Source organism: Tachypleus tridentatus, chromosome 8, assembly GCF_004210375.1.
Source record: "Tachypleus tridentatus isolate NWPU-2018 chromosome 8, ASM421037v1, whole genome shotgun sequence".
Taxonomy (NCBI): Eukaryota; Metazoa; Arthropoda; class Merostomata; order Xiphosura; family Limulidae; genus Tachypleus; species Tachypleus tridentatus.
Window position 1 is genome coordinate 121,016,572 of NC_134832.1, and position 135,660 is coordinate 121,152,231.

Here is a 135,660-nt window from a genome sequence, read left to right on the forward strand (position 1 = left end):
GTGAAGGGCAGTACATGTATGACAAAGTACCATATAAGGCAATGTTGCATGCCCAAATAACCAATGAAGTTGCAAAGATTACTCAGAAAATGCTGGCAGGTACATGGGTGGAGACTAATTATTGCTTTTTCAAGTCAGGAATAGTGCCAATGTTGAGGCATACTAACAGTGACTCTGGTCATTGAAAAACTTCAAGCATTAGCCTCCATTCTACCAATTTATTTTATTATATTCAACTAATAAAATGGTTCAGTAATTTATGATTACCACATATGTAAATCAAACTGGAGAAAAGTACACTTCTGTCTTGATGAAACTGTCTTGTGTTTATACCATATATACTTTGTGTGTGTTTGTACCTATTCATTTTACAATGATTAAACTGTGAGAATGACTTTTTATATTCCAAGAACAGCTTAGTGTCACAAAGGTTTAAGCCAAAGGCAGCTAACAACCAGCCACCACACAACAGTGTTTTGTGACCACCATCTAGTCAAGTCACAGCACCATTTGTAAAATTATTGCAAAATCTTTCAACGTTGTTAGTATGGTTGATTGATTTCATTCAGGAAGATTAGAAAAGGATGTAAAAAATCTGCTGCAGCCCACATGCAAACTTGCTGATGAAGTGAATGTGTTACATATGAGTACAGCCAGGGTTTTTAAGATGAATAACTTCTACCCATACAAGCAACAAATTCACTAAGAACTTGGGGACACTGATCCAGACAGATGAGTTTGATTTTGTTAATAATTAAAGACACTAATTTGAAACAATGGCAGTCTGGTTCCATGCATTTGTTTCCTTGGTAAATCATCATTCCTTCTAAATGGATAAATGACCTGACATAACTGTTGCTATTGGAGCCAGGAGAACTAGTGTGTGATAAGTTGTTGTTGATGTTTAGCACAAAGCTACACAATGAACTGTCTGTGCTACACTCTGTAGATGGTTGGAGAATCAACTTCCATATTTTTAGGTTGAAGTAGCAGGCATTCATATCCTAGGCCCATTTTTCTACAGTAATTTAGATGGTCCAAATATTTAAAAACACTTCAGGAGAAGATTCACCCAACGTTATGTGACAATTTCAAGTGACAACTAATGTGAATTCGTAATTAAAATTGATAATGGGAATTTTTTGGCCAGTCTACATTATCAAGTTAAAGTAGAGAAGAAAAAGTAATAAGCTGGAAACAACAAACATAGTTGTTCCAAACAATAGATGAAAATAATAATAAAAAAATGAAGTGAAAATTAAGTACGTCTGCATTCTAGTTTGCCAAATTGAGAAGTGAAGATTGCCTTCTACAGTGTAGATGCAGTTAGCTGTACTAGGAGTGTGTGTCACACTCCTATTTGTGGATGGCTGTCATATGTTATGGTGCAGCATCTATGCTATGTAGAGCAGGTGAGAGTATCAAGCGTAGTAACAAGTGAATATTGTGCATACAAAGGAGAGCATTGACTGAGAAAAGTTATTACGTGAACAGACGCATAAGGTATCACATAAAAGTGTATTTAATATTTATTATTATTGTAAACCATTCTTAAACTTCTCTTTGTATCTATCACTGACACATCATATACACAAGTAATGCTTATTTTACAAAATGTGCCTCACTCTTAGAGGAGCATGAATTATCACTTCTGGTATATGAATATATAACTGATTATATGTTTACAATATCATTTGCCTTTGATGAAAGAAAGTCTTAAAGCTATTGCATTTCCTTCTCAATGAAATTTCTTTCTGTTAATTCTATACATTCTGGAATATTATTAGTGTTTACTTGCTATCACAGAATTTATGAAAATATTTGTTATAGTACTCACCTTTTGCTTGACAGCAACACCTACAACCTGGGAAGTTATTAAATAATTTCATTAAAAAATACTAAAAACTACAAGGAACCAAATGTTATAGCAACACACCTGGTATATTTAAATGGTATTTGAAGAGAGGCATGCAATATATCTTTACAAATAAATATCTGAAATATTATATTACTTTCTAAAAGAACTGTAGAATTTTGGCAAATTTGTTAATTTAGACTGATAATATAAAAGACTGGATACTAAAGAACATATAAGATTCTAGTCAGGCTTCATGAGTTAAATAAACTGAACTATTCATAAGTTGTTCAAGACATGGACTTGTAGTTCAACTACTTCCAAAGTATTCTGAATGATAGATTTCAAGATATTTATTTAACTGTTTACAACTTATTTTAATCAAAGAACTTCAAAGTATTCACCTAATTATTTCTAACTTTTGTGGGTTTGACATATTTATCTTATTCTGTCTAAACTTACAAACATTATGTAACTATTTCCAACTTATTCTAGCTACCAGATTTCAATACATTTCATTCCTTGAGACTTGTGAGACTAAACTGCAAGATGTTCTCTAATGTTTAAAGTGTAAGATATGTATTGTTTTTCATATGTGCTTGAAATGCTTCCAATTTAATGTACAGAATAACTTTGAAACATTTACTTCAGTGTTTCCAGATAGATTCAAGACAATAGATTTTAATAACTTTCAGATTCAGCTTAACATTACACACAGTTACCACTAAATCTTTTTAATGTTCTTGTGAATGCTCTTGTATAGATGCCATTTCATTTCACAAAACTAATTATATGTTCTCAAAGACTATGAGTCATTATTACTATTACATGTGCTTTAGTGAGGGTGTGAGGTTTGTTGAAAAAAAATCAAGCATAACATCTCTGTCTACACATTTTATTATATGTCTACTGGTACATTCCTTGTTACTGCACTACATACATATTTTAGCCCTTATATATTTCAGTAAATGTCAGTTTAACTTGAATATTAAAGAAAAAAGATAAAACAGCTTGAAATACAGTTTTGTAAATCTTTCTCATATCAGTTCAACTGCTGAAATCAATATTACTGGGGATGGCCAGTTACATTTCACTGCATGAGCTCTGACTCTCAAGTACATTCTATTTTCAAGAACAACTACTGTTGCAGGTAAATGCAAAATGGATGTAAAATACAAAACATTTACATTCTTTTTATTAACTTTAAAACTGTAAATGTTTACTGCTTGCCATATTTTTGTTTCATAATAGCAATTGCTTAAAGGTTTTATTTTAATTCACCAATCTGTGTAAAGTTTAATATTAATATTTAACTGCATGCCAAAAGTTAAGCCTATACCACATTATTCAAATAGAATACAGAAAAAAAAGCTACTTATTTAATAATATATATTAATCTACCAAAAATTTTGAACATGCTGAATAAACACAGCAAAAAATATTCACATTTTTTATCAATCACACTGAGTTTACATTAACTGAAACAGTAAGTTTAATCTTCACTATGACAGAGTGAAAAAAACTGAAATTCCACTACACACTTGTTTCAGAAATACTAGCAACTAGTTTAAAACCACTTATCAATGTAACTGCAGTGATATTTCAAAACCTAAATAAAAAATTCTTCATGCTGATTGTTATTTCTGATTGAAAATCTTAAACAGAGTAGGATTCTAACTAGAAGTATTACCTGTGAGTGAAATACAGCAGACAAGACTGTGTTATGGTTTACCTGAGAGTGAATTATAGCAGAGGACTGTATTATGATGTTTATGGTTTAAATGCTGAAAACCTTTAAATTAATGGAAAACAAACAGTAAAACTGTTATAAAAACAAGTTAATTCAGTTAACTTGTATTATGGTTTAAATGCAAGTGAATCACAGTAGATAGAACTGTGCTATGGCCTGCTTGTAAATGAGTTGCACTGGACAGGACTTGTCATGATTTCCTTGAGAGTGAATTGTAATAGACAGGTTACTATATTATGATTCTCTTCAGAGCTAATTGTAATAGAGATGACTATATTATAATTTAAGTGAGAGTGAATTACAGTGGATATAGTTGTTGAGTTGCTTGTGAGTGAATTATAATGGACAGGATTATGCTGTGGTTTGTCTATTTCTTGATATGCAGGAAAAGAACACTTTTTAGTTCTAACAACTAGGAGTTTAAACAGTTACTAAAAGTAGAAAGATGGTTTCATGAGAGAGAGAAAAAACTTACATTCTTTAGTCCAAACAATAAACAATCTTATCTATCTTTATAAAAAATATTTGTTGAAACATTTCTGTATAGTCTAAGATATTCAACAAGTTATAGCTGCATTATTTGAACTGCACAAGCACCTGAAATGTTTGTGTTGTTTTGCCCAGTGTTAGTTATTAAGAATATCCAATCTAAAACACACACAATGAAAACAATTTTGAATAACAATCTGACTACAAATGTTGAATGTTATACAATCAATACACCAGAGAACATAAACATTATAATTAGATTGCACTGAATCTTTACTTGGATATCTTTGCTATTAAAGATACTTTCCTTATAGTTTCACAACATTTTCTACCAGCTTAGGAGATAGAAAAAAATGGAAATCCACACACACACTAACAATGCAAAAAAAATTTCAAGTTGCAGTATGAATTCTAAAAATTATTTAAAACTTTACAAACAATACCACTGGCTAAAGTTAACAATGAAAAAAGAACATCCCTAGCCATTGACATAAATAATGTGTTACACGTACACATAATAATAATGATAATAATAATTATAATTCTCATAAGACATTGGCATTAACTTCATTACATTTTTCAACACTACACTCTATCCAGTATCTTCAGGTTTTTCAAAAACAAGAGTTTATAACAGTATTTCATTGACTCTATGTCCACTACATACAATACAGATGACAGCTTTCACTTAACATGGAGATCATCAGTTTGGTTGGGACACAACAAACACAGCAATGGTTTAAATACCTTTTACACAAGCCACTTGTTACAACAAGAATTGTTTTTGTATGAACTCCTTTCCTAAGCTGGTAAATCATTATTATAATTAACTGCACTTGCCTATTAACTTTTGAACACTACATTATTTTATCTAGATTCTTACAGTCCTAGATAAAGAAGATTATACAATAATATTTTAACCATACTATGTTTGCCATAGGTAATGTTGATGATGGACAGTTCACAGTGTCATTGAAATACTATTTTATACTTTTTTTCTTGAAAAACCCTAAGAGAGTGAATGGAAGATGTATTGTTAAAAATACAGTAGGCCCAATACTAATGTCTAATGACAAGCATAGTTAATGTGAATAGTGCTTTGCCAGTTTAGAAAAGGCATTCATACCATAACTATAATAATAATATTACAAGAATTATGTATGGACTAAATGAAACCCAAAATATTATGATATAACTTTCCTAAGTATAAGCTTGAATGATTCAAAATATATGTATTAACCCTTAATAAACTAACTGCACTATGTGATGAATTTATCAACTCTTACTTAGTTTATATATTTAAAAGTTGTTGCTTTTGTTGAAGTAGAAGACAAGTAACGAAAACTAGTAACATATTTATATCATATACTACATAATAAATATTCTTTAATATGCCAAATAAATATACATTCAAATTTACATTAAAGACTATAAGCAATCTGAATATTTATACATTTCAACTTTAACAAAAGACATATATCTGAATTCTTTATTTTGCAAAATAGGAAAATCCAATTCATTAAGGAAATTCACTTTATTTACCTAACCCAATAAATGAAAACAATACTGTATGTATATCTTTCTTCATTGTTGCTAGATTAGAAAAGCCATAATCAGTAACATGTGAAAGCTATTACTTTCCTATACAGAAAATGTATTTCTGATGGGTATTTACCTCTTTTCACATGAAAAGCCATTATTGTTCAGTGCTGCCCTCTATATGCAAAAAGTTTTTGCATCTGCCTTGATGCTCCTAACAATTTGGAATTAACTGGTTCCAATGCATTGCACATGCAAATCATCATGCAACATCCCTCCATTAATAAGAGATAAGAGTATGACACTCTTTGACCCATGTTATTCCCTCTATTCAGTTCTACTAAACGATCACTGAGAGAGTAAGTAGAAAAGTGAAGTACTGATTTTCAGTGGAGAGGAAGGGTGGGAAGTGTGATATGAGGTAAATACCTATTAAAAATACATCTTCAGTGTAGAAAAATAACAATTTCTCATATGATACATTACCTCTTTTCACATAAATAGTTAGAATTCCAAACTGAATAGGTGGAGAGACAGCTGCAAAGGAAAGAAAAATCCTTCAAAAGCATGTGAAGGACACTCCCAAAGAATCTTTGGAGTTGAAGATCCTACATGAGAGACTGCACCACTTATGCATCAAGTATGTAGAAAAAGATGTTGCAGATGGTGGCAGAAATAGGAAGTAGCAAGTCCAATATAAATAAAACAATGGTTGGATAGTGATCAAATCCATGAATCTCAATCCTATAATACATAAATGTAGGTGAGAGTAAAAGGATGTACAACCAGGCAAAGTGTGGCTAGGGTGTGACAGACCATATACGGCAAGTCAACTACATCCAAAATCCAGGTTAATTGGAAACGACATCCATGCAGGGATAGGATGATGATCATCACATAATTGGTAAGTCAACTACAATCCAAAACTCAGCCACTGAGAAAGGACATCCACGTGGAGGTAGGAAAGAGGATCATACTGCTAGCAAGTAGACTACAATCCAAATCTAAGCAATACGGTGGGGGATATGAATGAGAATCATACTGTCTCCACCTCAAGTTCACGATATCAGAGGGAATCTCATATCTCCAACCTATAAATAGGACATATATTAGCAATGTGAGAAATTGACTGATCAATCTGGAAACCCAACATCTGGCATAAAAAATGTGTGTGTAATGTAAGCCACATCACTCAAAATCAAACTGAAAGGAACCATCCAATTTTTACAGCTCATCCCAGTATTACACAGTGGAGGACCTCTTGTCATTTAAACCAGCAAAACACAGCTCTACTCTCAACTGAATGGTTTCATTAACATTTATGCATATTTAGTGTGTGTATGTGTGTGCACGTAATTTGTTTTCTGTTAACACATTCACAAAGATGCCCTCATGATTTACCATCCCAGTAGCTTGGAACTGACAAGTGTTAATGACTTTCAAACTCCATTAGAAGAAAAGGAGGGGAGAAAGTGCTATGAAGAGTTAGGAGTAATGACAACAACTGAGACAATGCAATGGGTGACCACAAAACCCTATTTTGAAAAACAGAAGAAAATTGATTTATTTGATACAAGGCATGGCAGGAATGGGGGAATGGGCAGTTATACTCTTTTACTTTGCACATGAGGTCTATGGGTGAGCCCAGTCTGGAACAGGCATATTAATGAAGCAAATACATCATGAGGATAAACCTACAGGTGAGCTTGTGGAACATTCCAGTTCAGCAACGTGTATTTAATGGCCATGGAATTATAACTGTTAAGTCATCATGGCCTTACAGTGCAGCTTTGACGAGTTTAAGCATACCTGGATAGGCACTACACTCATCAGGAGGAGAAAAAGAAGGTCATGTCCATAAAAATAAGTATATATACTAAAAGATAACTTACCCTGTCACCTGGATAGGCACTACACTCATCACAGGAGAGGATCCATAAAGAAAAAAGAAGGTCATGTCCATAAAAATAAGTATATATACTAAAAGATAACTTACCCTGTCACAGTATCACAAAAGAGTAAAAGGATGGCAACAAGAAAAAAACAGCTTCCCAAAGTTGAGAATGGGAGATAAATGTATGAGATGTGGTCCCAGTACATGATAGATAAAGTAACTTCAAAAACAACAGGTTTGATACCAAATAAATGGGAAAGTGCATGATCAGAGTGAAGACACTAAAAATCAATTATGAAACAAAAAATATAAGAAATAAAAGGCTAATAAAATCCCAATCCAAACCCAATGGGTCGGGGAGAAAGGAAAAAAAAATCATGGACAAATCAGTAGAACAAAGGAAGGAAATAATTGGAAATGTATTAAATGAAAAAAACACAAAGAAAAAAAATGAAGCAACCCAAATACTGGAGCACCAAGGTCATTTGAAATGGACCAAGAAGAAATGTAGAAGATGGTACAAACTGGAAAAGTTGACAGAAATAAATTAAATGAGCCACAAAAATATAAGCTAACAAAAATGACCCATAACAAAGGTAACAATTAAGCTGAAACAGCAGAAAAATCCAAACGTGTGCTGGCCAGGAAATGAATTGGAGTGACATTGATGATCAAACATTTTGGAAAAAAACTAATGAAGGAGAAAAAATAGCATTATAAACTGGATGTAATCCTGTCTGAACATACTGACAGATAGAGCAAGTGGATGATGAACTAGAAACTAAACACCTGAGAACTGATCAAATGTTCAAAAACTTCACAGGAGGCAGATTCACCAAACGTTTGGAGGATTGAGAGGTAATTCCTTGGAATAAAATGCAATGGAACTGGGAAGTCGATCAATAGCGAGGAAAAAATACGTGGAATATGACCCTCCAGAGATGTGTGTGGATTTAAAAAGGGAGATATGTTATCGACTAAAAAAGGAAACAAAAATGAATATCTCTTTGGCAAGTGGTAGAAGCCACTACCAATTAAAATTAAACATTAGTCAAATCTAGACAAAATGAAGACAATAAACAAAAGTATATTTGTACGTGTAAATGTGCTAATAGAACTTATAACCTCCAAAGAGGTAACGTAGAATGCATAATGCAAATTGAATAACCAAACACAACCATAATGGCATAAACAAACAAAAAGTTTATGTAATGAAGTTACAAGTAATGGACAGACACATTATATAATTCCACTTTGGAATAACTCAACAGGTTACATATATCACTATTAAATAACAAAGTAAACTTCCTGAGAGAAATTAATACAAAAAATACAGAAGAAACTGAAATAAAACGCTTGAAGAGTGCACAAACTTAACGTTATAACATGAGCACTGCAATAAGGGAAGTGGTAGTTTGGTAGAATTGAACAGATGGAGCCACATGCATTAAGAGAGTATGCCACACTCTTGTTGCATGCAAAACACACAGGGAGCATCAAGACTGGTGACATGCTTAAAATGTTTTGCATATAGATTGCAGCATTGAGCATTGGTGATAATAGCTATTTATGTAAAAGAAGGTAAGGTACTGTAGCATAAAGTATGGAAAGCTTTTTCAAAAACACATAAAAATTCAAATATAAAGATACTAAGTTTCCAGCCAGTTGTATTGAAAACAAAGAGTTAAAAAGTCACTCAAATTCATAAAATGTCTTTGAAAGTTATTATGCTCTTTCATATATATATAATACTCGTAATTCTTTTCTAATTTAGAAAAAAAACAAACAATTATGACACAGCTTTAGGGGTCAAAGCTAAGACTGAGAGTGCCCATGAATCTGTTCTTTTTCATTATAATATACATATTTAACTGTACATCTAACCACCAAAGAAAAAGAACTTAGAAAGTAATTGTATTGTTACATACATTTAAACGACACAAATCAATACCAAAACTTCATGGAGAGGCTTAAAAACTAATTTTGACTGCATGGAATACAATATTGTTCCTTTCCAGCTCAAAACAAATTGCTGATCATATTAGACATGAATAAATTTTAAAGACCAGAGATATACTTTTCTATGTAGCCCTACAACAGATGAATCCTTTAAGACATAATTAATAATTTCAGGTTATAGCCACACAATGTTTCTGAACAGTAAGTTCCTCATCCTTGAACTGATCTTCCATGAACTGCATGTAGATCTGATCTTTATTCTTGGTCGTGGACTCATAATAACAATCAATTTATACCTTTAATCCTTTCACTGTGGGTGAGACATATATTTTTCAGTGTTCTCAACCCCTCATACTGCAAATGGGACAAATGTTTACCATTGCTATTCAAAATTGCTGTGCATAATATTAAGAGTGTTCAAAAGTATTTATTGGCATCCCACCTAATGTTCATATATGGTTTCCTTCAATACTTTTAATCAGTCTTTCATTAACCAATAAGATGCTTAACTTTCTTAACACAGGCTCAGTCAATTTGAATGTTCATGTGACCTATTTGTACTCATTCAAAGCCTTTATGTATTTGATACAACTAACTTTTGATATACTATGTAAGTCTTCATGAAATATGGCAGTCTTTCAGATACAAAAAAAATCATATTGTTTACTGAATTATTTTTAACAAATTAAAAACACTGATCCTTGAATATATTAAGTATTTCTTTCAGACAGTCCAAAGTCAAAATGATTATCATGTTAAGACTAAAAATACTTTTCTTCTTATCAAAATCCGAAATTTAATTTGTATAATCTATAAAACATTTTAAATACATTTCAAATGATTGTTTTCAGCCAAACTTTACATTTTCTCTACCCAAACTCTACACAAGGTCAGACAGTTTGATTGACCTCGTAACCATGAAAAAAAAAATCAAAATAAATCAAAATTACCCTGTTTTCTTTCCAGAATGACTTCAAATGTAGCATGACACTACATTTATTTAACCTAAGTAGCTTTAAACTCATAACAGTATGCATCAATTTATAATAAAATGTTATTGTTTTATTGCCCTCTGAACTGTGTCTAACTATTAATCACACCATTATAAGTTGTAAGTCACTAAGGGAAGGTGCAGGTGGTGTGTATGCCTCGCAAAACATTTTTATGATATTATTACTAGTTATTTCACCAAATATAATCTTAACTAAACAAATTCATACATTTACATTTTTGTTACTTTTATAACAATAATAAAGATTAAACATGAAAAACAAGAAATAAAGTACTTACCAGAATATTCTTGTTTTTGCTGTTGACTATTGATGACCCTTAAACCCTTTTTTTTCATACTAATTAAATAATGCACCAAAGAATATAGAATAATAACCTTTAAAAAGCAGACAATTTCCTCTAAAAATCACAATTTTTCTGACTTTCTAATCATGTGACAAGAGCTATTACAAGTTCATCCATTCTTGCTGTTGTGATTCCCATGGAAACAAACTTGTATTACAAGTGAAACTGACAATTATCAGTTCAGAACACAATATAATTGAATATGTTATTTTATAGATGAAAACTTTGGCTTTATATTTATTATAGGCAATATATAATTACATGTAAGAGGGAACTGTTAAATTCTGAAAGACAGGATATTGTAGTGGGTGTGGCAGGAGGGGTCTGATTTACAGCTTGAAAGCTGCTAACCAAACAAAACTGAAGGCTGTAAAATTATAGCAATGACAATTTTATAGTGAGTAATTTACATTTAATCTCATAGTTACTGAATGGATGATGGATCAAATATATAAGATACGTAGAGAAAATATGTTTGGTGTGTTGCACTATGGGAAATTCGGGACTTTTTTAAATATTGTTTTATAAAATTAAGAACTTAAAACTTACATACTATTAAAATATGGATTATTAGCTGATTTTGTAATCTTACAATTGGTATAGCATAAACAAAATGTAGTTTAATAAATTTTTGAATTTAAGACACTAAAACCTTTTGTCATACATAGTATTGGGTACCCATAGTAATAAGTTTAAGCTGTATGTACAACAACTAGCTGTTAACTGTGCCTGCATTGCTATAACAAGTGGTGACCCTAATTACTATGTAAATATACTTGATGCACTTTAATCAGATAACTTATAAGATAGTGAAAGTGAGTCAAGTAATGTTCAAATATGTGATGATGAAGAGACAATGAGAGAAGAGGATGCTAGCTCTCCATCAAATGACAGTCAAGGTGATGAACTTGGACACAGCAGAAAAAGGCGTAAACCGTATTGACAGCGGGAAATATTTGACCTAGTCACAGTGGGAGTACTGGGAAATATACATTCCAGCCACAGTGAATGGGTTAAAGTACCTCTGGTTTCTAATTACTTATTAATAGTTTTAAAACATGTTTGCAGAGAGATTAGAATTAACATGGTTAAGTTTGAATGTAATGACTAAATGCTGTGTTAAGTGATAAACATTTTAAAAAGATACATTATATATTAAGAGTTCCACATGGCATCTATACACTGTACATATTCATATGCTTCCACATATATTTATGTATTTCTACAGCCACACAGTAACTAGCTAAAACATATTTCTATCACAACATGCTGTTTATTTTCTTGTTATGATATCATGCTGTTATTACTGAACTGTGTCTATACCAACAAAACATTTGTACATGCCCATTCCCTGCTTAATTAGGGAAAATTTCCTTTAAATGATTTACCTTATCAAAGTCAGCAAAATTAGCAAATTCCTCTTGAGCATCAGTGGAGTTTGAGAATGGGTCACATCCAATTCCAAATGGATCAAACGGATCTACTGCCGAGTTAATGGTACCCACAGAAGGCTTTTCCTCAACACTTAACAATGAATCAAATGGGTCAGATACACCTCCTTTGAAGTCTTTGCTTTGGGATGCCAATGCAAACAAGTTGTCTTCAAATTCATTTTGAACGTTTTCTTGTGCAGTTGAAGTAACTGCAGCATTAACCCCATGTTTGGGTGGTACTGGTTGGGGAGGTGGTGCCTTAGATTTTCTAGGAGGAAGAGCAGGAATAGGACTCTCTGGACGGAGAAAGCACTAAATGGATCTGTTCCAAATGGGTCATACTCTTCATGAAACTGCTTAAAAAATAAGTACATATCTGAAATAAAACTTTTCACAATATCTGAAATGGAGTAAATTGTGTGTTACAAATTATGAATCAAATACATAGATTATTATTTATCTAAAAACATGCACATTCAATTGACCTTATCATAAAATTTTGCCCTCTTACAATATGTGAATATTTGATTGACTCTCTAATATGTACTGATCACATTATAAATTTATTTTCACAATCTACTTATATTAATAAATAACTTTCACATAAATTTCTAGCTAAGTTCATTAAATTCATAAATGTCTTAACCACAAAAATGTGTTAACTTGAATTACTACAACCCCAGTGTTATTTGATACTCAAGGATTGGTTTACATTATATTAAATTTCCAGAAGTATTTGAGTTAATATCACAGTGAAAAACTATTATTCCTCCAAACAAAGTAATGAAATTACACTGTGAGTGTACAGAACCTTTATATGTAAGTTATATATCTACTGAATTTTACATGTAACATTTAAACTACTAATTCACCTGGTGTTTCACCAATATTTGTGATGGTAATTATCATACTTCATTCTAAGACTGAAATTTGAATTTACAGATTTGTTAGTTCAGAAAAATTCTACACAGTTTCTAAAGTGAAGAATAGAAAATACAACTGTTTTTATGTTGTACTGAGAATATAAAGATAAAAGCTATATGTTTCTTTAGCATATTTCAACTATCACACTTTGAAAAAATAAAAATTTATCAAGCATGAACTTTATACAATTAGATTATTTTACAATAACTAGTGAAAAAGAAAAATATATACTAAATTATTCATGCAAGAACCATTAAGATTTCATAGACAAAAACAAATTCTTACCTTATCTTCTACAGTTACAGAAGAACTGGTATTGCTCAGGCCAAATGGGTCAAACAAGTCTGTGACGTCTAAACCATTATAACATAAGAAATGAACAAACAAAAAGTCACAATATTTTTACAAGGTGGAATTTTTTCAATGTTCATTTATTTGATAAATCTTTTAAGAATACTACTACTAAAGAATGTACTCAAATTAAATGACTAACTACAAATTAGTTACAATGCTATGACCTCCCAAAAGTTTGACTGTTTGTAGAGGCCTAAGTCTCATAATTAAAAAGGGGCATGTTGTTACAGTACAAACTAAAACATGCAACAACTTAAAAACATACTTCTTTCATGATATGCTAGCTCTATAACTGACTGTGTTTTCTAATGTTTGAGTAAAAAATAGTATATATCTAGTAGATGTTTTCAGATCCACACTTGAACTCTTTCTTACTTGGATACTAAGCCTTAACTTGTACTGAACTAAGGCTAAAATGATCAAATTGTTATTTTAAAGTTAAATGTACTTCTCAATTTTTCATTGCAGATTAACTATTAACCTCACATGTTGAGTATGTTGTATTAAAATGATTTTGAATAAGTACATCAACAATTCACATGAAAATCAAAACTGATATTAAGTTGTAGAGAAAATGATATATCAGATCTACATTTTGACATTGTTGGCATTTCATACTTAGCATGATGATATTAAAAACTGATTATTTTCTGGAAAGATGTGTTCAGATTAATGATTTAGAAAAGCTACAAAGAAAATACCCCTTTTACTTAAAGGTGTTGAACATAAAGCAAGTATGGATCACAATAGGGCATCAGAGCCAACCACAAAGAGAAATGCAACAAGTCAAATGTAACAGGTGATAATCCACAAGTACAAAGATCAGCAGATAAAGCAGTCTAAGTGTCCCAGGCTACAGCATGCAACATAATGAAGAAGGATCTCTGTGCAGAAAAATGACACAAGCTACTTGTACATATGTTGCTTCCATGATATATCCATTCAACTGTTGCATACCTCAAGCAACTGGAGAATAAGACAGGTATTCATTCTATTTGTATGAATACAAACCTGTCAATTTACCAGACCTAGTGCCAATGGATTTCTGAAAGATTGGACTATTGAAATTTGACCTGTAAAACCATCTTCCTCATACATTAGATGGAATATAATGTAAAGCCAGCAAGGAGGAATGGTATACTTTGGATACAGCAACAGGCTTTTTTCAGTGGAAAATATTTCACTGTTGTTGTCAAGATGCATGGTTGCCAGATAGAGCTTGATCAGAAGTAACAACATGAATTGTCACCATATGCTGAGACTTCAGAATCATTTAAATAATGCACTCAACCTGTGTATAAATTATTAAAACATCACAGCTGATAAACAAAAATGCACTAGTACTGGCTCTTAGGAAGCAATGTAAATAATAGACTCTGGATATCAAATGTAGCTATTCCAGATTTTTATTTTTTTCAACAAGTATTCTACTTATTTTCTACAGGTAATAAGTTTGGGTCTAGATTTATACTATACACATTGAAAGTTTAAAGAAAATTTTCAACGCTGAGAAAGACCAGGTAACTTATTTTGACACTGTATATTCAACAAAGAGTGAATTTTTTGTTTGATTAAAAGTTGTTTATGGTTATCCACATTAAATAATTTTCCTGAGACAACTTGTCACTGTTTTGTTTTGCAAAAAAAAATAAAAAAAAATTACAAATTGATATGAATCAGGTTTATATATACACATATATCACAGCTCTAAAGCTTCAAGTATTGTTATTAGTTTGGTATTTATTTGTACTAATTCTTTATTTCATAATCCAAACATACCTGTTGTTCCAGCATCATTTGGAAAACTTTCAAATGGGTCACCCTGCACACAAATGAAACTGTTTTGTAACTTTAATGTTGTATTTTAAGTACAAAACTTTGTACTAAATTTGCTCTACTTCAGTAGCTTAGTAATTTTTTTAACATAGAAACAGAAATATAAAAATAATTAATTTTCCAAAAAAAAAAGTGCATGAAGCACGATATTAAAAAAAAATTATAGAAAAAGAAAACAAATCATAAATTATTTGCACACTATCTATAACAGGTTTTGTGTTTATAAAGTTGTAGATAAAATACAATACAATACATAGGAAGCTATTCTAGATTTTAATCAAAATGGTTTTTCAATTTAATGTGATGCAATAACACATTCATTATCAGTTTAACAAATGCCTTTTGATCAGTGATAATTTACCTAGCTTAACAATTAAAAATTTTTCTTAATCTGAAAAGGCATTTCCATTAAGTACTTACCTTCTCTTACCCAAAGCTATCTCAATCTTATTTCAACTCTCTTAGCATTGTTAAAAATATTTTGTGCTCAGTGCATCAGTCTAAATGCACCACCTATTTTGCACTATTTCTGAATATGTCCACATGACTACTCTCCACCATGAGTACAGTGCCACCTATGTATATACCCTACCTATTTTGTACCATTTTTTGAAGATGTACACATGTGATTACTCTCCACCAATCGTATTCTGCTACAAATATTGGTGCACCTATTTCCCTTTTTTATTCCAACATAATGCTCACTTTTGAGAATTGGCAGGTTCCAAATGAACACTGGCAGTGGGGAGAAATCGTGGGAAGTACCTATCAGAAATGCCTTTTCAGTGTCAGAAAAATGTTAACTTCCAATACAGTCTTACCACCTCTCACTCAAATCCCACTGCTAGTAACCATTATTACAAGCAGATATCAGAAAGCCAACTCTCAGAATTAATGGATGTGCTCTGAGATGAAAACAAAGCACACTTGTGGGGTACCACACTACTTCTGAAAAAGGTGTGCTCTTTGTCCTTGAAGTATGAAATGAATCTGAAACAGGTGGAAAAAAGAAGATGCAGAAGCACAATTTATTCTGACAGATGTAACCCATAGTAAAATATAAAATTAAATAACTTTGTATATACACAACCTTAAATGGTTCCATAATTCATCCTCAGTATTAGAAGGTTGAAGAAAAAAAGGATAGAAAATGTATTGTAACAAACACAAAGTGACTGGGGCATGTGGACTAACATATATTCATCAAACCCAACCATAAGTAAACAGAAGATCAAATGTCAAGAAACTGGAATTATGAAGAGGAAGTTAGCTTTTGGCAGAAACTAGACAATCTTCCAAATTACCACAGGAGTAAGAAGTACAACAAAATGAACAATGAACCCAGCATTATGGAATCATGTTATTGCCTCAACTCAACCATAAGAATAAGGTAATATCTGTAACCATTATTACAAGCAGATATCATAACTCATTCAATGGTAAATGCAGAGAAGAGATGAACTGCATCCACAATTACAAGGAGGACATGGAACATTCACAGAACCATAGGAGCAGGATAAGAACTTACTATAACTGGAATTAATGAGGGGTCTCTATTGCACACAACCCTAAGAATAGGGCAAAGTCATCTCAAATGCAATGCTACAAGGAGGATTATAAAAAGGCTAGACCTACTCCAACTAACAACTGTCCACCTAGAAAAAAACATCCAGGGAAAATGGAAGGAAAGAAACCAGCTTTGCCCTCTTCACACTGAGTGTATAATCACGAGTATGTATGGTAAGGTAAATTTCTAAACTCACTCAGAAGAAAGCCTCCACGGTTCACTACTTCAGAGACTGGGAAGAGGCAAGGACTCCCATGCTCCAAAAAGAAAAAGATGTTGTGAGGAGTCTGAAAGAACATTATATCAGAGGAAGTACAATGCATGTCTACAATTCCATATTTAGAAAATCTAACTGAACTCAATTTATTCAATCAAAAGGATGGAAAGGATGAATATAAATACCCTTCTGTTTTACTCATGAAGTCCATGAGTGATGGTCTGTCATTGAATGAAATGTACTGATGTCTATAAATATATGTATTTCTACAGTAAGCATTATAGTGCAATCAGTAAAAGTGAAGATTTGATGCAAAGCATATCTCACCAGGCAACACCGACCACAGAGTGAGATCCCATTATCAGAGGCAAAAATAGGGTTACTAAAAATGAAAGGAGTGATAATAGTTGCCCTTTTTAAAGGCAAACAAATGTGTGTAGAATAACCATGGAAGAAAGGCAATACCTACTTGAGAAAGGTAGAGTCAGATTGTGCAGATAATGAGCAATAAAGATATTGGGAGTAGTCTTCATACCAGCCTGAAATGATCTTGTCCAAACAAAGCAAAGGCAAGTAGCCAAAGACATGGTGACATGAGGAATTTGATGAGAATAACTGTTGTGGAGATAGTGATCTTCTATGAACAAGTCTGAATATGCTAACCTAATGAGTTGATGAACCTAGCCAGTAAGCTTCAGGAAGTAAAAAAATCGAGAATACAAACCACAAAAGAATGCAGTACATGCCACGTAACACAGTAAGCAAGGAGCAAACCATACAAAGAAGACAATCATGATAAGAATAGTTGGGAGATGGAAGGTAAGAAAACGAATGTAAAAGCCACCTTCACAGGTAGCATGGATCTTTGAGAGGAAATACTGGTTGGGATATAGGATGATATAAGAATGGTATAAAATACCGGTAATGTTAGTGGCATAAATATCTGACCAAAAACATCTGCATGAAAGGAGGAGAAGGAATTAGGTCTGGAAGGGGAGAGGGTACCTAGAAAGGGTACAGACAAAGGTTCAAAGGGAGAATGGGAAAGAACATAAAGGACCACAATGATATCCCAATCAGGCAAACCAAAGGAACATGGAGAATATGCAACTTGAAAGGAGTGGAAAAAGAAGGAAATCATAGGGGAAAATAAAACCTTAAAGTGTTTGCCAAGGTGGTGGCATATGGATGAACAATGTCTCACCAACATTGACAGAACAGAGACCAAGAAAAGGTAAAGGTAGGAGAGGATGTACAGGTAAATGTCTGGGCAGCAGGAATCATGGTTGCATCAGTCAATATGGAGGCATAAGTAGGACTAGACAAAGAGTGGTTTGGATTAGGGATAGAGTTCTGGAAAGGAATCAAATAGGAGGGTAAGCACAGATGTGATAACCACTCCAATATTGACTAAACGTGCCCACTCCCAGAACCGATGGTGTGGAATGGGAGAGTAAATGGAAGAAAGTTTGTGTTCCAGTGGTTGGTGAAAGCATTGGTATTAGATGTTGCTAACTTGGTACACACCCATCGAAAGGCTTCTGGATTGAGGGATTGAGTCTTGATAGGGCAATATAAATGATCCCCAACCAGATTCAGGATACCAAGAATATGGCAAACTAATACCATCATGTGGTGACTGTGGTTCTGAGTAGAAGTTCCACTGATCAAGGAATGTTCATTGAAAGAAATGCACATTAGTTTTACAACTAAAAATGAGAATTTCCAAGGAAGCCCACTTCTTGAGCTATGAGAGAATGTGAGGTGAAAACCTTGTGGAGTACTTGGGGTTGGAAATTATGAAAACAACCAAAATGAACAAGATATTGAAGTAGGGGTAATAATGAACTTATCAACCTTTATTTCTCCAACAGATATACGAGTTTTACCATAACAGCAAATTAAACTGTGGATTGCTGAACTTAACAGTTACTATTCTGAGAAAATAAGATACATTCCTACAAGAGTTGGTGGAACCCTGTGGATTGCTTGCACCAAAGTGCTCCTAAAAACCTCTTCAGCATATACAAAGTTCTTGTTCAATATCTTAAGGTAAGATTCTTCTAATATCAATGAAAATTAAGCATTACCATCAATTAGAAATTTTCAAAAGCATTTCTTTATATTGGTTAAATTAAGATACTTTGCTTGTGTTGAAATATTACGGAAATGTAACAGAATCAACTTATATAGTTGTTTTTGACAAATATTGGTCAAACATGTCCAATATATTCCACAAATAGACCACAACTACATTTAAAGTTAGTTAGATACACTTTTTCTTTGCAGATACAAAATCACCCTAAAAGTCCTGTTAGCAAAGACAAAGCCAAGGGGTTCTTGAAGGTTTTGAAGTCAAGACAGTTAATGGAGTTTGCACACTTCTTGGCTGATGTCCTAGCTGTTCTTGCCAGGTTGTCTAGATGCTTTCAGGCTAGAGAAGTGACAACTGGAGAAGTACCAGTTTTTATATCTGAAACAGTGTCATCCCTGAAAAAACTTCCCATAAGGTACTGTTAACTTTAAGCATACCTCATTTAAAACATTGAAAGTATTTCCTGTACGTTAGAAAGAGCACATATTTGTTTTTTTATGAGTATCTGCTTAGCTTACAAGTTCCTAACATAATTTTTTCCAACTGAAAAATGGTACATATTTTTTCTCCTTAGGCCTGGTACAGACATTAGATCCATCAAAAATACACTTATATTTATGAATAACCTGGAATTGAATGGAAAACCTTAGATAATGTGTAAATGGGCTTGTGAAGTGCTTTGGAAGTAAGATTAAACAATGCACAGAAAAACACCAAACTATTAAAGAAGTTTATTGATTTCAAGTCTTGGCCAGTGAAAAATGTTGATGGTGAACATAATGTGACATCACCCATATCATTCATATTACATGCATTTTTGTTTTCCTTTCAGGAGAATGTTAATATTTTTTAATTATTTTCTTTATCTTTCTGGTTTTTGGTTTGGACCAACAGATTTTGCAAAAACTGATGCAGCTCTGCTTGTGGATACATACAGGGAGTTTATTGAGCCAGTTGGATATGATTCCAACTCAGTTGAAATGGAGTGGAAAGTCAACAAGGAGCATACCTATAAAGAATACTTAAACTGATTTTTGAAATATAAATTATAAAAAAAAATTCTGTTTGAGCAAAGACATCCTATTTATAAGCAAAATGATTAGAGGTCTCATCATGTCTCATCACCCATTTTTTTGCCTCAGTTTCAAACAAGAGTCACTAAAGGTATCTGGTAAGCTGTAAATGAGGAGTGCTATAACCCGTACAGCAATTTTCTTTCCTCCTTTACAGCAACATCAGTAGAACATGAAAAAGGGTTTAGTTTAATGAAAAAAATCAAGTCAAACTGGAGGAGTTCTCTTTCCAGTGATGCAGCTGATATGCATAATACAGATAAATTTTCAGAGCCAAAAGATCAATGATTTTGGCCCCACCCTTTTTAGCCTTCTGGACAACCTCTGATAAAGCTCAGGTTGTTTGAAGAACAACCTGGAAACTTCCTTAAAGTTAAGCCCTTTAATGTATAAAAAATGAAATAATAACAAACACGCAAACTGACTAAAATCACCGAGAAAATGATGTACAATCAATATCTAACTTACAATAAATTTAATTTAACTTAGATGATAAAGAACATACAAACATCTAACTTGTCAAAGTCCAAGCAATAATGAGATGATATACTTAAGAAGGACAAAGCCACACAAAGGGCACATGAACTGCAGCTACCACAGATATCACAAGGTGTGAAGTACACAAGTTGTAAAACTTATCACTGATTTCACTGGGATATCTGGTACTGACAGGAATAAAGGTGGAGAACAATAAAAATAAACCTCCACCAAGGTGAACAATATGGAGGAATGGAAACAATAAAAAGAAAACTACCCAAATCACTCTCATCTCAAACGTACAGTGAAGACTAAATATGCATCAACCTGCTTTAAAAAAAAAAGTGTGGAAGGTTAAATTTCCTAGAGCATGACTGACTAAAATAAGAAGGTGGACAAAAGAGTCCAAATAAGTCTTCTCCTTGATTGCATTCTTCTTCTGAAACTGTTGGAATGAAAAGAAGAAATCACTAGACAAGCATATGAATCACGTGAATTAAATCCTGTATCTTCTCTACAGTTAAAGTCAAACCTGATTTCTAGAAATTTGCACCAGTAGCATTGTTGACTGTAATTGGAACAACCACAGTCAACACATGGAATCTTTGATTCATTCATAGTTCTCATACAATTCAGTAATGAAAAACAAATTAAAAAAAATCACTGAACTCATACACAGTAAAAGAAAACTGTTGAAAATAAATATTGAAATAGAAGATAAGCTGTCCCAATTGAAAAAGTGAGGAATGAGTAGGAATAACACAGGGAGATAGTTGCACCAATATAGGCAGCAAAATGCTATTGGTGTAGAGTAGTCACATGATATGTACATGTTTGAAAATGACATGAAACTGATGAAGTATACAGACTGGTGTGCTGAAAAGAAAAAAGAAATTTTAGCAATGCTTAGAGAGCACAGAAAAGATCAAGATAGCTTTGAGTGACAGGAGGTTAGACCATATCAGAATTGTGTTTATGTAAAATGACAAAAAAAATGATCTTTTTAACTAATTAAATTGTTGATACATATATTACATTATTACTAGTGGATTCTAGTGGATCAATATAACTAAATACACATATAATGTTTAACATAAATGTTTTTTTTCAAGTAATCACATACACCCTTGTGCAAATTAACTGAAACAAGACGGAAAATTATGATTTTTTTCAATTTTTTTTTTGCACTTTATTTCTGAGAATCCAAAAATTACTCACAAATTAATACGTGATATGACCGCCTTTATTTTTCAGAAGATCCTTAATCCGCTTTGACATCGAGTCCACGAGTCGACTGCAATCTTTACTAATTTTTGGATCACGGTACCACACCTCAATTATGACCTCAATCAGCTTATCTTTCATAGTACAGTCTTTTCCCTGAAGTCTTCCTTTACAAAGATTTTCAATAGTATTTAAGTCCAGAGAGTTTCCAGGCCAGTCCAGCACCTTTATTCGTAGCCATAAAATTCTTCACAAATTTCGTTGTGTGGCACGGAGCCAGATCTTGCTGAAAAATGCCAGATCCACCTGGAAATCTCTTTTTCAATTCTGGAACGATTCTTCTCTGCAAAATTTGATGTACTGTGGTCCTCGCATCATACCTTCTACGATATGTAAGCCTCCAACGCTATAATAGCTGAAAAAGCCCCAAAACATCTTCTTCAAGGGACGTCTTACGAACTGATTGATGTGAGATTCTCGAAGTTTCTCACCTGGAGATCTGCAAACATGCAGACTTCTTTGACCTTGTACGAAGAAATGAGTCTCGTCACTGAATAACACCTTCCTCCATTGTTCTTACGTCCAGTTTTTGTATTTCAGACTCCACTGATACCGTTTTTTCTTCATTGAGTTGGTAAGAAGTTGTTTTTTGATTGATCACCTTGCCCTTCTAATGCAATTTCGAATAACGTAATATTCCTCAAAAATAGATTGACCATACTGCAAAACACAGCTAATGACACTGACGCTGTCTGTGTGAAAAAATGACTATTAAAGGAAATCAGCGGGTCCAGCGAGCCTACACCAGCCGCCATGCTGAAAATATTGTAAAATTACCATTTGTTTCAATTAATTTGCACAAGGGTGTATTTAGTTTAAGAAAAAATACTTATCAATTAAAATATTAAAAAACTCATTTTACAAACTATCATGGCCATATGAAAAGAAAACAATACTGGGTCACTTAAAAAAAATGAAAAATTACTAAAACCATTGTATTTAAATTTATGCAGTATATCCATTCTTTTATTTGATGATGTTTCAAACTTAAAAACCAAATAAAACCCTTTCTATTTCAACTCTTAACTTGTTAATACAATATTACTGTGACAAAACTAATCAAAATCTCTCCTCCTTAAGTTTAATTTAAACTGTGTGTTGTAGAAATGCATCTGTTGTCTTGAAGAACAACAACCAACAAAATCATATGCTTAAATTGCATTTAATAAAATCAGACTTGTTCTCTATTATTACTGCCTACTAAGTCATCTCAGGAAATGTTAGAACAATCATCTTGATAAACTTCCTTCAGTCAAACACTGAATAATACCAGAGGACAAAACGTAATAAGGCTAGATGTGCTGATATGAACAAAATGTTTTTTTTGTATTCACAATTCATCAGTACTTTCCAGTGTCAAGATTTAATTAAAAAAAAGAAGAAAATTTTATAATTGTGTTTATTTACATTTGAGTGAGAAATGTTGCTTAACCTTAAAATGAATTTGCAATTTTATTGTTTAAACATCATATGGAACAATTAAATAATTCCATTAGCTCTTTCTCACCAAAAGAATGATACATGTGCAACAATACATATTGTAAAATTGAGAATTTTTAATGCATTCTCACAACAAGTATTTCTATTAAAAATTTTATTTATCTACTGTAGTTATTTGCACTCAAATACTTAATAAATGTTCATAGATAAGGTGATTTTCATTTTAAGTATAAAAATTACTTTTCTTTTCCTTACAGTTTAAGGTTTTATTTGTATAACCTCTAGAAATTACAAAATGAATATAATAAATGATTACAAGATATATGTTTACATTTTTTAATGTTCTCTTCTACATCATTAACTGTAAATATCATCATCAACCTACAGTGTAATGGAATTTTTAAATTAAGGAACAGAAAAGATATGCACACCTTTTAATGTTTTGTTCAGTATCTTAAAATATCTTCTTTTGGTTATATTCATAACGCCAGGTCTTCTCATTTTCATATATAGTTAATTTTTAATGTTTTATTTTCATTTCCTATTCTTTAAGTTTTATTACTCATCTTTATACAATTCAACAATGTCTTTGGTACATAATTAGAGTATTTTCAACAGGGATGCACAAGCCTTTGGAATAATTATCTTACCCTGCACATGATCTTAAGCCTTGAAAACTGATGCAAAGAATGAAAGATATTTAAAAACTTTTTAAATGTTTAAATTATACATTTTAAAACATAAATAACACACAGTAACTAAGATATAAAAGTAAGACCTGAATACAATTTAATTGTCTCTCTAACTATACCATATTTAGATAAGAAAAAGTAAAGTTCTAGCATAAATAAATCAGCCAACAATATTATAGGTAGTTCATCTGCCAAATGTTGAAAACTGTGCAATAATTTCAATATAAGCATTGTTTGATTATAGTGTAAAATGAGCACTTTTTAATGACTACATATGTGTATATGTAACATACACATGTTTAATGCTCAACAAAAGTATGGAATGTGAATGTAGCACCCATCAGTGGTTGACAAAAGTCGTTACTTGTTTCTACTGCATTGAACTAGAGAACTTCCGAAACTTACGTATAACAGGGCCAGTAAACATTTATTGTTTAAACATACATCTAGATGACTGGTGTTATTTAAAACAAGATTAAGAGTCAGAAAGTTGAAATTCTTCACAGCTTGTGGGTCATGTGACAACAAAACCCAAAGTTTTATTTTGGAATAAAGAAACTGAAACTTATATAATGTAAAACTTTGTGCCATCACACACATTATAATGTTAGTTTCATTCACGTACATTGATTGTAAAGGTTTTTAATGAAATCTTGAATGAAGCTCATAGTCTTTTGCAAAAAAACATTTCACCTGAACAACACAAGTCTTCTTATGGTCATGGATCAAAGATCATAGTATCTTCTAAGAAGGTTAATATAATATTTACAATATATCAGGCTTCAGAGTTTTTAAATTTAAAAACTTTTTTATTTAAATAACTCAAATTACAGAAAAAACAGTCTGTATATGCTTAATATGAATTAACAGCAGGCTCACCAGTGAGAAACTTGTTATTTTGAACCTAAAAGGTAATTGCTGATGGAGGCATTTAAGAATGATACATACAACCACCAAAAATAACCACCACCCCTGTTGTTTTGTTTCTACAGCCTAACTTTTAAATCAAAAACACACAGTGCCATGCATGACAGAAATATAACAAACAGCTTATGTTGGTTAAATCTTTGTTTGAAAAGGTTTGAAAACAAAAGAAATTAATTGCATGTTCTTTAGATATATCATTTATATACCTTTGTGTTCAACTTTTCCATGTATTTTGGTATGTGATTGTTACATTAGTACACTTAAAAAACTGTACAGAACACAAAAAAAATTCTCACCTTATTACTCTCTTTTTTACCAATTAATTCCTCTTGAAAAGGATCCTCTCCAAAAGGATCAGAAGGTGTAGTTTCTATTATTCCACAATCCTTGAAAGGATCTTCTATACATGGAAATATTACATCAAAAAACAAACACAGCTGAAACATGATAAAAATTATATGTAACAACTTTACTTGAAATACCCAAATGTAAAAAAAACCAAAACAAAAAGTAATTTAATATTTACTGGCTTAAAATCAATAAACAGTCAATAAATCTGGTTGAAATGACTTTCCTACTTTTTTGCACTTGATTAGGGTTATTTTACAGTTTAAAATCAGAAAAATCTCATGCTATAACTCTGGCTTAAAAATTATTGAAAACTTTATAATTTTTACAAACCTTTAAATGGATCCTCACTGCCAAAAGGATCACTAGAAAATCCATTAAAGCCACTATCAAATGAGTCTTCACTTTTTTTAACAGGTTCTGTAAACTCACTGAAAAAGTCTTCTTGTTGAAATATATCTTCCACTTTACTGGATGAATCTTGTGATTTTTGAAATGAGATTGCTGCTTGTTCTTTGGAATCTTCAACTTTGGATATATCCTCCTTTCGAGAAGAATCGTTAAATGCCTTGAAAGGATCATCAGCATGAAACGAGGTTTCTAATTTACCAAAAGGATCGTCCTAGAGAAAATAAACAAGGAAGATTAACATTTTTCCACTCAAAAGAATACATCAATAATTTTGGGTTCTGTAGAAATATTTTCAGTGCATAAACCCCTTTTACAAATAAAATTAAACAACAACATTAAATGTGCACAAAAATGTTTTTATACAACAAAGTTTCAGTGTTACACTACACTTTAAGTAATTATAAAGTATAGTGTGGCAAACTTTTGTTATCTGTTTTAGACAAAGTTCCAATATGAGACTTCCACAAATCAAACAGCATATGCTAGTCAAAAAACATCACATTAATTATTTGTGATTATGAGATAACTAAAAATTAATTGAACATTTCGTAGTTTTATACAAAGAGTGCTGTTTTTCTTGCAACCCATATAATATACTTTTACAGTAGCCATATGTGGAATTATACCACTGAAGAACATTAACATTCTCCATTACAGTGACACTATATAGGTCACTTCTGTATGTACATTCATAAATATTAATAATAAATAAAACTATACTTGAAACACAGACATGATAAACACTGTGTGTTTATGACCCCCCCCCTTTTTTTTTTGCATAATTTATTCAGGTTTCACACAGGTTTAATAGAAATCACAGGGTGCCCATCCATGTGGTTGAGAAGTTTTGTAATAAAAAATGTTATATTTTTTAAACTAACAGAAATAGATAATTCAGAAAGGTTTCTGACATAATACCAAAGCTTAGAAATCTCAAATCCTTATAAGAAAGAAATTATGAGTTCCACTTTAAATAAATTGCAGGTAAAAAAACAACAAAAGACCAACACTTTAATATATGTTTATTTTAGAAAAACAACAAAAGACCAACACTTTAATATATGTTTATTTTTAGAAGTTGCAATATGTAAAAAAAATAAATAAAAAACTAGTTAGTTGAATTTTACTGTCTTTGAAACCATCAACTTTATAAATTCACTGTTTTTCAAACTAACTGAGTTATAAATAATCAGTGATGTCGAGTAAAAAAAAAAACTGAGATTTTGAAAAAATTTGTTGACCACTTGTCGAAAACCCACTTGAGAAATATATATGCAAAATGGCTCATTTGGGTTGACAAAATATTTTACGTAGAAGAGCGAACAACGTTTCAACCTTCTTCAGTCATCGTCAGGTTGTGAATATTTTTAAAATATTTTCTCAACCCAAACGAGCAGTTTTTGCATATATATGAGTTATAAATAAGCAATAAATATGTACAAGACAATGGATTTGCATCTCTCTTTCGGAAAATGGCAAGAAATGCTTACAGGAAGTTGAAATATTTGTACTTGGAGAGTACAAATAACAGTTTGTTGGGTAAAAACAAAAATTACAATTACAAATTTAGGTTTTTTTAAGTTACTTTGAAACAAACATCAATAAAATTATAAATCTGAACACTTCATTGATACTTTTATCTTGTAGATAATTTGAAGGATGAAATCAGGCACAAATTTTTGAAACTTAATACTTCATTTGTTCACAATAGTGGGATGGATAAGGTTAAGTTAAAAAACATACAAAATGAGTAAACATACATGTTTCAGTTAATAAAGTTTCAATTACATTTTTTCCTTTTCTGGACATCTTTTAGAAACAAAGCTCTTTAAAATAAATGACATAAGTAAAACAAACAGAAAAGACTGGTAGTTCTAAAATATAATAATGACTGTAAGTAAACATGATGTTCCTGTGAGTTTTGTATATTTACATGTATACATAACAGTTTGTGTTTCTGTTGACAGTTTTTCTTTTAGTTATCTAGAATAAATATTAAGAATACTATTCTTTCTGCCCCCCATTGGCACAGCAGTAAGTCTTATTTACAACACTAAAATCATGGGTTCAATTCCCCTCAGTGGGCTCAGCAGATAAGAAAATGCACACAAACACTATTCTTCCTACTTAACTAATTTATGTTTTTCATATATCACAAAAAGCTACTTATGAACACACTAATATATTTAACATACAAATAGAAAATTGTGTGTAATAAATATTAAAAGTGAAATACAGAAAAAAAACATTTACTCTTTGAGACAGGTCAAGGATTAAAGGTCATGTCTTCTCATTTGTTGACTTGCATTCAAAAGTTTATTGTACTACAATTTTATCAATTTATGTCAGAAAGTTTAATATCAAACTGTAGATTATAATTTAAGTATTCATATTATACATTATTTAACTGCTTACTTTAAAAGTAAATGTGAAAAAACACAACTCATCCAAATATTAATTTTTGTGAGTCATGTGTTATGCTGAATGCAGAACTGGATAAAATTAGATGTTTTTGATGTCAAAATACTAAGTCTATAGTTTTGTACAAATTAGGAATTCAGATTACCAATATTGACAAACAAGAATATAAAATAAAAACATCATCATCTTTTTGCTGAGATATGGCTTATGTATTGAATGAAACACAATGGTTCCATTCATCTCCTTCACTTTTTTTTGAAACAGTCCCTTATACACAGTTCAATACATGACATTTGAATAACCAATTGACAGCTTAGATTCTGATATCTCCTTGTGGTTTTTTTTCAGCCATATTGTTTGTTAAAAGGCTACCATCTTCTTTTGAATAAAGATTTCTAAGAGGCAGGTTGTGTATTTAATCTGCTCAAAATTTTATATTTTTTAACCTTAATGCACCTCAGTTACTAAGCTTGATAAATGATAATGGAATTCTATGGTATTAGTAGAGTAATTTATGATGTTTTTGGTTATTCAACTGTACATATAAAACCTAAAAAAAAATATTTTGTTTCACATCCTCCATGTGTAAAATTTTAAAAGGCTTAGCAACCTACGCCCAGCAGCAACTGAGTTCAAAGGTTACAGCTAGAAGAGATAATTATTTGCTATACTTCTTTATTTACTGTTCCATATTTTTAAGGAAACTAATAATAATAAAGTAATGATAAATAGTAATATACATATATATATAATAATTGAAATGTAACTGTTTGTAACTAAATACTAGTCCACTAAAACACATACAGCACCAGGGTACAGAGCACTCTGAAGTTGGTGAAGAGATCTGCAAATTAGATATTGAAAATGGAATTTAAGTGGGATATAAAAGACTGAAGCATGTGAGACCAGTGCTTATATAGGCAAAGCCAATATCAAATAATAGATATAGTGTCAACAGAAGGTAAGTATGCTTTACAAAATAAGTTTTTTTTTGTTAGTAACAGCTCTCCACAATAACATGAGCATAATTTTGAATTACATTCTTTTAAACAAAGATTGGAAATGAAGACCTTGTGTTGTTGGTTTTTGCTATAAGCTTGTAAAACAAATTCATAAATTAACTCTTATACCACTCCTACAAGTTTTAATGAGGAAAAAAAAATTCAGACTTGACCTACTTCTGCCATCAGCTGCAGACCATCTGCTTCAGTGATGTTTACAGGAGCTACCTGAACAAAGTCATTGTTCTTCACAGTAAATGATCCTTCTGTATGAAACTCAGCTATTACTTCATTCATTTTTAACTGCTGTTGTCGTAGATCTTCAATTTTTTTCTTAGTCTGGAAGCAATGAAAAAATATATACCATTTAATATCCAAAGGTATGAGAAAGTATTTCAAGGATGTTTGCAATAAAGGTCAACTAAATATTTAACCCATAATATACTCAGCAATAATATAGTAACCTTAATGCTTTATACGTTAGGGTCAAATAATTGAAACTCACACCATATGTATTTTGTTATTGGTCCTTAAAATAAATTGTTTTAAAACAAGCAAAATCTGAAAGCAAAAGATTTGAAGCACCCATAAACCTTAAATATCCTAAAGTGTAATTTTACTATTATTATTATTCATAATACACAAATAAGAACTTAGAGATCTACTATTCTTGACTTTTTTTTTCTCTACACAACACAGAGCTGCATTTCTATTGGCTAATGCTGGTTTACAAGCAGTCTTAATTTTCTTAAGTTTTTTATCAATCTAAGTTTCCTAATTTTTTTATTAATTCCTATAATAAATACTTAATTTTTCTTGAGGGTTAGCATGTGAGACTGAAGTCTAAAAAGTCTGTACATTGTTTGACCATACCTGAACTGCCAATCAAAAGTAATAGCAGTACTAAGTGTCTGTAAGTTTTACAATTATTAATAATTTAAAAATTAATAGCTAGAGCTGTCTTGAGGAAATAATGTGACAGAAAATCATAATAGAATTTAGAATTAGGGTGGCTCATAATAAAAGGAGGAAAGTTAGGGCTTTTATAAAACCTATTAATGTACTGGACATAACAATTTACCTGATAAATTTCAGATTGTGTCATTTTTACTGTTTGAGACAATGAGTCCAATCTATTTTGTCCATCAGTTATTTGTTTCTGAAGACTAGTCTCTTCCTGACCTTAACTCATTTAGTTCATGCCTCTTTTCATTCAATGCAAGTTCTTGGTCCTGTGAGGAAGACACAAAAATACAATTTCAGACCATTTAGTTCATGTCTCTGTATTCAGTATAAGCTCTTGTTCTTATAAGAATGACATAAAAATCAATCTCGCATAATGTAATTTCAGTTTCTTGGGATTCAGAAGGCGTAAGGTTTAAGTATTTACAGTTAACTTTTGATCCTGTTAGAATATAAAGCTCAAGTTATTCTGATAACTCATACCTATTTATATTTAAAACAAGATTTTGTTAGAATGGCACACAAACACACACGCACAAGTACTAGTTCGGATGCTGAACTTAATTTCATTTTGTATTTAAAGCAAACTCTTGGTTTTGTCATGATGAAAAAATATTGTCTTACACTTGTACAAAAAAATTTATTTTTTAGTAATAAAAATATTCCAAGGTATAAAATTATCTTTAAGATTTCATATGAATGAACATGGATTTTCAAATTATTTTCTGATTATTGAATGGACACACAAATACCTGCAAGTCAGTGCAAGAATGTAGCTTTAGTTTAATCTACTTGGATCTGGTGTAATCAGATACATTCAAATGTAGTCAGTATGACAACACATTATTAACTGTATTTACAAACACACACATTCAGAATTCTAAATCATACTTAAGAGACGTTTATTGAGCACTGACTACACAATGAACTATCTGCTCTGTATTGCCCAGTGTGGTGATTGAACACAGAACTGTCAATTTACAGTTTTTAAAGCTGAACCACTGGAAGACATTTAAGATACTGTTTCTTTGATTTCTAATTCTATATTTCAAAATTCCATATGTAATTGATAAAACAAAGTGAAAAAATGGGGTCTGATCAGGAAATAAGAAAACACACTTAGAAAAATGCTTCTTTAAGGGAATTGATGTCGATTAACTTTATTTATACACAGCCACTGTTCAAAACAATCGAGTATATACGTAAACTCACACAGAACTGTAAACTGTAATGAAGACTTTTAATGACTGGTATCCAGGTGTTTTTTCCTGTGATTTGTTTATTTATTTTTATTAATTTATATGAAGGAATAAAGACAGAAAAACATCTATATATTTAACAAACAGATACACTAGACTCTTATCATTAATACAAATTGAGTTCACATCTTACTAAAATATACAGAAGACATTTAATAAAATGTTTAAAAATTTGAATAATGTGTTCACTTACATATTCATATACATTTATTGTAGGAAGAAAAGACAAATATAAACTCTTACTCTTAACGAGGTCTTCAAACTAATATTAAACACATATAAATGTTATTATTCTCCTATACTGAAAACACATTTCTGACACAGTATCTTTTGTCTTTTCACATAAAAGCTATTCTTGTTCAATGCTTCCCACTATGTGCAAAATGTTTTCACATGCCAAGGGCACTGAAACTCCCACCTACTCAACCATCAACAGGGTTAACTGAATATTCACATGTAAATCATCATGCAATGACCCACCACCAACAGGAGTTTAACACACCCTCCGTACTCCTTCTATTCAATTCTATTGAACCATCACTTTATGATTACATAGAAAGTAAACATTGGCTTTAAATGAAAAGATAGTGTAGCAACTGTGAAAGGAGGTAAGTACTTATTGGAAATATGTTTTCAGTACAGAAAATAATATTTTCCCACACAGTACCTTACCTATGCTCATATAAAAATTAAAATCAGACATTAAAAGGTTGAGAGACTGGTGAAAGGGATACAGATAAGTATCCTTTGAAAGTATCTGATGAATACTCATGAATTGCTTACACTTGCTGGGAGAGAAACCCATACAGCAGACCACATAATTTCTGTATTAGATATATTCTTTGCCCAGTTAAGTAGTAGGTGCTGCATAAGCTTGTAGAAATTAGCACACATAAAATGGAATGTAGGATTGAAATCACTCTGATAAGGAACTGATTGGGAATAAGCATAACGGTAGCAGTTGGTCCAGTCTTCAATAACAACATCCAATGCTATGACCAAATGGAAATGGAGATAAAACAAAAGTAACCTGATGTTGAGGAAAGTGGTGAAAGCATCTAGATGAGGAGTACCCCAGTCTCCATGGGGTAAAAATGATATGCTTCCAGGTTGAAAGCACCCAGAAAATGACATGCTGAAACATACCTGTAGTGTGTGGACCTAATAATGTAGTTCCAATAATTGGTCACAGAGAGAAGAAAAACTGGTGCTCATTGATGATAGAAATGAGAGATGGTGAAATTGTCTTAAGGGATCAAGACAAGTCTGTTCCATACAATAGGAAGAAAATGATCCAAAGCATATCATAGCATTTGAAGCTCCAAGATGTCAAAACAATATGATATATTTATTTGAGACCACTGTATATGTAAGCCTGCCACTGATTTACCCATGACTTTGTCTCCAGAAAGAAGTACTGATGAACACATACAAATTTGGACAAGTAGTATCCCTGCCATGGTATTCATTCCAGTTCAACCACCAATAGAGATTGTAGAGAAATGAATAAGGAAATTAACAGTGGAGTCTAAGGGATCTCGAGTAATACTTCACTGAATGTGCAATATCTACAAAAAGAAACATAAATGCATATGACCAAAGGATATAAGATCATCAATGATGTAAGTTCAAGTCTCCAGAAGCAAAAGAACTACACAATAAGAGAGGGAGAAGAAAAGATGTGGGGAGAACTGAAAGTTCCATTGAAAGCAGATGAAGAAGGTTGGGTCCAGCAGAGGAAAGCATTGAAAACACACCAAAATAGACAATATAATGGGTAGAAATCAGGAAGGACTTCTCCACCTTGAGAATCCAACTAGCATGAACTGCTCCTGTAAATAGCAAATGAGTGTGTTGAGAAGACACCAGTTCAGGAAAAGCTAACAGAAAACAGTTGTCCATGTAGTGATGATAATTCAACTTTTGAGCATGCATAAGTTGGGCAAAAGCTTTAACTATTCAACAAAACACATAAAGTTCTAAAACAAGCCCTAAAGGTAAATCATAAAGCTGAAATATAACTCAGTTGGAGAGAAATTAATGATAGGGTTATCCACAGGCCTGGAGAAAAAGCTCACAGAAAAAAAAGATTCCATGGTAAAGCAGGAAAGATCCAAAATCAGAAACTGATTGAGGATGGACACAGTAATCACAGTCCCTGGTCTTCTTGAAGTGGACAAAAAAGTCTGTAGTAAAAACATGGGGAAGGCTGGCTGACAAACTTGATAGCATGCTGTGACAGTAGAGTCTCAACAGTTTCAGAAAGAAACTGACTAGTAGTGTGATCCTGAAGTAATGAGGCGAAAGTGGGACTGGATACAAAGGAGGAGGAGAGGAAAAACAAAGAAAAAGTATGTCTGATTACCCATTGTTCAGGAGTGAACTCCTGCCAGTGGTGAACAAATTAGACAAATGCATCTCTACTGGGCCAAACTCCATTGAATAGTCACCACAACTGTTGGTAGCAAAGAGTACAACTGTGAGCCAAACAACAAACCAATAGATCCATGGAGTTAGGAACAGGCAAAGATTGAAAAGGTGAAAGTATAGAGTAAGCTATGAAAGCAGATTGAAATAAATGAGCAACCAAAAAAGAAAGGGTTGACTGTTGTCTTGCAGAACCCATACATGGCTACAAAGGTTCAGGAATATCTCATAAGATACATATGGAGAAAAGAAAAAGCCACCCACAGGTCACAAAAAATATGTATAAATGAGAGATATAAGGTGAAGAAGAGGACAAAAGAATTGGGATTGGGATAAATAAATAGGATTCAGATGATCTGCCCACCAGAATAGTAAAATTGACTCCAACTACTGGAAGTCAAGAAAGGGATCAGAGGCCTGATAAGTAAACCATTAATAATGATTAGAAGCCCATAATGGATAAAAAGGCATGTTGGCATCAGTCCTCAATTGAGAAAAAAATGCATAGCATACACTTTAAATTCAAGATACTGGGAGAAGACAAGGTAAACATAAAATAATGTGGCATGTAGCATAACAAGATTATACAAAATTAATAATACAGAAAAATATAACAAACGTAAAAAAAACATATCAATAAATGCTAATAGATTTCACAAGAGAGGTACAAGAAATGAAGGAGGGGAAAAGTAATATGTAAAAATCCTTCTAATCATAAATATGCACTACAAGGATAGGAGTATCTCACACATTGCTGGGGAAGGACATAGAAAATTTAACTGCTTGCAAATTATTGCCAAAAATTCTCCACTAGGTCCTCCCACATTGGAAGCCTGTGACACAAAATATGAATTTATAATCAACTATGAAAAAAAAAGAAAAAAGAATGGGACATTTTGCTGATAATAAACTACAGTGAATTATCTCTTCAAAAAAATTAAAATATAAAACCACTACTTTAAAAAAAAGATAAAAATTTACAATAAATGAAACATTTTAATAAGATCACTGCTTTTAAGAAGATGTACTGTCAGGTAGAATTGAACAGAGGGAGTCACATACAACAGGAGGGTGTGTTAAAGGTTGTTGCAAGACGACATACATGCAAAGATGCAAGAAGCTACAATGATAGTTGGGTAGGTGGGAGTTTCAAGAGTTATGACATGCAAAAACATTATAGCACTTGATAAGAATAGCTTTTACAGGAGAGAGAGGTAAGGTATTTTTTTGGAAATTATAAGTGCATTAATTGGTACTAACTACTATGGAATTGTATGTATTGAAATTTAATTTAAAATAATAGATCAATCATATAAACATACTAATATAGTAACAACAAAAATTTAGATCATTAATTAACAAATACTTTCACTCTCTCAACACAGGCTCAGACAATTTGACTGAACATGTAACCTTTTTGTACTTTTAGTTTTTAGACATTTAATACTTTTAACTTTCAATATAGTATGCATATCTTCATAAAATGTGGCAGTTTTTCAGTTAAAATTACTAGTCTTTTACATGAAAAAAACAAACAAAACATTTTTAACTATTTTTAATAAACTAAAGATTTGGCCATTAATGTATTGAGTATTTGTATTGTGTGCAAAGTAATTTTCATGTTAAAATTAAAAATATTTTTCTTTATCTTAAATATCCTTTGTGTAATTGCTGAAACCTCCTAAATACATTTCAAACATTTTTTTTCAGTAAATTGGTTGGTGTGGTTTTTTTAGGCACAAGGCAACTTGGCTATCTGCACCAAACATCTGGTGGAAAGTTAAAATAAAAGAAAATTTAGTAAAATTCATAAAAGAAAATTAAGGTAAAACAAAACAAAGTTAAAAAAAAACCCAACATAAATAGCATTAAAACCAATGTTTACATCCAGTCTACAATGGTAAGAGAAAAACTACAGTAATATAAGTTGTAAAAGACTTTCTGTAGCATAATTGTAATTATCATAACTCACTTGGAAGACTAACACGCAAGTTCAAAAACCACCATCAGTCACCTAAAGTTGGCTTTCCCAATCCTGGTTATGAGTTATTTGACATTATGGCAATTTTCAGAAAGTAAAGTAATAAAAGTTTTAAAAGAAATGCAGCAAAATTTTAATCATAAGTCACCAGGATGATTAATGAGTAGTTCAAACAGCAGCATTAGTCACCTGAAGTTGGCCTTTCCAGTCCTGGTTATTTGTCATTACGGTCATTTTCTAATTTCAAATCAAACTAGATGGACTTCGATTCTTAAAAGGGAATCGTATTAAAAAAGGTCTAATGTATAAATTAAAAAACTTAAATAGCATTAAAAAGATCAATGGCCTTTAGAAAAAATAAAAACATTTCGAAGGTGGACAGTGTCACCATCACCAATAACACTGTCTAATGTTATGGATAAACCTTAGAATACAACTTGTTTAAAATGATGACATCATCGAGAGTCATAACAAAAACAAGACAGTAAAATGTGGCTTATTGTGACCTGAGTGTTACACAGATAATACACTGGTGCATCAATCCCAGATAAAAGAAAATGATGAGTTAAAAAACTGACCAATGAGCAATCTAATTAGAACAACTTCCTTTTTCTGATCCTTATGGAAGCCAGATGGCCAAAGTCCAATACAGGGTTTTATTTGGAAAAGCTTGTTTTCATGCTGCTCACTCCTAGTCAACTGCTAACTGGCATGGAACTAAGCCTTAAATACAGGACCATAGTCCACGTATGAAACAGTCACAGCAGTGATAATGCCAGAACAGACAGATTTATCTGCAGTGTCAGTGAGCTCGTTCCTGGAAATAACAACGTAGCTCGGTATCCAGAAAAACTGGATAAAAGTAGATGTTAAATAGAAATGGGCCAGCCGGTTTTGAATATCAGCGAGAATAGGGTGTGAACTAACATGATGCAATTTCTGGGCCTGTAGAGAACTAAGTGAGTCAGAATAACTAATGCAGTTTGAGTACTACTTAGTTTCTATGTGATCCAGGGCAAGAGAAATGATGTACAGTCCAACAGTGAACAAAGAAGCTGTGTAGAGGGGATTCAGCATCAAACCACAACAAACCATGGCAGAGCCCACACAGTCACCTGATATTGAACCATCTGTATAAATAGAAATGGAAGGATGGTTCAAAAGATGTTCAGCAAATAACAGGTAGTATTTCCATGCAGGAGTGTCTCACATGACTTAAAGAGAGGTCACATTTAGGGACTATAAGAAGCCATGGTGGGATGGGCTGAACAGTGGATACACCAATGTTATCCAAGGACAGACCCAATTCATCCAAGAGTTTTAGAGAGAGAGGAGTTAAAACCATATGCTGTGGTTCACTTCAGTAAATGACTGAGGGCAGTTTGTAGCTGTCGCTAAATGTAACTCATGTTTCATGACTGACATGAGATGTGAAAGTCATCAACATGGAGCCCATTTGAAACAGTAATAGGGAGTTGTTCAGTGATGGCATTAATCTTTATACTGAAAAGTGTGACACTCAAAACACAGCCCTGAGGGACTCCAAATTCCTATAGAAAAAAACAGGAAAGTGTTGAATCCACATGAACTTGAAATCGCTTGTCCATTTCAAAATGTTTAATAAAAATGGGCAAATGGCCACATGACTCTCAGGGTAAGTAATGTTATGAATCGTTTTCAAATGCTGCACGTAATTTTTTCTTCCAACCATTTACGGCAAGAGAGAAAGTAGGACGGGTGAGAGCCATTGCAACTGACACAATGGGGGTCCACTTCACACTCACAGCCACTGTAATGAGCACACATCAAGGAGCCATGACATGATGTCTTTAAGTGACCAAACAGCTGACATTGGAAACATCTGAGAGGGTTTGGAATGTATGATCATACCCTTCAATTAAAATAACCTGACTTGGTGACAGGTGGATGTGGTGATGTAAATGTCAGAATGAGGACATTGGTCAGCATCGTAATTCAATCTTTGCAAGTGGAGATACACCTCACTGCAGAAACTCCTTGGGTGGAGAAACCAGTGAGAATCTCCAACTCGGGGATGTTCTTCAAATTCCTCTCAACAATAACTACTCGTGATGAATTCAAAGTAGCATGAGATGTAACCTCAATAGGTATATCCCCAATTGGCTTTGAATGCAAGAGGAGTTCACTGTGTTGAAATGTAGATGTTTCCATCAGTATGTCACCAGATTGATGCTTCTTTACTAACTTTGGAGAGCCAGCAAGTCCCTCTAGTCCCTTCTGAATGAAAAAGGGAGACATTTGCTCTAAAGTTTTATCTGAAAGAGAATATAGTATAAGAAAACGAGGTACAACAGGTGTTACAGATTGCTGGTTAGAATCTTCATCTCATGTTTGTTTACCTATGGACTGATTTTTCACTATTTTATTTAAGTTTTTATTTGGTGTGGTGTGTTAGAGTTGGACCCCTCAATTACTAGAATCCTCTCCTCCCCTTCACAGGTTGACATGCATGGCAAACATGCGGGTGGATGTTTAGATCCCAGAGGAGGTAAACTGAAAGAACAGAACCTTCCTTGAGAGGTCCCTCTTACCATGTACAGGAATCTACACTGTGGGGTTTTTCAGTAAAACTTTATATTTTCTTTACCCTAACTCAAAATGGGGTCAGTCAGTTTGATCCATCTCATGCCCCTCCCCAAAAAAAATACAATCTAAATCTAAATTACTCTTTTTTTTTCTTTCTAAAATGACTTTAAGTTGTTTCATTAAACTACATTCATTTATCTAAGGTAGCTATAAGCTCATAACAGTATACATCTATTCAGAATTCAATTTTATCATTTTATTGCTTTTTGAACCCTGTGTAAGTACTACTTGCACCATTATAAGTTTTAAGTCACTCAGGACATGTGCAGCTCATGTTGTGCTGTCAAATTACATTACCCACCAGTTGCTATGAGCTGCTGGTGTGGATGCCTCATAAATAATTTTTATTATATTATTATTTATTTCCAATAACACATACCTCCTCTCACACTGTAGCTATTTCTTGACTTACAGGGTTTCCACTCTTTGTCTTTCTAAGCATTAAAAATGCTTGCTCTAGTATTTTATATCCCACTCAAATGCCTTAAGCAAATTCTAATTTGCAAATTTCTTCACCTATTTCAATGTGCTATCTGGGTACTATGTATAAGCACATCATTCTGATAATGTAATCACTTTTTTGAGGTAGTGCAGAAGCAGCAGTATTATTAGAAATACAATTTTATTTTAGAAAAATGTTAACTTCCAAAACATACTTACCACCCACTGACACTTTAGCTAGAATCCCACAAAAAGGAGAATAAGGGGCAGCAAAGGCATGAGGCAAACAGACAGGATCTTTCCCCTTCCCGGGTGCCAGTCTTGGGAAGAAAAGACCTATTGGGGTAAAGCAGGAGAAATATGGAATGATAAAGAGTCCAATACATATGGACTGCAAACAACTCCAACCAATGATGTCTACAGTTCAACAACAACAAAAGGTACAGTCTAAGAGAAAAGTGAAACAAAGAACTTGAAGCCTAGAGCTCAAAAGGAGGATGAAACAAAGTATGTAAAACAACTGTAAATGAACAAACGAGACATTGCATCAGTGACAGAATATAATGCCCCAATTTTATAAAAAAGCCTGCTTTTGTGGACTTTGAAAGGAGAATCTGAGAGTGCTAACTGATGGGATAGAATTAGAATGAGCCAAAGAACTCAGCAGAAGATATAAGATGCTGATGCAAGACCAAAAGACATAGCCTAGAACTGTAGCACTTGACCCTTGTGTACAAACCTGAGAAACCTCTGAAATGATTATGCTACAGAAATATGGAGAAAAGCATTGGAAACATTGAACTTGTTCATCCAGAGCCCTGGTAGAAAGTCCCACTGTAGCTTGTGAAAAGATACCACTGTAGAGTGAGGAGGATCTAAAAATTAGTTGAGTTGAGATATATCACTGATTGGATGAAAACCTCTTGTCTTTTTGGTTACCATAAATAAATGTCAAGAATTCCAGAAGAATTACATTAGCCCCTTCTTCTACTTTTTTGACTTATAACTTTCTTTTAGTCTGGGAATGAAGTTCTACTTGCTGCTGATCTGCTGGAGGTGAAAAAGGGAACAGGTTGAGCAGACAATAGTGGAGGTAATGAAAATTAAATGACCAACTCTGAAACCAGAAGATTCCATGGATTCCTGGTGAAAAACTACAGATGACCAGAAAGAGGTGTAATTGTGTTCCCACTGCTCCACTGCCATGAGATAGTCACTGATGCCATTGTCATCAGTCTATCCGAAGTAAAGATCCTCATGAATATGGATCAACTTGGGATGCTGATGTTCCTGGAACTCCAGCAAATAAAGGGACAGAGAAAAGGTGCTTCCCATAACTCCCTTAGGGAAGAAGACAATAAATAAACCCTTTCTAATAAAGCATCTTCACTCAATAAATCTCAATAACAAACCAGCCAGAAAAACCAAATAAAGAACAAGAGAAGACAATTTGACTGACATAGACATCAAGAAAATCCTCAACTCATCCTCAAATTGTTGAGGAGAACATTGATCACATTCAGACAAAAGTTGGTTTGAAGATAAATAACTCAGGATAGTTGTGGTAGTAACACAAATCCAAGAAAACAGAGATGTTAAAAGTAATTACAAGTTTCAATCTAGACATCTATAAGTTTAAAAGAAGGTCCATCCATTGAGAATCCAAATAGGCCTTTTCCTGGTGGTGGTTAGCCAAATTTTGCTGATCCAATAAATGTAGAGGACAAGGCATTGCAATACCATTGTGTATATAAGCAGCAAATCTTCTAGCATAAATAACAATATCAGGAGAAGGAGGAAAAACCAAGTAATCACTTGCCATCCTTTCTGCTAACAAGGAAGGAGTAGAGTCACATACAATAGTAGAAACTTCCAAAACTTTACAAATCTGAGTAACCAAATGAAGAAAATGGGCTGGAGATGGCTCATCAAAATGATCCTCTATAGAGGCTGCCCTAGTAAAATAAGCTGCTAGAAAAAACATTTAAATTTTCTCCAGTTATTCCCAGGCCATTTGCAAAAGTTGCCTCAGAATCTCCTGGAGAGGCACCATCAATCCACGTTTTCATCTTGCAACAGTTCACATCATGGATAATTTTGACTGAGAGTGACTCCTCTCCTGGCTTTTGACAAACACCAGATAGTAGCAAGTGGAAGAGAAGAGGTATGAGTGACTTCTGTATTAGAAACATTAATTTGGAAATTAATACCTGTTGGTAAGATTTTTTTTCACTTTATATTAGGTTAAGTAATGTATAAATATAAATGAAAAGATAACCATAGAAATGCCAACCTCATTCAAAATCACAATGTAAGTAGCAAATATCACAGCATTCCTGTTGATATAAACCATTGCTAAATGCTTTATCGAGAAAAAGTGTTTACATTATTGGAATGAGGTGCTTATATCAGTACCTAGACAGAGGGCACACTGAAGGTGAAGAAATTTTCAATTCAGAAATTGCCTAAGGCATTTGAGTGGGGTATAAAAGACTGGAACAAGCATTCTAATGCTTAGATAGGCAAAGAGTGAAAACAATGGAGACTGAGAATGGTGATTGTGTCAGTGGATGGTATGTTTTGAAATCTAATCTTAACTATCTCAAATACATTTCTATTTTTACATTTTAGTAAGTAAAGAGTAAACTTAAACATTGATTGTCAAAGACATTTAAGCCTACTTTTTATACTAACATTAATAATGATCAAAGAAAATAGACTAATATAAAAAGTACAGAATTTCCTGTAACTCTCACAATTTTTCTTGCTTTCTAACTATGTGACAGAAGCCATTTCAAATTCATCCAAGCTATTCATTAAGTTTCTCACAGGAATATTGCTTGTACTCTGAGTGAAACTGCCTATTATTTGTTCATAATTCTATTGGTTATATGCAATATGTAATTAAACATGAGAGAGAACTATTAATGCATCATAAAAGAAAAGATATGACAAATGGGTGTGGCAAGAAGGGCCTGATTTTCTTCTGATAGCTCTGTAACAAAACAAAGTTGAAGATTATAAAAATTACAGTTTGTCTGAGCTATGACGATTTTTTGTGAGTAATTTATATTTAATTTCTTACTCTTTCAAGGTGTGGTGTAAAAAATATAGAACACAATACATGTAGAGAAAATATGCCATGTGTCATAGTAGGGGAAATTTGCAATTTTGAAAATGTTTCCTTGTATAATTACAATTCAATGCTCATAAACTATTAAAATATGAATTATTAAGCTAAGATTTTAAGCTATACTAATTGGTGTAACAAACAAAAAGTAGTTCAACAGAATTCTAAGTGCAAGGCACTAAAACTACCTGTCATGTGTAGTAAAAGATACCTGGGGAGAAATTATTAAAACATTTCGATAACCTCAAATTATTTGAAAACAAAACTATGTACCATATAGTGTATAGGTATAATTCTTTCTGGACAGTATTGTTTAAAACAAACAAACAAACTGTATATTCTGATTACACAAATAATAAAAATGTTTAAGCTTTGTAACAATAGGAAATTACTCAATCATAGCAATAAGTACCATAAAACTCAAATCTTGAACTGAATACAACTGTAATTACCTCTAACGACTTCTCTTGTTCCTGTAACTGGCTTTTCATCTTCTCAACCTAATTAAAGGAGCTTCCAGTTAAAAAAATATCCTAATACTATAACTTTAAAAATGTTACAATTGCTATCCTAAAATACTTAATTGGTTTAAACACACTACAGAATTTCTGTTCATAATCTTTTTAGTGTCAGTATACAACTTAACAATCAACACTTCAGCATTTAGTGTCAGTATACAACTTATTAACAATCAACACATACTCTTCACCAGAGAAGAAAAAAGAAGTTAGACTATATTTTGAATAAAACCTCTGACTTATTTTAAGTATTTAGTAATGTTATGTGAAAAAATGAAAGGAAACATGATTTAGTGATTAGTTCCTTGCTAATTTTCTTAAACAGCATTAAAAATAGTAATTTATATAAAATAATTATAATCTACAATGGTTAGAAATCAACTATAAAAAATGTGGTAGAGGTTAGATGACCAAGTAACAACAGCATACAAAAATAAATCATCGTGCTCCAGAATAAAATCCAATGATATTTTTAGAACTACAGCAACCTAACAAACATTATGCAGATTATGTAAGTCACAGGTTAACACATAATTCATGTTCTAACTCTGCTAGCGTATCCATCACAATTTTGTTAAAATACAGAAAAAAATACACATTATGATAGTTCAGAAGAAAGAAATGTCCGCTTGGGAATCGAGCCCTGGTAGCTCAGCTGGTAAGAATATTAGTGTAAGAACATCAATGTGAGCTGAGAATCCTGGGTTAAGTTGCAGTCTCAATCTGGGCAGATTTCTCAAGGTCCCAATAACATCATATTGCATATAACTAGTGGTTGTTCCATCACTAAGGACCATCTTTACTAATTCGATGGTGAAACAGTACTTCTAGCTTGAAAATGCTGCATTGTGTGTTGATGACTTAAGATACTTTATACTGTGGGTTTTTGCTTGAGCAGTGAAGCATTTGTTTGAGTGAAGTTAGGTTGTGGAACAGTCATAACAGTTTACTTGAATTGATGGCAACTCCTTATAGCAAAAAACAAAACAAACACAAGTGTAGAGAGCAACATTCAAAACTGTTCTGTCTTTCATCTTCTGATAGGATTGGAGACAGAAGACTTCATCCTCTATTCTTGTGTGTTTTGTTTTAACAGGTAGTGTCTGTCCATTCCAGTAAAGTCATCGTGAATTGTCTGCCTAAACAATCCATCAATGAAAATAGAGTTATCTGAACAATAACATACAGGAGATAAAAGACAAATCTGAAATGTTCTTTCTACATACTTCTGATATGAAATCCACAGTAGACAGTTAAAAGGAATATGATTAAAAAAAAAAATTGCAGTGTAATCTTTTCACTAATTTTAAACTTACTGGTTTTTCAACACCTAACTAGTTTTAACATTTAACAATACAATTTGTTGCTATGCTGTAGATCTAAAAAGAAATTAATATATTAAAATAAATATGAAACCATATATTATTCATCATTTGTCACTAAGTTATAGCATTTCAGAAAATATTTTTAAAAATTAATATCATAAATGCTAATGTTCTCAGAATCATATATAAATATAGAATTAATATGATGAGCAAAAGAAAACTCAAAACACCAAATATAAAATTTAAGATAGTTTACTCAATAACACAATAATTCTTAAGCTCAGTATACCAACTGATTTTGATTTAACTTCTTTGTTAAACACAACTGATTTGTGTTAGACATTCTTAATTAAAGACAACTTGATGTATGTATGCACTGAGCTACACTTTTTCCAGATCTCACTGGAAATTCTATAAGATGTACAAGAGAAGTCTATAATTCTAACAAGAAATGTGATCATTTTTTTATTCTACAAAAAAGAGAAAAGATAAAGTAAATAATTAATTAGTATATTATATATAATAAAATACTTGAAATATTTAGTAATTAGTAATATAATGAAAGTAAAATTTACTGTTTTCTTAAGACAATTTCACAACACAACCACCTATATATTTACAACTTGCTTGGCAAAAGTCCTGTAATACTACACTTCCTGATCTGGGAGTATCTGAAACTGTTTTATGACTCAGAAGTATAAAAATAAAAGTTTACAGAAAGTTTATGTACACACTGATAAACAGTACAACATAAATATTCACCCTAGGCATCCTCACAACTTTTAACATAATATATTAGGTTCTCTGGATGCAGTTCTGTGGGTTCTTTTTAGTCCCTCACCAAGACATTTCCCAACTGACTCGATGTTTCTTACTGGTTTGAATGATGTAAAATAATTCACTGGAGATGATGCTGTATGTAACTTATGGGGACTGAAGCCTACAGAAAATGATGCCTAATTTATTTTCTAAACAGTTTTCTGTTCAAATTAAGCAGTGAATATATGGGCATGGTGGGTACAAATGTTATTGTCTCTAAAAGTAAATCAGGTCAAATAACACCAAAAAAGACTTGACAATAGCTGTTATGACTTCTTATTTATAACATACAGTATTAGTATTACCATTCCTAAGTACTATTCCATTCTTATCAGTATGTCCATTGAACAACTGTCTCTTCTTGCATCATTAGAGTATTCCTGAACCTGTCATATTCAGCTACTATAAGTCAGCACACTGTTCTTTTGCTCTACAAAATGCCTTCCCACACCAAAAGGGGATCATATCTGAACCTGTCATGTTCAGCTACAATAAAGTCACCACAGCTTTCTTTCTATCCATATATATATTTATATATTGATGGCTATCACGCATTTAAGTACCTTATTATTGTGCAATAACATTAGTAATATAGTAATTTTATTACAATACAACAATGGTGTTGTATACTTATTCATATGCTCTCAAAGTAATAAGCAACACACATTTCAAACATTCTTTTTTTCTCTTATGATTAATGCTGGTTTACAAAATCTTAAACATATCATACATTATTTTGTAGTATCATAGAGTATTAATTTCAAAAGCATGTGAACATTTTTAAGTTAAAAAAAAAAAGAGACAACTGAATATTTAAGATTTGTTAAAAAACAAATAGTTATGGTATCATCACAAGTTACTCCATGAATCACTGTTTACAAGGCTACTATCATAATCACTTTTTTTTCCCACAAACAAACAGACAATAAAAAAAAATGCTAACAGATTATGATTTAAGCATAAGAAGTGTTGTTAAACAAGTAGCGAAAAGACATAAGACATAGTGACATGACAGATTCTAGGGTTAGTTACTTTTCTACCTGGTTGTTTTCCTCTTGTAACTTCTCCTTCAGTTCAATTAAACTACTCTCTACTGAAGTTCTCTAAAGGAAATAGAAAAATTTCTACTAGGACAGAAAGCCAGGTCATGAGGGATTGTAAATAGTCGTTACTCTGAGAAAAGTTTACAATAACTAATTACCAGTATTCATAGTGGTTTGTACATCATTCTTAATGATTTATCATGAAATTTAATATTTTCAGTAACACATTGCTACATTATACAGCTAACCTTTGAAAATGTCAAAGAATGAAACAAATTTTATCAACAGAACTACCATTTAACCCTAGTGTTACTAACCATTTCCATATAACCCACCAGATTTTTAATCCTCTAGTCAAGTGCAAGTAAGACTAAGCAAAAAGATAGCTAATAACTAAAAATATATATTTTTAACCTTCCTACGAAAAGTGGGGCCTAATAGGCCCCAGAGCAACTTGAAAGGTTATTAATATTAGGCTAATAATTTTGTATTTAAATGAAATTGCCATTTAAATCTATTAATGAATGGATTAACGAGATTCCCACTGTCCTTATCTACTATCTAGCGAAACCACAGCCAGGGAAACGGGCTTGGAGAAATCAGGACTAGAAACATCTTTTCGTAGGAGTGTTAAAAGAAACATTCAATCTTTCGTGTAATCCAAAAAAAACAACAACAAAAAAACATGTCATTATAACTTATCAAAATTCTAATTTTGAGTTTAACAATGAAAATAAATCATATTTACTTCACCCATACTTTCTTAATTAAATATTATACCTTTTCTTACACTTTCTGTTATTCTAATCAAAATTGGTTCCATAAAACTGACAACAAAAATATTCCTTTATTTTGCAAAATAAAAACCCAAAAAAACCCTGTATTCATTATCAGAACTTAGCCTAGTTATTTTAAATACAAAAACATATTTAGAAAATATTAATTAAAAAAAAAAAGGGCCAAGTAACAGTACATAAAAGTAAGGTAAGAATAAAGGAATTTATACTCTATATACAGTGAACTGTAACTGTCATGATTTACATTTCAGTACTTTGTAACAGTACCAAGTAACAGTAAGATAAGAATAAAGGAATTTATACTCTATATACAGTGAACTGCATCTGTCATGATTTACATTTCAGTACTTTGTAACAGTACATAAAAGGAAGGTAAGAATAAAGGAATTCATACTCTATATACAGTGAACTGTATCTGTCATGATTTACATTTCAGTACTTTGTAACAGTACCAAGTAACAGTACATAAAAGGAAGGTAAGAATAAAGGAATTTATACTCTATATACAGTGAACTGTACCTGTCATGATTTATATTTCAGTACTTTGTAACAGTACCAAGTAACAGTATGTAACAGTAAGGTAAGAATAAAGGAATTTATTCTCTATATACAGTGAACTGTAACTGTCATGACTTATATTTCAGTACTTTGTATTCGAGGTCACTGATAACTGTTTTTATAAACAGCATGTACTATCAAGTATGATTGGATGTCTATTATAAAAAGTCTGAAACACTTATTAAAGAAAAACAGCACATAACAAAGACAACATTTTTCTACATTAATGTAAGTTGTCAAGTTCAAAAACTCATAGTAATTCACAATTAAATGTGCATGTCTTATTGGTAAAATTTAAAAATATCTATATAAAAAGTTTGGATGTAAAAGTTAATCTATGTTTCTCATTCATGTAGACTTGTTCAGCACTTTATTTTTATGTTTTTTCCACCAGAATTCCATAATTTGTTAACCACTATTTTGTATGTCAGTCTTTTAAACCTGTGTACACCACTAATTTAACAATATTTTATTTAATATGATAAATATAAGTAATGACCATTGATAAGTTTTCTATTTACAAGACACCATACTTGAATGTGAGAAAAGTAAAATTCGCATATCAAAAGACAAGGAAGAGGTAGGCATCTCTAACCTGGTTAGTCAAGATGTCCAATTGTTTTACTATCTCAATTTTCTCACTTTCTAGCTCTCTTATTGCTGATGTCAAAGAACTGATCTCATTCTCAAAGGTTTTTAGTTCATTTTGTTGAGATTTAATCTGTGAATCTTTCTGAGCAATGTCTACTTCAAGCTGTTGTTTTGTCCTGTGATAAAATATGAAGAAAAATAGTAAAAACGTGGCAAAACTTTTTTAAAAATTTGTTTACAATCAATTTATGCATTGTCAAACATCTCTTTCTAAAATCTAAACATTATAGTATTTATAAACCTCTTTACTTACTTCTGTAATTCACTGACTTCTTGCATCAAAGTGTTAAGTTCTTTACTGCCAGTTGACAGAGGTGTTCCTGTTGAAGGGGACATGGAATTGTCCTGTCAATATACTGGATTATTAATTATGCTGAAATAGTGTAAGAATTACTTCTTTTCTGCTTGGATCAACTAGATACTCCTTTTTAAAGCACATACAAGTAACACGTAAAATATAAAAAAAGCTACAGAATCTTGTTAAATAAAAATATATCTTACAAAAGCATTTGTATTCAAACATACCTAGACATTATAATTACAAACATTTCAAACACATTTAAGTATGTATTTAAAGTGCTTAGATATATTTAATGCACTTTATTACTAATCTTTCATTTGTGTATAAGGCATTAAAATTCTGAATAGTAAAAGTGGGAATAACACATAGCAAATACAGAAGGACTGTTACATATGGTGATATAATACAACTTATAAATTACTTACATGTGGTGACAAAGATAAATAGTACACACGCCATACTAAAACACAGAAGTTATATCTTCAGTGAAGATAATACACTCATAAATATGAAATTCAACCATTGTGGTGATGTATAGGAGAATGCTCATAATTAATATACATTCCACATCAGCATTGTTCTTCAGAGTAAACCAGAGAAAACAAAATTAAAATCACAAAATAGTAGGATAGATACAAATGAAATGGAGAATACAATTCACAGAACATAAACAAATTGACAGCAGGAAATAGGAAAATATGAAACACAACACAAAGTATATGCTCCAAGCAACAGCTGCAAAGAGAGGAATAATGAATATTTCTGAGGTACGACAAGATGAGTATTAATAAACACAGCTCACAGAATGTGGGTACAAAAGTAAGAAGGAAAATACTGCATAACAGAACTTAAGTTTGTAACACACTTATGGATTTAAACAATAAAATAGCAAAACAATATGTACTGTTTGTGAACAAAGCAATGGTAATAAACAAAGAAATGTAAGATAATACACCTTATAGCTTGTTGTTATTGAAATAATACCAGTAATAATGAACCTATTACATTGATAAACTGAAAGTAAAGCAAAATGTTACTGAAGCAAACTTACAGATTGCAATCGAAGAGATGGTGGAATCATATCAGGTTTTAGGTTTGCAGGAATTTCTCCACCTTGTAGCTTTTGATATATCATATGCATAGCTAAAGCAAACTGTTCAGAATTTAACTTTCCTGAACAATTTATGTCACAGAGATTCCTAGGGAACAGAAATTTAAAAATGTAAACAAATATTAATTATTTAAAATGTTAGTAATAATTACAAATAAAAAAATGAAATTAAACTATTTTCCCAAGTGAAAATAACAAACTCGTACAATTGATCAACACATTTATAACACAGAAGAAAATTAACTGAATTTTTTTCTCTTCTATTTGACAAAGCAAACCAACAAACCAGACGTGGGCCAACACAATCTGTGGGAGTCCTGACTGAAGAAATACAACTTTCACATCTCCTCCCAGAAGAAAACCATCACAATCTTGATCAAGTGATCGAAATATTTCATCATATCTTATTTTTTCTGCAGCACTAACAATCCATGGGGTTGTTGGTTTATTTGTGGCCTGAAAAAAAAAAAAAAAAGACCAGGAACATAGCATGATTGCACATAAATAGATTTATTTAATACAAGAGTAAAAGTTTGAATTATAGGACAATTATAAAGAGCACACTTGGAACTAACCATACCATACTGTATTAGATGAGGCTATAAAATCATACTATTTTGATCTTTGCATGATAAACAGTCACTACATATCTGTTATAAAATATACTGAAGAATATCAATCGGTAAAAGCTTGTTACTTTAAATCACACAAATGGTTAATCAGTATGCAAGAATCCCCATTCATATCTGCATACCAACAATATATTTTCCTTTTTTTTTTTCTGGATTAAACACTAATGGTTTTAACTTATGTCATTTTCATATTTGTATAAGAAAATTCAGAAGCTTTTATTTTCACTGTCAAAACCACAGAAAGTATCAGTCACTGATTCTCCAGATAAAGGTTGAAATTGTCAATACTGTTATGAAAAGCAAAGAGATGTAACGCAACATAACCAAAGCTTGTGGAAGGGTAAAATTTTTATTTAATTTTTGAAGATAGATTTCATTTAGAGTTTTACCAAGAGAAGACATTTCAAGTGTGTCTGTTTAGAACAAAGCCACACTAGACTATCAGTTGTGTCCACCATAAGGAATCAAACCCCAGACTTCACTTACATATATCTACAACAGTATTTCAGGATTAAATAAAATTAAAGAAAACAGCAATTTATTTCAGATTCTGAGGATGCATTTTACCAGTGACTAAAGAAAATTAGTTTTACTAAACTGTCTGAAAATTTTCAATTTTAACTGCAGTACACTGTTGCCAAAAAAGTATCAAATTTAAAAAATGTGAGGAACAAGTGTGATATACAAGGAGAGACTGCAGTTGACTGAGTAAGTGTGATTTCTTGAAGAGTTTAAAAACATACACAGCAAGTTATTTTTAATGCTTATTTATCTTTACAATCCTTTTTACCTAAACAAAACCTTACATGTGATATTGAGACTAGCCCAGGTAGACAAAATATAGTTTATTTACCCACGTTAGCTTATACTAAGGTAAACAAGACTAAAATCTCCCTTCTCTTTGCTATTGAGCAATTGGTAAAACCAAGAAGTTTTGAGCATGTAAATAAATTCATTTACATAAACAAACAATAAATATGAAGAGTTACAGTTTTTTGATGAAAGCAGAAGCTCGATCAAAGAATGAATTATGAAACACGAAAAATTAGGATAAGTGGTCTGCCAATTCAGTCTACCTATTTCACTCTCATTTCTTATTAATAAATGTAACAGTAAACAATTAAAGGTATCCTGACATTAGCATGTGAGATGGAGTTGAAGATCATTGTTTTAACTTGTAGCTGTTTCAGGAGGAGCAAGTTTGCCAGTAGGTTGAGAAACCTGCATTTGCAAATATTTATAAAAAAAATACCTCATATGATCCTGCCAGAATCAATTCTAAATATTGATCAAGCTACACAGTAAATGTTTGAAGCTGTATACAGTACATAACATTACATCAACTAAAAATGTAAAGTTTTGTGTTTTCTGATGCTAGCAGTGATGTCATGTTTCAGAATACTTTAATAATAATAATATAATTAGAGTGAAAAAATGAGAAAGAAAAAGCTGGTGTTTCAAAATAATAATAATAATAAAAAAACAGTGAAATACAAAATAGTTGTGAAACAGTTAACATTTCAAACAACTAAAAACATTATTTATGACATAAACCTGAAATTAGAGATGGCCAGTTTAATCAATTTTAACTGATCATTCATAAGCAATGACTACATCAATTAATGTAACACAAACTAATTGATTAAATGAGATTTTGAACCACTGACCAGAAAGAAAACTTATTGTCAGTAGCCACTTACAATATTATTTATTTACTTATTTGCTTCTACATCCTGTACTTTGAATAAAATTATAATAATTGGTTACTCGAATGTTAACTGATCATCAACTGAATAGTAAATATCACAAACTGCATAGAGGAAGGTGAGAAGTTGAAGTATTTTATACATTATGTAACAACTGCTGACAGAAAAACTGATAAAATGTTACACTACAATTATAACAACAAATAGTCTTGATTATGAATAACTGTTAAATCACAAAAACACTTCTATATCCATTATCTTTGGTTATTAGATGAGTACCCATACCTCTAGTGATGTTTTTGGCAGCCCTTAATCTGATATAGTACAAAGGATGACAAGTATCTTTCTTAGTTAACCCTCTAGATATGATGAACAGATCATGACTTTTAATAATGGAATTATACTGAAAATTTCAATAAACTATTTTATTATCAATGTATGTCATGGACTTGGCTTCAAAATCTAGTTACTAATGAAAATTTAACATTATTTAAATTTTAATCTCTTAAGATCAAAAGGAAATATCTAAATAAATACACAATCTTCATATGTTCACTTGAAACTGCACAACTTAGATAATTTATCTGCTCCTATAGGCTTCTAAATTTTAACTTTATGTCCTCCAATCCAATATGTGTGTGTGTGTGTGTTTTCTTATAGCAAAGCCACATCACGCTATCTGCAGAGTTCACTGAGGGGTATCAAACCCCTTATTTTAACATTGTAAATCCATAGACTTAATGCTGAACAAGTGGGGGACCCAATCCACTTGTTTTTACTTAGATAAATCAAAGTGAAACCCACATATTAAAACTTTCTGTTGAAATACTATCTGTTGAAAAATGAAAGGTTAATAATTCACTCTCATACTTCCTATTACATCATTTACGACAGAAAAAAAAATTTAATTTACTGATTTACATATAAAGCTAACTTGTTTTTATGACAAATGTTGAATTATTGGGAATACAGATTCAGAGTTGCTATCACTCAGTCCCACTAAATAAACTAATGGAATCATTTAACATCTTTGTATCTCAAGTACAAAGCCAGTTAAAAACAACAATTCTATGATATTATATGCTTTATATGTTTCACTCTGTGTTCCATATTGAATATTTGAAATAAAAATTCAGTGAAGTACTATCAAAACTCTAGCATAAACTGGGTTTACTTACTACAAAAAAGTGCAAAACCAACACACAAGTAGTAATGCACAAACTACAAAATCGCCTTTGTTGCACCTACTATGGATATCAAAAACTGGCTTTTAGTATTACTGCTGTTTACACTTACGTTTATTTTATTAAAATGTAAAAATTAGAAACTTATTAAGGTTATATAAGCAAACATAAAAAAATTAAATAAAAATTGTTTGTGAGGTATGCAGACCAGATGCTCATATGTTACTAAAATTGAGACTATAACTTGAACTATGGGTTTGCCAGGTTGTTTGTAGCCTACGTGGGTTTAATAGCTAGATATGATTAAAAGAACAACAAAATACATAAAACAGATGTGAACAATTACAAATCTCAGATTTTTCGGATAAAATAACCTCAATTTTCTCTTACAATCTGCAGTCATTTGAGAAAGAGAAAAAAGTAATTTAAAGTTATTTTAAAATGTTTTTGTTGTGGTTACAAGGTTGATCAAATGGACCCAGCCCATGTAGTATTAGGGTAGAGAAAATAACATAAAATAGTTTTAGTGAGATAAACTTTTGATATTCATGCAAAAAGGTTCTGAGGTTAGAAAAAGGAGTCTGAAAATTAAGTTGAAAAGTACTTTTGATTTTAACATGAAAATAACCTTGCATTCAAGCTATTCAGAATCTAACTTCATAAATTCAAAAACAAATCTTTACCAAAAACAATCCCTTAAAAACCTGATTTTTTTGTGTAAAGAAAGTTTTGTGAAGGTACACTTATCAAATTAAAAGTTATAGCACGTACATTGTTATGATGGTTACATGGTTGGTCAAAATAACTAAGTCCACATAAAGGGTTAATAACTAATATCAATATAAATTTGATTTTTATTTGCTATTTTTTTGAGCTAATTTAAAATTTTTGCATTTCATCCTGTTTACAGATAATAAAACTACTTGTTTATATGAGATATACCTAATGAATTTTAACTCAATTATGATTCCAAAACTTTTTCATTTAAAAGTTAGTCATACTTAATATTTAATTTCATTCTAATTTAAATTTGTACACTTTTAGTGCAGATAACAAATTCTTAATACTGGAGAATGGACAGTGATCACAAGTCTAATCTACAAACAAACTTCATTTTGTACACTTCAAACTGATATTACAAGGTTTGGTTTGTTCTGAATTTCTCCCAAAGCTACATGATGGCTACCTGTGCTAGTGGTCCCTAACTTAGCAGTGTAAGGCTAGAGGGAAGGCAGCTTGTTATCGCTACCTACCTTAAACCTTTGGGCTACTCTTTTACCAACAAATAGTGAGATTGACCATCACATTATAATGCCCCCACAAATAAAAAAACAAACATGTTTGGTTGGAGAGTGATTTGATCTTGCAACCCTCACCTTGGGAGTCGAGCACCCTAAACACCTGGGCATGCCAGGCCAATACAACAAGTATCAGTTTTGAAAGGCATATGTATATTACATAAAAGGTAACTTGCACTGCAAACACTAAGACACAATATCCTGCAACTTTTTTTTCTCATTTGCAATTAAATTTTACTTTATGTTATATAACGTTTTTGTGCCTTTTTGTCACTAAAAAGCGACAGACAGAAACTTCATGAGGTGCATTTTCCCAGTGATGTATGCAGTGACAGTTTTAGTAACTGTTATTTTTTCAAAGAAAAGTATTTACCCTTTGTGATGATACATTTCCTGCAAAAACTGTCACTCTTTAAAGCTAAAAACAGAAGACAAATTGATTGTTTATCTGACAGATATTATCTTTTAACAGCATTATTCTACTTTGCATATGTCTCAGCTGTAAATGATTCTGCTTTCAAGAAATACTAATTTTTATCTGATGTATGCTTCGCCAATCACAATTTGTTTCATTACTATTTATAAATTAAAATGCACTGTTAATGCCTAAAATGCAAATTTTACTGAATTATTACTGTATTGTTACTTTATTACATTGCTAAAAGCTTGACAAATACATCTTTTTTACATGCAAACCGAGTTAAACTCAGGGAATTGCATTCAACTAGATTATTAGTGTAAGTTGGGTTGTATTTTGGAGGATGTTCCATGAAAATGAGGAACTTGGAAGCTCAGGAGTTGCATCCTCGTGTGCATTGCTCATTTGGTGAACAAAGCATTCATTGTTTTTATAAGTGGAAAGATGGATGTACATTTTAATCAAAAATCATAAGGAATCAAATCCGTACTTTCACAAGCATTAGGTCTTGTATCACCATCACTATTTATAACATTACTGATTTTCAATTACATATAACACATTTTCAACAAAAACTATAAAAATATTTTGATAATTACTGTAACTGTGTAAAATGCAGTCAGATTAACCAGTGATATTTAGTCTTGTTACTAGTATTTAACAAAAACATCTTAGTTCTCTTCATTAATAATTATGTTAATATGTACTAAAGTAATGTAATTTCAGGTACAAGCTAACAGATGCTAGCAGGTGTATCTGTGTGCTGCATGGTGAGAGGTTCTTGAAAGTTTTTTTTTTTCCCAAAGTTATGTCAGTGGGAATGTAAAGATTAAAAGTACATGAGAATAAAATTATTCATTATTTAAATGTTTTATTTTTTATTACACTTTCTTACCAGAAAACAACAAATAATGTGACTTAAAAACATCTCACCTAACATAAGTTACTTAAAAGTATGTATAAGCAACGTGTGAAAAAGAGATCCCTCAAATGACTAATGGGACATGAAAATCAAATGGAATTGTAAAATTAATGTTTTATCAGATACTAGTGTAAATACTATTTCGGTTTTAAATATACCAATAATGATTGAAATTACATTGTATGTATATTCTATGACAGTGGTTCTCAACCTTTTTTTGTCAGCGGGCCACATGATGACCCGATCTGGACTCGCGGGCCGCAAGTCACTAAATTATAGTAAATTCTCTGATAAATTGATGCCGTCCTTTTACATCTGATTGAATGGTTCGATTATTAGAGTGGTTACCTCCTATTACACTTTTAGTTGCATTGCAACGTATGTTATGAATTATTTCTTGTGCGGAGGAAGCCAAAGAAAAAACGCTGAATATCGTTTCACTTTGGTCCACGTTAGTATGTTATTAAGTTGTATACCGATACAAATTATAAGTAATAATTATTTTAAGAGGTGTAAATAAGTAAAATGTCAGTATGACCAGACAGACAATGGATTTATTGAAAATATATACAAAAATATTCCAAGTCATATCCAGCAAGTCATATCGAAGCTATTCAAACCAAAAATAAAATTTAAACACCCAACCATGAACCTGCAAGTCTTTGTGAATTAGTCAATGTGACTGTTGGAATTGTTTCTGCGAGTCCACCAAGGAATCAAAACGAGGAGTCATTGTTGTTGAAGCGACTTGAAGGAGCTGGGTCATGTGACTGTCAGTAAGACGACGCATGAATTTTGATTTTATGCGAATTAATTTGAAAAACCATCTCAAGTATATGTTGATCCGAATATGCATGCCTGACAGTAAGCATTTTCAAGGAGCTGAGGAAAAGTTTTTTGAGGCATGCCGCCAAAAATCGATGAGAGAATTTCCATGGAAGGCAGTCTTGAGCTTAAATATCTGCCTGCAGGTCAATCAGCTCTAGCTGGTATTGTGCGGGTGCATCACTCGGGTTGCATTGAAAGGTGCTAAGAAAAATGCAGTTCCTCTATTGATGTCTTGAAATCCTTGAAGCGATGATCGAATTCAACCTTGAGATCCACAAGTACTTCTGTATATGAAAACGACGAAGCACTAAATTCAGCCAAAGTCGGAAAATGAAGAGTACTGCAGCTGCTGAAGCTGAGATATCCACAGCTCTAACTTCGATGTAAATGCAGTAAAAGTGGCAAACAACTCGTGACACATTTTATCCTTTCCTTGAAGTTGCAGGTTAAGATGCGCCAAGTGACCTGTTATGTCAACAAAAAAAAGCGAGATCTTGAAGCCACTGATTGTCGTTGAGCTGAGGAACATCCTCACCTTTTTCCTGGAGGAAAGTCCGTATTTCTGGGAGTAAAACATGGAATCTTTTTATGACAGACTGCTGTGAAAATGATGATGTCGCTGTAGTCTGCGTTGATATCAACAAGAAACTGCTTAAACTGGCGATGATTAAGCGCATTCGCACGGATCCAGTTCACGGTCGAGAAAACTATGTCCGTAACATGCTTAAATTTCAGCGATTTTGCAACTAAGTTTTCTTGGTGAACGATACAGTGGTGCCATACAACAGGTTTCAGTTCCTCGGCCTGACGCCATCTTGTAATGTGACCTTGCAGCCCCTCACCGAGGCCAACCATAGAAGGAGCACCATCGGTTGCTACGCCGACTAACTTCGCTGGATCAAGCTCCGCATCCTTGAGGACAGTCATCACCTGTTGGAAGATCTCAGCACCCTTAGTCGAACCATGAAGAGAGCGAATAGAAAGAAGTTCTTCGGTGATGGTAAAATCAGGCTTAACTCCGCGAATGAAAAAAGCGAGCTGCTCGATTTCGGCAATGTCTTTCGTACCGTCAAGGGCAATCGAATAGCAAACGAAATTCTTTGATTCACTCATCAATTGTTCTCGTAGGTCGTTTGAAATGCACTCAACCCGTCTGGTCACTGTGTCGTTGCTCAGCTGCAGTTTCGTTGCCTTTTGAGTTGAAGTCGGGCAGCAGTTTTCAGTGAATAGAAGAATGCCTTGTTTCAGGATCTCACCATCGGTGTACGGTCTCATGCGACTTGCCAACAGATGACTAAGCTTGTAGGACGTCAGAGTTACATCCCGTGATTCGTTTACAATTCTTGTGAATATGTTTGTTTGAGTTCGATAGTTCCTTTTCAGGGATTCGAGTTTGGCCTCACGTGCATGTTCCTTGTATTTATCCAGGCTTGAGGAGTGAAGCGAACGATAGTGGCGTTCTAAGTTAGATCGCTTCATCACAGTTATGATTTTATTGCACAGAAGACAACAACATCTTCCTTCTTTTTTCTATGAAGAAAAAATCTAATTCCCACTCGGTGTTGAAACGGCGATTCTCGTCTGAAACAGTGCGGGCTTTCTTCGGCAGCGGCGTGTTCATCTTAATGGGGTCTTTTACAAATAACAAATTTTCAAGCGACACGCCTTAGCGTTCACTGTATATTGTTCCTATGACTACCACCCCACCTAATTCAAGCCCTTCGGAACACGAGATTCGCGACAGCCGTAGCCGACAAACGGGGAGAAGTGAGAAGTAGGTCACAACAATAGTGCGTCACGAACTCGAACAGCTAATCAGCGTCTTAGAGGAAACAATGGAGAGAAGATGGGTCATGGCGAATACACGCAGGAGCGGGCGCAATGGGCGGTGAAACCAGAACGAACGTGATCGGAGGAAAGCTCGTTGCTGTTGGCGACGCGGTAGAAACGTTGGAGAGATATCGTCACTATTGTCAACGCGGTATCGAGTCAAAGTTAAGTTTCATTGCATATGGGTCAAGGCAATGGCTAGGAAAGCGTAAACAAAGGCCGAGGCAAATCGCAAACGCGAAGCATCATAGAGATATTAAAAGTAATTGCTATTCATCTTACTTGAAGGTTTAGATTATTATCTGCACACACACACACACACACACACATACCACAGTGAGTAGCCTACATGTACATGTTATATACAGTGCATATTTTTTATTTTTTATTATTTGAGTTATATTAGGATGTCATCATTGGAAAGTGATCTGCGGGCCGCACATCGCATGCTCGCGGGCCACATGCGGCCCGCAGGTTGAGAACCACTGTTCTATGTAATGTAAGAGGAAAATGGAGAATTTCCATCAGTATCCCAGTGGCTATCCCTACTGACTGATCTATATTTAGCCAGCACTAGAGTTATGAAAGCTATGCATTTAAAAATAAAAACAGCTTCTTGATACACCCTGATTCATTTTCAGTTGATTAAAGTGTACTTGACAGGTCCAGATGCAAAACTCAAGGAAGAGTTAGAGGACAAACAAATAAATTCTTCTTTACTTATTGGAGCATGTATACTACACTATTGATGAATAGCACAAATTCCTTGACTTAGTATAATAACAACATAATTTTTTAGCTATGCAGGTTACTAAAACAAGATAGTTTTATCATTAAAAAAATTAGCATACTTCAGTTCATAAATAAAAGACCAACTACTTTACAGCCACAAACATACAGATTATGCATGTTTGCAAATTATGTGACACATTCTTCATTATACAATTAATAGTTTTGAAACATTTCTACAAACATTTTTTAAAGCAACATCTATAGTAGGCGTGCTTGATCGACTGCTAGAATCTTGACCATCAAGTCCAGGTAGGAGATCTGGTAACATTAGTGGTTGAATGGTTCCATATGGTGATTTTATTCTTTTTTGAGAGAGGTATCAGATCTGGAGGTAGAGTAGGAGGAACTGGAACATTTTCTACAGCTTTGTACACCAGGTGCATTGCCTAAAGTACAACAGTATCAAGTTATAAGACTGGAAATAAAAAGAACTCTTTAGAAGATCTAAAATACTGAAGAAAGGTGAGCCACTTTTTATGAAAGCCCAAAAACTTAATAATATAGATGCATTAAAACTTGATATTTTTATTAATGTATTACAAAAAAAATAAAATTTTCCAATAAGTTGGAGCTCATAACATTATCAAAACTATTGCTTAAATAATTATGGAGAACAAACTTCAAATGAAACTGAAAAGCATGAGGCAAAATATAAACACTTACCTTTTAGATATTACAACAGGTTTATATGCTTTGGAAAATATCAAACTAAAATGGATTTATGACCAAGACAACAAAACATATATTAATGATAAATGAGTTTAATAATTCTGTGGTATTTATTAGAGTAAATTCAACTTATTATTCAACAATAATAAAATTATTCATTAACTGGCTTTATGTGTATGTTAGTTTATTTGTTATTTATAACTTCCCACCTAGTAATACTTAAAATAGGTATTAGATTATATTTTTGGTATCTAATATAAAAATTTAGACTCTTAGGCTGCAAAATAGGTGTTAATCTCTAACTAAACTGAATATCTGGCAAATTGAACAATAATTAGGCATCTGTTACAATTCTATCAATGACATGCCAATTACAAGTTATAACAGTATTATAAACAAGATAAAATACAACTTCTTAACAAAAGTTAAGAATGATGTCATTTGTTCAAAGTTTAGATATGAGAAGTAATTAAAAGTAATTATCCCACACAAAATTATTTCATGTATTGAATAATTATGTTACCAACTCAAATTCTGCTGTAATCATTGTTCCTAAAGATACTTTCATGTGAATCAATTTAAGCTGGTTCTTTGATACCCCTCTAGAGGTAGTAAGTGCTTTTTTCAAATATCTGAATGTGTTTTTACATGCAGAAATGATGTATGGAACAAGCACCTTTAACAAAAATAAATATTCAAGTATTGCACAACCATGTAACCTTGTGTGGATAACTTCTTTTCTCCATCAATTTTTAGAGGTCTTTATACAGTCCTCCCAAGTTACTTCAACACACTTAAATATCATATACTATCTGCAGTATCATGAAACTGAATGTGTTTTCTTTCTTCTTATTTTTTGAGTCAATATAAGTTATAATTGTCTTGAAACCTCTAGTGAAATTACACTGGCTAAATACTTTGTTTGTTTTTAAATTTTGCACAAAGCTACACAAGGGCTATCTGTGCTAGCTATCCCTAATTTATTAGTGTAAGACTAGATGGAAGGCAACTAGTCATCACTACCCACTGCCAACTCTTGGGCTACTCTTTTAAGAATGAATAGTGGGATTGACTATCACGTTATAAAGTGAAAGGGTGAGCATGTTTGGTGTAACAGGGATTCAAACCCACGACCCTCAGATTGCCATGCTGGGCCTAAATACTTTATTTGCCTAGTTTTGGAAAGTGAGATAAACTTGATTGTTTCTGGATGATAAGCTGAGAAAGACCAAACATGTTATCTTTTCAGCTCCTTGTTCATTGCTGATTACATTTGGGTCTTATAACCCTTCTGAAGGTTCCAGTTATGTATTGATTAATGTTAAAAATTTACTGAAGTGATTTTTAAATTATCCTCTAGATACCTATCATGTGGTTCATATAAATGTACCAATAAAGGTATTTATATCTGCTGTAGTTAATAAAGAATGGTAGAAGAAATGGTATAGGTAAATGTCTACATAAGTTGCTTTTTATAAAATCCAGAGGACATTTGAAATCTCTAGCATCATTGTAATAGTAACTGCCAAGGGGAGGGGTTATGTGATATCCTTTGCTGGTTCATTATTAGTTAACCTGTACATTGAAACATCTGACAAAAGTTTCTGAAAGTGTGATAAAGCTCTTTTAAATAGATATAAAAAACAAAACAAAATAGGGGAGAAGTTCCTGTCCCTCCTTCACTACATATATATCCACAAAAGGTAAAACAGTTCTAGCTTTTAAATGTGCTAATCACATATTCAGTACAAATAACTTGAAGGTAAAAATGTGGATTATATAAGGGTGACATAATATAATAAAAGAAGTTGACAGCAAATTTTTCACCAGTAACTATCAAGACCATATTTGAGTAAAAAAGAGTAAACAACTTCAAAAGACAACTTCATTTATTTGTTGGAATTAGTGGCAAAAACACATTTTTATTTAAGCCTAACTTCCTTTACTCTTAACAAATATATTTATTTTTACACTACTGACACCTACTAATGTTACTCGATACCTTTCAAATCCAACCCACTTTAGTCATCAATTTCTTTAACAAGACAATGAGGCTAGGTTCTCGAAAGCTTAACTAGTCTACTTCAAAGTTTTTGTTGTTGTTTTTTTACTGTTTATTCATGTAAACACTGCTTAAAATGCCTCTTTATTAACTTGTAACACGTTTCTTTATTTATTTCTTCTGGAAAGAAACAGTACTTTCAATATTGTTGGCACATAAGTTGTTTCCATCCACTATCAAACATTCTTTTTTTAACCTTTCTGTTTTAAGACTATGGTTTTATCTATTTTTTATTAAATTACTACAGGTTTCAAATCTTATCTTAAATTTTGTAGCCACAATATTGAATTCACCATTAACTTTGATGCTATCTGAAAAATTAAAACCTACTATTTTTCCTTAATCAGTTGGAAAACCTTGGTTTCACAACTGATTACTTATTCTCATAAATAATTGTTCTGTTTCAAAAATTCACTATATATTTTAAAACCTTCAAACAACAAGGTAAGTACAGTAAATGTATGATAGATGTTACAATTAAATACAGATTAATGAAAAACTAGAAGCACCAAACACTTACCAAAACAAACTCATCTTTATCTAAAAATCCATCTTGATCAATATCACTTAAATCCCATATCTGCATAATAACAAAAAAACGTTTGAGAAAGATAACAGCAAAAGATTTTATGTTCAGTAACAATTTACAAACATGTTTCAAAGAAAACAAAGTGTTCAACAAAATTAAATTATAGATTCCACACCAAGTCTAGTGCCATCTTGTAACCAAATGATTACGTACCTGACTGATCCTAACATTTCACATAAATATTCACATTATTTTCTTGGTTAAAAGATAAAGATGGCACACTCATTTTTCCTTTAATTAGAAAATGTAATTTGTTTATTCAAAATCTGAATTACAATTTGTTTATTCTGAACAAATAGTTCGTATCTAATTTTACAGTCAATGTATGTAAATTTATATTACAATTTACGAATTAGAAAATATCTGAGGAAACTCTACAGACGAGCTGTTAACTGTGTTGTGTCTGAACACCAATCACATAAATGAAACTGAGTGACCTAAGTTTGTCTTTATTGACCAACTGATTGTATGCACCTGTGCAGCATGATGGCAAGCAGCTGATGAAACTCAGTTAAATCTCTGATAAAATGTTTGATGTACCTGATAATGAACAAGATTGTGATTGGTTCATGCTGTGAGGTACAACAATATTACAAGTCTACCAAACAGAGCAGTCTTAATTCACAAACTACTTCATTGTAATGTTTTAAACATGTATTGAATTATTACAAGTGTAAAATTTATGAAAATTACAAAGTGAACATTTTTCTGTTCTCAGTGGATGCCTAATTAACCAGACTGCTCATAATAGAAATGTTTTAAGTACCTCATTTGTCTTTTATGACTGATTTCCTTATACCTGAAAATAAATGTTTCATATGCATAGTACACACATATACATACATATATATATATATATGTACAGTACTATGCAAAAGTGAAAGGACAAAGTCAAGTATTAGATTTCAAATTATATCCAGAGAACAATGGAACATAATTCACAGGTGAAACATCAATATTTTATTACTTTTCATATTTAGTACAACAGAAACACAGTGGAAATGTTCAAGGTCAGTAAACAGTTAATATTTTGTGTTCAGCCCTTTTGCTTTAACTGCAGTCTTTCAGGCATTGTTACAACCCATTTAATCAAAGTGTGATTTGGGATTTTACTTCAAATGTCTCTGATACACTCCAACAAAGTTTCTTTGAATGTAACTTCTGATTTGTCAAGTTTCTGATCTACAAAATCCCAGATCTCCTCAACAGGGTTGAGATCAGGGTTCTGTAAAGGTCATTGCCTCATTTAAATGACTCCAGCCATTTCATTCCTAATTAAGTAATTTCGACATCGCTGAATGAGTGTTTGTGGTAATTATCTCCTTGGTAGTAGAATCCTTTACCAAAAATGTGCAAAGCTAACAAGTATACCACAATGGATCAGTATTTGATGATATTTGTGCTTGTCCATTATCCATTTATTTTACAAATATTTCCTGTTGCTCAGCAGATAAAGATAACATACTTCATGGTAGATGCTGTGAACTGAGGTAAGTTATTTCACCTTTCTCCCAACATATAACCTACACTTTGAACCAAATATTTCAAACTTTTTTAGTCTTAAACAGTCCCATTTTGTACTTTTTATCAAATTTCAGTCTCCTGACAGTATTTGGAGACCAAAGTAAAAGATCTTTTAATCAGATATTCAATTTTTTTAAGTCTTTTTGATAATGTAGATCAAGACACTTTTCTGTCATTTGATACATGGTCATTTATCTCAAGCTTGAGATCAGTGGCAGCCTTCCTTTTGTCCCAAAGGCTGCATAAATGGAGATACTTAACATTTGTATCATTGAGTTTAGGTGTTCTGCCTCTCCTTTCCTATTCTCAAATCTACCTGCTTCTGTCTCTTTATCTAGGGTGTATTTGACATTTCAAGTGTGCAACAATTTGTCAGAGAGTCCAACCAGCATCATGTAAAGCTTTTATGCAAACTCTCTGCTCTACTAACAATTCTTTATGCTTTTTGGGCTGTTGCATGACAACAAAACTAAATATATAACGTTAAACACTGTTTTTATCAAGGTTTATTTGTGAATAGCTATGAAATTGATTACTTCTAGCATATACTGGAGCTATATGCTAGCTTCTTTCTACATAGATAATGCACTGTATGGGGGTACCATGACAGTTATTTCAGATCCTAAATTTGAATATTATCTTCACTCTTATAATGCACTTAGGTAGATGTACATGGGAATTCTGAAGATTCACAATCATTCTCACTCATTCATTCAATTGTCAAAGGGAGTGAGTGAAGCATTAGCCTCATAAAATGGACAGGATGGCAAAATATTCCCTTGTCCTAACACGTTTTCATAATACCATATATAAAAAACAACAACAAAAAACTACAATTGATAACCCTCACGTGTTTAGTACGTAACTTATGAGTAAACATATACCATAGTACTCATATTTAAGCTTAACTGAATTTTTTTAAATAATAAAAAACACTTACTTTTCCTAAAGTTTCTAAAGGAAGTTTTGAATTCATCATAACCTGGAAAGTGTATATCATACAATATATATTAGGAGAAAACTCTGTAATTTATTTTATTTTGAAAGTACACTTTAACATATTACTCATAACATTAAAATCTCATAGTAATTTACAACTATTGAACCAATTTGAGCCTCATAAATTCAACAAAATGAGAACTCATATAATAAATAATACTTGCACTAATTTCCTGAATACTACTGAAAATTAATCACGTCTTTATACAATATAGAACAGTAAAAGCAGGTAGTAAAATATTAATATCCAACAATATAAAATACTTTCAATCAATTTCAGAACACATGAAAACAAATATATTCTATGTTTGAAAATTTAGTACATAAGTAGCTTACAGTAACTACCAACTATGCTAGAAAAAATACCCTAACAGATGCACTAAAACACAGATTCCTGCTAAACTATAAGAAGGAGACAGTTGTTAAGTTCTTAAACTACTATTTGCTTTTAATATAACAAATTAATATTAGGATTGTACAATATTAAAATGTCATCATGATGTCATACATGTTTAAGAAGGAAATACAATACACAACAGATTAGTAGACAATGTTATACTTCTTAATACAGTCAGGGTGAAGCAATATGAGGAACTAGAGACTTGATAGATAAATTTACTGACCAATCACCAGTTTTTTAGACAGGCATATATTAACTCTTTGTCTCTACTTACTTCACCAAAACGTTTTGTTGCAGTTTGGTTTTCATGCACTTTTTAAAAATTCTGAAGATATTTAAATACTTTTTGCACTAAAAAAAAAAGATAATTTAATAGATAATTTGAAGCTTTTTAGTGATATCCTAATTACTTCAAAAAAAGGTGAAAAAGTTTGTGTGTGATTGTGTTTTACTTGTTAACTATCAAAGATATATTTACAAGTTTTTGTTAATTTATAAAAGTTCACTAGTCTTTAGATTTTATATTATCATGACAGATTTAATGTTCTATCCTGAAGTGAATTGTATACAATCTGGTAATATCAATTAATGGCCTTTCAGAGCTTTTTCTGGATCATATAACCTTCCACTACCTCAAAATTGCCTATTTCTGGTCTAGATCTTAAAATAACTTATCCATTAGATGATACACAATGTATCATTTAACAAAAACCATAATTATATTTCTAATATTAATATAATTATTAACACAATTAGATAGGTTGCATTGATTTTTCTTAAGTAACATAAAATTATGAAAGTATTTAGAGCTTCAAAAATATTTCCTTATACTTCATAAAAAAAATCATAAGAACAGCCCTACATTAAAATGAAAATTATTTTCTAGTAGTGTGTCTTTATAGAAAGAAGTATTTATGATTTTTAATAAATATGTTTCTCACTAAGGTAGATCCAAAAAAATATAAATTTTTAATTTCACTTTATCATGCATTAGTGTATAATTTACTTGAAAACATAATAACAAACTGCAACAGAAGTATTACAAAAATGACACTGAAATATGATTTTAAAATAACTTGATGTATTAAAACTATACAACTAATGTACCTTCAAGACTATTCTAGTGACTTATAGAATAGAATACTAACTGTCAATTTTGAAGAGAATAATTTAATATTTTCAGATGCTATGAAGGGATTAAAAATACTTAGACACAATTGTTCCACACAAGCTTAATTAAACTTCTGAACTAATTTATTCTGAAAAGCTTTACTAATAAATTCCATTGTGAAGAAACATACAGGTTTGACTTTACTTCCAGATAATTTGTGGTCTTCAGGTCCCAAAGCACTGAATATTTCTTCATAGTTTAACCTTTCAGAAGGCTGCAAATATAATCAAAATCTTTAGCAGATTACTTGTGACTCTTGAAAATTGACTGTATTAATATTAATTAATATATGCACCTGTGAAAAATCTATCTTTTTACATGATTTCATAACAAGGGCAGAGGTCACTCAAGAGCAATTCCTGCATCTTCCAGGCTGAAGGTTATGTTGTTCATAGGCTTAAACCTAAGCCTAGAGGAAGCATTTTCATAACAGACAGTAATCCAAGTCCCTCTATCTGACCCAGAATGAAACGAATACGTTACTTAGTATTAAATAACAAATAAATAAACAAGATAATCATAAATGATCACAAAATTTGTTGGCACTTTTGCATTAAGCTAAGGTAAACCAGTCAACAATCTAATTTGCCTGTTGTCCATCTAATAACATTTTTACTAACCTCAAACAATCTCAATATTAACACAACATTATAAGAACATATGAAAAGTAAAACTGTGAAAACACTACCCAGTAATAGCAGCCATTTGCAAAATATCATAAGTTTGTTTTGGTTCTGTTCAGTTGTTGTGTAACAATTTCAAACACAGACCTGTTCTTGGTAGGAGTTCTCTGTAACAGTTCAGTTGAATCAAATTTTTAAACACAGCCCATATTATGGCTTCTACAACAACAACAAAAAAAAAAAAAAAAAAAAGAAAAAAAAGGCCCTCCTAGAATAGGCTTAGAATAATGTTATTACTGGTAATAATACAGATATTCCATTGGTAATATAATGACAGGTAAATAGCTTAAATAAAACCAGAAGTGGGCAAAATGATTTGTATACCATAAGTCACTAAACAATCCACAAAACATCTTGGTAGAAATGGTGGAAGTTCTCGGACCTTATTCTTATGTTTATCCTTTATTTCAAAATTTAGCTAATCAAAATGGGTGTGTGTGTGTTTTCAACACTGGGAAATACAGTAAATTTTGTATAAAGTAAAATTAAAATTGTGTACTTTTACACATTATACAAAGATAACGAACACTAATTAACATGTATTTCAATATAAAATTATTTCTTCCATATTTATTATTTTTTTATTTTGAGCTGACTCAAAAAAAAACAAAACCAAGTGACTAAGTTAACAACACAAAAGAGAGCTTGATTTTTTACTAGCTTGGAAACAAATTACAACATTTTTAGCATGATATACAGAGCTGTTCAACCATTAAGTCTGTTTTTAAATCAAAACTATGCAAGATGATTTTCTAAATTTTTTTTTAAATACCAAGGAACATGCTTTTGTAGTGCCTAAATTTGAAAAGCCCATTTCTTAAAACATTAAATGAAAAAAAAACATTAACTGATAAATTAAATAAGATGTGAAACACCAAAATGATTTGTGAAAATTAATTAAGGTTTTTATTAATAGTCTGATATCTTGAATATTATCAACAGAGTTACTATGGTTTTGAAAAATGTTTCTTATGACTTTCTTGAAAAAAGACAAAATCTGACTGGAAGTTATGGACCTTTTTTCTTTTTGTCTACTTGGAAGAGTTACTGGGTTTCTTTTTGAAGTTATGTTGTAACATCTTCTAATGACATTGTTAGATGAAAGCCTTTTCAATTATTTCAAGTATTTTATTGATAAACTGCACATAAGTTGTTCAAATGGCACAGAAAATCTGTGTACAATTTACCAAAATTATAATTCCATAAATACTGACTTTATGTTCAGTACACATTAACTTACTCTAATGATCTGTACAGAACATTTTACTCACACATCTTTTGTTACCAAAAAATTTATTTTCTTCAATTTAAAGCATGTCCAATACACCCAGATGGCTTAATAGAGATCATTTTCGATACTTTGATTTTGTGTTAAGAATAAATGTTAAAACAAAACAACAACAAAAATCAACATCTACTTACTTTAATAGACCAGTCTAAAGCTGAGGTTATTCTTTCTCCTGTTTTTTCCTATTTTTCAAAAGATATAATAAACACATATAGAAGTTAAACATATTTAAAATTAAGGAACAGTTTAAACCAGTGATTCTCAACCTGCGTGCCGCGAGGGATTGGCAGGTGTGCCAAGGTATTTTTGAAACACGTTCAACTTTCTTGGGATTTTACAAGCAAGTCAAACACATCGGTTAATAAATGCTACTACAGAGACACTCTGAAACCTTCCAAAACATTCAATGGTTTTCACTGAACTCGAGCACTGAGAAGTTCATACTTAAATTTCATTCTCAACTGCAAATGTTTGACTGTTAGTTTAATTGTGGTGCAACAAGCGCTTCGTACATTATAAATGATGCAAACAATCAAACTGCTTTCTGGAATATGTTCTCATTCTGTGGTAAGCTACAGCTACTACACTGCAGGTAGGAATTTTATTCAACTTCAGAACTTCATGCTTATCGTGTATGAATTAGCTTTATCATTTATTCATGGAAAAATATTTAAGTAAGTCTGGTGCTGCAAAGGAGAATGTGTTGAATCAAAAGCAAGGAATCAAATGAAAGTACAAAAACGAATACATCAAATACAGTTTTATCGCTTTGGAATTGGAACATTCTCAATTACCTTTCTGCCTACTCTGCAATGCACCTTTATCGAATGAGCAAACTGAAGAGACACTTAGAAACAAAACATTCAGCTGTGAAGAATAAACCAAAAGAATACATTGAGAATCTCATGGCTCAACAACATGAACAATCAAGGAAGTTTGTGAACTACATGAAACTGCCTGAAAAAGGATTGATTGCAAGTTATAAGGTTGCTCAATTATTGGCAAAATGCAAGAAAGCACATACAGAGGCCGAATCAATCATTGCACCAGCGTTAGCAATCATCATTGAAACTATGCTTGGAACGGATAGCGCCAAAAAGGTTAAGCAAGTTCCACTGTTCAATGACACAATTTTGTGAAAATTGTAGACTTGTCATCAGATCTGAAGGATCAAGTCTGCAAACACTTCAAAGCTCCTGGAGAAGAATTGTCTCTGCTATAGATTCAGTGGAAAAAGCTTAAGTTCTGGCAATTGTTTGATTCATAAAAGATGGAAAAATTGTAAACGAATACTTATTTTGCAATGATTTAAGAAGTACAGCAAAAGGCCAAGACATTTTCAAGTTGGTGAATGAAAACATTTTGCTCTTCAAATTACACTGGAACAACTATGTCAGCATTTGCACCAATGACTGTCCTTCAATGCAAGGAAAAAAAGAAAGGATTTGTGACTCTGGTGCACCAACAAAATCCAAACATTAGGACTGTTCACTGTATGATTCACAGAGAGGCACTCACCTCCAAATCTTTGCCAAAACAATTTGCAGCCTGTTATGAATCAAGTTATTCAAGTGGTAAATTTAATCAAGTCTTAGCCACTTCAATCTCGACTCTTCTCTCTTCTCTGTGAGGCAATGGATTCAGACTACAAAAAGCTACTGTGTCACACTGAAGTTCGATGGCTTTCAAAAGGAAAGGTGTTAAAGCATCTTGTCCAACTAAAAATTGAAGTAATTTCTTTCTTGGAGGTTGAGGAAACAGGTTTTGAATTTTCTTTTCATGATGAGATCTTGTGGCTGAAGGCTCACTTTCTCTCTGACTTGTTTGACAAATTAAATTCTCTGAACTTAAGTCTCCAAGAACCATCTGAAAACATTATTACTGCAACATCCAAACTGAAGGCCTTCAATGAAAAGGTGATGCTGTGGAAGAATAAGATCTCAAAAGGAGTCCTTGATTGTTTCCCTCCTGTTAATGAATGTCCATCAAAGAAGAAAATAGTCCCTCAAATTTTGAAAACATTAAGCAACCTACAATCCGCACTAAAACGTTACTTTCCATTACTTGCTGTCGACAAATATAACTGGGTGACCTATCCATTTGGAATCAATGAGACAACAAATCTTACAACTGAGGAGGAAGAACAGCTCATTGATTTACAAAATGAAAATTTTATCAGTCATTGTTTCCAGAAAAGAGCTTGGATGAGTTTTAGATCTCCATTAAAAATTCATGTACTGCAATCAGTTCAAAAGCAGTTGAAGTTCTGCTTTCATTTTCATCTTCGTGGTTTTGTGAAATTGGATTTTCAGCATTGACTGAAATTAAAGACAGAAGGAGAGAGAGGTCTCTTACAGTCGATGATAGAATATAAGCTTTTTTTTTCTATGTTAGAGCCTCGCTTTAATTTTATTTGCTCTCGGAAGCAGGCACAAGCGTCTCATTGAAAACATATGTAAAAATAAAAAGTTTTGAGTTTTCTGCCACAAAATCATTAAAAAACCTCAGAACAACACTCAAGGCCAAGGCAAGCGATAGTATTGTCAATGTGCAGATGACATTAATATCGCTTACTTTGGCCGTGATCTTCGTTCTAAGGCTTTTAATGCTTGCCGTATAATGTGTACCTAAAAAAATCGTCAAGGCTTTCCAGAGGTGCTGCAAAAATTTTCATATTGTCGTAGTGTGCTGCAAGTCAGAAAAGGTTGAGAACCACTGGTTTAAACAGATAAGCATGTATCTTTATATCTACAAGTTTCATATAACATACTGCTTTTGATATTTAGCTTTTATTCCTATTAAACTAAAAAAAGCAGAAACTGGAGATCTGTAATTTAGAAAGTTATGTTATTAACAACTCATCAAATGATTTTACTGGAATTTTTTAAGCATATAATGTGTTAAATCTGTTTAGTCATTAATTAGCAAGTAACAGAATATCTATATGGGTATACTATTTAAAATATTTTCCTGAGAAACACCAATAGACAATAATTATCCAACCATATCACCTGATAGCAATTCTGTTAAGTATTACAGCAGGTAAGATACCTTAAACTACTCAAACAAATTAAAATTAACCTCTAGGTGATTTTTACAGGTTATAGTTAGTTCAGAAAATAAAAATAATACATCTTAAAGAAGTTAAAAAATATCTATTAATCCATGTATTAAATTGTGAATTGTAACTGTCACTTTCACTAGTTTAAAGTTGAAGGTTGAAACACGTAAACATATTATCTTCCTCATAAACAGATCAACATAAAAATAATGAATTTATTTAAGAACATTCTCACTTAAGAGAGTAAAAGATAGCTTTTGGCTTTAAACCATAATATGATTATAAGCACTGAGGGTTATGAAAGGAAAAAAATTAAAAAAAATTAATGGTTACATTTAGTATAATAAATTTAGAGAGTGGTTCTTCTTCACAAAAAGCAATACTTCTACTATACCACTCATCAGCTCATTCCTCTTTTCATGCATAACATGTGAGACAGTGCCAAACAAGTTAGATGTCAGTCCTGCAGCAGAAGGTAGAAAGAAACTTCTGTAAAGCTTCAACTAAAAATCGAAAAATGGCCTTTGTTGCTCTCTTAGTATTGCAGATTTTAATCATTTACTGAAAGCATGAATAATGGTTAAGATACAACTAATTTATCCATAAAGGGTAAGTTACTCAGTTAACTTTGCCAGAAGCACAACATAGCACTGGTGTTCATTCCATAAGTTTTCACCCCATACCCATAATGGGTAAGTTACTCAGTTAACTTTGTCAGAAGCACAATATAGCACTGATGTTCATTCCATAAGTTTTCACCCCATACCCATAATGGGTAAGTTACTCAGTTAACTTTGTCAGAAGCACAATATAGCACTGATGTTCATTCCATAAGTTTTCACCCCATACCCATAATGGGTAAGTTACTCAGTTAACTTTGTCAGAAGCACAATATAGCACTGATGTTCATTCCATAAGTTTTCACCCCATACCCATGGGTAAGTTACTCAGTTAACTTTGTCAGAATTACAATATAGCACTGATGTTCATTCCATCAGTTTCCACCTCATTGACACTTTCCTCATACTTTCCAAATTTCATCATACAAAAGACAGGATATTGCTGGGTTTTACAGAAGTTCCATTACATGCTTGCTTTGATTTTTCAATTTACAGATTTTATTATTGTTGTGTATCCCACATCATTTCCCTTCCTTTTTTTTTTCAGGTGTGTCAACAACATTTTCATATCAATCAGCCTTTTGACAGTGATGAAGTACCTATCCTTATATTAATATATTAGAAACTCCAAGGATGCTAAGCAGTAGTAGGATTCTGATGAAATTTCAGTGAACAGCACTTCCATGGTCAATATAATTTTAATTTTGAGGACTGAATCTGTAACTTTGTTGAGTTTTTTAAAGCCTTTACAGATGAGATAACATTGGAAGTAGGGAGTTTGTTTTTTTATTGAATTTGATGCAAAGCTACTTGAAGGCCATTTATGTTAGCTACATCCCCAACTTACAAGTGAGAGACTGAGGATATGTCAACAACTCTCCTTACCAATACTTGCATTACTCTTTGTCAATGAAAAGTTAGATTGACCATCATATTTCTGAGAACTTAAAGTGTGAGAATATTCAGTGATAGAATCAAACTTGTGACCAGCAGACTAAACACCAGTCATCACTAAGGAAGAACTTATTTTGCATGTTAATTCTTCAAAAGACACTGGGACTATTACCACTCTTTCAGTCAATTCTAACTGTTAAACAGTGAGTGTTGTAAGGATTTTTTGCAATTAGCAGCATAGACTCCAGGAACATGTTTTCACTCCAAACATACACAAACAATTTGTTAAAGGTAAGTGAAATAACTTCCACCATAACCCATGGTCATAGTATTGCCTTCTACAAACTGCAATTCATTTCTCTTAACTGTGCAGTTAAACTTAAAATTAACATTAGTCATGCATAAGAACTCCAAATAGCATTCATAATGCTTGGTGCTGATACGTGATCATCTTTAAACAGCATATGTATGTATTTTGAAATGGTAATTTACAGTTCTGGCAGTGCAGTTTCATATATGAACCTTCTCCAGACATTCAGTGTGACAGTAGAATCCACACTCTTCTATAATGGAAAATATTTGGTCATCTAGAACTATAATTTACATTAATTTGTTGGTAACTTCTTTTGCCCTAGAATCTTTCTGATCTAATTTCTTTAATGAATAAGTGTTAAAATAATAACAGCTACTATAGAATTTCTTTTTTCTTTTTACCAGTTTTGCCTCTTTCTTAGCAACATCTAGAAAATCTTTGTATAATTCATAAGCTAACATATCTTGAGATGATATGTTGAACGTACTGTGTTAATATCATTACCAGTGTTTTCTCCACACAAGAATTGTGCAGCACACAATTTGCAATCAAGTGTTCTGTTGTTCTTTTCAGACATTTTAAAAATTTTCAAACAGTCCTCTTCTGAGACATATTTGAAACAGATAGTAACTTCATATTGCATACCACAACAAATATATTTTTGTCTCAACTGTTTATGCCTCATAGTATTCCTTGATTGGTTGGTTGGCATTTTATAGCACAAAGCAAGTAGACCCATCTGCACCAAATAACTGATGAAAAATTAAAAATAAACTAAAATTATTAAAATTTGTAAAAAGGAATCATGTTAAAAGAAAAGAAAGTCAAATTTTTAAATAAAAACTTAAATAGCATTAAAAAGACCAATGGCCCTTATAAAATTGAAAACAGTTGTAAGATGAGCAGTATTAACATCACTAATGACACTGTCCAGTGTTAGGGGTAAACCTGTGGACAAAACATGTCTAAAATGGTGCTTTCATTCAAAGTTATAATGACAGCACAACACTAAGATGTGGATTATTATGACTTGAGTGTCATGCAGACCACACATTGGTGCATCAGTCCCACATAAAAGAAAATGATGAGTTAAAAACTGATCAATGCATAGTCTAGTTAGATCAACTTCCTTCTTTTGATCCTCATAGAAACAAGATGGCCAAAGTCCAATATAGGGTTTTATCTGGAAAAGCTTGTTATCATAATTAATTCTCACTCCAAGTTGACTGCCAACAGGCACAGAGATGAGCCAAGAATACAAGACCATAATCCATATATGCAACAGGCATGGCAGTGATAGTGCCAGACCAGACAGACATAGCTACAGTGTCAGTGAACTCATTCCTGTGAATACAAATGTGGCCTGGTATTCAGAAGAACTAGATGTAAGTAGATGTTAATGAGAAATGGGCAAGTCAATTTTGAATATTGGTGAGAACTAACATCAAGCAATTCCAGGACCAGTAGAGAGTGAAGCAAGTTGGTATAAACAGAACAATACATGTGCTGCTTAGCTTCTATTTAATACAGAGCAAGAGAAATGGCACACTATTTGGCAGTGAACACAGACTGTAGAGAAGATTCTGTGTGCAACCACAAAACCACAAACAGTGGCAGAGCCCACAATATCATCTGATTTCAAACCATCCATATAAATGGGAATGGAAGGTAACGTTCAAAAGATGTTTGGCAAAGTGAAGACGGTATTTCCAATTAGAAGTATCCGCCTTCCTCAGATGATTCAAAGAAAGATCATATTTGGAGATGGTAACAGGCAATGGTGGGACGGGCTGACCAGTGGATACAGCAGTGTCATCCAAGGACAGACCCAAGTCATCCAACTGTGCCTGGACATGAAGGTCAAAAGGAAAAATGGCAGATCATTTTTTTTGAAAAAGCATTATCAACTGAGGAAGGAAAACATAATCCCAGGTGGGATTCTATGGTAAGTATTGAAGTTTTGAAACATACAGTAAAGACAGTTGCAAATGATGGAGGTATAGAAGAGGTTCATGAGAATCTGTGTATAAACTCAGGACTGAGGAAGTGCAGAAAGCCCCTGAAGGTGAACGAGGTCCAGATTCTTCAAGGCTGGGGTCATGGCAGAGCCAAAGACCCAATTCAATAGTCTAGTTTTGATCAAATGAAGGCATGATATCTCTTCAGCATAGAAACTCCATCTGCTCCCCAAGAGGTGGAAGAGAATTTTCAGTGCCATTGTACACTTGACATGCAACTACTTGATGTGCAGTATGAAGGTCAGATTACAGTCAATGATAAGCCCAAAGAACTTTGTTGCAGAGAAAATGGGAAGCACAACTTCACCAACACAGAGTAGAGGATCAGGGTTAATTCCCCATTGGCAGCAAAAGTGCATCCAAATAGTTTTAAAGAGAGAAAAGGGAAAACTGTTTGTTGTAGTCCACTTCAGTAAACAATTGAGAGCAGGCTGTAGCTTCCACTTAATAAACCTCATGTTTGACAACTCATATTAATCTTTATACTGAAAAGTGTAACACTCAGGAAAGAATGGGAAAGTGTTGACCCAACATAAACTTGGAATCACCAGCCCATTAAAAAATTAATAAAAATGGGCAAATGGTCATGCAAATAGACCTGTATATAATCACATCCAACTGATGTACTGCCAAACCAATGAAGAGCAAGCTTGAGTTCCACCAGTGTAAAGGGGCAATTACTGTCAGAGACAATCAGCCCTAAAGAAAAGAGGTAATTACTCTGTCAGAGTATTGTTGGCTAAAAAGGTGGGGAATTAAGTAGAAGAACTAAATACTTGGCAAAAGCTTTTGCTGAGAGTATTGGTGATGCTCTGGGCTTCAGCAACTTCCTGGTCATCAGAAAGCAAGATTGAAAGGGGGACAGAAGTACACTGCTCATTGACCTTCTAAATCTTGTCCCATATGACTTTGGAACTGGTGGTAGAAGAAATGCTGGCTGTGAAATTAATCCAAAATTCCTTTTAGCTTTCACATCTTACCTACCAAGCACCTGCATTGGCCCTCTGAAAAGCGATGTGGTTTGAAAGTGTGGGATATCTAGGAAAGGTATTCCAGGCCTGTTTTTATACCTTCTACCATGTGGCAGGCAGGATTCCACCACATACAAGGATACCTTGGAAAATGTGTCAAGATTTTAGTTACAGACTGAGCAGCTGCTTGGACAATACAGTCAGTTACTGCTATCACACAGTCGTCTATTGATAGCTGACAGACAATGGCAGGATCAAGCTCTGAGAGAGCAGTGAAAGATTACCAGTTGGCATGGTCCAGCTTCCACTGCGGCAGGTAGGTTGGATGACACTGATCATGCCCAGTCTCTCTCAAAATGATGGAAAAATGATCAATGCCTCATTGGTCACTGTCAACCATCCAAGAACAGTGATGGAAAAAGTGAAATGGAGCAGACAGAGTGATCAATAACAGTAAATGACTGACTAGATGCACAAAAACAAGTATAAACACAAGTACTGAAGAAAAAAAGGTTGTGATCTGAGAGCACATGCTCTATGGAGCAAACCCTCCTATCAATATGAGCATCTTCCCAGAAGGGATTATATCCATTAAAGTCCATCAGAATCAAAATGGGAGACAGCAACTGTTCAATAAAAGCATCAAGACCCAATTAATCACAGGTCTCTCAAAAAGACAGGTAGAGAAAACAGATGGTGATGGTATGATCCAAGGAAATATGGATAGCTACAGCTTCCAAGGGTGTATCGAGTGGCAAAAATAGGGCAGGCATCGCTGGCCAACCAGCAGCATTACACCTCCATGCATTCATTTATCACACAACCTGTCATTGTGGTATGAAGAAAACTGCCAAAAGGTAACTATATCAATAAGTTTCAAAAATGTTTCCAGTAAGGAAAACACACAGGATAATAAGAATTAATTAGCACTTTGACATCATCTAAATTAAAAGGAAAACTTGACATTTTCAATGTATCAATGTGGCCAATTTTATTTACATGGAGGGGAATTGGCAAGTAACACTTCTATTTCTGACCGTGTCTTTTCTCTTTATTCTCTTTAATAGAAAGAGGTCTGTTGATCTCCATGAATCCTCCCCTAGGTTGTGTCTCTGTCATTAGAAGAAGATTATAGTGACTGAGGACATAAATGAATAATGGTTCTGTATCTTGGGGCCAGATAAGAAGATGAACTCAAGGAAATGCCTAAACCTGAAACCAGAGGAAGTGAATTCATAAAAAAATGGTGGACACAGAGGTGGGTGTTAACAATGGCTCAATTTTCTTAAAAACAGAGGGCAAAAAACTATTCACACAGTTTGAAAATGATTCCATCAGAGGCATGGAGAGATTTGTATGCACTCCCACTATATCAGTAGAATGGAGTACAACAACATACATCCAAGATGGAGTGGTGGACAGTAACATTTAAGCCTTGTGGTAGGAAATGTTGTGAACCATTTTCAAATGCTGTACCCATTTTTTCTCCACACACCTAGGGCATGAACGAAAGTAAGATGGTTGACAGCCACTACAATTAACCCAATGATGGTCCATTTTGCACTTGTAGGTATCATGGTCCTTGTCACTAGAACGAGCACACATGAAGGAACCACAACATGATGTCTTTCAGTGACCAAACCCCTGACATTGAAAATATCTGAGAGGATTCAGAATATATGGCTGTATTTTACAATTTAGATAACCTTCCTTGATGTTGGCAGTTGGAAGTGGTGATGTAAAAGTCAAAATTAGGACAATGGTTGGCATCATAATTCTATCTTTGTGAGTGGAGATGTGACTCACTGTAGAAACTCCTTGGGTGGAGAAACAAGCAAGGATCTCTGACTCAGGGATGTTCTTCAAATTCCTTTCAACAATAACTTTTTTCTGATGAATTCAAAGTAGCATAAAGAGTAATCTCAATTGGTATATCCCCAATGGCCTTTGAATGCAAGAGGAATTCACTGTGTTTTGAAGTGAATGTTTTCACCAAAATGTCCCCCAGAACATAGCTTTTGACTGACTTAAGAGAGCCAGTAAGCCCCTCTAGTCCCTTCTGAATTTAAAAGGGAAGCATTTGCCCTTAAAATTTGTCTGATAAAGAATGTAATATCAGAAAATGAGGTGCAGGTGTTGAAGAAGTTGAAGATTGCTGTTCAGGATCTTTAAAATGTAGTTGTTTACCAATGGGCTGGTTTTTCTCTATTTTATTTTTATTTGGGGAATCCTTAGTAAAGAAAGAATATTTCAGTGTCCACTGACTTCACACACCATGGAGCATTACGAGGGGATGCATTACAATGCCATACAAGGACACTGCAGCAACGCCAGGGTTTTGTGAGCACAATACCTGAACACCAGCATCAAACTCAATATCCACAACACCTGTTACAAATATCCAACACTTGTATTTAGTTAGCCCTAGCTCAAGTGGACCAGTTGATTGTTCCTAGTGGAGGGCACCCAAAGGCTGCCCATCTACAGGAATTCAAGGCTAAAGTGGTATGTTAGGATTGGACCCCTCAATCACTAGGATCCTCTCCTCCCCTTCAAGGGTCACCATGCATGACAAACACATGGGCAGATGTTTGGAATCCAGAGGAGGTAAACTGAAAGAACAGAACCTTCTCTGAGAGACCCCTTCATCACATACAGGAATCTACACTGAGTGGAATATTCTTTGGAACAACACAGAAAAATATCAGTGTACATTATCACCTGCAATAAGAAAAATGGCAAATATTGTAAATTTTATTATGTTTGATGGGAAGCCAGTAGGCTACTGATATATCAATGCCCTCTAAACATTTGTGTTGAAATTTTGTTGCATAAAAGTTAAAATTTCACTACAATATTTTTAATTATACCAGCAAAGCTGGATATTGCATTAAAAATAATTTTATGATATTTTTCAAAATTGTTTTGTATTTATACACTTATTCTGTGTAAAAGAAAACACTTATTTGAAAGGGGTTCCAAAAATACATTTAAGCAAAATGAAACAGTAATTATTATTTACTTTTTACTAGCAGTTTGGCTAAATGAGAATTCACATTTGTCTGAAGAATCATTAAAACAGTTGTAACATAATTTGTTGAAAATAACCTTTTGCTAGAAGCTAGATTATAATAAGCAGATTTTTATTCTTTCAGGCATAAAGAAGGAGCTATTAAATACTTTCTATTAAAATAAGTGTAACTTTAGGAAAGGACCTGATTTAGATTTAACTTAAAGCTAATCTATATATATTTCCTGAGACCTAAAGTTGTGCCATACATATTTACATATATTCTGAAATTGCTTCTTTGCTATTGTATTTAGAGCAATTTTAAATTGTTCAGCTTAAATTATCAAGCAGTGAAAGATAATGCAGCATTACACAACCACTGAAATAAACATTTATACTGTTAAATTATAAAATGTATAGAACCAAACAATTCAATTTATTAATCAATTACCAATGAGAAGTGATTACATCAATCAGTGTAAGGTAAACTTACTGATTATTCAAAGTTATGATTGTGTTGACTTATCAAAATTAGTTTCTGATTAATATTATTATTTTTCATTATTTAAACAAGTGATTAATCAAAATTCTGAATATACAAACTGTCACAAAAATAATCAAATAGTCAAAATTAGTCTGATTATTCCAACAATTGATTGATCAAAATTAAGATTATATCAAATGTTGCAAAAATAATCAGCTAATCAAAATCATGGTTTCCGATTACTATTTTCAATTATTACCATTACCCAAATAATGAAAATACTGCTATTACTTTTGTTTGCTCCTTTTGGTAAGCAAAAAGCTATGTAATAGACTATCTGTTCTCTGTCTGATTTTAGCTTTATAAGCTTTTTTTTTACTTCAATTTGAGCTTGTCCAGAAGTTAGTGATTTAGGGACAGGCTTATGATTCAAGGGTTTTGAGTTTGATTCCCATTGCCAGTAAACTTGTTTTTTGCCCTATCTTTATAATGCAAAACCTGCTAAGACTATCTGCCTTTGCTTATTTTGAACTGTTGACCAGAGGGAAGACAATAGCTGGCAGTACCTGTTGCCATCTTTTTTTTTTCTTGCTTGTATATATCATGGTTTCAGGAACACTGTACTAATTACTAAATTGAATGTAATGATATAATTAGTCCATCGATTAATCAGTTGACAAGTACTACTAATCATCCAACTCTAAAATTATCTTCATCAACATTCATGAGTTCATAAAATTAGCTGTTAATGAAAATTAGAAGTTCAAAAAAATGCCACAGCTGAAATTTTAATGTAGGTCTTTAATTTCCATTATGGCTAATGTTTAAAGTTGTCACCATATTAAACTACAAAAAAGAACATGATTCTTCTAGCTGGATCACATATGCTAATGATTATGAGAAACCTGAACAAATAAAGTGTGGGACAGCATTTTAAATAACAACTTTAAACCTAAAACTTCTCCACTAGCCTCCATGCTATCAATATTGTAATGACATGTACACAAAACAAGACACTTAGATTAAAACTTTGGAAACACTGCCATATTGTTTTACTGCTGTTATACACATTAGATTGAAATCTTGATGAAAAGATTTAGTCTGTGGATATTCAAATAGGCTTTGATTAAATAGCAATGATTTTTTTTTATTTTAATTTTGAGTATCACACATCAATTTTATTTTAAGATTAAAATAAAAAGTTATTTTTCAGAAAGCCCCCTCATTAAATTTTGGGGCCTCAATATTGTTCAGCCCTATTTGGAATCATGTTTATGTATAAAATATTATTTTCTAAATATTAATAACGTCTTGATGAGGTAGTACACAAACAATATTTTAGTGTTGACTCATTTTTTTATGTTATCACTCAGGCTAAGAATGTAATGTATGAAAGACAACCTATGAAATCTAACAGTTAATTTTCCTATGGTTGTTTGAAAATGAAAACCAAAACTTTTTTTAATGCCTACTAATTATTTTTAGATTAAAATAAAAAAAACATTTTAATTTAAAAACAAGTAAATATATCTAACATCACTCTATGTGTACTGAGTTAATGTATCTAGCCCAAAAGAAACAAAACCAATTTGGATGACGTAAGAACCACTAACCATATTTGGCAATGTTATTTGTTCAGTGATGTTGGTCACCAACAATTTCACAGTGCCTGGAAGAAAATGGAAAGAAAAAGGTGTTTAATAAACAGTTTTTATATCAGTTAACTTGAAGTAAGGATCTCTTTTTAAATAAATCTACATAAAAATTTGGTTCCACCAACCCCATCTTATCAGTATCAAGTAAATCTTGTTACTAAATGGAAACAAAAACTTCATGATTCTCTACTTACATACAACACTTGTTACATGAACAAATGTATCACATTTTTCTATATCTACAGAATAATGTAAGCTACTGTAATTGAAAAGTTGGGCCACTTGAAGAATTATTTTTAATCCACTGTATTAAAGTGGAACATTTTAAGGTATTTTATGATTCATCTAAATATAAAACATATCACCATAAGACTTGGTATAAGGCATAAAAAAGCCTTAAGAATTTAGTGCACCATAAGAACATATAAAGTTAATCAAGAACTAGACCTTAACACATTCTACACATTATTTATATTTACAAAACAATGTATTTGGACAGTGCAAAAATTTGTTCATCTTAACAATTATTTTTGGTCCATTGAGCTACAGTGCAACATTCTTAATTTTAAGTACTTTCAAAGTACTTTATAAAATAAAAACAACAAACCAAAACTACACCATATGTAGGTATAAGGTAAGCAAGCAATAAGATTGTGCATGTATCTATCCCATGGTTTAATGACTCAATTAAAAATTATAACTTAAGAATTTTGTTGATTTCATATTAGATGTGGCATGTTTCCTGATATCAGGGGCAGAAGAGACTTAAAATTCTTTTGTTAGAAAAGCTAGAAGAGGCCCACAAGTCTGCCAAAAAATAAAAGGAAACATACTTAAGAACTGTATGTAATTTAATGTTAAAATACAAGTTGTATATAGTTCACATGATCAGTAAAACAAGAAGCCCTTCTGAAGATAGAATACAACATCTTTAGAAAAATAGTTCAGTAAATCCTTTTCCATGCACATCATTACTAATAGGATTAACATACATGGTAATTTAAATGTTAATATGATGGCACCAGACAAATATTTACTTCTCTTTTTAATGTACTTTTTAAAAGAGAGGCCCCACCAGGATTTTCATTGCTGTCCTGGTGGGCATACCTGATGTCAGCAGCTTGTGTTTAACGTGAGTATAAATATTTTGTACCTTTAAATACCCCAAATATTTATTTTACTGTATTTTATTGAAATATTACAAGCAGTTATGAATTATTTCTTCTGCTTTAGTTACTACACATTTAACACTTTTACATTCAGCCATCTCACATGTAAACAGTACTGTAAATTATTCTTTTTTTGTAAATAGTAGTTACTACTAGAAGTATTTCAGCAGGAGAAATTTAAATTTTTTCTTATAGAGTGCAGCAGTAGCATTTTGTGATAAATAATTTAACTAATTATGAATAATTTTATTATTTGAAAAGGTGAAATTTGGCATAGGATTAATTTATCAAATTAAGTCACCAAATGTAGTCATAATAAAGACAAATAATGACATTACAATTTTTTTAAAAATATAAAATCAGGTTATTCATGAGTGCACCAACAAAAATTTTTAATGGTTTGAGAGCACTTATTTTTACATGTCTACTGTGTGAACTATGCAGATTTTGTGTAGAACTGCAGAAAGATACAGGAATAAATCCATTAATTACTGTACTACTATAAAACAAGTTCCTAATATTTTTAAAGCCACAACTGGCTGATCTTTGATCAGTAATTGCACTGGCATACACTGTAAGTAACATTACTGTACATAATTTCATAACACTATGAGAAGATATACATTTCTAAGCATTCAAGAAAACAGCAAATCTCTAAACTTAACTGTAAGGTACAAACAAGTGTCAGGCTTGATATCAGTTTAACCTAAAATGTATTCATTAAATAATCTATTGATACAAAATTATGATCAAATAATCATACATTCTATCTGTATTTACAATATTTGTGTTTGTCACCAATTATTCCAACAAAAAATGTTCTCCATCAATATTTAAATTTTTTGTTGACAGCCTTCAGTATTTCATGTTTTTTTGTTTACTTTTGTACAAAATTTAGATTTCTAGTTGCTTTTATCATTATCTTTGGGAAGGCATGTACGCGAGAGCAGGTCCAGCATACCAAACAGCAGTCAGACCAACATTTTGTCACAGTAACCATAGGGTTTTTTAATTTTAACTTGCATTTCAAAAGCGTTCTAGGTAAATAGACATATTATAGTAGTATGTATGATTCAGTATAACAATGCATAACAAATTACACTTATTCTCAAGCGCATTTGCTTGTATGTTATGTCCATGGTGAGTACAAGTGCCACTGAGCACCTATTTCTTTGTTCTGTTTCTGAAGAAAATAGGGTGAGCTGACTAAAGATGAGTAATTAACTTAACCAAGTAATCAGCTACAAGCATCATGTAAAAATAAATGTTAAAAATTCATGTTAATATCATAAAAATAAACTAATCAAAATTAATGTTTACAATTATAACAATTTTAAATTAAATTCAAATACTATGATCAAAATATTGTCATCACCATTAAGTTGTGCAGCTTAATCATTTAAGATCAGAATTGATAAGTAATTAATCAAAATAAGTGCTACCAATTTTTTCTAATTTTGATTATTATAATTATACAAGTTTTCTATAGGATAATTGATTTGTTAATCCTGATCATTAATTAACAAATTTTAGTAACCACCTGACACCAGGGGGAACATAAATCTCAAGGGTGAGAATGTAAGAATAGTATTGAAAGGCCAAACAGTCTTTAGTTGTCCACATCTTTACTCATCCATGTAAATAAAATTTAGCTCATAGTGAGACAAATTCATGTACTGTTCCAACAAAGTTTGTTGGAACAAAAAGATTCTAATCCTGAAGCCTTTGGAGGATAACAACAGCATAAAATATTAAAAATTGTAATTTTTTTTTATTTTACCAAAATGCCACAAATCATGTTTGACATTCTTCATATTGTTTTAACATGTGCTTCTTCATGTTTTAAGCTCCATGTTTACAGGTTGAAACCAATTTAAACAAACAAATTGAACATAAAGTAACAGCTCATGTAACATTTACAAAGAAAACGACAATAGCTTAAATATTGGTAATGAAGTAGCACCCTAGATAAAAACTATAAGTAATATACAAGTCTGAAGAAGAATTACAGGTAAAAAGCAAACAGAAAAACTATAAAGAAACAATAACTTAAGCAAAAAAAAAGAGAACTTGCCATAAACTAATATCTCACACATAGATTACATACAGGTAAAATAGTAGGCCAGACAAGAGATGAATTTGAAAAATTAACATGGATAAGAATATGGATAAAGGAACAGACTGACCAAACTAAATAGCCCAACTTCAGCTAAAGTGGTGGAACAAACAAGAATTGCTGTTGAATGATACAATGGATTAAAACTGGACTTAAAACTGCAACCTGGACAAAAGCTTTTTAATCTCCATCCTGGACAATAACATGGGAGTAAAAAATAATTCTGGACCAGATTTGCTGTTCAAACAACAGAGTACATAAAAAGTAACAGAAATATGACAGTCTGGAGAAGAAACAGGTATGAAACAGCATTTTAAAGTTTCATTTATAAACAGCACAGGCTGAACAAAAACTATGAAAGAAACAATAATTGAATAAGAACTGCTTGTGAAACAGCAGTCTGATCAAAAACTGAAGAAAACAGAAGCACAAACATGGATTAGAAGCAGCTAGGATCACTCAACAAGATATACATCCAAACAATGGCCTTAACAAAACATTTTGAGACAAAATGGGACATATCAGTCCATCTCAGCTATTCCAGCTTCTAAACTAAACTGAAACTATTAATAAATATATATTTTTAAAATCTTAAGCCCAGCATTTATCATTCATATACTTATCTAGCTTTCTACTAAACTCACTTACTGGCTCCACAACATCCAAAGGCAACCACCCTGTTAGAAAAATAAAACTGTCTCAGGTGAAGATAACTCCTACCAAAATATGTTTCCCTTGTTCTCGCTGTTAAATATGAAAGATGTTGATGCATCAACACTATCACTTTACAATCTTAAACACTTCAATCAGATCCCTCCAACTTTTCTCTTTTTCATGAGAAAACAATCTGAGAAATTTCAACCTCTCCCTGGATAACAACCCCTCCATCCAAGGCTTCATTCTAGTAATCCTTCTCTGAAACACTTTTAACAACTCAATGTCTTTCTTAAAGTAAAAGTCTCCAGAATAAACACAGTATTTCAAATCTGACATAACCAGTAACCTATACAATGAAATTATAACCTCTTTAGACTTGTATTCAATATTTCTGTAGATACAACTTAAAATCTTACTTGCTCTACCACTAGCAGCAGCATACCGCTTGGATGGCTTAAGAGACTGATCAACATTACACCAAGATCCTTTCATTTCTTGATACTGTTAAGATTATTCCAATTCAAATTATACATATAATTCAAACTGTGATAACCCATATGAATTTTCACATTTTAATTAAAACCCATTTTCCAAAAGTCCTTTTGTAAATAAACAGCATCCTCTTCACAGCTAACAATATCCAAGACCTTAGTATCATTAACAAATTTAATTTATTGACCATTTCTTCATCTATGTAACCAATGTAAATCAAAAAGAGCAAATGTCCTAAAACTAAGCCCTGAGGTACCCCACTTATGTCATTAATCTAGTTTAACTGAACTCCATTTGTAGCAACTCTTTGCTCTCTAACCATTCAGCCAATCTTCTATCCTATTTGCTTACCAAAACATTTTCCACAACTGATGTAAGAATAATGAGTCTATAATTACTAGGACAATTTTTATCACCTTTCTTGAAAAGAAATTATGTTAGGTTATTTCCAAACCTTTGGTACTTGCCCATTGTTCAAGGGCTGATGAAAAACAGCAGCAAGTGGTTCACATATTCAACCTTTATCCTCCTTCAAAACTCTAGGAGAAATATTATCTGGCCCTTATCGTTTCTTAAACTTCCATTGTTTTAACTATCTCAGAATTAATGCAATCATCTTGTTCAGTCTCATTTCCATCTATCAACTGTACAAGATGTAGAATAAAACTCAAATCTTCATTTGTAAAACTGAACAAAAAGCAAAATTTAATAACCCAGCAATCTCATAATCATCAGACACAAGCCTTCCTTTATCATACAAGAGATGTTTACATTATCTAGCAGAAAGCTTCCAAGAAAGAAATGAGTTGTAATTTTAATGTAGTATCCATGTCAAAAGTGTGTGTAAAAATACAAGTAAGAAAGCTGCCAATTTACTGACTTTATCTGCAACCAATGAACAAGTGATTTGGTTCTGGTTTTGAGAATTACAAAACAATCAAAGCAAAACAACCAATTAAGTGTCAGAACTACTTACAGGTAGTTGTGTACACTATTTGGAAGATTGTAAGAATACCAGAAATAATTTCTATAAAACCCATGCTTGAAGTTAGATAGTCAGAAGTAAAAAAAAAGAGACAATAGTCATGAAATTGTTGTCATCAAGTTGCAGCTGTTTAGTCAAGAGGTCAGTTGCAGTTGCCACAGCCAGCAGTCTCTGGGCCTATAGAAGAACTATAACTATCCTTATGATAGAACTGTTCAATATTTCTTGCCTACGCTCTCTGAAAGTAGCTTATTGCCATCTTTCCTGGTATTGAATAATGTGGTTAACATATGGTGAAATCAATATACTTAAGTAATTTAGTAAGAACACTAGAAATGGAATTAAGAAACATGTTGATAGTTACACTGGTGGAGTTTTGTTACTGGCTTGCTCATCACACACATCCTCTCTATCATTGCTATATTTGAACTTAATAAATCTAAAATAGCAATTTCTAATAGGTTCCTTGACTAACTGGTGAAGTAAACTATCTTTAGCAGTTGCCAAAAGTCTTTATCCCTCATTATTTGATTCAAGCATTTTCAAATCTATATGCCTGAAATTAAAATCCATAATTATGACTTCATTAGCAGCTGAAATTTTAATCTCATTGTAAAGTTTCTCTCTAATTTCATCAGTATCATCTGGTGGTCTGTAACAAATTTACTGTTATATCCACTAATACAAACCTAAACAGATTCAGTCTTCTTGTTATTAATCTTTAATATCCTTATCTTCAACAATATGCAACTCACATTTTACAAATAAAGCCTTTCTTCCCACTCTTCAATACAATGTCCACATTAAATAGCCTGTAACCCTGAATTTCAAAGAAACTTCTGTCACCAAAATCATCTATGTTTAAGCATGTTTCAGTTATTCCCATTATAGCAAAATCCTCCATTGCTACCAGTGCTCTAAACTCATCTATTTCAGTTCTTATACTTCTAGCATTACAACAGTAACAATTAAGCCAATCTTTTTAACTGCATCTATATTCATTTATTATGTTAAACTTTTCTTTACCTCTTATCCTTTGTGCATTTAGTTTTTCCTGGTCCTTGCCACTGTCTAGTACTAGTTTAAAATTTCCCTTACAACTGAGTCAAGTCTTAGCAAACAAGCATGGTCCTATCCTATTTAAATGTAAACCATCCATTCTAAAAAGCTCCTTTTTCTAATGAACTGATCCCACAAGTCCAACCAGCCAATCTACTCATCCTAACATACTAACCAAAGCTTAGCATCCAGCTCTAGTGATCTTCTTATAACTTCATCCCCACAGTGAATTATGGCCAGTATCTCTGACAAAATTATGTTTTTTTTAATGTCTTTGTAAACCCCCTTGTACTTATTAATTAGTACCTGTTATATACCCTCTCCTACATCATTAGATCCTACATGCACACAAAGACTGCATCTCTGCTAGCCCTCTTTATTATATCTCCTGCTCTGTCAGTTATATCCTCCAATTGTATTCCTGGATAACATAATCTGATTCTTTTCTATCTGCATGCCTTGTCAAGAACCACCTATGGCTATGACCTCCTCATCAACCACATTCTTCTCTAATCTTTTTGTTTTTCTCCCCTTCAGTAGTTCCTCATTTGTAGAAGTCAAGGGTTGAAATTTGTTGCTCAATAGAATAGGCTCATTACAATTAAATACTTTTTTTACTTTGATGATAGTACTATTTTTAACTTTCTGAAAGTCATAGTTAGCTGATCAAACCCATGCATGTAAAAGCTTAAGCTCCTCTTGAAATCCTGCTGTCATTTCCCACAGTATAGATTTTTATTTAATGCTTCTACTTTAATGTGATAGCCTCCAACTACTTCTCCATTAACAGGCTGGTGAAAAGTTATTTATGAACCAGCAGTCTCAACAAAAACTGAGGTTATATTAATGTTACAGACAAGAAAGCTTGATATATATCAGTAGTCTAAAAAATTACTTTTAAAACAACACTGCAACACAAAAAATTATTGATAAAACAGCTTCCTGCCCTACAACATGACCAAAAAAAGATTGAGAAAGATGAGTGGACAAGAACTAAAAGTAAAATAGCAGCTTGAGGTCGGTCACCCTTCTAAAAAGCAGAACAAAGAGATGCATAATGTTACATTCAATTAATTCATAGTATTGCCATGAGTTGTGAAGCAATTTTTTTATGAATACTAATCTTCTTTATTAAAGATTTCTATACTTAAAATAAGATAGCTTGTTTTGACACATGTCTATGTTACAAAATAAATACAGTAAAACTTTCTTACATCATAAACATGATTAATTTTCATAATTATTAGAACACCAACATAGTTATCATTTAATCAAGCACAGTTACAAAATGTCTGATATTGTGATAAAACATTTACATTGTCATGCTTCTTTTTTACATTTATCTTTCAATAAATACTTTGCTGCAAAAATGTAACTTTTAGCTAGAGAATTAAAATAATTTAAGTTTAAATTAAGCTTGGTTCAGTAATCACTATGCAAGTTCTAATTAATCTGTGAAAAGATTAAACTTAAAAAAAATATGTATTATTTCAAATGCTAAGGTATATTTGATTTTAGTTCATTATTTGTTTCAGACTTTAGTCATCATATATTTAGGTATAATAATCTAATTTTTATATTATAATGATAAGTTCATGCAACAGTAAAACTGTTGCTAATACCAGTCACAGTATTAACAGTACCCAATATTACTATTAGTAGTTAGCACCGTTATAAAGTTGATCAACCCAAATGTAACGTAATCATGCTATGTCAACTGGAACAGTAATTGGCGGAAAATATAAGGGTAGATTTAAATAGATTTTATATTACAAGATGCAACATATCATTCCATATTAAATATTAAGTATTAAATTACATAACTCCTCATACCTCCCACATAAAACACGACACCATTTTTGTGGTATCGATTACGCTGCCCTCTCGAAAGTCTTAATTAAAACCAATTATTCATTTCTAATAAAACACGTTATTTTGAAAATAAGACACACCAACATCCCTAAAATAAATAAAGATTACTTTAGCTATTAACTTAAAAACTCATCTAAATTGAAAACCTTAAAAACTTAAACGTATTAAAAATTGAGCTATCTATTATAGCTTCCTGAAAAAAAGTATAAAATTACACATGGATAATACTGAAATGCAAATAGAGCAAAACATCCGTTGTTAGTATTGAATCTTCAAACATTAGAGCAGTTCGAACAGAACAGAAAAGCCAACAAGTAATCTTTTTTCATACTTAATGACGAAAATAGTAGGACTAGGAGACCAAATATAAATATTGGCAAGTTAGGAGTCATCTTCAGCTAAGATTGTTTTATTTTTTCTAACAGATTGGTTTGAATTTGGAATAAATTGCCTTCAGACATTGAGGAGGTAGTAAATTTAAGTGATTTTATAAGAAATATTTACAACTATATGAATGATAAAGGCCGACTTTAAGATTTTAAAAAATAGTTTTAGTTTAGTGTACAGGATAGTGCTGACGAGATGGATCAATAAATCTCTAGTTGTTTCTGAACATTATGTTATGTCTTGTGGTTTTTGAAGAACTTTGTCTTTTTTTTTTTTTGAATTAATGATAATGAGCGTAGTTGGTTATAGTATCATTTTATTTTGTAATAAAGTGTATTTGAAATAAATGAACAGAAATAGAAAACTTGATATTATTGTAATATTTCTCTATAAATATTATTATTTTTGTTATGCAGTAATAGAATTAAAATTGATAACATACACTAACTTAAATGAAAGTTTCAGAAAATAAGCATATTATTACTTTTGTTACAATATCAAGTTTAGCAGAAATAGCTCATTGAGCAGTATAATTTGAAGTTCTACTCAGTTAAACGTTAGCCGATATGTCAGCGGTAAAATTATAGATTTATAACTAAAATTCTGGGTTCGAATCCCCGGGTTGGACTTAATGGAAATAGCCAACCGTGTAGCTTTGTAAAACGTAAACAACAACAGCTCCTTTTAATTATCGCCCCTCAGTGGCTCAGCTGTATGTCTGCAGACTTATAACGCTAAAAACCGGGTTTCGATACCCGTGGTGGGCAGAGCACAGATAGCCCATTGTGTAGCATTGTGCTTAATTCAAAACAATATCAACATGGTTGTTTTTTGGCCCGGCATGGCCAAGCGTGTTAAGGCGTGCGACTCGTAATCTGAGGGTAGCGGGTTCGCATCCTGGTCGCGCCAAACATGCTCGCCCTTTCAGCCGTGGGGGCGTTATAATGTGACGGTCAATCCCACTATTCGTTGGTAAAAGAGTAGCCTACGAGTTGGCGGTGGGTGGTGATCACTAGCTGCCTTCCCTCTACTCTTACACTGCTAAATTAGGGACGGCTAGCACAGATCGCCCTCGAGTAGCTTTGTGCGAAATTCCAAAACAAACAAATTTTAATTATCATTTTACGGTCCTGGCATGGCTCGATGGTTAGGAGCGCCCAACTTGCAGGTCACAGTTCGAACTCCAGTCACACTAAACATATTCGCCCTTTCAGCCATGGAGGCGTTATAATGTGAAGGTCAATTACACTTTTACTTGGTAAAGGAATAACACTCTAGTCTATCTCTACTAAATTAGTGAATGCTAGCATAGATAGCTTTTGTATAGCTTTACCTGAAATTGGAAACAAGCCACGGCTTTGCGCAAGTTATTATTTTGATGGAAATTAGCCCTTTAGTTATAAGTTATTTCTAAATACATTGCATGACTTTTTACACACACGTAAAAACATGGCGACACAGTTTTAAAGCATTTTAATACGTTAATTAAATGATGGTAGATTTGTTGGTTTGGGGACACCTGAAAAGTAGAGTAAAATATTTTTGTTTTTAAGCACAAAGTTGCACAACAAACTATCTGCGCTGCTCTCACTGATAGGATTGGATCTCGAATTATTGCTTTATAATCCTTTACGTTTATCGTTGTGCCATCAGGAAGCCATACAATGAGCAGCATATTTTCTTTATTAGGTTAAATTCATGGAATATTAACTTACTTTTTTCTTAAAACAATTTTGAATAAATAAAACCATAATTTTTATAAACATTGAGATCAAACAGTCGTATTTTAAGGTGAACAGTTTTAACATCTTAAAGTCAAAACAATGTTCATATGAGAGTTGTGAATGTGAATATGCAAAATAATAAACAGACGAATATTTCAACATTTCAGTTATTTACTTTTTTATACAAAGAAGATACGTATATGGAGATGAGTATCGTATACTTTAAACAGACACTGCCAGTACGCTCGTAAGGGAGTTAAGATAGACAAGATATTTTAAGTGTTTTATAAAGTAGAGATGCAACTGAAAAGTATAATCACTTTCAGACTCACTCACTACAAAAAAAATGAAAATGTACAATGTGAAGCTGGCAAACATAGTTCACTCGAAAACTCATTCAGTATATAAAGTGAAAAGTTATAAGTTTAGTTAATAAACCGTATAAAGATCAGGTTGAAACACCTCTCTCTCTATTTTTTCTGCCATTTTCTCGACATTTCTGTTCTTCATTTTATATTATTCCTTTTGGTAGGACGTTCTAGAGAAAAATTAAGGCTGCGCTAACATTCACATTGTAATCTCCAAGTGTTAAGTGACTTAGGCAACCGCCTATTTACTTGCCATTTCATTTGTATGTAATTCTCACATCATTATTACTTGGGGGTACCTAAATTGATCGTTTTTAGAAATATTTTTGGGTAAAAAAACATGATTAAATGTAGTCTCCTTTTATAGTAACGAAAAGCATTTAGGTTCATCCATAGACACCTGCCGGAAGGGGCAAGAGCGGGAATTTGCACCTTTCAATTCACAAACAATTGGACGTATTATGATATAAACTTTACTTCGTAGTTAAACTACATAGACTTAGTAAATTTTATTAAAACTACAAATTTATGTTTCCATTCAAGCACACGTAAAACTGATATTTTTTTAGTCTGTTGACTTAACTGTAAGTCTCCAAATGGTATAGCGGTTTAACTACGGATTTACAACGCTAAAATCAGGGGTTCAATTCTCCTTAGTAGACACAGCAGACAGTCCGATGTGCTAAAAAGAAAAACACAAACTTAACTGTAAAAGCTGATTCTCTATATATATTTTCCCTCTCTCCCAGAAAATATTTCTGTGAATATCCATATATTTAATAATTAATTCCTTCTCTGCTGTACACCTTTCTTTTTTTATACACTACAGCTCTTCCCAGATTGATTTCTGGTAGAAGGTTTATTTATTGTTCGTTTATTTTGAATTTTGCGCAAAGCTACACGAAGGCTATCTGTGCTAGCCGTCCCTAATTTAGCAGTATAAAACTAGAGGAAAGACAGCTAATCATCACCACCCACCGCCAACTCTTGAGCTACTCTTTTACCAAAGAATAATGGGATTGACTCTCACATTATAACTCTTCCCACGGGTGAAAGGGCGAGCATGTTTGGTGGGACGGGGATTCGAACCCACAGCCCTTAGATTATAAGCCTTTATCATTTTGATATATTCAAAACACCTTTTTTTTTGTAAACAAAATTAATCTTCCCAGGTAATCATTCAGCCAAATACGGCTTCCGCTGAGATCTTTCCTAAACATATTTGCCCTCTGTAGTTCATCAGAAACATCAACCTATCAACCTAGATTTACAATACGTAAAATAGAAATTTCTTTTCTAATGTCACACTCCCAGTTTTCTACCTCTGAGTTTGTTTGTTTGTTTTGGAATTTCGCACAAAGCTACTCGAGGGCTATCTGTGCTAGCCGTCCCTAATTTAGTAGTGTAAGACTAGAGGGAAGGCAGCTAGTCATCATCACCCACCGCTAACTCTTAGACTACTCTTTTACCAACGAATAGTGGGATTGACCGTCACATTATACGCCCCCACGGCTGGGAGGGCGAGCATGTTTAGCGCGACGCGGGCGCGAACCCTTACGCGCTTGGCCATGCCAGGCCACTGAGATAACCACACCTTATCCAGACTCAAGCTGACTTTTCCTTATTCACAAAATACCATCTTGTATCTCATAAAAAGAAGTTATACTTTTTCAGTCCTAATATTCAGATACTGCTAGATCATTTGTCGCCAAATCCTACTGTTTTATTTGCTGAACACTTTCCTTTTCAAATCTGCTATCTTTATTTTTAATAACGTGTATAGTTGCCTCGTTATGTTATGGGTTCATTCTTTCTTCTTCTCTCTATTTTTTCGTTACCATAAAGGCTTTTTGTTACATATTTGTTTTTGTTTGTTCTTGAATTTCGCGCAAAGTTATAAAAAAGCTATTCGTGCTGTCCCTCTCTAATTTAGCAGTGTAAGACTAGAGGGAAGGCAGCTAGTCATCACCACCCACCGTCAAACCTTGGGCTACTCGAATAGTGAGATTGACCGTCACATTATAACGCCTCCACGGCTGAACGGGCGAGCATGTTTGGTGCGACCGAGATTCGAACACGCGACCCTCGGACTACGAGTCGAACGCCTTAACACGCTTGGCCATGCCGGGCCATAATGCTACTGGTACTCTACGTAGAATAAAAATGATATAAAAGAGTGTAATTCTACCCCAAAAGGTTTAAACATTAAAGCGACAATTTAGAGATATTTGTATTAAAATAAAGGATTTAAAAGCGAACGAGATTGGTTGGTAGTGCCGGGAAATAAAATATTGGCATGTCACTCTGTAGCTCTAGTCATGACAAACACTATTATCGTGGTATATCAGTTTCTTTTACACGTGTGAAAAGAACAAACATACAGATATTCCTTCGAAAAGCCACAGAAAACTTTGACTTGACAAGTGTAGCTTTTACATAATAAATTAACTACTGGAATACAATGAGGCGACTTCCGTTTGAAGCCTATATATTTCAGTCTTGTATCTTAGGCTCTGTTAAGGTTGCTACCAAATCACCAGCTAGTCATCACCACCCACAACCAACTCTTGAGGTACTCTTTTACCAACGAACAGTGGGATTGACCGTCACTTTATGACGTTCCCACGGCTGAAAGGCGAACATGTTTGGTGTGACGGGGATTCAAATCCTCGACCCTTAGATTACGAGTAGAGTACCATACCCAAATGGTCATTCTGGATATTTTGTTGTGTAATAGCAGATTAATTTAATAAATTCCTTACGTCAGGTGAAAAGAGAAAGATCATGGGTGTAAATGTCAGTATTTTGTATGTAAAGCTTGTAAGAGACACTACGCCCTGAATCCTAAAGACTGAAACTATTGTATCACATCACGCCATCCCATAAGTAGGGTCCGAAAATTGAATACAGAAAGTGCATCATCATTTCTGTCTCTGTAGAAGGCTTTAATGACTAAAATATGTAGTAGGACCTTATAAAAATGTTTAAACAAATAAAAGAAACTAACCCAACTCCACTTTTTCTGATCATTAATCAAATAAACCTTAATGAAGATGTGTGTGTCTGAGGAGCACATTATGCATATAATGCTTTATGAGTTTGAAAAAGGCAATAGTGCAGCAGAAACTACGCGAAAATTCCAAGGTGTTTATGGTGCAGAGTTTCTCAATGAAAGAAAATGTCGAAGGTGGTTTTAAAATTCCATATCAGATGACTACAGCTTAAGTGATGCGCCACCTTCAGGTCGTCCTGTTGAGTTTAATGATGACCTGCTGCTGGCTGCACTTGATGAATATTGTGCTGCAACAGTAAAAGAAACAGCACAGAAGCTTAATTCAACTCATTCAACAGTTCACTGTCATCTGCAACAGCTTGGAAAGATGTCAAAACTTGGAAAATGGGTCTCCCATTATTTGATAAAAGCCGACTTTGGAGCAAGAGAGAATATTTGCACTTCTCTGCACTCTCGTGAACGTAACTCACCTTTTTGAACAGGTTAGTGGCTGGAGATGAAAAATGGATATATTATAACAACGTTAAGCGCCGTAGACAATAGATTAGTGTAGGTAAACTGGCTAAAGCACAGCCCAAAATGGACCTCCACCCAAGGAAAGTCTTGTTAAGCGTTTGGTGGAATATTATTGGTGTGATCTACTTTGAGTTGCTGCCACTCAACGTAACAATTACATCAGACTTCTATTATCAACAGTTAGGACACTAGAATGTTGCACTGAAAGAAAGGAGGCCTGCATTGATCAATCGTAAAGGTGTTGTGTTACACCAGGATAATGCACGGCCCCATACAGCAAGGATTACATCTGCAAAGATAGAAGAGCTAGACTGGGAAAAACTTTCACATCCTTCTTATTCTCCATCTTGCCCCATCTGATTATCATCTATTCCGAAATTTTCAGAACTATCTTGATGGAAAAGAGCTTGGAAAACATGGAGATGTAAAAACTACACTCTCTGCATTCTTTTCCTCCAAACCCCAAGGATTTTATAGAAGTGGCATTCAGAATCGTTGGCAGGAAGTAGTTAATAATAACGGAATGTACCTTATTGATTAAATAACATTAAAATCGTTTGAAATCCTTTTTCTTTTTCTGAACCTAAAATTGGATATTACTTGAGGAATGACCTGATAGTTACTTCCTCACATTACAATCATTGTAACAAAAGACCTTCAAAAATAGCTGACTCAGAAATCAAAAGTAACTTAGAATGGATAATAAATAGACAGTGGCTAAGTGAGGTGTACCTTTTAAATAATACCGTGTAAATAAATAAACAAATTAAACCTCGATTTCGTGCTGACTTGTAAACAAAATAAACCAGGTGAACCTCGATTTCGTGCCCAGTTGAAGGTGGTTCTGTGTACTACTTTTGATAATTTATTTTTCTATAAAGTAAAATAAATGCGATAAGGACGAATCACATTCTAATATATAAAAAAATTATACTTCTAAGGTGTTATAGATCTTTGAAAGTATTCATTCAGGTTTGGTGATTTATTGAAATTTAATTTGTATTTACGTTGGAGAGTAGTACTAAACAAAGTCATTTACTAAATATATTTTTTTTAAATTAGTGAAAGCAAAAAGTGAAGTGAATATATAAGAATACACTTAAATGTTTTAGCAACTCCCCCTTTCAATGGCACAGTGCATGTATGCAGACTTACAACTGTAGAATCTTGATTTCGATACTCGTGGTGGGCAAACCACAGGTAACTCATTGTTATCTTATAAGACCGTTTATACTCATAAAAGTCTATTGTTAATTATAAATACATGTACACGTCCCAGCAAGTATCATGAAATGTTTATCAAACACCGTATAAATTTACGAAACACTAATGTTTTTCTTACATATATTTTTACCCCTTTTTGCTTAGACTAAGGCTTATTTGCAATACCTTTTTTCCCAATTAGTATATTTGTCATTGCTTGAAAATCTGTTTAACGTGATTTAACGTTTGATAAAATTTATTGTTTAAGTTTGTTCTCGCAAGTTTTCGATATAAAGCGTGACTTGGCTTGGGGTGAGCTGTTGTTCTCGTAGGTTGCCAGAAAAACTGATTTACTCATTTAACTTATAAACACTGTCTGGACATATTTTGTAAAATAGCTCATAAGAAATCATGATCAGTAATATTTGCCTTTAAAACTGGATTATTATTCTCAATAGCTGGCGCTTTAATCTTATTAGCACGTTCTGAAAACAACAAAAACAGAAGCAGATATATTTTTAAAACCTTTTCCGTTTATGAACGGCAAATTAAAAACATCGGAAACTTGTGTAACGTACATTACATGGCTTTATTAGGCTTAGTTCTCTTTAACATAACGAGAAAAGCATGTCATATATTTAAGAACCAGAAAAGGCTTTCATTGTTATAAAGCAACACCATATTTGTTGAGTAACTTAATTACTTTATTTTCAGGCCAACAGAGGACGATAACCTAGTGCTTCAACTGTTAAAGATCGTTTATTCTCATAAAAGCCTTTGGTTAATTGTTAATACATGTACACGTTCCAGCGAGTATCGTGAAATGTTTATCAAACATAGTAAAAACTTACGACATATAACACTAATGTTTTTCCTCACATATATTGCATAAACATTTTAACTTGGACAACAGCTTATTTGAAATACATTTCTTTCCCAATTAATATATTTATCATTGCTTGAAAATCTATTGTGGTTGTCCTCTTGACCGGCTGTCGGTTTTAAATATTAGAATATCATTATGGTATTTTGCCCAAATATGTACACAGACAGACACACACACACACGGATTCAACCAGATAAAGCTTTGATAAGATTGAAAATTGTGGGAATCTTCTTTTTTCCAATGTAACACGGTTTATACTGCTTAACGAAGGACTTCTGCCTAAAACGTTGTAATAAAAAATGTTTTTATTTTTGACGTGTGTTTTAACATTTGATAAAGCCCATGTGAGTGTCATGCAGCCAAATTTAAGGGTTGCAATGAAGAATCTCGATTTTAAAATATTTTAGTTGTGTCGGTTTAGTTTGCATCTACTGAAACATAGTGTAAACATTTGTATTGTAGTTTAAATTATTTTTCATCTATTTAAATTCAACATAATCTTTTACTTTCTTTTTTTCTTACTGTTGTTTTATTTCAGATAATGTTATTTACTCTTTAATTAATATTTAATTTATTTAAGCTTAAATTAATCTTTTTATTTTTTTCTACAACAGTTTTATTTCACACAATATTCTGTGTCTTTTACCAAACTATATTTCTGTATAAATTTTTGTGCATTGTTTGTTTTTGAATTTCGCGCAAAGTTACACGAGGGCTGTCTGGGCTAGCCGTCCCTAATTTAGTAGAGTAAGACTCGTGGGAAGGCATCTAGTTATCACCACACACCGCCAACTCTTGGGCTATTCTTTACCAACGAAGAGTTGGAGTGAACGTCACATTATAGCGTCCCCACGGCTGAAAGGGCGAGCATGTTTGGTGCGACAGGGATTCGAACCCGCGACCCTCAGGTTATGAGTCGAGCATCTTAATCACCTTAATTCTAAGTCAGCAAATTATCTACCAAGCCAATCATACAAAAATATTATATGTCTATTAATTTTGTTTTATTTTTACATGGATCACACAAGGCACCAAAAAAAGTGTTTGATGGAAGATAATGAATAGTTCATAGTTTCATGAGAAATTAACGATGGAAATAGAGATAAATAGGAATTTTCCTTTTGAGCCGTAAATTACTTAAATACGTAAATTATTTAAATACATTTAAATAATTTTAAAATTATTTTTATCTGTTTTCATTGTATTGGGCCCGGCATGGCCAGGTGGTTAAGGCACTCGACTCGTAATCCGAGAGTCGCGGGTTCGAATTCTCGTCGCACCAAACATGTTCGCTCTTTCAGCCGTGGGGCGTTATAACGTTACGGTCAATCCCACTATTCGTTGGTAAAAGAATAGCCCAAGAGCTAACAGTAGGTGGCGATAACTAGCTGCCTACTCTCTAGTCTTACTCTGCTAAATTAGGGACGGCTAGCCCAGATAGCCCTCTTGTAGCTTTGCGCGAAATTCAAAATCAAATCAATCATTTTTTGTGCCATAGAAACACCTATATTCGAGCATCTATTGAGATTTATACATTGTTTAAATAGAAATTCCTATTAGCCAGCTCCCACTGGCTCAGTATAATTTGAAAACTTATACTCTAAAAAACTGGATTTCAATGCAAGAAGATGGCATAGCTCAGATAGTTTATTACGTTGTTTTGTGCTTAACATAAGAACAACAACAAAATTAGCAGCAGTTTCCATTTAGTTATTCTGGTAGCATAGAAAATATTCAAGTGCTATTTTATAATGAAAAGATCTATTAAGAAAACATATAAAAATACAAAAAACAAAACAATAAAGTTATTTGTATTATGAACAGCATCAATAAACTTCAATACTATGTGCACATTCTAGGTGCTGGACAGATAGAAGAATTATATACGACAACCAGTCCAATGAGAGATATATGAAGAAAAGAAAACTACAGTGCTCTTCTTTGCTATTAACACGTAATCTCAGAGATGGAGCCAGGAAGAGAAAAGATTGGATAAACAAGAAAGCAAAATTGTAGAAGTATCAAAAACCATAAAAATGGCGCCAAAAGGAACTGCTTCATTTGTTAAGAACACCAGCAAGATGTCACAGTTGCATGTGAGCTATTTATACTTTTTATTTTACTGTCTCTATTATATTCAAAGTATTTTACTTACAAATGGACAACAATATTTATTTGTTCTACTCACAGCAAATCAATAATCTAATCCCACTGTTGTTAGACATGACGTACCAAAAAAAAAAATGTTTTACAAGAATTGGGTAAAAATGTACCATTTGTCGAAGAAAGATTACGTCATTACCAAACTGTCAGTAAAAAATTCCAGTTCTTTGTCGCTCTTGACAACTGAAAAATAACCTTTTCTCCAGGACACTTGGATTAGCTTAGCCTTGGAGAGAGCATAGTTAAGGGATCATTTACAAATCAACGTCGTTTACAAAAGAAAAAAAAAACAATCTTCTGAATAGAAAATACTTTTTTTTTAGTTATAATTATTCATATCAATCTGTTATCGTTTTTTTTTTTGTACCGGTTTATTTGTTTTTATTTTCTTAACCTTTAAATTTCATTACTAGCATATAATAATTTTGATACTGAAAATTTTGGAAGAGTTTACCTGCCACATATATGACGAAGCTCACCTTTCTCTCTTTACCAATGTTTACTACAGACATATATGTTTATTCTCTCACTCTCTGTATGATTATAATTTCTAAGAAATAAAAAAAAAATCCAAAAACTATATTTAAAATTATACCATTTGTGTGCTTTTTAAGCTAGCTGTTTCTGAGTCAACAAAACGAATTTTTTTCAGTTTATTCACAACTGTGTAAAGATATTCATCTAATATTTTTTCACTATCACAGTAAGACTAGTCAAGAGTTCTTGTTCTTAAAATAACATAATTTATTGTAAAAAACTTCTGATCAAAGGATTATGACTGTGTAACACAGCTCTAAACAATACTAGCTTAGTAAGAAGTCTAGGCAATTTCTTTTACCACTCCAGTTAAAACTAAGTAACGTTACAAATCACCCCAATGAAAATGCGGCATGCCTGCAGACTTACAGCGCTAAAATCCGGATTTCGATAACCGTGGTGGGTAGAGCATAGATAACTCATTGTGTAGCTTTGTGCTTAATTTCAAACAAACAAGTAATGTTACAAAATTTATTAGTAAAAATAAACGTCACAAAATTAGCACAATAAAAATATAAATATTTATTATTAGAATATATTAGTAGACCAGCTAAGTATCCTCGCTGTTATCTGTATTTTTGGCCTATAATATGTTACGCGGTTGGTTTAGAAGATATAGTTCAGTGTCAAGTCTACGTATTGAAAATAATTTTCGTAAGTGTAACTATATGTGAATGCATTGATTATTTTACCCGATACTATTTATAAAGTTAATCTTAAGAAAAGAATGTTATTAGACAAAGTTGTGTAACATAAGTTTCAGAGTAATGAACGTGTTGAATCATTTATAAAGTTAAGTTAAAACTGCATTTTCCGGTAATTCTAACGAAAGAACAATTATGGTAGAAAACATGTAGAAATACTTAATATGTGTTTTAAACATCGATAAATCGAGTAATATAATAATTTCAGAACTTTTTGAATATTTTCTTCTCTGTTAGCGAGAGCAGCTTGTCACAGAGTAGAAAATTGCCTCCTGTGAATGAGATCCCCGTCGTACCAAACATGCTCGCCCTTTCAGCCGTGGGGGCGTTATGATGTGAGGGTCAATCCCACTATTCGTTTGTAAAAGAGTTTTCCAAGAGTTGGTGGTGGGTGGTGATGACTCGCTGCCTTCCTTCTGGTCTTTCACTGCTAAATTAGGGACAGCTAGCGCAGATAGCCCTCGTGTAGCTTTGTGAGAGATTCAAAACAACAAACAACAACCTATTGAAATTTCTTGTTAAGTAATTTATAAATATAAATGAATAATCACTCAAAAGCATAACAAAAATAGCAAACAACCACAATAATCCAGTTGACAGAAACTTGTGCCAAATGCTTTGTCAAAAAAGTTATTCCATTATCTGAATGAGGTGCTTGTATACAGTACCTAGAGAAAGGGTGTATTAAAATTGGTGGAGAATTTTGCAAATTAAAATTTACCTAAAGCATTTGAACATGATTTTAAAGACTGAAGCAAGCGTTTTCAATATCAGATAGACGAACAGTAGAAACTCTGGAGATTTAGAAATAGCTATATTGTCAGTGGATAGTAAATATGTTTTGGAAATAGGTTTTACAAGATTGCTGAAAGGCCTGTAGATTATTGGTTAGTTGAAACATAACATACAAATGAATGGAACTGTTAACTTGTTCCTGTAAACAAATTCCCAGGAAAATTTCTTTGCCAAATCGTTTATTTTTTGTCTTTATATTTTTGTTCTTAAACCATATATCCTTTTGTTTCCATTGTTTATCACTTTTTTCTTTCTTCCTTTCTAAATAAATAATTTCAATATTCAACCAACTAGTCAAAAATATCCTTATTATCCATTCTTTAATAAAATAAATTTCAAATTTTCAAGCCAGTTTCTGTAAATATAATTTTTTCATTTTCCATCTTAACTCCCATAGTTTCAGTTTTTATCCTCAATCTTTTTCATTTCTAATCTTGTTTACACTTGCCTTTCTTTATTTTTTACGAGATTTAAAAGAGTATTAATGTGGTATTCTCTTGAATTGCATTTTTTTCGTACCTCATTTAATTTTTCAGCTTCCAAGCTTCTCCAAAATGCAAATTTTCTTTTTCTGGAAATATCTTATAGTACTGTTTAAATCACACAAAATAGTTTCAAATTATTTTCCTTTTTCATTTACTATTTCCTGAAGCCTATAATTCATTTAAGATGCCCTGTTTTCAGTCCGAGTCCCTTCCAGTAAAATCTTTAATACTTTTTGTGTTTATCGTAATTTTTTGTCTTGCATTCCAATAATTCTTAATCTCTTGGCATCAATTTATCAAACGTTTTTCTTAATTTCTCTAAGAAATCCACCAAATTTTTCCACTTTTATAATTAAGCCCCTAAAGCTAACTTTTTTGCCTTTCGGAGACGCACTTTGAAGCAATTCTATCTTGAAATGTGATTTAGTTTTCAAATTCTATTTGGAATCAATCAACAGGTATTATGGATATAAGTGATACGCCGACAAGATTCACATGTGGATACGAATATTAGACTATTCAATATTTCCTCTCCTATTATTCGAATTACTTATTATGTAAAACAAATATATAACAGAGTTAAAAAATCTTTTAAACAAGGAGGATTAGAGATTTCTGGCAGTTATTAATTTAACAGAAAGTTATTTGTAAGAAAATAAAATAAGATTATTAGCAAAAGTATTAAAATTTACTTCCCCAAATAAATCTAATAAAATACAACTGACAGAAGAAATTAATAAAGAAGAGGGAAAATAATACATCATCATATTTAAGTGTTTCGTCATTCGAAGCCACAGGTGAATCTTATTGTATGTATGTCCAATTCTAATGATTTGTTTGGTTTTGTTTTGAATTTCGCGCGAAGCTACACGAGAGCTATCTGCGCTAGACGTCCCTAATTTAGTAGTGTGAGACTAGAGGTAAGGTCAATTTTAATGATTTGTTTGGTTTTGTTTTGAATTTCGCGCAAAGCTACACAAGAGCTATCTGCGCTAGATGCCCATAATTTAGTAGTGTAAGACTAGAGGTAAGGTAGCTTGTCTTCACCACCCACCGCCAACTCTTGGGCTAGTTTTTACCAACTAATAGTAGGATTGACCGTACCATTATAACGCTGAAAGGGCGAGCATGTTTGGTATGACGTGGATTCGAACCCGCGACATTCAGATTACGAGTCGAGTACCTTAATCAAGCCCTTCTAACGATATTAAATACATTAATTGTCAGTTAGTAACTAAATCAGCACTATAAAACAATAATGAAATCAATACAAAATACAAACAACATTATAATGCCATTAGAAAATAAAAACTGTTCTTCCATTACTGGTCCTTGTTGTCATCTTTAAGTTATAGAGGATAATTTTTGTGGCCTCAGCAACCAAACCCGTCAGCGATATTCCATCTATCAGACAAGACTCAGGCGTCTATATCAAATTAGCCAGCAACTATGGAGAATGAGATAAGGGTTGATAGTTAAGTGCTCTCCACAGTGTCTCAACTCCTACTTCCTTTAGCTATCCGCAGCCAATTATAGGAAGGCAGTTCCGTTAATTTTTAGATATAATTATAAAACAGAATTAAACTATCCTAAAATTTTTCAATGTAATAATCCCAATCGTTATCCTTGTTTGATATTATGAAATATAAAAAGGAAAATAGCCTTATAGCGGAAACTGACCTTCCTGTTTTTCTACAAGATATTTGCAATATTGGATTTTACGATTATTTAATTCTACTTTGAGGTTATATTTAAATATTAAGGGTAACTGCTTTTCTACAAGTTGCTAAATGATCAGTTTGAGTTTTGTTTTCATTAACATTTGATTACAGTTTACTGACAAAGGTTAACTTAGTGGTTTTAACAGATAACTTTTTTGTATGTTCACACTGTGAGTTGTTATGATATTCAGATAGACTAGAAGATAGAAAGGTGGTCAGTAACACACTCGCTTAACTCCTGAGCTACTATAGTGGAATTTGACAATTATTACTGTTGACACATCTGTGTCATCAAAATGAGAAGTGTAATTGTTTGGGGTTGTTTGAGGGGATATAACTTGTCGCGAACCCATGTAGTTCATGTACCTAGTCCGGCCCGATAATCACTGCACCAACGGTCAGCCCCAAACTCTAAAACCCTAATGAGCTAAAAAAAGGCTTCTACTTGTGCGTTGTTGTTAATACTTTGTGAATGAATACTGACGGTAATTAATTTTACGAAAGAAGTTAAACTAATAGTAATTGAGTAGAACTTTTTGAAATTATTTGTGTAAAGTATTCCAAAAGTATTTTCAATGGACACTATGAGCTGCAATGCTAGTAATAGTGTAGTGTTGGGGTTTCAACTGACACTGTAAATTAGTATGCTAATAATCTGGTGTTATCTTCGGATTCAAGTGTAACTATAAGTCGCAACACCAGCAATGCGGTGTAATATTTAATTCCAACCGATACTATAAGCTACGTGGTTTAGTGACGTATCAAATTAGAAACGAGCAAAATAAGACAGGCAAAAAAGGGAAACAAAATACAGTATTACTGCTGTTGGTTTTTTTTTTTTGAGTTATCATCAGAAAATCGAATAAAACCGGCCATAAACAGGAATTTGATTCAGGTAACTAGGCGTACAATTATTATAAGCGACTCTGTCATCACATATCTATTTTCAAAGAGATTTCTCTTCGACCAATGAAAACCAAGCGTACAAAATCTAATGACTTACATACATCATAATTAATTTCACGAATTACTGTTATTGTGTGTTTCTCTATATGCTGTTCTGGGGTGTGTGGCAAATATAAATTTGATATAAATTACTATTCTTTTATTTTGATTTTTACCATAACAATTTTATTGTTGCTTTTATAGGGACATCTACCATTGACAAATAATCAAACAAAAACGGGAAAATCAGCTCAAGCGTTTGAAAGAATTAGTTGGAGAATTTGAACAGCTTCCTAACTTTTATTAAATGCTTCAGGTGAAACCTACACAGGAAGAACTATCAGCACGGGATGCCATCCATTGAAGCCATAGGACCTCCGTGGGAGGGATGCTCGTAAACTTAACGATTAGTTGGTTAAAACTAATAAAATCAATAAAACTATTGCAAAACAAAAATGTTAGGCAAAGGTAAATTACAGAGACGAGATAAAAACCAAAATTCTGAGGAACGACTAAAATAATAATCTAAAGGAAAGTTTACGTGATACAATGAATAAATTAAAGACAACAACAACATCTAAGGTTCACAACTTAATTAAAATATTTCACAACAAAAATATGTTAAAGTAGAAATAATACTCGTGACAAATCTCGAAATCTGACAAAAACCCGTAATGAATAAGCGCACAAACCCAACTGATTTGGAACGTTTTCATTTCAGATTTTATTTTCGTTTAACTGCAAACATTTTGCTGTGTATATATTTATATGATATTTTGAGAATGAAAACCCGGAGACGTACTTTAATAATAGGCCCGGCACGGCCAGGTGGTTAAGGCACTCGATCCGTAATCTGAGGGTCGCGGGTTTGAATTCCCGTCACACTGAACATACTCGCCCTTTCAGCCGTGGGGCATTACAATGTAACGGTCAATACCACTATTCGTTGGTAAAAGAGTAGCCCGAGAGTTGGCGGTGGGTGGTGATGACTAGCTGCCTTCCCTCTAATCTTACACTGCTAAATTAGGGACGGCTAGCGCAGATAGCTCTTGAGTAGCTTTGCGCGAAATTCAAACCAAACCAAACTCACACTACTAAATTAGGGACGGCTAGTGCAGATAGCCCTCGTGTAGCTTTGCCTGAAATTCAAAACAAACAAAACCTTTCATAATAAAATTATCCGTTGTCAAAATATAATTGTTCATACATATGTGTAAGATTAAGGTTGTTTTAAATTAATACGAATAATTAAAAGACATCTTTTACACGCTTAACATTTTTTTTCCTTCTTCAGAATTTGTCATATGTTTTCTAGAATTACACGATCGTAAGACATTTTGCGTGTCTATTTTGGATTTCGACAGTAAAACTGATAACTCATTTGTGTTTTCAAAAATGAATGAGTGACGTATCAAATTGGAACCGAGCGAAATATGTTAGTAAGTAAATCGGTTGTACCAATTTTTGAATGACAAGATAGCTGGATCATAAAACCGGAATGTTTTAGATTCAAATTTGTCGAGTTCGAAAATAAGAGCAATGTTTTGAAATAAATCTAAATCGTTTCTGTTTATTTTTCAGTTTTAGCGCAGTGGGCTATATGTGCTAACGTGTTTTCCGTGGGGATCGACCTCCGAATTATAAGTCTCAGAGCTTATTGCTGAGTGACAATGGTATGTCTATGTGAGGTGTTATGTTAAACTTTCAAGTGCTAGCACCAAACAATTATAGAGCATAAATACTCTGTTTTATACACTTTGTACAGCTATTTATTAGTCTAACTTTTTGTAACTTAAAGGAATTATCTATACAACTTATGTTGGTAGTAGTATGATATTAGCAAAACGTATCTGGACCAAGCTTATAAAGAAACCTGTCTATAAGTACGTAAAATGCAACGTCTTAAGACTGGTACATACATACGTATGTATGACATAGAAAAATATATAAATTTAATCTCAACTTTTGTAAACCCTCTACAAGCTTCATGTATTACTAAGATATATAAAAGATATAGATCCTAATCTTTTGTTGGTGACATTTTTTGGTATGCTCATAGTACGTGTTCTCGTATGATGAAACGTGAGAACATATCAAGAGAAAAGTCTAAGAAATATGTAAGCAATCAATCACGATACAGGAGTTCGAAAAAGCGAGGCACACCTGCTAACTTTATGTCATGCAGCGAGGCACACCTGCTAACTTTATGCCATGCAACATTTTAATACGTTTCATCTTGGAATCCTGACGTTAGTTATTTGTGATACTGAAAATAAAAACAAATGATTGGATCTGAACAGATCTACATGAACAAAATAAAGAACATAACTATATGCGTGTTTTAGGTTTAACGTGGTCAAAAAATAAGGTACATTTTATTATAGTATTCAGACGCTAACATGAATATATGACTAGCATTAATGCTGCATATTTCTTGAACGTTTTATATAAGTGTATGACCACTGTAAAAGTTTGTAACTTCTGAACAAAAACACCGGAAATTAAAGAAAAAACAAACCGTGTATATATATGTATATATATGTATACTGGGAATTTTTCTGGGACTAATTAGTTTAGTGTTCTGTTAGTTTGTACAAACGAACATTCACGATTTGAATGAGTTAACACTTATAAATTATAGACTTTAATGACAATGTAAAATCTGTGTAAAAAACAAACTCGTGGTATACTTAGCTTCTTACTTTAGTATTTTCTTCTTCCTCATCTATCTATCTATCTTAAGGCTTACTTTCTAAAACGTATGAAATACTAGTTCCCTTCTCTGTTTGAGATTAATATTGAGTTACTTTCTTTTAATTATTTACGTTGAGCACATATAACAACTTACATACAACGATTACATCGTTAGTATTTCAATTCATTCAGTAATATTTAGTAGTGTGAAGTATTATGAGCAAATGTTTTTCTATAACTTAAGATATGAATATATCGTTATTCATACAAACGCTTAAAATCTACTGGTTGCTTCTAAATGCGGTAATAAGTTCTAGACAATTAAGATGCACTAAACGTTGAATTGAGTTTTTAAGCGAACTGCACCTTCTGCGCACGTTGGCTAGCGTAAACGTCAGAGATTCTTAGACCTGATGTAAAGTAGTTTTTAATTTTAAACTACTGACTAGAGGTAATGTAGTCAGCCAGCTTAGTTGCTTCCAGATGATACTTTTAAGTAATTTCATCTTGCTAGCTGTAATGAGCTTTTTTACCCACAGATGGCAATACTATGGCAGACAGCGCAGCTGTGAGTTCTGGTAGCCAACTTACACAATACATTTATTATTGTTGTCAACTGTGTCAAATAGAGTAGGGGAGAACGCGAATATTTATTCATGTTGTGTAATAGTTGTGTTTAGTTTTACTTATGTCTACTTTTCAAATAGAGCTCTCCCCTTTGTAAAGGATATATCTAACTCTGTTATAGTTGTGGTAGGGTAAGAGGGGTATGGTTTTGGATTTAGCAGTGGCCACGAGATACGAAGCTGGATGTATTGTGTTGTGCGTACATCACCAGATTGTTTTATCATATACTACAGGTGTATTTAAATTTATTTGATATATGATGCTATCGTGTACGTTTGTATGACAAAGAACATACATTTTACATTATATATAAATCTGCACATTATTGTATATTAAAATACATAAATAAACTATAAAGGAAAAACAATTTTTGTTTTTAGAATTTGACTAAAAAATTGTAACTATATTATATTATATTATATTATATTATATTATATTATATTATATTATATTATATTATATTATATTATATTATCTAAAAGCCATTGTAATTATATTATATTATATTATCTAAAAACCATTGTAACTATATTATATTATATTATATTATCTAAAAACCATTGTAACTATATTATATTATATTATCTAAAAGCCATTGTAATTATATTATATTATATTATCTAAAAACCATTGTAATTAGTTTCGATCACACGCAAGAAGTGTGTGGTGTTTCACGTGGAACGTTGTTGATTGTTGATGAATAGCCCAGTGTTTAGAGCTGAAACATGTAAACATCCGATATTACACAAAGTGAGATAAGCATTGCTCTGTGATCTACACCATCTCAAGGTGAAAACATAACATAGCTGGTGTTTGCATCGATGGCGATAAAGAACATATTCGATTGGTAAAATTTGAGTATTAATAAGTTTGTGTTAAATGAAGTTGAAAACTATTATGTTGTTTCATCAGAGTCCATTGTGTTCATAGTGGTTTAGAGTAAGGTTACTTTAACGTAACTTAAGACATAAATAAACCAATCATAGTATCACTTTTTTTTTTATAAATAAAGTCATATTTAAATTGTCTAAGAGACAAGTTAATGTTGGAACGTTAGTTCTGTGTAGTTTGCTTCCAGGTTTGGAACTTGTAAAACTATTTATCAGGATCAGCGGTCCAGATAAGAATACTGTACTAATAATTTCCTAGTGTTAGAAACCAGAGTTATATCATGGTCATCAGACAACAACAGTAAAATATAGTTTAAAAAATGTCTACCTATAGTGCAAGATAACGTTTCAGCTTTTATACTAAAACAATTCTCAGATCGACCTAAACAAGGTTTCAGGATAGGAGATTATAGAAACAGGAAATAGCCCTTTAAACCAAAACTGTCTCATGTCTGTACTATATAAAAAAAATATCTGAATTAACAATGATGAAAAATCTTACGTGCGGTAAATAGGTAGCCATGCTAATTTGCTTGCATAGATATTGTAAAAAAATAGTGCTAATCCTATATGAACGCTGTATTGAATTGGCATGTTCACAGACGCGAATAAGTCATTTCTCTCAACATAAGGTATGCTTCACGGTGTAAAATAAGTGACACTTGTTGTTTCTTTATTGAAACAACTGTCACTAATCAGGTCTTGACATTTAACCTTGCGTTACTAACCTGAATTTTTTTATGTCAGAAACCTATTTCATAAAGTAATTAAAATTTTGAGTTTTGCTACAAAAGGTAAAGTTGTTATCTACTGGCACCCACCCTTTTGTTTCCTGGTAGTTATGTCTGTCTTTTATATACAATACAGATAATTTCTTTTTTTACTGTCAAAGATCCCAGATACACCTTACAGTCAACTAAAGCATATACTAATAAAAGAAGGTTTAGCGACCAAAGGTTCAGTTCAAGTATTTGATTTGAAGGTTCCAATTAGCCATTTCATCGCTTCTAGAGACACATATAGTAGAATTTAAGAACCTGCACCACAATCTGAAACGTTTAGTGGAGAGACCTCCAAGTCTGCTCATAACACGACTTTCAATAACAAGAAGAGATAGAAGAAAAATTAGACTTGTTGAAGTCTCACTAAAGGATGTGATATAACGTTGCTGCCTTAGAACTCTATAACAGCCCAGTTCCAACGAATTTAACCTTAGATGTACATTATTCTAATCATTAATGGCTGATATCATTATTATTTTACAACAGATAAAAGTCTTTGGCACAATCACAGATGCTTATATGACCTGTCATTTATTTACTTAGATCACTAAAATCTATTTCTGTGGATCTAGCTCTCAGAAAAATCGTCACGTGGGGAAAACGCGGCTAAGTCTGGTCTGCTCGAGGGGTTTAGGTATAGAATCTTTTCCAGAAAACTAAGGATTTCAAACGTGAGAAATATGTTGAGATGGATCTAGGGTTTTTTTGGAAAATAAACAAGCTCAGGTAAGACCTGTCTAAGGTGTCGTATGGCAAAGAAATAATCTGAAGAACGGCATGAGGGAACGAAAGTTTATTTCTGTCTTGCATGACGATTTAGCCATCTTTTAGCAACGGTTTTATTTTCAAGTATGAACGTTAGAAGCGTAACACATACAATAAAACTTTTTGGTTAGATAATCAAAAGCGCGAATTTTAAAAATGAAATATATTTTATATTTTACATTTTAAAATTCATGCAAATTTAAGAGGTATGACTTTTAGTTGAACTTAATTTCTCGGTCTAACTGGCGGTAGTTGATGTTCTTCCATAAGTGATAACCCTGTTTCTCTTTCTAGTTATGGATGGTTTTTTTTTCTTTCTGTTGTGTTGTTCGTTTGTTTTTGAATTTCGCACAAAGCTGCATGAAGGCTATCTGCGCTAGCCGTCCCTAATCTAGCAGTGTAATACTAGACGGAAGGCAGCTAGACGTCATTACACACCGCCAACTCTTGGGTGACTCTTTTACCAACGAAATGTGAAATTCACCATCACATTATAACGCTCTCACGACTGAAAAGGCGAGCACTTTTGGTGTGATGGGATTCCAATTCATGACTCTGAGATTAGGAGTCGAGAGCTCTAACCACCTGACCATGCCGGGGTTTTTGTGTTGTAAAATTTTCTCGTATTGGAATTTGACTGAAATTACTGAACTAGTTGTACACACTCTAGTCGACGTACTACAAAGTGTTTTATGTTTTAAACAGAATTCCGTTAAAAAGTACACATACATGGTGTATAAAAATGTTTGATAGCTTGAATATATGACGTGTGGAAGTGAATACTTGATAAAATACTAGAAGATTTTATGTGGATATTTCTCTTAGTACATTTCTACTTTATTAAAACAATTACAATACCTTTCATATGCGGTTTATCTGTAGACAAGATATTGTGATTTCTGCGTTCAATCCGTATCTTTTAACTCAGTGAGTTATCCAAAGTGTTTTAAGAGTGCCAGTGATGTGAGAACAAACCAACTCTCAGGTTAAGACTCATATAAATCTGTCTCAACTTGATGCCAGCGTCGAGTCTATTTTTCTATATGTTTCACTCGAGTGGATTATTTACAAACAGTGTTAACAAATTGTATTGATTAGTTATATAAGTTTTGAAAGTATAAAATTAAAGTTTCAAAAGGCTGAACAATACATATTAGTGTTGCTCGATAAGTCAATGAAGTTTGCTTTAGGTGTTTTGGGTTAAAATTATAACCGCTTGAGAGCATTTTGTAACTACAAGATTACGTATAACGTTTCGGGTAAGTTATATAAACTGTGTAAATGTATTTCTCGGAACATAATAACTCGGAAAGAAGTAATGATGCTATTCGTTCGTAACTGATGTTCCTGTGGGTGACAACGATTGTTTATTTTCTTTAAAATAAATAAATTAACGTTTTTTTAATTATAAATGTTTTCAGTCCTTGATTAATTGGAGTGCTCCTGATTTATCCTAATCAACTGGGAGACTTACTAAATGGCCGCAATCTCATTAGTTAGATATAATGAAATTATATTAACTTAATATCAGTTTGTTTATTCTTAGTAACCAAGAGAAAAGAATTTTTTGCAACGTCTTTTTTATGTATACTTAGTTTACGTATATCATTACGTGATTCAGTTGCGTTACTTCTCTATTGATTTATGGCCACGTGGTTAAAACAGTCGATTCATAATCCGAAGGTCGCGGGTTCGAATCCCCGTCACACCAAACATGCTCGTTGTTTCAGCCGTGGGGGCGTTATAAGTGACGGCCACTTCCACTATTCTTTGTAGCCCAAGAGTTGGCGGTGGGTGGTGAAGACTGGCAGCCTTTCCTCTAGTCTTACATTGCTAAAGTAGGAACGACTAGCGCAGACAGCCCTTGTGTAGCTTTGCGCGAAATTCAAAAACAAAGAAACAAACCTAACCTGATCGTAAAATAGTTGTTAAACATCTTTGTCAGAGAAGTTATTGCTTCTTACAAAACCAAGTAAAATATTATAATATTCTCACTCATTAATGCTTTAAAATGTTATGTATTTGATGTTAAAAATAAACGTAAAAAAAGCTACAAAAAGTTAAAATTTCTTGTAACAATGCACTAAAGTTAAAACCTCGGCAGAAACGAAGAAATTATAATGTTAAGTAAGTTGAGTTCAAAACAATAATAAAAAAAACAAATCAAAATTTTAATATTGAAGTCTTCAAGTAAAATTAACTAACAATATCATACAACAACAATTTATTTTTTTTTATTCTTGAAATAATTTAGTTTTCATATATATATTTTAATCGTGGTGATTAATACTCACTGTTTGATTTGCATACTTCTGAGTTAGGAGTATACTTAATTCTATAAAGTTGGTTTACACGTTACTTAGTTCTGATGTAGAAAACCAATAACATATGTAATGCTTCACTTGTTTGGAGGTTTACGCAGTTTGAATATTCCATTTACACAAGCGATTCTTCCATGTCGTAGACGTGATTTTGATTCGTTCAACGAATAAAAATTTTATTAAATTTACATTAGCGTTATAATATAACTACAAATAGATGATAGAAACAGTCTGGAAACAGCGTAATGACTCATTTTAAGTACTAGCATCATTTATACTCTAGTAAACAATAATTCAGTTATACTCAAGGCTCTAGATATTACGATTATATTTAGTTGATATCGGATACAACATACACGAATAAATTTGTAGAAACGTCACTGGTTACTAAATCAAAACGTGTTTAAACTTTCATGCCAATCTCTCAAACTATTCTGGACGAGTTGAAAATTTAATTATCTACTAAGTGTCTTAAAAGACGGTTTATGTATTGCACTACAGAAATATTTAGAAGTATTTATTTTAAAAGTTAATGGATATCACTATAAACTATTAATGAGAACGTTTTATTAATTTTTATCTTGTGTCAAAATTCTGATTATGAAGTTGTATAATTTGAACTGAAGCAAACGCATGTTTGTTTGTTATAGCTCAAAGTTACATAATAGGCCAGGTGAGCTTCGTCCACCACAGGGAATCTAACCCTGGATTTCAAGGTCACAAGTGAAGCGTTTGTCATAACTCAAATACTAAGAATTTCATGAAATGTGGCTTTAATTAACACAAAAGGTATTATATAAGAGAAATGAGAAATATATGACTTCAAATATATAATAGAAACACAGTAGACCAAAAAATGTTATAAAAAAACAAACGTGATACTAACTAATGAATCACACTACCAAATAAGGTAAGAGAGACTTGAAATGACTTTCCAATTAAGAACGAGATAAACTTGAAATATGTTACCAAATAAGGATTAGACAAACCTGAAACACTTTACAAGAGCTAGCGGGATATACATTCCAGGTCTTGACCAAAGAAGTTTGGAAGTTAACAGTTACAATTACCAGCATTGAACAGACGCGATTCCATGCAGAGAAAACGAGTGTTTATATTAGAAACCATTACTAGAGGAAGCAACTTCTTAAAAAAGGAACGATTAGTGGAACTTTGAAGATAGTCAACAAGCGGAAGGATATTTGTAAAAAGAGCGCAGATATACAGTTTGTATCTATACATTCTGAGTTAATAATCTCGGGTGCTTATGCCAACGAATAATTACCGACAGTTCCGTACAAACCAATTACAAAGTATCTTTACTCTTAGAATGGTTGTCCAATTATGTTAAAGGAACCACTTGTAAAAGTAGATTCGCTGCACTTGTTGCAAAATCGTAATGATACTGGAAGAATGAAACACCATCTTTTCCAACTTGGAAATATTTTGCTCCAGTCGATCCAGAACGACTAGGGGACCTACTACTTTCCTAAAGTCAGCATGTTAGAAACTCTCGAGGGGGATTCATCGCACGAGCTCATTGTAAGTACTGTTACATCTGATCTTGTTTAACGGTGATTCACTTTAATAACATATAATGTCTCGAGAGAGAAAAAGTTACAAACATGAATTTGTATCGAAGGTTTAGTAATGCTTGTAAACCATATCATCGAATTGCTAAGGCAGATATTGAAATGTTTGCTATCACAACTGTATAATAAAAACAATGACTGAAGGAATATCTCGTATTACTTTAATACATAACCTGTTCGGTGTTGTGTGCATGTTAATGAGCACGGTCTGATTAACGAACATAACAGTATCCCAAATGAAGAGTTTGAGAATTTTGATTTTGTGTTATTTCGACGTAACTGTGAAAACTCTGATGTAGAATAAATTATAATTAGCTTGTAATAAAAATTATTTTATGTCATATAACGACTGTCTCAGAGTGAGTTTCCTTTTGCCACGCGTAAACACCTCGAATTGGTGACTTTTGTACTTAAATCACAATCGTATAACCTGCATTTAATTTCATCTGTAACTTGTTTGAGAAGTCGAATCCAACGAATACAGCTGATGGTCACCTGTTGCATGAGTTTGTAAACTAACCACTAACTCCGCGGAGGATATATTGAATCTAATCCAGTATGGGCTACTGGAAAGGTATACTTATCAATGAAAGAAATTCGAATGATTTATGATGTTTTTTTCAATAACTGTATACATTTTAAAACAAAATTCTTTTGTGGTCGTGTTCATCCACTAACCCTTAGAGATTAAACAAACTCCAGTAAGGCAAATATATAACATTTGACAGAACATACAGGGAGAACCAAGATTTGAATCACATAAAATGGAAGTAGTTTTACTTATTCATGATTATTCCGATTAATCATGGGATGGAAAATAAAGGTTAAGGAAATTATAACTTGTGTTACATATAAAATTAAGGAAATTATAACTTGTGCTACATATAAGATTAAGGAAATTATAACTTGTGCTACATATAAGATTAAAGAAATTGTTACTAAATCATTGATGCATTTTTTTCCATTTTCCTGATATTTAAGATCTAAAGAAAACATTAAATATGCGATTGTTCTTATCTAGAGAAAAGAACTCAGCATTGACCAATTTTTTAAACTAACCGAAATAGCAGTTGTAAAATAACCCCAAAAATAACATGCAATGGGGAAAGTATATTGTATTCACCGATCCAGGTTATTCAACACAAAATTTCTGTTTATATATGTAGAAACCGAAAGTGTTCCGACGAAAAATGCAACGGAATTTTGTGTTTATCAAAAATGAATGTCATATATAGATAAACATTTCTTATATGAACTAGAGGAAATCTTCAGTAGCCGCGATTGTAGTTAGATCTCTCAAATCGTTAAAGAGATGAAGGCATGAGATAAATATTTACACTTGAGAGGAAAACTCAGAGTCATCTACGAGCCACTATACCGCGGCTAAAAATATATTATCTGTCGAGTGATTCCAGTATTGTATATTTAACGCGAACCTTGATGTTTTGGGTCCAAGTTAAGACGAAACTCGTTCAGACGTTTTTCAATTCTCTTGTGGTTTTCACAAACCGTTGATCTTTTCCACAAGCTACATATTTGACATTAATTCAAAACTCATAGTTACTTAGTGTTCTCACGAAACGTTTTTTAGATCTTTCTTTTTAAAAACAGAGACTGTCAAAATATATAAGGAAAAACAATCTAGCCTTTATTTTTTGTATAAGGAATAAAATTAAAGTTTGTTATTATTTTATACAGCAGGAATGTGTGGTATTCCGAAAACGTTGAACTGATTTTACCATTGTTCCCATTCTGTTTTTCTTTCATTAGAATACTTTTATGTTTTTGCTTAAATATTTGAAATATATGTATGTATATGTGATGTTTAATTTTAATCATGTTTTTGTATCTGAGCAACTGGCTTTGACCCTGTAAGTATTTTATTTCAGACGCCCCCTTACCTATCGCTAACTAGTTTAAGAACTAACTACTTCTCACGGCTCTCCAGACACTAATAACAGTGCTTTAAGCAGAACTATTATAGGTAGAGAGTATATACCCATAACGTAAAGAAATAAAACTGATTAGTTGTGCTGTGCTGGAAATGGAAGGATGGAAAAAAAATCAACTATATGTATTTCCATGATCACTACAAAGGGAATAAACCAAAGATGCATTTAGAGAAATACTATAAAACCACGAAAACAGAGTTTATTTGTATGCTTCTGCATATATAAAGATGTATGTGTGTTACTAAAAATAATTTAAACATAGGGCTCTTTATCCAAAAAAACACTGCTGCAAAAAGTGCCTTGATGATCGCATTAAATCTACTTTTTACAGCTAGTCATTATGACTGCTCTTTCTCTCTCGTTGTTTGGATATATAAATTTTGTATACCCGGGAGAGTCAGGTACACTAGACCTCTTCCTCCTTCCTTTTCATTGTTAATATGGACTGTTTAGTATATTTAAAGTTAATACATGAGAGCCAGAGTGATGAACATTACTCAGGCCCATTTCAGGGCAATGTCCATGTATATTGTACTTTCAGATTATCTAAGTCTAGCTCATAGGTGGCCTATTTTATTTTAGCACTAGTATATATATATATATTTATTTATTTGTATTGATTTGTAATACTTAATTTTAACTTAATGATCTAATATATAAATTAATCGGGGAGAGGTGTTTAGGACTCTCTTCATCATATATGCAATACCTGTTTAGTTTACATAACAGTTCGTTTTTTCTCCAATTTTCATCAAAATATTTTATTGTACCATGTAGAAGTCTATCTGGTATTGCTTGTGTATTAGAGTATTTGTACATGAACTTTGAGGAAGTGGTTTTAGGTACTCTATATGTTGATGTAATTAATGTATTCTGTAATGATTGTAGTTTGGTTTGCAGTTGTTGTTTACTTACGTTAATCCATGCAGGAGCTGCATAGTCTACCACTGGTCTTATATATGTTTTGTATATTTTAAGGATGTTTTCTGATGTAGTTCCATAATTTTTACCAGTTAGACTCCTAGCATAGTTTATTCTTCGCCAAGTGACTGCTTCAACGAAGATAAGGTTTGATTTGAATTTGGCGCAAAGCTACACTAGGGCTATCCACGCTATCCGTCCCTAATTTAGCAGTGTAAGACTAGAAAGAAGGTAGTTGGTCATCACCACCCACCGCCAGTGGGATTCACTGTCACTTTTAACGCCCCCATGTTTGGTGTAACGGGGATTCAAACCCGCGGTCCTCTGATTACGAGTCAAATGCCTTATCCACCGGCCATGCTGGGCCTACGAAGATAATGGCATAGCGTGACATAAAAGAGATATACTATTAATCTGTATAGGAGTTACGAATCAACAGCTTTTACAAAGAAGGGGCTCAATTCGGTAATTTTCAGTTTATTGTTAAATAGATACACAAACTCCACCTACTGCTACAAGAAACATAACTGGATTTATTTTAAGTCAATATTTCGTCATTACGACTTCTTCAGGACGAACAAGACACTCGTTAACTGATTTAGGATAAACAAGTGATACAAAGAGTAATTTTATAAACATGTAATGTAGTGCACGCAGTAAAACACAGAATACAGTTTTACCACTTAAAACACACTGAACCTCCGGAGGTAATTTTTCTCCGATCCATCTCAATACGCTGCTATTATTGTTATTACTATATTAGATGATTTTGGTTTCTGTCTTACAGTTAGGAGAAGTGTGTTTTATTTGAGAAATATGTCGAATTTACATTTGACAACTGACTGATGTTTCACCACCAGCTTTATATTTGCTTACAATAGGTAGATAGAGAAATAAAACTGCAAGTTTTCCGTACGCTTATTTGTTTCAGTGCAAAGTCACACAATGGTCTGTCTACGATCTACTAACCGCGAGGAATCAAACCCTAATTTTGGTGATTAAGTCCGTAAACGTAATGCTGTCTCGCTGGAGGACAAGTACATAAATATTTCAAGTAAAGCACCAGTGCCCACTGCTAGTGTACAAAGATGTAAGGCATTATTTTGTACTTAGCCAGAAAACAGCATGTAAATTACGACACTTCGAACTGTATTTTCGAAGTATAACTACTGAAGGAACGAAATGTATTTTTACATGTGTGTGTTCTTCTTATAGCAAAGCCACAAAGACCCATTTTTACGTAAGGGATACTTTATCTTATAGCAGAATTACAGTAGGATATCTATTGTGTCCACAGAGGGGAGTCGCACCTCAAAGTTGAGCGTTTTAAGACCGTAGACTTATCGTTGTTTCCCCCCTCCGGGGAACTTACGTAAGGGAAAAAAACAAATAAACAAACTCAAGAACAACTCTAGTTGTTAGGACACTAAAATTATGAAATTTTATTGTTTGTTTTTTTTAATTTTGCGCAAAGCTACACGAGGACTATCTACGCTAGCCACCTCCAAGTTAGTAGTATAAGATTAGATAGAAGATAGTTAGTTATCACCACCCATCGCCAGCTCTTGGGCTACTCTTTTATCAACGAATATTGGGATTGACCGTTACATTACAGTCTCCCACGGCAGAGAGAAGCGAATATGTTTAGTATGACGGAGATTCGAACCCGAGATTCTCAGATTACGAGTCGAACGCCGTAATCAACTGGCCATACTGGGCCTATGTAATTGCCTGAGTTTTCTGTGAGAAAAACAAAAGCGACCGATATCTAGGTCTGAGAGGTTTTTTCTTCTTTTTCTGTTGGTTTTATAAAATAAAATGCAAAAAGATTGTATTATGATAAAATATGATCAAAAATAGAAACAGTTGTGCTAAATAAACTAATCCATATATATACATGTGTATGAAATTTTATCACTGTAGAAATTACAATTAGATCGAAGGACAAGAGTGTTTAATATGTTTTTTTTCTAAGATTGTTTATTTGTGCATTTTACGCAAAGCTACACGAGGGATATCTGCACTAGTCGTCTCTAATTGTACCAGAGGCCTGCATGGCCAGGTATTTAGATCGTCCATTGTGTATCTTTGTGCTTAACAACACGAAATCAAAAAGTTGAGAGATATAGATGGCCCTGAACATTTTGTCACAAAAACTATAATTTGAGCTAAAGAGTCGAGATACATTTTGTTATATTTAGAAGTGTTAAACTTTTTATTTTGTGATACAAATGCGCAACATACAATAGATAAGTGCTACAAAAGTATGACATTACAATTTGTACTCAGTGTATCAGTTGATGACATTACAACCTGTCCAGTAGAGCCAGTCACGTTACTGCATGTTAAAATTACACTATTTAGTGAAACTTAGGTACTTTTGTGATAATGAAACCAACAACGTTTTGCACTATTTCTGACACTGCAATAAATTAGTGCGAAATCATTCATTCATGGCGAAGCAATATAGGTGTATGAAATGTGGACTTCAAGGAAAAGATATATTCAATAGAAAAATAAAACTCATTTGCACTGAATATCATCAACTGTAGTGATATTCAGGACATCGTACATCTGATTACATCCAGCTTGGTTTGGGTTGATGGTTAGTACAATCAACTTGTAATCTGCAGGACGTTATAGTTTGATAATCATCCTTTACTCAAAAGTCGCCCAAGAGTGAGTGTAGAGTGATGTTCATTAGGTGCCTTCCTCTTAGTGTATCTACCAGTTCATGATCAGTAACGGGATGCGCAGGTACCTATAGGGCAGTTTTATGCAGGTGATAATCTTCCAGAAGACATAGAATATGACAGAAATGATTCAATGTTTTTATTCTTCTTCATTTTCCTCTTCGGGAAAACCAAACTGTTCAATCAGGTCATCAGCTGCGTAAGTTTGTGGTATAAAATAAAGTTGACACGAATGTTGTACTATTTAAACCTCGAGCTCGACTCGTGCCAGGTAATAGATGCCAGGATGAAAAATAATTTAAACTGTGGATAGGGTGAGATCAATCCTCTAGAGAAAGTTGATATAGCAGAAAAAATCATGTGCATTAGACTTTGATGGATCTTAGGACCACCATAGATGAAATAATTGAATCTTAAGTGACTTAACTAGCTGCCTGCACTAGGGAGAAGTGAATTGGAGTTGTAATATTGTCTTATATTCCGTGACGCATCACATAGTGTTATCTACTAAATTGTACTGTGTGCGCTACGTTTGCAACTTGGCTGGTCATTCAGATGGGACTTTTCTTTATCAATGACCAATCAGGAACCGGACATTATTCCTTAACATTGGTATCCATGAAAGTGTGAATCAAATAAAAAGAAATAAAGATCGCTGACCTTTGGACACAAAAATCCATTGCATTTGTCCATACAACGAAACAAAACATAGGCAAATACAAAATGACTTAAGCGTGGACGGAAATGGCCAAGATAGTTGGAACGAAACGTAAATAGAAAATTAGTATTGGATTTGTGTTTGTTTATATTTGCAAAGCACAAATTTATTGGGGTTTATTATTGTAATTTCACAAATTATTCCGTTGTCAGCAGTTGGGTAAAATCCTCATTTGTTTTGTAAAATAAACCTAAAATCTAATGGCAATTAGAGGGATTAGTTTCAATAATGGTGGTACTTTTTTGCGTTTTGTGTGACTCCTATACCATAATAAAAAACTTCAAGTAGCCAAAAACAATTTGCTACACAAAAAGTTATAAAAGTGCGCTTGAGAAACCGATGCAATTTTCATCGACAATTTTCGGAGTAAACAACCTAAAAATGTTTTATAAAACTGCCTACGTTAATCATAACAGTTACTGTTTCTGCGGGTAAGTTGATATCTGGTTTGAAATGATATGAGTTAACAACTTGTTAATTTGCTGCGTAAATAAGAAACACCTTCATTCTTATTAGGATGTTTATGTATATACAAACCGTTGTTTAAATGTATGCTGAACCAGCTGCTTAGATTAACGCATTACGTTCTTTGATCATAAACTTTATTTCTATGGTTGTCCACTTTTTCTTAGGCTGTGATAATATCAGGCGATCCCTTAAGTAATGTCCCATTTTAGGTATAGAAAAAGAGAAAGGATTTCAAACACTTTTAATGTTATTTAATCAATAATGTATGTTCCATTATTATTAATTACTTCCTGGCAACGATTCACAAGCTTCTGTAAACCACTTCTATAAAATTCTTGGAGTTTGGAGGAAAAGAATGAAGAGAAGATTGTTTGTTTCATCTTCATGTTTTCCAAGCTCTTTTCCATCAAGATAGTTTTGAAAACTTTGGAATAAATGATAATCAGATGTAGAAGATCTGGAGAATAAAAATGATGTGGAAGTTTTTCCCAGTTTAGCTCTTCTATCTTTGCAGATGTGATCCTTGCTGTATGGGGCCGTGCATTATCCTGGTGTAACACAACACCTTTACGATTAATCAATGCAGGCCTCCTTTCTTTCAGTGCAACATTCAAGTGCTCTAACTGTTGATAATAGAAGTCTGATGTAATTGTTATGTTGAATGGTAGCAACTCAAAGTAGATCACACCAATAATATCCCACAAAACGCTTAATAAGACTTTTTTAGGGTGGAGGTCCATTTTGGACTGTGCTTTAGCCAGTTTACCTACACTAATCTATTGTCTACGGCGCTTAACGTTGTTATAATATATCCATTTTTCATCTCCAGCCACTAACCTGTTCAAAAAGGTGAGTTACGTTCACGAGAGTGCAGAGAAGTGCAAATATTCTCTCTTGCTCCAAAGTCGGCTTTTGTCAAATAATGGGAGACCCATTTTCCAAGTTTTGACATCTTTCCAAGCTGTTGCAGATGACAGTGAACTGTTAAATGGGTTGAATTAAGCTTCTGTGCTAGTTCTTCAACTGTTACCGCAGAATCTTCATCATGTGCAGCCAGCAACAAGACATCATTAAACTCAACAGGACGATCTGAATGTAGCACATCATTACAGCTGTAGTCACCTGATCTGAACTTCTGAAACCACCTTCGACATTTTCTTACATTTGAGAGACTCCGCACTATAAACACCTTGAATGTTTCGTGTAGATTCTGCAGCATTATTGCCTTTTTAAGCTCATAAAGCATTATATACCTAATGTGTTTCTCACACACATACATCTTCATAAGGGTTTATTTGATTAATGACCAAAAAAAGTGGAGTTGGGTTAGTTTCTTTTATTTGTTTGAATATTTTTATACACGTCTTACTACATATTTTAATTATTAGAGCCTTCTGCAAAGACAGAAATGATGATGCATTTTTTGTATTAACTTTTCGGACATTACTTATGGGATGGGCCCGGCATGGCCAAGCGTGTTAAGGCGTGCGACTCGTAATCTGAGGGTCGCGGGTTCGCATCCCCGTCGCGCCAAACATGCTCGCCCTTTCAGCTCAGTTGGCGGTGTGTGGTGATGACTAGTTGCCTTCCCTCTAGTCTTACACTGCTAAATTAGGGACGGCTAGCACAGATAGACCTCGAGTAGCTTTGCATTTTGTTCAGATATTAGATAGAAAGTCAAAATAAAACAAACAAAACAAACAAACTTATGGGATGACCTGATATAAACACTATAAAGATGAAAATAATAAAAAAAAAGATAAAATAAAAATAAAAAACTTTTTCAGCATTCATTAGGGAAAATGTGAACACTATTAAATTAACCTAAATACTAGCTGGTCAAAGTTTAAGACCATACCAAAAAGGAGTGCTAAACAGGGTAGGAAATGCCCAACAAGAGGTCCCAGTAGTGAGTTGCACGGCCGTCATTGCGAATGACTTCAAACATTAGCTTTGGCATGGTCCGTATAAGCGTTTACAGAAGGCTGGCTGGAATGTTATTTCAAGTGGTGAAGATGACTTTACGAAGATCATGCATTGTTTGGAATTGACGTCCATTTCTATAGACTTCCCTTGCCATCCATCCCCAAATATTTTCAATGGGGTTCAGTTCGGGTGAACACGCTGGATGGTCCGATTAAATGTTATAAACGTTTTTTTTTCCCTTTTCTTATTTTCATTTTTCGAAGCTCTACTCAAATAAGTGGTTGAGTCTAACAACGCAAAATGCATATTTTTTCTTTATGTTCATTGGCCTTAAGATTTTGGCCAGCAGTGTATATTAATTTATAGGCGATTGTAAAGTTTACTATATAATATACCTCTCTCAAGTGAGAAACCACAAACTAATGACCTCATGCATCGATGCACTTGCTGGTTAAATGAGAAATACCGGTGTGGTTATGAAATTCAGTCGTATTTGTGGTTCTCATTTACCACTTTCTACATGGTTAGTGGCACGTAACGTTTCACGGTGACAACATCAGATACCATGACAGAAATAACTAAAACAAAACGAGTGTGAATCCAAGTTCAACTTCTATGGATTTCTAGTATATTTATCGTTATTTCGTCTTAATTTTTTCCGTTTAAAATAGCGAAAGCTAATTAAATATTACTGTATACCACTAATCAAACTGTCAGACTCTTGTACATGAAAATCAGGGTTTGAAACTCATTCCTGAAAATATTAGTCAAGTATGTTATTATTTATCACCATATGTTTTGGTTGTTTAGATCATCTCTGCTGTGCCCAACACAGGTATCAAAACCTGTTTTTTTTTTATTTTGGGGTGATAAGCTTCCACACCTACCACTGAGACACTGGTGGGTGTCACCACCCCTCATAGAATAAAATATATTTACTTTTGTTAAGTACTGTGTCGGTAAACCTATACATCTTTACATACTTGCGAATTATATTAATTTCATACTTGCACTGTTTATTGAATAAGAGTGATAAAACTTGAGATCACTTACGTTGTATAAGAGGATTTGTCACTATTATTATTACTTTTCCTTACCAAGTAATAACTTGATTTTTTTAGCTTAATCCCGATAAGTCATTTGACAGTTACCGTCTTAGTGTTTCCAAAAACAACATCATGGCCCGACATGGCCAGATGGTTAAGGCACTCGACTCGTTATCCGAGAGTCGTGGTTTGAATCCTCATCCAAATATGTTCGTCCTTTCAGCCGTAGGGACATTATGATGTTACGGTCAATCCCACTATTCGTTGGTAAAAGAATAGCCCAAAAGTTGATGGTGGGTGGTGAAGTCTTACATTACTAAATTAGGGACGGCTATCGCAGATAGCCCTCGAGTAGCTTTGCTCGAAATTGAAAACAAACCAAATCAACAATAGCATTCTTAAATATTTGTAAACGAGTACTGAAAGGTATTCTTGTTACAGTTAAACAAGCATATTTGTTGTAAAACTTGGTTTTACGATATCTGTAAAAAATCGAAAGATACTCGGAATGTGTAAAAACGTGCTTCTAGTCAAATTTATTAAGTGTTAGTTCGGACATTTTGAATTACTGTAAGTTTTGGTATGATGATGGCTTTAGTACAAATGTTATTAAACTGAAACCGTACAGTTAAATAGTATACATGTATTCATTCGAGCATCTAAACCTCATTTTGTCAGGTACAAATGTTTCAACTACAGGATATCCGTTCCTCTATTTTTTCTGTGGAGATTTGCTTCCAAAATGGAATCTCCTGAATCACACAACGTGTGACCCAGAAAAGGAAACTATTTGAAAAGCATAGAAAGAGAGAGAAAGAGAAAAGTAATTAATATACTTTAGAAAAACATACAAAGAGAAGTAAATGATGTTAATATTGATACTTGTTGAAAAAAGTAACATCTTGTTTTGTACAGCTTTCCAAATATAGTACATGACAGATTTGATACTTCCGACACATATGTTCCCATATTGTTTACTGTAACCATCTAAACATGAGAAAATATCGATAATGGATTAATAACTAAATGAGACGAACTATCTAAACTTTACATTTTAGGCTGCAAAACTTAGGTTTGGTTTTTGAATTTCGTGCAAAGATACTCGAGGGCTATCTGCGCTAGCCGCCCCTAATTTAGCAGTGTAAGACTTGAGAGAAGGCAGCTAGTCATCACCACCCACCGCCAACTTTTGAGCGCCAACATTTATAACGAACCCACAGCTGAAAGGGCGAGCATGTTTTGGTGTGTCGGGGATTCGAACCCGCAACCATTGGATTATGAGTCGAGTGCCTTAACCACCTGGCCATGCCGGCCTTTGCTTGAAGGACTGATCAACATATTTAGTTGAGTTAAAACACACACTAAGAGGAAATACTTTTGTTTTAATAAGTTAATGTATATTTCTTCAAACAGAAATTCACATTTATCCTCTAAATAAGTAAAATGAAAATCTAAAACATTACTATACAAATTTAGAAACAAAATTATGCAGATTGCCTGAGTGAAACACATGTCCTTCATCAGTGTACTCATTTTCTTTTTGGAGGTTTAGTTTTTCCTTTGAGCCTAGTTACATTTTTTATGACTTTTACGCTTTAAAACATTCAAGAATTGTTGCTTTAGCTGTGGAACACAGAAAAGTAACCACAACAAAACAATCATCGTGCGTTTATAAATTTTTGAATGGTAACACAGATGGGAGATACGGATCATTGCGGGCCTCCCCATTTACCGAACACACCTGTCGGAGCTTCGATGGGCGAAACCAACCTTCACAAGCCTCATTTGGATGGCCTCGCCTATTTTAGTCGACGACACCACTGGATTTGTCTCTTTGGCCAGGTGAAAATTTCAAATTGCAATCGCTCTCAAATTGTTCATGAGAACAAAGTTTTCAATGTAGAGACAGTCGCTCTCTAAACGTTTTGTTTGGTGTGTGTATGTGGCTTACATACATAAAAGACTGTTTTTAACAAGTAGAAAGAAGTCAACTCCAATGTTATTTCAAATTTTGAACGAAAAATAGATTTTAGAAGTTATGACAGGAAGAAACTGTTATTTACAAGTTTAATTTGCCAGTAACGTAATGGAGCTATCCCTCTATTGTTTAGTAGCTTTGATGTAAGTATTTATATGTTTAACCGTATGATTGAGTATTTAGATCAATTCTTCTCAGTTTTTCTAATATCATTTTCCCCTGTAAGTTTGTCACAACAACTCACTCACCCCAGTCTGAATAACAGACAAAAAGATATTAAATTAAATTGGAAAATTCCTTATTGTGACTTAAATAGTATCAAAATACAGCTAGAATGAATGCAACGTAAAGTATATGTATTTATTAAACTACAACTAGAATAAATAACGATAACTAATGACTTTTGTATTCTTGAATCTGTTGTATAATTGACAATACTCATTTAACCTGCACTTCATACCCTCATTCTTATTTACCCTGATTTTGATCACATTAACTTCTGGGTGAACCTATCACCTGGTTGGGAAGAACTGATTTGGGTGGTGTGTATATATATATACTTGTAAGAAAGAGAGTAAATCTTGATGAGGTTTGGTTGTATGGACAGCAACTGCTTATTGTAGATATGTAAGTGTTCCTACAGCACACAGTTCCGGTCCTTTCAACTACATTTCATCATGAATACTCTACCTAAACAATGTGTTAAAAAATAGAATAACCCTTATTTTAAAGCTATCATTATGTGTAGGTTAGTAATCACCAAACGTTGGTGGACTTGATTTCAGTAATCCTTTTCTATAACAAATCGAGATTGTCTGATGGTCTGCTTTGGATATCTTCTTTTACGATTTTTGTCGAAAAGGAAAGTCCCTAAAATTGAAAACGTTTCCACTTTTTATAGAAGTTTGTCTTCCATCACCCCCCCCCCGTAGTTAGCTGTTTTAATTACCGTATTATGTTGTATGATATCTGGAACCTGTCAGATAAGGTAAATGGATTGTCTTGTCTTAGGAAATTTGCCCAAGAAGGAAAATAAAAATCCCCTGAAATATGTGTGTTTAAGGTGTCTTATAGCAAAACCATATCAACTTTTCTGCTGTGTCCACCGAGGGGAATACAACCCCTGAGTTTAACATTGTAAATTTGTATACTTACAACAGTCTCAGCATGGGACAAAACTCCACTGAAATGGGACAATTTTTCATTTTCTTGTAATATTTTGACTAGCATCACCCAGAGTTGCCCGGCTTCATTACTGTAATATTTTATGGCTCCTGAAAACTGTCCGACGGTGCACATGGGCTATTATTTTAGGATTTTCGATTGAAAAAAATAAATCATACCCTCAAATAGAGACACTTCCCTTTGTTTCTTGACTCTTAGCTTCGAATTTAAAGTCATAAGTACTTAATTAGTCAAATGAGTCAGTTATTACCTTCCACAAAACAGAGTATGTAATTAGTATCTAAGAAGATCTTCAGGGATTCAGCAACAAAAACAGAAAAAATTAAGAGTAATATATAACATTGTATTTTATAAAGAGTTTGTTAACAGACGGTACCATTAATTAGTATTAATAAATATGGGAAATTAGTGTGTTTTTATTAACAAATAGTACCATTAACTAGTATTAATAAATATAGGAAGTTAGTGTGTTTGTTAACAAACGGTACCATTAACTAGTATTAATAAATATAGAAAATTAGTGTGTTTGATAACAAACGGTACCATTAATTAGTATTAATAAATATGGGAAATTAGTGTATTTGTTAACAAACGATACCATTAACTAGTATTAATAAATATAGGAAATTAGTGTGTTTGTTAATAAACGGTACCATTAACTAGTATTAATAAATATAGAAAATTAGTGTGTTTGTTAACAAACGGTACCATTAACTAGTATTAATAAATGTAGGAAATTAGTGTGTTTGTTAACAAACGATACCATTAACTAGTATTAATAAATATAGGAAATTAGTGTGTTTGTTAACAAACGGTACCATTAACTAGTATTAATAAATATAGAAAATTAGTGTGTTTGTTAACAAACGGTACCATTAACTAGTATTAATAAATGTAGGAAATTAGTGTGTTTGTTAATAAACGGTACCATTAACTAGTATTAATGAATATAGAAAATTAGTGTGTTTGTTAACAAACGGTACCATTAACTAGTATTAATAAATGTAGGAAATTAGTGTGTTTGTTAATAAACGGTATCATTAACTGGTATTAATAAATACAGAAAATTAGTGTGTTTGTTAACAAACGGTACCATTAACTAGTATTAATAAATATAGGAAATTAGTGTGTTTGTTAATAAACGGTACCATTAACTAGTATTAATAAATATAGAAAATTAGTGTGTTTGTTAACAAACGGTACCATTAACTAGTATTAATAAATATAGAAAATTAGTGTGTTTGTTAACAAACGGTACCATTAACTAGTATTAATAAATATAGAAAATTAGTGTGTTTGTTAACAAACGGTACCATTAACTAGTATTAATAAGTACAGAAAATTAGTGTTTTTGTAACCAAACGGTACCATTAACTAGTATTAATAAATATAGGAAATTAGTGTGTTTGTTAATAAACGGTACCATTAACTAGTATTAATGAATATAGAAAATTAGTGTGCTTGCTATAACAAACGGTAAAATAAACTGGTATTAATAAATATAGAAAATTATTGTGATGATTTAACTATTAAACTAGCTATCAAATACATTTGGATTTACCAAATAACAAAATATATTATCAGGAATAAAGAGACGTAATAACAGAGTTTTTTTTTTCTAATTAAAAATATAAACCATTAACATTTCAATAATACATTAACTGTAGAAGAACATAAACCATTAATATTTCAATAATAAATGAGCTATACTAGATTGTAAACTATTAATATTTCAATTATAAATGAGTTGTACTAAAATGTATACCATTAATATTTCAATTATAAATGAGTTGTACTAAAATGTATACCATTAACATTTCAATAATTTATTAGCAGTACTGGAATGTAAACGATTAATATTTCAATAATAAATGAACTGTATTAGAATGTATCTCAGAATGGCTGGTATGGGTATTAACACTTTTATTAATAGGGAGAGAACAACGTTTCGACCTTCCTAGGTCATCTTCAGGTTAAGAAAGAGAGAGTTTCAATGTGACTATTGACGGACAGATGTCTTAGGGACGAGAGTATAAACGGTTACGGGATTATAGGGGGCGTTGCGGTTAGACGTTAGGATACTAATTAGTATAGGTATAAAGGTGTTCCTTTATATAGGTTTAAATTTGGTTTTAGTTGCTGTATAAGTAGAGCTTCTTTGATTTTGCGTTTGTTTATATTTGTTTCTTTACTTGGTATCTGGGTGTTTTCTGTGGTTATGTTGTGTGTATTCAAAAACGTGTGAAGGTGTTTTTTGTGTTCTTTGAATCTAGTTTCCATTTTTCTGCTTGTTTCTAGTAACAGTTGTTGCATTGTATTTTAGTAATTATGTTGGTGTTATGTTTGTCAGTGTAGTTTTGTACCTGTTTTTTGAATAAATTTGCTGTTTGCTGGAATGTTGTGTTTTGTTTTAAGTTTTTTCCAAATGTTGGTTATTTTTCCACCGATGTCGGGAACATATGATATGCAGCAGTATAAGGTTTTGTAGTTTGTTGTATCTTGGAATTTACTGTTGTTTGTTTGTTGTTGGTTTGGGTGTATGTATATAATTTTTTCAACGGGTTTTTGAGGAAATTTGTTGATGTCGATGAAGTGTTGTTCTATTTTGTTGATTTCATCGTTAATTTTATCAGGTGAACATAGTTTTATGGCTGTGTTTATTTGGTTTCTTAATATGTTGAGTTTTTGTTTCGTTTCACGTACTGAGTCCCAGGAAATGTATAATCCAGTATGGGGGATTTTTCTGTGGATTTCTGTTTTGAATTGTGTATCTGTTCTCGTGATCTTGAGGTTAGGAAATGATATTTGGTTAGTTTTTTCCTTTTTACAGGTGACCTTAGTGTTGGGGTGTATAGAGTTAACGTGACTGAAAAAACTAAGTATGTGTTCTGTAGATGTGAATCCAGCAATTGTATCATCAACATATCTGTACCAGTACAGTGGTGGGTGTAAGGTTGAATTGATCGCTTATGATTCAATCTGTGTCATAAAAATTTTGGCTAGAACTGGTAACACAGGATTCCCCATACTTAGGTCATTTATTTGTAAGTAGTTTTGGTTGTTGAATATAAAGTTAGTTTTGGTGATAGTGAATTCTATAAGGATTGTTAATTAGTTACTGGGGATGTGCATCAATGGGTTGGGGTCTAGGTTATAAAGTTCTAAAGCTATCTTGCAGGGTTCAGTTGTTGAGACTTCTGTGAAGAGGGAGATTACATCAAAACTGGCCATTAAGGCTTTATGATTTAGTTGATTAAGAATATATTTAAGGTTGAAAGAGTCTTTGAAAATGGAGCCGGTTGATGTTACATACCTAGAAAATGCCCACGCTATATATTTACCGACGTTGTAGTTAAATGATTCGTAGGTAGACTAGAATGTATACTATTAACATCTCAATAATAAATGAACTATACTAGAATGTAAACCATTAACATCTCAATAATAAATGAACTGTACTAACATGTAAACCGTTAATATAACCAGAGCCAATTTTCTGCATAGGTCAAAGTTGGAATTCAAGTTATAGTTTCCATTTATCCTATAATGTTATGACTATTTTTAAACAGTAAATTTACATATATGTACTTTATTTAAAATATCTGTGATTTTTCAGACAGGCTTAGTGACGAACAGAACAGCGAGTAGGCTAACAATTTGTTTCAATTTAAGCACAAAGTTACGCAATGAGCTATCTGTGTCTCGTCCACCACAGGTATTGAAACCCTGTTTTTAGCGTTTTGAGACCTAAGACATTCCTCTATGCCACTGGGTGGCTATGGTAAAAATGTAAACCTTTAGTTTCGTTTTGAGTTTATTTACTGACTATAAGTGTTATTGCATAACAAGTTATAGCTTTTAGAGCAAAAAGGAATATTTTAGAAACACCAGTGGCGTTTCAATCACTGGTGTAATTATTGTCGAGTACGCAAGTTTTAACGATAAAAAATATTTTAGTATTTCAATGGTCATTCAACAAAAATATTCTTGCTTACAGAAGAAATTGTAACGTTTAATGACATAATAACAATGTAAATGTTTTGTATCCATTCTGTGTCTGTAAGCTTAATAAAATTTTAAAACAGTAAGATAGTGCGATTTCTAGAGATCTGTCTTTTTTCACTGAATTAAAAAAAAATTAGGCTGAACAGTATCTTGCATCTGGTCACCATTGCTTATAAAATCTTTAAAGAACCAGAAGATTTGAATCCAGCATTTGTTTTTACAAAAGTCGTTTCTGTTGGATACAAATCGTATTAAGTTTTGTAAAAAACTAAGTTTACTGTTTTTTTCTTGAACAAATAAACCTGTCTGAAGATTAACAAATAAAAACAAACAAACAAAACAACGAACATGAAAAGACCCAGAACCTAATGAAAATAATTTGTAACGTTTTCCCAGACTTAAGCAGCGTTAGTGTGTGTAGATAGATTATTCTTTATTTTTTCATCAAACGAGAAAGAAAATGCTTCTAGTTGTGAGTTTTTTTTATTTTAATATTTTTTTTACATCAAGTGAATAACAAAAGTATGGATCATGTTGGATTTGTGTGAAAAATGAGGGGAGATTAAGGAAAATCGTGATGAATTTAAAAGCGGTGAAAAAACTAAGATATTGACTGTGAAAAGAGAAAAACATAAACTGTATAACACCAACATTATTTAACATGAGATGGAAAAATGTTCAAGGTGTATAGTGAATAGAGGAGAAACAAAATAAAGGAGAATGCAACGTAATTAACACACAAACGAAAAAGATAAAGGAAAAATGGTGTAAATGGTGCTAAATTAGACAGAAAAAAATATAGGTGTTTTTGTTAATAATATTATAGTTAGTGAGCGTTTATTTTTAGCAACGGTCCCTGAAATGTTATTTATTGCTTGTTACGTTTTACCTAGCACGTTTCCGGATAAGACGATGGTAATAACAAAAAGAACCATTTTAACCCCATCTTTCATCATTACAAGCATGTACATTGCTAGCATTGTGTTTTGAGAAGAAAACTTTTAACAGTGGTGACTTTGTTGTTTTTTGTTTTGCTTATGGTTAAGCACAAAATTCCGCAATGGGCTGTCTGTGCTCTGCCGAGATAATCCGGCTTCTAACGTTGTTGTTCCGCATACATACCACTGTGCCTTTGAGGGGGGGACTTCGTGGCTTTGAAATTCTGTAGAAGTCGCCCACACTATTTCAACTGCACTGTTTTTCAAAGACATTATTTATTTAAATATCGAGGTGTTATATTCTAATCGATCTGAAATAAAACACTTTTAAATTTAGTATTCCCAACTCGTAGAGAAAAAGGAAAAGTAGGATTCTTAAAAATATGCGAAACGATCCGAAGAAAAAACTAGCCGTGGGGGCGATATAATGTGACGGTCAATCCCACTTTTCGTTGGTAAAAGAGTAGCCCAAGAGTTGGCGGTGGGTAGTGATGACTAGCTGCCTTCCCTCTAGTCTTACACTGCTAAATTAGGGACGGCTGGCACAGATAGCCCTAGAGTAGCTTTGTTCTACTTATTTTATGTTTGTAATATGGAAACAACAATATACGTTAGAAGGAAAAATAATAATTATTACTCTTTGAAGTTAAAAAGTTACTAGATATTATTATTTTATATTTTTTAATGAAAATAAAACCACATAAATCTTGTTGACAGTTCGTTTTTTAACACACCCACACATATATATGTGCTTCAGTATTAAAGTATCTGACATATCAAAATTTGGCAAAAAGTAAAACTATATATATATGTATATAGTAGTGAATTAAAACACCACTTAAAGTCTATATTACGCGTTAATTTGTTCTGAAAGCTTCTTTTGAATTTGGCCTGGCATGGCACGGTGGTTAAGACACTCGACTCGTAATCCGAGGGTGGCAGTTTCGAATCCCCGTCACACCAAACATATTCGCCCTTTCAGCCGTGGAAGCGTTATAATGTATAAATTAATCCTAGTATTCGTTGGTAAAAGAGTAGCTCAAGAGTTGGCGGTGGGTGGTGATGATTAGTTGCCTTTCCTCTAGTCTCACACTATTAAATTATGGACGGCTAGCGCAGATAACCCTCGTGTAGCTTTGCGCGAAACTGAAACAAACGAAACCAACAATATCATTCTGAAAGATTTGTAATTGAGTACTGATTTTTGAGTCTTCTGAATTTCGCAGAAACCTACACGAGGGCTATCTTCGCTAGCCGTCCCTAATTTAGAAGTGTAAGACTAGAGGGAATGCAATTAGTCAACACCAACTCAGGCTACTCGTTTACCAACGTATATTGGATTGACGCACGTTATAACTCCCCTACAGCTGAAAGGGCGAACATGTTCGTTATGATGGAGATTCGAATCCGCGACCCTCAGATTACGAATCGAACGCTATAACCAACTGGCTGTGCCTCGTCCTTATAATATGATAGCCAAGATCTGCCTCGTCTACATGATACTATCTAGCTAGGGATCATTATAAAGTCGTTATTGTTACCATATGCATTCTATTGAAACTATTTTCAGAACAAAGTAGGCCCGGCATGTCCAAGGGAATGGAAGATGATGAGCAGCTAACTGCCTTACCTCTTGTCTTACACTGTTAAATTAGGAACAGATAACACTCGTGTAGCTTTACGCGAAATTAAAAAACAACAACAAATAAAGATGTATTATAAGACGGCCCATTTTACGAATCTGAGAATTCCCTGAAATAATTATCATGACCTTATTATTTCAGTATTATAATCAAGTATTGATATTAAATACTTTCATGAATACGAACTTAGTTAACATGTATAAATATGTGTTAAATTTGAATGATTTTCAAATTCCCATGTTTCATTTGGCTCCCGACAGGATTCTGACAACTGCTGTGTTCAAGGGTATTATGTGTGGCATGTTCTGTTTCCAACAAAATTTTTGTGGCCAAAGCACGCGCAACCTTCCCTTTCAGAAAATATCTAACTCTGACAGTGAATTGGAGGAGATTCCACTTACTGTGGAGGTAAGGAAAAATCTTGTACTAATAAGTTTGAACAATTCTTGAATAAAAATAATGTACACAAAATTTGTTTGTTCAAGTTAAAGTGTAATAAAAATAACTCACAGCAGCACATAATGTGAGGTGTTTAAGTGTGTAAAAATCAGTAGACAATGAATCCAGGTTTCTCCTAACGGGATGCTCGGTATGACCAGATGGTTAAGGCACCCGACTTGTAATCTGAGGGTCGCATGGTAGAATCTCCGTCAAGCAAACATGCTCGCCCTTTTAGCCATGGAGTAATATTGTAATGTTACGGTCAATCCCACTATTTGTTGGTAAAAGAGTAGTCCAAGAGTTGGCGGTCGGTAATGATTACAAGCTGCCTTCCCACTTGTCTTACACTGCTAAATTAGGGACGGCTAGCGCAGATAGCTGTCGTGTAGCTTTGCGTGAAATGCTCCTGCTTAAATAAATAATTCGACACCCTGTATTTAACTTCCTTAATTATAAATACGATTATGTTGGATCCAGCAGCCTCTTTTGCTTCCCGTCTTTGCAAGATAGAAATGTCGTTTGGAAACTGTTACAGAAAAGACGTATGTATTTTTTAAAGGAAAGCAGGGAGGTGTATTGTGTTCGCTACTTCACTTTACAGTTTGTTACTTTCTATTAACATGTAAAATATTTACTAAACGCACATACTGTTTTAACTGGAATGTAGTCTAATCTCACACCATCGAGTAGTTACAAACTTGTAAAGAGTTTTGGCTTCCCTCAGAAATGTAAATTACGGCTGTACGTGTTTGTTTTACATATAACGTGTTGAGCACTGGTATATTACCACAAGTAAACTTGTTTTGTAAAACAGTATTACATCTACTTGTTAAAAGTTAAAAACATGACGAAAATAAAACCAAGTAGTATTTAGAAATAACTGTGATTTATTAGTCAATATTTTATTAAGTATAAAATATACATAGATTGAGGAAGATGAAGCCAACACATTTGATATAAAATAAT

The 135,660-nt window shown here is 32.7% G+C and overlaps 1 protein-coding gene and 3 long non-coding RNA genes across 6 annotated transcripts in view; 1 reads left to right on the forward strand and 3 right to left on the reverse strand.

Moving 5' to 3' along the window:
• Positions 1-2,738: 2,738 nt before the first annotated feature.
• Positions 2,739-12,222, reverse strand: LOC143223360 (uncharacterized). Its single transcript, XR_013012877.1, has 2 exons — positions 7,534-12,222; positions 2,739-7,442 (listed from the first exon to the last, which is right to left on the reverse strand). It is a non-coding gene; the product is annotated as an uncharacterized LOC143223360 (long non-coding RNA).
• Positions 12,223-12,235: 13 nt separating this feature from the next.
• Positions 12,236-62,212, reverse strand: LOC143223359 (uncharacterized). Of its 3 annotated transcripts, XR_013012875.1 has the most exons (10): positions 62,153-62,212; positions 59,083-59,287; positions 49,578-49,747; positions 49,232-49,379; positions 48,133-48,224; positions 47,824-47,995; positions 45,871-45,933; positions 42,621-42,668; positions 30,424-30,574; positions 29,545-29,681 (listed from the first exon to the last, which is right to left on the reverse strand). XR_013012875.1 is itself a non-coding variant. In XM_076451244.1 (8 exons), exons 2-8 carry the CDS (start codon positions 30,445-30,447, stop codon positions 12,368-12,370), a joined length of 951 nt encoding a protein of 316 aa, XP_076307359.1. In that variant the 5' UTR covers positions 30,448-30,574; positions 42,621-42,674; the 3' UTR covers positions 12,236-12,367. The 3 variants fall into 3 exon arrangements, 1 of the variants encoding a protein (XP_076307359.1); XR_013012876.1 differs by lacking the exon at positions 45,871-45,933; XM_076451244.1 differs by lacking the exons at positions 45,871-45,933; positions 47,824-47,995; positions 48,133-48,224; ... (2 more) ...; positions 59,083-59,287; positions 62,153-62,212 and adding exons at positions 12,236-12,628; positions 13,485-13,552; positions 15,333-15,375; positions 25,458-25,561; positions 25,843-26,131 and having other exon boundaries at positions 29,520-29,681; positions 42,621-42,674.
• A 19,057-nt stretch (positions 62,213-81,269) lies between these two features.
• Positions 81,270-89,830, reverse strand: LOC143223361 (uncharacterized). Its single transcript, XR_013012878.1, has 2 exons — positions 89,624-89,830; positions 81,270-81,326 (listed from the first exon to the last, which is right to left on the reverse strand). It is a non-coding gene; the product is annotated as an uncharacterized LOC143223361 (long non-coding RNA).
• A 36,488-nt stretch (positions 89,831-126,318) lies between these two features.
• Positions 126,319-135,660, forward strand: part of LOC143224269 (uncharacterized) — a 13,387-nt gene continuing 4,045 nt past the window's right edge. Inside the window, exons 1-2 of the long non-coding RNA XR_013013302.1 lie at positions 126,319-126,625; positions 134,514-134,661. This is a non-coding gene — a long non-coding RNA (uncharacterized LOC143224269). The remainder of the gene's footprint in view (positions 126,626-134,513; positions 134,662-135,660) is intronic.

Excerpts from the sequence above, each read along its gene's own strand:
- LOC143223359 (XM_076451244.1), bottom strand. The coding sequence starts at position 30,447 with ATGACACAATCTGAAATTTATCAG. Across the intron at positions 29,682-30,423 it reads CACAATCTGAAATTTATCAG|ACTAAGAAAAAAATTGAAGA; the intron begins GTAAATTGTTAT and ends CATTGCTTCCAG. Across the intron at positions 15,376-25,457 it reads GTAAAAAAGAGAGTAATAAG|GGTGACCCATTTGAAAGTTT; the intron begins GTGAGAATTTTT and ends ATTTGTGTGCAG.